The following is a 144179-nucleotide window of genomic DNA, read 5'->3' as shown; positions in this document are numbered from 1 at the left end:
GTACGATGTTGCTGCCTGCCGCTATAAACGGGTGAAAATCAGGCGCTTGTATTGACTATACGGGAACTGGTGATGTAAAATTATATTTTTGTGGTTGAGTCTCACTTTTACTGGGACAATTTAGAGGCGAAAACTGTCTGTACATGGAATGATGTTCATATGTTGTCGAAGGTGGCAATAACTTCCTGTGTGGGGAGATCCTCTGAGGGACTTGTATTGTACTGTTGCAGTGCAGTCCATCTGAAACGTGCTGCTTAAAACTTGCGACTGCAGCTCTCTGATGTTATATATTACTATTTAATCTTAAATGTCTTGGATGTAATATGGTTGTTGAGGATTATGTAATTAATTTGATCGCTGGTTCCTTGAAGGAAGTATTTCCTTTTTAAATATGTGCTCGGTCAGAGCCTATTTAACTATGAGTTTAACTTATCATTCAAAATTTCTAGTCTTGCTTTCTTAAAAGGCTTTCAGTTAAATGATTGCTATTTGCCTGTGTAAATGTTTGAGTGACTTAAAGGAAAAGAATATTATTTTGTAATTTTCTACTGATTGTTCCTTTTGGGTAATACCTGACTTATGTGTTCAATAAATGAGTGTCTAGTCTATGGTGATGCACTGTTCTATTGCTAGCCTACCCCTTCCACTCCACAGCCTACTGAGCTGCTTTGTGTCGAAATTGTGTTCAGAACACCCCTCTGACCAGACACTTCACTTACCATTATCAGGCGTCTCACCTTTCACTGCCCTGAGACAACTATATGCAGTGAAGACGACCGGTCAGTCCATTCTAGTTAACTTTGCGGTTGTTTTCGATGAGTTAAGTTCTAACTGCGATCAGCTACACGGATTGCAGTTCCTGTGCAGACAAGGCGAGTACAGTAGACACAGTGGTAACATATGTAGGGGAAATATTGTACCGGAATACCAATAAACCCGTCGTATTTTGCATATACCTTGTCTCACAGAGCGATAACTTGTGACACATGGAGGGGGACCACAACTGGATCGAAACCTTGATAAACTTGAAGACGGTTGTTCACGTACACCAGCTAGCGAGAGTTTGGTACTTAGGAGCTCTTCCTCGCTGGTTTAAGAAAATACGGCGTTGTTTCCAAATTTCTGCCTAATGAAATACGAACCACAAACAAATAAAATAATTTAACACCCAGAATAAATTTTACACCAGTCATAGACAGATTGCTAACACGACTCCCTTACCTTATCTAGTTGACCACCATGAAAACAGAGCACAGTGGGATATGGACAGTGGGATAGGAAAGGGAGAGAGAGCTGTTGCAGTAGTTGATGGCTAAGGAAAGAACTGCAGGGGTAGTCATAGATTTGAGAATATAAGGCAGATCGTAGATGTGCGATGCGATGGTTAATGAAATGACGAGGAGCTTCAAGCAACAGGAGTGAAGAGCTGCAAAAGGCCACCTTAGGGCTGATGACCTCTTGTGACCGCGAGTCTCGTGGTCACAACTACCGTGGAAGCCAGTCTTCTCCCTTTGCAACGCGGTTTGCACTGCGGTGCCAACAAGCACGGGAGAGCGCGAACCTTGCATTTCCAGCTGCCCACAGGAGTTTGCCGGTCGCCGTCCGGTGGAATTTGCCCCACCGCCGGCCTCAGCGGGCGATCCACTTACGACGACCCTGACAACGCCGGACAGACGGACAACGGCTTATGACGGACCAGGCGATAGACACGGTACACGAAGGAGACAACGGAATGTCAGGGCCCCACAAACGAAGCGCGCACACTGTAATCTTTTTGAAACGATTTTACAGAAACTATTCAGTAAAAATATTTCATTTTTACTTTGCTTGTAGCGTTATATGTCAGCTTCGTGGCGAAGTTCCCATAATCTCACTAATGCTTATTCTTATTGCGGTATACACATTTTAGTAAGACGCTACACAAAATTCGAAAAGTTTGCAATGAAAAGTAGGGGTCGCTATGAGTTTGCGTTTGGTGAGTGTTACACCATATGTTGCTGCGTATGGAATTAGCCAAAATGTTCAATTTTTCTTTAGACTTGGGAGGAAGTCTCTATTTGCCTCCGATCTCGAGAAAATGGGTCCTATGTAGCGCGCTCACTTTCGATTTGACGCCCGCGAACATGAAATATTCACATCTCTCATATCCCCTGAACCGCTAGAGACATCGTAACGAGAGTTTGGTGTATGATAGTACTCAATGAGGAGAGTATTTTGCCAATTCGTAGACCTACGGAACTTTCTTATCTATGGCGATATACCAGTAGTTGTACTACCCTTTTTATTTTTTTCACTCCCGTCACTGTAGTTTTTTAAGAATTATCGACAGCTAGTGAAACAAGAGTTTCCTATTATGAAAATAAATATGAAATTTCTTCTCTTATGTTACTGCAAACCGACAGTATGAGGTTTTACGTAAGCTGTTGAGCTATTTGATTGCCAGTTACTTGTTTAATGAGGCACTGTTTCAGAATTCTGTCGCAATAGCTGCTGCGAGATGAATTTATGCAAATCACACTGTGTTTTGGCAAAGGAAATACAATTAAACCTCTCAACAACAAAAGTGTCGGCGATACTCGTAAATGGTGATGTTTCTTCGAATGAGAAAAGGTTAACAATTCACAGAAAAATAAATTGCCAAATCGGCATTGATTGACAATTATTAAACCTGTTGGAATTTTGGTTGAATCCCTGTAACCCGTCGTACTTTTAACACTGAGCGACTGGAATGGAAACTTAATAAAGGACTTTATTCCTTCTCCTGATCTGAGCAGTATTAAAATAATGATGAGTATTCCCTTCAGCTGGAATGATACCCCAGATATCAGGTGCCAGATGCTGGTTAGTCACCTACGGCTTGCCAAACTGACAGTGTGTGATCGCGAATAAAATAGTTGTTACTGAGAAAAATTAACACTTGATCTGTCGCACAACACAGTGGTCAGTGTATTGTCAGCAGCGGAGGATAATGCGCGCTGCAAGAATGCAGAAGCTAGCCATGTGTGCCTTGTGAGCTGGAGTTCGAGAAACATTGCCATGAAAGTAGATCTGCCTTTGTCAGCAGTACATTTCATCAAATTACATATGTCTAATCACCACAGTCTTTTAGGATATTCCTACTTTCGTAATAATAGCGACCATTTTTTTAAATTGTGGAGCCTGTAGTATAATTAGTTTATTGATGCTGATAATGTGCATGCAACAATTGAAATGCTTTCTCTCATCACGGCAAGCAAATTAAAACATTGTTATTTGTGACTCATTTCGACTGTTTCTGGCTTGCAGTGGAAATGTGATGTCGACATGTGCAAATTATAATGTCTCTTATTACATCCATATCGAAGTAAAGATAGTGAAACTTATGTACTTCACATCTAGGACGCTTTTTACCAGAAGCACAAAGGGGTTGTATCTGTGGAAATCACGCCTTTTCGACATTTTGCAACAGATCGTAGAGATACGTCAGCATAACAAATGGTTGAAATGGCTCTGAGCACTATGGGACTCAACTGCTGAGGTCATTAGTCCCCTAGAACTTAGAACTACTTAAACCTAACTAACCTAAGGACATTACACACATCCATGCCCGAGGCATGATTTGAACCTGCGACCGTAGCGGTCGCGCGGTTCCAGACTGAAGCGCCTAGAACAGCTCGGCCACAACCGCCGGCTCAGCATAACAGGCAGCAAGTAGATAACCTTGTTTTACTTTCCTGCCTTGGTTCTAAATCACGTTACTTTTTAATATTCCTTACTCCTGATTCACTACTGTCACGGTGAATCGTCTGTACCTTCTTACGACATGAAAACATTGTGGAGGCAGAAAATATAATCCCAGTGCCTAAGGCTCACCAGTTACTGAAGTGTGCATTGTTCTTGACAAAAGAAGGAACAAAACAAAAGAACTGTCCAGATATCTGTAACTGAAAAATATTATGTAGTAACGAAAATAGATGGGGCGCTTAAACGGCGAAAAACGAAACACTACTCAGTGATAATAAAATTCGGAATTCCATAAGGCTGTATTTTTTGGACGGGCAATACTTCCACTGCACATATGCGCCAGTCCGAAGTGAACATATGGCAGGACTGCCTTCTCGGTTCCCGCAAACACCGCGCGACCTGGCGCAGTTGCGTTTCGCGTCCCGGTCGCGTCGCGTCGCAATTCGCGCGGTCCCATTTGAACCCGTGAAATTACAAAAATGCGCGCTGCACTGCGACGCGCCACACGCGCTATACGCGTCTCAAGTTGCGCCAAGCCTTTGTGAGGTCAAATCTCGCCCTCTAAGGCTAGGCGCAAATTGAGAAGCGTATGGCACGTGTGACGTGACACGACACTACAGCACGACACGCACGTGCCGCACGGGTCGCGCGGGTGCAGCGCATATTGCGACGCGTACACCATACTTCGCAAGCGCCGACTGGCGACGCCCTTCGCTGACTGAACCGAAGGGCGCGCAACCTCTTATATTTCACAAAGGATTTTACAGAAACTATTCTCTGAAAATATATTATTTTTGCCTTACTTGTAGCGTTATATGTCAGCTTCTTGACGAAGTGCTGATCACCTCGCTAATGACCATTCTTATTGTGATGTACACATTTTAGTAAGACACTAAGCAAAACTCAAAAAGTTTGCAACGAAAATTAGGGGTCGCTGTGATTTTGCGTTTGGTGCGTACTACACCATATGTTGCTGCGTATGAAATTTAGCTAACATGCTGAATTTTTGTTTAGACTTGGTAGGAGATCTCTATCTGCCTCCGATCTCGAGAAAATGGATCCCATGTAGCACACTCACTTCCAATCTCACGCCCGCGAGAATGAAATACTCGCAACATCTCTCGTATCTCCTAAACCGCTCGAGACATCGAAACGAAAGTTTGGCGAATGGTAGCACACAAGGAGGAGAGTGTTTTGCCAATTATTAAACACGCGGAACTTTCTTGTCTATGGCGATATATCACTACTTATACTTCTTTTTTTATTTATTTCACTCCAGTGACTGTAATTTTTTAAGAGTTATCTACAGCTAGCGAAACAAGAGCTTCCTAGTATGAAAATAAACATGAAATTTCTTCTTTTATGTTACTGCAAACCGATACTATGAGGTTTTTCGTAAGCTATTGAACTCTGTGACTGCCGATTACTTGTTTAATGAGGCCCCTCGTTTCGGAATTCTGTCTCAATAGCTGCTGTGAGATGAGTTGGGCAAATTACATTGTGACAAAGGAAGTACAATTAAACCTGTCACCAAGAGAAATGTGGCCTTTACTCATAAATGGTGATGCTTCTTCGAATGAGAAAAGGTTAACAACTCACACAAAAACAGATTGGCAATTCTGTTGGGATTTTGGTGGAATCCCCGTAACCCATCGTATTTTTAACACTGAGCGACTGGAATGGAAATTTACCAAAGGATTTTATTCCTTCTCTTGATCTGAGCAGTATTAAAATAATGACAAGCGTTCCTTCAGGCGGAATGATAGGCACATGCCAGATACTGTTCACTCACCTAGGGCTTGCCAAACTGACGCGTGATCACGAATAAAATTGGTCTGTCGCACAACACAATGGTCAGTGTATTGTCAGCAGCAAAGCATAATGCGCGCGACAGGAATGTAAAAGCTAGCCATGTGTGCCTTGTGAGATGGAGTTCGAAAAACATTGTCATTAAAGTAGATCTGCCTTTGTCAGCAGCACATTTCAACAAATTAAGTATATCTAATCATAACACTCTTTTAGGATATTCCTACTTTCGTAATAATACCGACCATTTTCTTCATCTGTGTAGCCTCTTGTTGTATAATTGTTTATTAATGCTGATAATGTCCATGCAACAATTGAAATGCTTTTTCTCATCAAGACGAACCAATCAAAACATCGTTATTTGTGACTGCTTTTCGACTGTTTCTAGCTTGCAGTGGAAACATGTTGTTCACATGCATGTAGTACAGTGTGTCGTATTACATTACTACATCCATATCAGAGTAATCACAGTGCAACTTTATACTTCAGATCTTGGACGCTTTTTACCACAAGAACAAAGGGATCACACCTGTGGAGATTATCCCTTTCTAAATTTTTGTAACAGATCGTACAGATACGCTAGCTTACTAGGCAGCGAGAATATAACCTTGCCTTACTTCCCTGCCTTGATTCTTAATCACATGATTTTGTCATATTCTTTGCTTCCTTATTCACTACCCTCTGTCCGTTCTTGCGATCTGAAAACATCGCGGAGGCATATGCTGCAATTCTAGTGGCCAACGGCTCATCTGTTACTGAAGTATACATTTTTCTTGACAGAAGAAAAACAAAACAAAACTATGCAGATACAAATAGCAGAAAAGTATAACGTGCTAACGAAGAAAGCTGGAGCGTTTAAATGGCGAAAAACGAAACACTACCCAAAGGCAATAAAATTCAGTACACAGTAAGGCAAAATTTATCGTATTGGCAATACTACCACTGCTGATATGCGCCGTTCCGATGTGAGCATATGGCCAGGCTACTTTTCCGCTCCCCGCCTCAAATTTCCCACGGTGCTAGCGAGGCAAGCACGACGCGCGGCGCGAGAAACTGTGCCTCAACCACAACGCCGCGCAACCTGGCGCAGGCGCGTGCCGCGTCCCAGTCGCGTCGCGTCGCAATTTGCGCTGTCCCATTTGAACCTGTGAGGTTACAAAAACACGCGCTGCGCTGCGTCGCGCCACACGCGCTAAACGCGTCTCAATTTGCGCCTAGCCCAAGACACAGGTCGCAGTCGGGAACCTGGCAGGCGGAATGAAGCAGGATCGTTACACCAGAACCGCACACTCCTCCTCCCCAGCTTTCGACGGCACCAGAACACCGTATCCCGGCCCAGAACAGAGAACTCCGAGATGAACGTACGTGAAATTATGCCACATACGACTGATAACAGAGAGGACATCGCACCAAATGTAGTGGACAACGGTGACGCTTAACAATCCAGCAGGACGAGAACTAAGAGTTTTAGCTTGTTGTCCATCAATTATCGGGAAAAAACCGCAAAAAGTCTCCTGACTGCAACGACAGCACCCCGTGCCCAACTCAAACAAATACGCATCGCTGCAGCAAGACGAAGGTCAGATGAAGGTGTGAGCAGAATAGAACACAGCTCGAACGAGCAACGACTCAAGCCCTGCTTCGACGCAAAACCCTCCAACAATCCCAGCAAGGATACAACCTATTATCATCCAATACTCGGGGTAATACCTACTCCTTAGCGGTGAACTCAAGAAACATGTCGAAGGAACCGCAACGGTGATTTGAAAGGGCGATACAATCAGGTATCACTTCTCATCACTGGCTGACCAGAGGATCGGTCTACTGTTTTTCAAGGACACAAAAATCCCATTTTTTTTGTCCTCTGTCACCAATCAAGAAATCTCTCAAAGCCGTCATCAAGTACCTTCCCGCAGAAATCACAGAAGTGGAGATAGCACAAGCTCTGTACATATTTAGTTTCCAACAACGTTCAAATCGAGTGACGAGGAAATCAGCAAGCTAACACGACAGCCAGTCTACTGTGTTACCCTGGCGGCAGGCCCAGCCAGTGAACCAATATTTGACGTCAAACATCTTCTCAACACCAAAGTGGTAATTGAAACATGTCGATCAAATAGCGGACCCCACAACGCAGAAGATGCCAACGTTTCTTCCGTATAGCCAATGATAGTCACTTGCCTCCTGGGTTCGATTCCCGGCGGGGTCAGGGATTTTCTCTGCCTCGTGATGACTGGGTGTTGTGTGATGTTCTTAGGTTAGTTAGGTTTAAGTAGTTCTGAGTTCTAGGGGACTGATGACCATAGCTGTTAAGTCCCATAGTGCTCAGAGCCATTTGAACCATTTTTTGTCACTTGCCGCCTCGGTGTGTGAAGTGTATGGGCTGTGGGGCCCTGCCCACTCGTACAGTTTTAGACCGCGGCACTAGAAGAGCACCACCATAGCAGTATATAGAAAAAGACACCATCTGTTTGACCGCCTAAGGGATGCTGCGTTCTCGGAATGCTATGCAAAAATTCAAGCAAATCACATTAATAGTTTTTATTTTTAATAAAGAAGATAAATCATACACAAAACTTTGTATTATAATAACGTGTAGTAAGGGATGGGCGACAGACAAACAGATTGTGTCTTTTTCTATATACTGCTATGGTGGTACTCTTCTAGTGCCGCGGTCTAAAACTGTGCGACAGAGGCTGACAGGAGCAGCACTTATAATCTCTTCGGGTAGAGGTCGCTGCTGTCGTGGTTCTGTCTTAATCAGCGTGCTATTGGCTGACGTCGTCTCACAGCCTTCTCTGCTCTTGCGTTCGTCGTCTTCGCGTTGGCGCCTATGGTTATTCTGGAACATGGGCCACCGCCTGCTCACGGCTTGCCAAAAACCTGCAAACCCAGACCGCAAGATGTGTAAATTGTGAGGGCGAACATGCATCTATATGGAGAGACACTAAGCAGAGACAAGCAGTAAACATCTCCATCGGTTTCGGTATTATTACATTGGTCGCACTGTATCTTAGCCCTCAGAAGCCGTCAGTCAAAGGTGACCAGTGGCTACGTGCTTGACATGAGAAAATTCTTCTTTGCGGAGACGTCAACGCCAAGTATTTCATGTGGAATTCGTGTCGCAGCAACCCAAAAGGGCACCAGCTGTGTGGCTTGGGGGCCGCGCTTTCGGACCGGACGATCCAACTCATGTCCCAAACGAGCCAGCCCTCACACCTGACGTGTTGGGCACAGCTAACCCGGAAAACCTGAGACTCGATCTGCGTCTTCAAACAATTAACGGTGAGAACTGAGAGCCCCGTATTCTAGAGTCAACAATTTTCACCACTCCTCCAGGACTTGAAGAATCTTAAAAAGAGGGTGCGAAATCGCTGGCAGCTGTTCCATAACCCCAAGAACGCCGAGAACTCTTGGGAGTTACGTTTCAGGGCCGTTGAATTCCACCAAGAAAAGTGGGAAAATAAGATGTCTGCACTCACCTTACACACCAGGGATGAATGGTATCTTGCGTGGGACCTCCTAAACACAAGACCTGTGGCAGTGGTGCTTCTGAGACGAACAGGCCCACTGTTTGATCCACTGAGTAATGCAGAAATTTTTGCCACGACGTATGCAGCACAAAATATCTTAGCACATAAGGATGCTGCCGATGAAGAGGATATACGAAAAGAGGAGATAAGAATACGACGCCAGGCAGAAGACATTCGACAGATGGCACGGCAAACGGAAACACACATAACGACACCGGCGTAGGTCCTCTCGATTCTAAGACGATTCAGCGACCAGTCGGGTCTTACACCGGACAGTATAACAGACGAACAATTGAAGAAGTTGCCTCGCAAACGACTGGTGTTCATAACCCGCTTTTCTAACAGTTACCTCCTGCTGGGATACTTTCCCTCGAATTGGAAGATTACTCGCATAGAAATACTATCAAAACTGGGAAAAGACCGTCGCCAATTGCAAAACCATCGGCTCATCAGCCTCCTGCGATCTCTCCAAGGTACTGGGACGGATCATACTCTAGTGACTTCGACCAGCAGTGACCGAGTAGGATATGATATTCCCAGACCAATTCGCCTTCCAGCCACGCCTGTCGGATGAACTCCAGCTCCTTCAGATTACTGAGCATATAGCGTGTAATATGAACGATGGAAACAATATAGCAGCAGCCTTTCTCGATGATGAAGTGGCATATAATCAAGTATGGAAAAATAAACTGCTCACCAAACTGTATGACGTGCCCACCATCCTGGACTACTGCACGAAGATTACAGAGAGCTACCTTCAAGATTGGCGCTTGTTTGTCCGAAATGATGCTCAGCATCTCTCAAAACTCTGTTCAGACCCCGATTCTATTCATCATGTAGTGAATGATCTGTCGTTACTTACACAAGTCATCCTTGCGCATGTCGCGGCTTATACAGCTATCCCTTAATAGGAGCCACAGAGTCGATGCAGAGATACGGAACGTTCAACGACAGCTTATACTTGTTCAACTGTGGGCTGCGGAAAGCCGCATTACCCTTATTGCAGGGAAGACGCACGCCATTATTTGCTCGTCGTCTGCCCTATCTAAGTGACAGTCTTACGTTGCACAACATTGCACTCCCTTCGACAAATCAAATGAAATACTTGGGAGTGATTTTGGAGCAGAAACTTCTCTTCAAGGCCCATGTTCAGGTAAAATCCAACAGCGCCATGCACTTGTTTCACCAATTATATCCACTGATGTCGAGTCAACATCTGAACCTGAGGACCAAACTATACCTCTGCCGTCAATCTTATATGGATGCTCCTCCTGGGGGGATGATCTGTAACATCAAACTGAAACAGCGGCAAACCCTACAAAACCGATGCCTACGGTTAATCCCTGGAGCATCTAGATGGACAAGGATCAGGGATCTAGGGATCTTCATCAGGAACTGCACATGGAAACCTTCAGGGAAGTAGTGGTACCACTCACACAAAAACAGCTCGCTACCATTGAAACACTAAGGCCCACTACGAGCCATCTTGACTGTGTGGGGTCTGTCACCACTGAGAGGTGGCATCGCTTCAGTTCCCCACTCCATCACCGAAGCACCCCAACGACATGACAAAGTAAAGCATGCTTATAAACAGAAACGGAAGAAAAAGTAAAGTTGTGTGAGAGAAATGTAATGTGAACAGGAACAATATGTAACATTAAATGAAACGTAATAAAGTAACCAACAATTTAGCACGGTCAAAACATGTTGTGCCCATTTCCATTCTCACGCGCAAATAAACAGAAAATTACACCCTCACCCTTTACATATACGAGATGGTAGTACTTCTGTGAAACCACACAAAGAGAGAGAGAGAGAGAGAGAGAGAGAGATCGCCAGCATAACAAGAACTTTGTATCGTATCAGATGTCACGTCGAACAATCTTCGAACAAGTAGAGGGAAGTATCTTATCGATGCACCAACCACGTAGGTCTACTGCTGAGGAGCTTCGACCTGTTCAGCAGAGGAGTCGCTACACACGCCGCTTGCTATGGGAATCTAGCATCATAGCGACAACACAAGGCATCACCATGAAGCAGTGTGTACACAGGGAAGAAGTCAAAAAAATGGCTCCAAGCACTATGGGACTTAACAGCTGACGTCATCAATCCCCTAGACTTAGAACTACTTATACATAACTAACTTAAGGACATCACAGTCATCCATGCCCGAGGCAGGATTCGAACCTGCGACCGTAGCAGCAGCGCGGTTCCGGTCTGAAGCGCCTAGAACCGCTCGGTCACAGAGGCCGGCGGAAGAAGTCGTATCCGCCAGTTTGTACGCTACGTAGTCACCGATCCAACTTATACGTTTCTCGTAGTATTGTACCAACTTTACAATACCATCGTCACAGAAGAGTGCAGTCTTTATTTTCCGCCAATGGGTGTGGTCAAGCCACAGTACCACATCGGTTGGTTCGCAGGTGAAGTTACAGAATGACCAGAACAACTGGTGTGCGACTCGTTGTCTGTGCCAAAATGTTGTCTTCGTAGCCAGGGATTCATGTAAGCTGAGATGAAACTTGGATGGATCCAAGTAGGAGCTATATGGTGCACAATGCTGCAGGAGCGTCTTCATTGCCCCTGCAATGAGCGGCTGAGAATTGTCATGAAGAAAGAAGTGCGTGCGCTATGCGGGCTGCATGAAATCAGGTGAAATCTCTCAGCAGTGTGAGATTTTCACTCTGCGGCGGAGTGTGCGCTGATATGAAACTTCCTGGCAGATTAAAACTGTGTGCCCGACCGAGACTCGAACTCGGGACCTTTGCCTTTCGCGGGCAAGTGCTCTACCATCTGAGCTACCGAAGCACGACTCACGCCCGGTACTCACAGCTTTACTTCTGCCAGTATCTCGTCTCCTAGTTTGGAAGGTAGGTCTCCTAGTTTGGAAGGTAGGAGACGAGATACTGGCAGAAGTAAAGCTGTGAGTACCGGGCGTGAGTCGTGCTTCGGTAGCTCAGATGGTAGAGCACTTGCCCGCGAAAGGCAAAGGTCCCGAGTTCGAGTCTCGGTCGGGCACACAGTTTTAATCTGCCAGGAAGTTTCATATCAGCGCACACTCCGCTGCAGAGTGAAAATCTCATTCTGGAAACATCCCCCAGGCTGTGGCTAAGCCATGTCTCCGCTATATCCTTTCTTTCAGGAGTGCTAGTTCTGCATGGTTCGCAGAAGAGCTTCTGTAAAGTTTGGAAGGTAGGAGACGAGATACTGGCAGAAGTAAAGCTGTGAGTACCGGGCGTGAGTCGTGCTTCGGTAGCTCAGATGGTAGAGCACTTGCCCGCGAAAGGCAAAGGTCCCGAGTTCGAGTCTCGGTCGGGCACACAGTTTTAATCTGCCAGGACGTTTCTCTCAGCAGTGACTCTTACTTGGCGTAGACAATATTTTCTAGAGATGTTTATGTGCTCTTGGTGCGCTCAGAACTGAAAAGAGCGACATTGTGCGATCGACGGACCTACTAGAGACACTGCCCAACACATCTGTGCAAAGCTTCATCGGACTTTGGTTTCCATTGCGCGACCGCTCTGACCTTGATAAACGAACAGATGTCGTGTATTTATGCCTGATACCATTTCCTGGGAGTAGCACTCACGTACATGCAGACATATCAGCGGCACTTCATAGCGTATTATCAGCGTTCACAAACCACAGTTCAAATGGTTCAAATGGCTCTGAGCACTATGGGACTTAACTGCTGTGGTCATCAGTTCCCAAGAACTTAGAACTACTTAAACCTAACTAACCGAAGGACATCACACACATCCCGAGGCAGGATTCGAACGTGCGACCGTAGCGGTCACGCGGTTCCAGACTGTCGCGCCTAGAACCGCACGGCCACTTCGGTCGGCCAAGCCACAGTATCACATCGGTTGGTTCGGGGGTGAAGTTACAGAATGACCAGAACAACTGGTGTTAATTGCCTTCCAGGAAGAATACTCTTTTCTTATAAATTTAAACATAGTGTTCATACTTATAACCGAGCGAGGTGGCGCAGTGGTTAGCACACTGGACTCGCATTCGGGAGGACGACGGTTCAATCCCGTCTCCGGCCATCCTGATTTAGGTTTTCCGTGATTTCCCTAAATCGCTTCAGGCAAATGCCGGGATGGTTCCTTTGAAAGGGCACGGCCGATTTCCTTCCCCATCCTTCCCTCACCCGAGCTTGCGCTCCGTCTCTAATGACCTCGTTGTCGACGGGACGTTAAACACTAATCTCCTCCTCCTCCATACTTATAATTGCTGCTGGAATCTACTTAAAATTTTCGTAACATAATTTTTGGAATCGTCAGCGGTAGTAAAATATTATCGAAATGTATTAAAATCAGTCGAGGCCGCATACAATAATTTTACAAGGGCAGTCAAATGAAAACCGAACGCTCGTCATAACAAATGACCCGTGCGACAGGTCGCCCTACAATTGTTACGTTTCGATAATGTCACCATTGTGGTAGGGTAACAGCATAGTACTACGTCACTAGTGCACGCAGTTCTTGGTCTATGATCTTGGTTGTCTAGTGTCAAGACCAGCTGTCACAGTATCGTACGGTTAGCGCATGTGATTCGACTGCCCTTCAAATAACGGCTCTCACATGGAAACAAGTTTTCCAGGCTTGGAACCACTATCGCACGAAGACTAGCCTTCAGCGATTTGTTTTGGAAACACTGTAGCATCCCATGTACAGGCCGGATCTTTCTTCGTGTGATCTTCAGATCTTTGGTGATCTCAAGAAAGACATGTTCGGTTTCCGATTGTAGTCGGACGAGGGAGTACAAGTGTGGGTGTGGTTATGGATTCGTCAGCAGCAGACCGCGTTCTACGAAACGGGAAATGATCGTCTTGTCTCCCAGTGGGTGATTACTTTAGAATGAACCATTCTATAGTCCCGTCGTGGCACGTGTTCGATTTTCATTGACTTCCCCTCATATTTTAAAATTTATTTTCGATTAGTGTTTGATCATATTCAGACAGTTACTCCTTGCTGACTGCTGGAGATGGTGACAAGAAACACGAACTGCTCTAGAATGGCGTCAAGAACAGCTGCAGCTGCTGTTACGACTAGCACAAATCAGATGAATTTTGGCATATGTATTTATGCATGCTTTGATTCAACTGTACTTTATAAAATTTTTTAGTAAGTTAATATGGAAATCGAATAAAATTCCGTTTGGTGAGCATTCAGTACACCACAAGAACACTGACAAAACTGAATTTTTAATATATAAATATAATATCTACCGAAACGTACGAAAGTCTTACATTACTGGAATGAATTTAAGAATAAAATTAGCCAACCTTTTAAAAAGATCAGAGATGTGGCGGTGAAATAAGCAAAATTTTCCGAATAGACACAGGTATTAAATTCACCTTGATGGCTCTACTACTTTAATACGACAACCAATCAGCGACGATCAATCAGATATATGTACTTTTAAACTAATTTACCCAAGATAACACTTCTTACACGTGCAGTTACTACTTGAATTAGCTATCGATAATGGCTGAAGCTCAACAGTCATAGGCAGGAAAACGCTAAATTCTAATCCATGGCTGGTTACATTCGACGAGAATTTTCTCTAGTGTATAGTGAGTAAAGCACGATTATTGAATCAACTTCGCGCAAATGATATTGAACTTTTACTAGGGTACCCCTCTTTGAACGCATGAGAAATAGTTGTTTTTCTTGATTTTTTCAGGTAAAATAAAACGTAATCCTAAATGTGATCTTATAGTTTTATTCCTTACACTTTTTTCTTTAATAAATCATTTTTGTCCATATGGGGCGTTCCCTGTTACCGCTGCATCAGGAGGAAAGACCCTTTGCAGCTGAAACATCGGTAATCAACTAGAATTCCTGAAGTCCTATTATTGGGCCTGCAACCACATTACGTTGTATATTTTGAATTTATTTTCTGCAGCATACATAGAATCTTTGAAAAATATTTAGTTCTGAAAAATGGTGAGCGTTGAAACAAATGTTTATTCGACCACAAAATCGATGCAAACGTGTGATCGAAAATAAACTTTTGAAGATACCGTAAAATGGGTACAAAAACTGCTAGAGAATTCTGTTTATAATGCAAGCATCTAATTCTGATCAAAATAGTACGAACTGTTCTCATGTTACTTTTCCCGCCAATCTGAAAAATATGCATAAGGTTGTGGGTTACATATTTTCTAGCTAAGTTAAACATACCTCTATTCAGCGATCCCTGGTCCATACATCAATCCTTTTATACCTCCTCCATCTTATTCGTGGCCATGGTGGTCCTGCAGGTCTCTTTGGCAGCTCCTGTCATCTGCTGCTCTGCTCACCGGACACGCTTTTCGTTCGGTTTTGTGCAGAAGTTGTAACAGGCTGGTCCGATCCCAATTTAGTGCATGTTCATAATTTCCACAATGCCTGTTATGCCGTCGTTGAAATTACACGTTTACTATTTTTTCCGCTGTGAATGGTTTTCGCTTTTCCACAAACCGCCCTGTAACTCGACAACGGCGTTTCTGGCGAACTTCGGACAAACACGACAATTAAGTTGTAATGCAAAAACAGCACTACTGTAGGATAGCTCGCAAGTTTTAATTTTTAATTAAATGCAGAGAGCCTGAATAATCTTTCATTTTAACGGGTGCTGAAAATCAGTATGGGCTAAGACTGTGAGGAAGAAGTCGGATATAAATTAAATTTTGAAAATATTCGTCACATTTTCGAAATTCGTACCTTCATCTTCATTACAAAGTTGGCATAGTCGAAAAAACGACTGGCGCTTCCTCCAGAAAATTTCTAGCATGCACTTTCGCAAAGACGCCCGCATCTCGTGGTCGTGCGGTAGCGTTCTCGCTTCCCACGCCCGGATTTTCTATGCTTCGTGATGGCTGGGTGTTGTGTGCTGTCCTTAGGTTAGTTAGGTTTAAGTAGTTCTCAGTTCTAGGGGACTGATGACCATCGATGTTAAGTCCCATAGTGCTCAGAGCCATTTGAACACATCACTTTCGCAAAGAATTATCTTCAGATATTTCTTGTATGTGTCTTTCGTGCTTCAAGATTTTCGTTCTCTTTGAGGCCTCATCATTACTGCTGTCTTTGAGTTCCTTTTTTCTGTTCCTACACGTCTTGAATAGAATCGTCCAAACAAACTAATCGTCAGTCATACCATTCCCGAGCAACGGGTGAGTTTGTTCCGAAAATTCCAGACGAGGATTATTATGTTGACGGTCTTCGGCGTTCTGTGAAGCATACCGAGGGTTTAGTAAAACTGTAAGTCGTGAAAACACATCACGGTATTGCCCACTTCAATGTTCCCACTGTCACTCCCGGGATTGTCCCAAGCTAGTATAGCAAAGTGATGAAGTACAACACAGCTCCCTTATTAACCACGAACTCTGAGCTTAGAAGGGGAGAAGTACGGACCCGTAAAATTACAGACCGACATCCTTAACATCGGTTTGCTGCAGAATAGTTGAACATAATCTCGGTGCGAATAAAATCAATTTCTTTGAGGCAGAAAAGCTTTTTTCCATGAATCAGGACGATTTTAGAAAGCATCGGTAGTGGAAACCTCAGTTTGCCTTTTGCGAGCTGTGGATGAAGGGCAATAGACAATTTCTAGATTTCCGAAAAATATTTGACACTGTGTCCCACTGCAGACTGCTAACGAAGACTGTTAACGAAAATATAAGCATGTGAAATAGGTTCCCAGCCATGTGAATGCCTTCCAGGTTTCTTAAGTAGCAGAGTCCAATACGTTGTCCTCGACGGAAAGCGTTCATCAGAGACGAGGTTATCATCAGGACTGCCCCAGAGAAGTCTCACAGGACCGCTCTATTTTCTACGTACGTAAATGATCTGGCATAAGTGTGAGCAACAGTCTGCTTCTGTTGGCTGGTGATGCTGTGGTGTTTGGGCAGGTGACGTCGTAGAGTGACTGTAGAAGACTACAAGATGACAAAATTTGTAGTTGGTCTGATGAACGGCGTATAGAACGATATTTAGACAACCGGCATCTGAGACCGACTGCATAACAATTCTACTGCTGCTAATGTACATTTCGCTTAAGGACCACGAAGATAAGTTGGGAGAAACTAGGACTCGTACAAAGTCATACAGACAGCTGTTTTTCATTCAATTAATTTGCGAGTGGAAAGGTAAGGAAATAACTAGTAGTGGTAAGTGGTACCCTTCGTCACGAACCGTACGGTGACTTGTGGGGTGTGTATGTAGAGGTATAATGGAGGACGTTTTACGCAGTCAGTTTTTTCCTCCAAAGTAACTTCGTCAAGTAGCGATTTATTTGCGTGAGCAGTGGGTGCAAATCACTTTTATCGGTATCCCTTACTTGTGTTCGTCCACCTCTGGTTGGGTACGTGAGGGAGAATATCCTACTAGTAAAATATTCTTGTCTTTTTCATTTTTCGTCTGTTTCGGTTTCTTCTATCCCCATTATTTTGCACTTTAAGGCATTAATCTCCAAGCCATACCACGATCATTCACAGACCCTCCCCCAGCTACATTACTATACTCCGTCATGCTGTACCTGATGCACTCTACAGTTTATTTATCCCTACGAATAGGGTACAGACGAAATTTGGTTGATGCAGTTCTCCCTTCCTGTTGTATTCCTTCTATACTCTTCATTTCAGCACAGCAGCTGCATTCTCCACACCAACTATCTGCATTATACACTCATATCTAGTAGCCCCGACCCAGTTATTCTATCTTTCCAACCACAGATTTACGGAACGATTCATGTCGTCATATACGGTATTTTAGCGTTAATAGTAAAAATTATAGGATGTGTTTGTTGTTGCTTTTGTGGTCTTCAGACCGAACACTGGTTTCATGCAGCTCTCTATGCTACTCTATCCTGTGCAAGTTTCTTCATCCCCGAGTTACTACTGCAACCTAGATCCTTCTGAATCTGCTTATTGCTTTCATCTCTTAGTCTCCCTCTACAATTTTTGACCCACATCCCTACATCCCTCCAGTACTAAATTGGTGATCTCTTGACGTGTCAGAAGGTGTCCCAACAAAATTATTTTCCTCTCAATTCTATTCAGTACCTCCTCATTACTTACGTGGTCTACTCATCTAATCTTCATCATTCTTCTGTAGCACCACTTTTCTCAAGCTTCCATTCTCTTTTTGCCTAAACTGTTCATCGTCCAAGTTATTCTTCCACACAGATCTACACTCCATAGAAATACTTTCGGGAAAGGCTTCCAACACTTAATTCTATATTTCATGTTAAAAAATTTCTCTTCTTAGGAAACGCTTTTCTTGCCATTGTCAATCCACGTTTTATGTCCTCTTTGGATCAGTAATAATCACTTATTTTGCTGCCAAAATAACGAAACTCATCTACTACTTTAAGTGTCTCAGTTCGTTATCTAATTCCCTCAGCAACACCTGATTTAATTAGACTACAATTCCTTATTGTTGTTTTGCTTTTGTTGATATTCATCTTATGCCCTCCTTCCACGACATTGTAAAGTCCATCCAACTGCCCCTACAAGTTCTTTGGTGCCTCTAACAGAATAATGTCATCGGAAAACCTCAAACTTTCTATTTCTTCTCCCGGAACTTCAATTCCATCTCCAAATCTTTCTTTGTTTTCCTATAGTGCTTGCTGAATGTACAGATTGAATAACATCGGCTTCAGCGCTGTCTCACTCACTTCTCAACCATTGCTACCGTTTCATAGCCCTCGATCCTTATAACTTACGCCTGGTCTCTGTACAATTCAACACTGTCAAAACTTTCTCTAGGTCTAAAAATGCTATAAATGTAAGTTTGACGTTATTTAACCTATTCTCTACGAGAAATCATAAGGTCGGTACTGCCTCGCGTGTTCTCCGGAATTCGAATAAAACATCCTATGTAACATGTGCCTAATTTTTATTGGTGTTAGAATGTAACGTAAAAAGCGGTCAAAGACGGTGTAAGCAAAGGCAAATACTTTTCTTCTACAGAAAATGCTTTTCAACCATCCCGAAAGGAAAAGACCGAGAACCTTGGTGATCAAGAAATGCTACAATCTCTGCACATCAATCTTCTGGAATAGTTAGGCTTAGGTGACGATCGGAATATGCAGAGTCCCCATCATGCCGTTGCAACATACCCGTTACTGTAGCCAAAGGGACCTCTTCCAATAACACTGGAACTCATTTCCAAGAAAGTCTAGATAACTGATCCTCTTAACCAATGCGATATCACTACACATCCAGTCAACTGATTGTCTATCAGATTAACGCAATACGCGCTTAGAGAGGCGGATTTTTGATAATGGGAATGTGTATTTATCCGTCGACCAAAGTGAATTACGAGTTATTATGGATATCACTCAGCTAAACTGGTCTTTAAATGGTTTTTATTCTATAAATCACTGACGGTAAGCATATTTCACCATATTGCCATCATCAGCTGCCAAGTAATATAATTACTGACAAGCCGCGTCTTCCCCAATAATTTTTGCTTTCTCCTTACATGTGCGTTAGAGACGTAAATCTGTTTTTACCTATGCTGTTTTTCTCTTGATAGCTGTCAAGATAAAAATATCGTACATAAAACCGACTAAAGACAGATATAGCACGTCTCAAACGTACAACAAAGAAGAAAGTAATAATTCTAAGAAATACGGGACTTGGCAACTACGATATTACATAGCACCTGATGGTGGAAATACGCCGAAATGGGTTCATCGTGACTGGTTTATAAAATAAGAACAGTTTAAAGAACATTGTATCTGGCTGATATTCATGTCATCAGAGGAAATGTTTTGCACTGCGGGCCCCAAGGAACAGAAGTTATGAAATACGACTGTTATTCAAATCATCATAAGTGAAAATGACTTTATCGCTAAACAAATCAATGAGATTACTTGGCGATTTGCAATGACTCAACGACAGAATTCCAGTCGTCTACATTTACCTCCTTTTCGAGAGTACTGAACACTCTGTAACAGATAATGACAGTGGTCGTGCATTCGGAACGTCCGCGATAGCCTTTTATGTAGAACACCAATACTTTTAGAAATTATACGTGTGCTTTTTGTAGGAGTACGTTCTGCCAGCTAAATTATGTCTTCTACTTCATGCACACTCTGCTTATTTTCAGGTCAGGTGAGATATTTTTGCTGGGCACTGCATCAGTCTCATATATGACTAAACACTTTGGAATCTGGTACTCTGCGATTAGGGAACCGTCTATCGCATCCCCTGCAATCAGCAGCAGTACAGTGCACTATATCGGCATACTCAATATTTGTAAGCACGAGAAACATGCTTCAGCGATACAAGAATGTGAACAACAAACCACAATCACAGTAGAAAAGCTAAACTATGTGAAATAAAGCACAGCTTCACAATTTCAGAATAAAAGTGACATTCCATAAATGCAGCTGAATTAGTCTTTACTAGCACCTCCTACAACATTTCCTATTAGTTGACAAGCCAAACAATGCCCGCGTATTTGTTTTGGCAATTTTCTATTACAAATGAAAGTAAAAAATGAACTGTGTTAGTAGCGAAGTATCGAAAATACAAATGTATAGGTACAGTATCCAAATTAAGGAATATGATCTCGGACAGTTTCTCTATGCTGGTAAAAGTTGCTTCTCGTGTCTTCAAAGGATTCTGTAGACATCTATATAGCAAGGCCTCTTCACAGCTCTGCAGGCAGCTATCATTTCCTCATACAGCCGTTTGCACTTCCTAACTGAAAACTGTGAGAAACACTGCCGGATGTCAGGTATTGCCTTTAACTGACTCGACTGTAGGAGTGTCTTAGTAATAAAGAACAAATGTGTTAAAACTTCATGCATGATGCTGCGTTTTTTCACGTATCTCAGTGTTTATGACGTCTTACTTCCGTGTGTAGGTACATTCAGCGGTATGTTTCGATACTGTCAGCTGAATATGTTTCGAATAGAGTTTGTAGCAAAGAAGTAATAAATGTAAACGTCATGGATGATGTGGTAGTTTTTCACGCGTTTCACTGTTAATGGAGTCATATCTCTTGAACGATGTGTGGTACCGTGATATACTCCTACCTTCTTAGGTGAATTTTACGGCGTATGTGGATACTGCCTGCGAAATTTATTGCTAATACAGTTAGTAGCACAGAGATAGTACATTTAAACGTCATATACTCGTATAATGCGGCAGTTTTTCATGCAACTCACTGTTTGTGACGTCATTTTACCTGAATCATGGAAGGTAGGTGGGTCTTTCCCCACAGTGATTGTTGCCTGGTAGTAAAGGATATGTGCACCAACCAAGTTTGTTTGAAGTCTGCCCAGTGGTTTTACGGAGAATGTGGTAGTCACACACACACACACACACACACACACACACACACACACACACAGATACCTTTTTTTATAATGTGAATGGATTTATTTAATATGCCATTCCATTCATTCTCTTCGGTTATTATGTTCATTGCTAGAAATTAAGATGTCTGGTGAAATTCTCAGTGTTCATTCTTGGGCATTTTGCGTCCTGTGCTTGTAGTGCCTTTCAGGATACTATGAGTCTCCAATTACTCTATAATGTTCGTCATCATATGGAATAGACAAAAACGAATTTCAGAGAGACCTGCTCGCTTTTAACGTAAAGTTCTAAATCTGAGCTGACTGCGGTTGCCGGTACCCCGATAATCTGCGAGTGACCCACCTTGGAAACGGAGGTAAGTTCGGGAACGGAAGCTGATACAAGGAGAGGAGGCACCTGCTAGCGGAGGAAGTTAGCCATTAGGAACCAGGTAAGCGCTTAATCAGATCAGCCCAAGGTATTGGAGACCGGCTCCCAACTTTCCAGGGTGAAAGCCGTTGACCCCGCCGTAGACTCCGATTGCAGCTTTCAAGTCGGAAGTTAACGCAGTCCTGTCTGAAAAGACGCTGCTTACGAAATGGGATAGCTGAGAGCCAGCCAATAACGTCAACCGTTCACATGTTCGATGTCACGCCAAATCTACACACACTGGATTCGTTACTCCCATATACTGCGTGTACGGTTGTAATCATCGGATACAAGAGCACGCAGATGAGTCGAGTTGGAGGTTTAAAAATCATTATCAATTACTTCAGCAGTCTATGCATGCTCTGAAAACGATGAATCAGTGGACCGACCGCTTCCACTATACCGGAGCCCTTGGTATACTGTCTGATCAAAAACATCCTGACACACCTTTGTATTGCGAAATTGAAAGAGGAGATTAATGTTTAATGTCCCGACGACAACAAGGTCATTAGAGACGGGGCACAAACTCGGATGAGGGAAGGATGGAGAAGGAAAGCAGCCGTGCCCTTTCGAAGGAACCGTCCCAACATTTGCCTTAAGCGATTTAGGAAATCACGGGAAACCTAAATCAGGATGGTCGAACGTGGGTTTCAACCGCCGTCCTCCCGAATGCGAACCCAGTGTTCTAACCACAGCGTGATGCGTAAGTGACCATTAGATGTCACGAGCGGTGGAGACAACAGTATAGAAAAGAGACATGGAAAAATATCGTGTTGTCATTGCAGAGTGCGTCAGTCTGCAGAGCTCGTTGACTTCGAACGTGGATTGGCCACAGGACGTCACTAGCGTGCCAAATACATCAGGGTACTTCAACCGTTCTGAGGCTGCCCTTCTGGACCGTTGAGAATGTGACTGTGAAGTGGAAACTCGAAGTAACGATCACAACCAAACCAGGACCAGGCAGATATGCTATACTGACGGACAGGAACCATCGAGAACTGGTGTGTTGTTGTAAGACTCGCTTGAAATCAATGGAAGGAACAGCGAGTTCCAAAGCGGTACCAGCAGTCCATACAGCACAGTGCGCGTTTTAGTTAAAAAGAATGGAGTACATGGTGTTGCAGCTCCTCATAAGAAACACATTTCAATAGTTAATGCTAAGCGTAGCTTTAGGTGACATAAAGAGCGACACCAAAACTCAGTGAATGACTGGAAACGAGTGATTTGGTGTGACGAATCATGCTATATCCTGTGGCAATCCCATGGAAGGGTTTGGGTTTGGCGAATGCCTTGAGAACGCTACCCGCCATCATGTGCCAACAGTGAAGTACTGAAAATGTTCAAATGTGAGTGAATTCCTAAGGGACCAAACTGCTGAGGTCATCGGTCGCTAGACTTACACACTAGTTAAACTAGCTTAAACTAGCTTATGCTAAGAACAACACACACACCGATGCCCGGGGGAGGACTAAAACCTCCGACGGGACGGGTCGTGCAATTCGTTTCATGGCGCCTCAAACCGCGTGACCACTCCGCGCAGCTGAAATATAGAGAAGATCGTGTTACAGTGTAGGGATGTCTTTTGAGGTTGCGTGTACTCTCCTTATTGCCTTTAATTTTAAATTATCTTGGCTATCAGAAGGCGAAATGAATAATAGTGCTAATGGAAAAGGTAAGTGAACTTGAAAACTAAATGTAAAAGTTAAGTCAATGGGGTGCAAATTATGTGCGGATAGGTATTCAAGTATTTAGATGCAAAGTTGTGCACAAAGTAAATATCTCACTGACTACAGAGCAGAATATAATAGTAAGCTGCAGTTTTGTGATAATATCAAGAATGCAAAGAGATAAAAACTTTTGGAAAAATTCAGAGTTTCTCTAACATAGAACTGGGCATCCTGTCTAGAAAGAAATTCCTGTCAAAAATTATTTTCTCTTTGGGATCTGGTTTCGAAAGCTGCCAGAATAAACGATGTACTACATTCAAATCTTAATTAAAAATGTAGCATCAAAAATGTGGCCAATGATCTATTCAGACAAAACGTTGATTTACCTTTGTTAGACTGTAAATAAATGTTGCCAAAGAGTGGGTATCAGATCCAGGTGCTAGTCAATATTTAAGTGGTTTGCTACATTGACACTGTCGTGTAAACATGTGCGTGTTACAACGATCCACTTGCGGGAATAATGATACATTTGCAGGATGTGTATACTTATAAAAAGAGTTGGACAGTGCAAAATAGGCATATGCTATTTGGAAAGACGCGTAATGTGCATCAGATAAAATGGAGAACAAAATATCGATTAGAATTTGTATGAGAATAGATAGGTGACTGAAAAGAAGGAAAGGTACAGGAGTGAGATTGAATGTTTGAGCGAAGATATAATTATCAGTGACAAGATTTGTTGAAGATATTACTGTCCTCATTGAAGGTGAGGAAGCATTACAGTAGGGTCGTGCCAAAATGCACGCGAGCACGGCGTGTGGGTCGCGCTTGGGCCAAGGTTTGCACTGTTTAGGCTTCTCTCGGTACATCTCGAAAGTACTCGCTACAACACGACATTCCATTTATCATTTCGGTGCGGCGTTTTCAGTTCGGCAGAATGGTGCTGTCAGCGCCGTTTACCCGTTTGCTATTTTTTGTGGCACAAGAGAAGTTCACAGGTCCAGCAGCTGTTTGCGCTAAGAGGCAGTCCAGCGATCTATCGCCAAAAGTCTTTAAAAGTGAACGCGATTGACAGAAGAAGAGGATAACGGTTCTCTATATGTTTTATGCGATACAAAATAGCATAATAAACAGGTACCGCAAATTTTCTACGGAGCAACAACACCCTCCAAAAGGAATTTAAAGATTTGATTGAGGATGAATATTACAACGATTGGTACATGGGATTTAATCTTCCGTGCATCAAGGAGTTAGCACTAAATTTGCAGGCATGGAGCACGTGACGAACTGGTGGTTCAAAAAGCCAATTTTCTGAACTTACAAGCTTAATCCGCTATCAGTGGCAAACAGTAATTGATGGAAGTGAAGGAAGAGTATGAATACTTCATATGTTACTGCAAAGCTCTTTGGTTAAGTCACTGGGCATTCCTGGAACAAGTTTTAGTTGTAAGGCACAATATTCGTGACTCTAAAAAGGAGCAAGTAGAGCAGAAGCGGAAATTAGAACGTACGGAATGGTTTTCAGACCTCGCGTTTCAAGTGGACTTGACTGCACACTGCCCACAATAAAATCTGCGAGGTAGAAACAACTTACTTCTGTTCTGATGGGGAACATTTCCACAGGAATCACATTGTGGGAGGGACAAATTCTGACAAAAAAACAGCGTCCATTTCGCTGAGTTCACTCTTGTTAAATAAAACGAGAGGTCTCAAGATTTCAGTGTGACCTTGAAAGAATTACAAGTATAGTTTTGCAAACAATTTGAGGACTCTGCCAGTCTTACATCTGTTTTCATTCTGTTTTCGAGGGCGTTTGCGCTTTAGTTGAAAGTGACCCTGTACATGTGCAGACAGAACTGATGTGTCTGCAACGAAGTTCCCGTTTAAAAGATAAATTCTTTCGTGTTAAAAATATCCAGGAGGTCTACGTTGGTTCCTTCGCGTATAGTTTCCACATCTCCATAATGAGGTTTACAAACATGATAAAATATTTAGATAATGATATGTGCGTGAAAGGCTTGTTTCGATTATCAAACTAATTAAGTCATGATTACATGACAACCTGAGTGCGAAATTCTGTGAAACAGTCTGCGTCGGTCTATATGTTGACAGTTTGTACAATATAAAATTTATGTTATATCTTCAACACTCTAGAAGAAAGAAATTAATACTAAATATTTGTTTAGTTTGTGAACTGTACTGTTGTGAAATATGAAATATGAATTCAAGTGACACACACAGCGGAGCACCATTGCCATTTAAATGCTGCTCTTTCGCAGTGTCCCCCTCTACCCTCTTTTCACAGACACTGTGGTGTGGCAGTGACGGATGTGTGCAGACAGGTGAGAGCAAGAGCATGGCATGCATGCCAAATTCCTGTGCGACTCTGAATTACGGGATTAAATTAATGGGTAGTACAGTCTAAAAAGCACGGGGTATGCATTGAAAGTTAACTGAAGAAAGAAGACGAAAGCAGATATGAGATTAGCGATAAATTGATGACCACCACTGGACAAAGTAATGGAATTCTGCTACATAGGAGGCAAATTAACACATAGTGAACGAATCAAGGAAGGCATAAAAGAAGACTGGCACATTCTTCAGTAAAATAATTGTACTGGCATCAAACATAGCCTTAATATGAGCAAGAAATATGTGCGAATGTACATCTAGAGTACAGCAATGTATATAAGTGAATTATGAACTGTTATAAAAATGGAAAAACTGAAAATGGAAGAGTTTCAGACGTGGAGCTATGGAAGACTGTTTGAAATTAGATAGACAGATATTAGATAAGATATGAGGTTCTATGCAGAATCGGCAAGGAAAGGAGTATATGGAAAACATTGACAAGAAGGTGGGAGATGACTATAAAAAATATGTGATGGCATCGAGAAATAGCTGCCTTGGAATTAGACGCAGTTGCAAAAGATGAAAGCCCTAGGGGAAGAAAGAAATCGGAAGCTATTGAACAAATAAGTTAGGAGGTTGGGTGTAAGTACTGTTCTGAGATGGAGAGGTACAGGAGAGGAAGTCGTGATGGAGAATGTCAAATCGAAAAAGGAACAGTTCATTTTATTTTGTCTGAGCACTGTATAAGTATTGGTGCAGTGAATTTTATATATGACTGTGATACATATAAAGGAGACTGGGCGCAGGCAATATATTACAGGTGAGTAACTCGATGATGTGCAAACTAAAGTAGGCAGGAACCATGTTGAGCTGTGGCGATTCAAGTAGGTGAAAGTTACGTGTATGTATTAAATACCCCATAGAAGATACACATTGAGCCATTGCGGCTCTCTGGTTGTCCATTCTTTACCTAACTGGATGGTTTGTCCACGAGGGCGCAGTAGACTGGTGTTGAGGCGCTCTGGCAACGATTGGGGTTGGAAGCTATAAGTTCGGTCCCGTCGCGATGAATAGTTGAAGAGGAGGTTTTGTAATCGGCATGGAGTCATTGTGTAGTTGAAAGAGGAGAAAGAAGATCTGCTTGTTTCCCGTGAGTCCAGCAGGGTAGCTTGTGCGTTTGTCATCTTATATCACTGAAGGATTGCTGTTGATTTCAATAAGATTGTTACATTTGGATTTAGGTGATGGTGATTGCTTCTGTTTGTAGTGACACACGTTCTCGCCTTCGTATTTATAACCGCAAACATGATTGCAGCATTTGGAATAGACCATAAGCAACCTATTCCGACGAGTAAAGGAAATAATTTATCCGTTAACCTGTTCCCAAGCGGTGATGTCAAGTGATTTGTCACGCTATTGTCGTATGCTGCAATTTATGTGTTATATTTCACGAATTTGTTTCTTAACGTTCTTTCTTCTAAAGTCTTGATTTAGTCTGTTGCAGGCTATTTTATGTACCGGGGTGCAAGTGGTACATTTATTAACGTTGCTTCTATTTAAAAACTTATAATATTTGACTATGGTCTCTTATCTTGTGGACAATTATCGTATGTAATAAGTGCCGCTCCAAGTTCATAAAACTTGGCATTCCTGTGGTTCTGCCGAACGCTAGGATAACAATCAATTTACATCTGTATTTTTAAATGATTGTTAGTTTGTGCCACACTAGTCTCACCCGAGGTTACATTTAATGTTGTATTATGTTCGCCTTAGCGAGAAAGTAGGTCTTGTTGTTAATTATAATACGGTTCTTGTGTGTCATGTGTAAGAACTTCTTGCTTCCCACGTTTTGCTTTGAAAATTTGTGATCGGTTTGAAGTCAGTGGGTCAGGGAGGCCGAATGTGCTGAATCCTATGATATATTGTCTAGTCAGTTTTTATTTCTTACGTCTGATCTTTGCATACTATATTTAAGAATGCTATTTCAATTTACTGATCTGTGGGTTTGTATGCCAGGTAGCCGCCTCACGATTACATTAGTCCTAGCCCGGACTGGTGGTTGCGTATCGCGTGACCGACTTCCTCTACACACTTCGTTTCCTGTTTGGCCTTTCGTGTCCGGCCGAACGGAATTTCACTACGAAGCGGACGAATTGTGCCCGCGCAAGAGGTTCCGCTGTCCTGTGTGGCGAAACTTGAGACTAAGCCACGCTGGCAGCTTTGGGATAGAAGTAAGTTATTTACCGGATCTTTTTAAGAAACTTTGGCGTCAGTCACAAGAGTCCAAGAACGCCAAGAGTCCCCTAGACCTAGTGAACTAAGAGATCAATTAATAACTTGGCCATTAGTTTGTGTACCTTTATTTAGGCCACTATATGCCTTGTTCGTTCTGTATGTTAAAATTCCCTTTGTGGGAGCTGTATTGGCGATTCTATTATGGTGTTCATTAATGGCAATGTAGTATTCATGTACTGCTGAGTGTTTGTACACAGAAAATTTTTCCGCCTTGCTCCTAATGCTATGGTAAATTTAGACCTTGTTTTGTTCTGTAATGGGGTTGAAGTCTTTAGGTCTGTTCTTGATGATAAAATTCTGTTCCAGGTTCTTATCGAATGTTAAATTAATATTATAATTACAGTTTACTGATTGGGTTCGTTTTCATTGGGATTTAAGTGTCTTCCATGTTAACTGATTGTTTCTTAACTTAAGGCATGCAAAATCTCTTCTTATCTATATTAATACTGTAAAATTGTATCGTGACCATTCTGCCAAAAATACTTGATCACTGAGTACACTGTTAAATTTAATAGTCAATAAAACTGTAACATAAAGGAGAATGACGGTTTGTAGACCCGCGGTCTAGCCCGTCACGAAATTCCTAGTAGTCACTCTTCACATTTAAGTTTGAAAGTATGGAGGAGTTTTGGCAATGGAAATGGAAATGAGTGATTGGCGTCATTGGCCGGGAGGCCCCATACTGGGCAGGTACGACCGCCTTGGTGCAGGTATTATTACATTCGACGCCACATTGGGCGACCTGCGCTCCGTATGGGGATAAAATGATGATGAAGACAACACAACATCCAGTCCCTGAGCGGAGAAAATCCCCGACCCAACCTGGAATCGAACCCGGGCCCGTCGGACGGCAATCCGTCACGCTGACCTCTCAGCTATCGGGGCGGACAGTTTTGGCAATGATGTGATTATTAAACAAGAATACCAATGTTTTCAAAATTTTTTGTTGCATAGAACTGAACTATGCAGCTACTAAGAAAACTCTGACGAAAAAGTCATTATATTTGTGGCATTTGGTCCAACAAGGGGGCAGAATAAGGGAGTCGTACTATGGCGGACGAGATGACTTAGTTTCGTAAATGACATACTGCGATAAGTGTTTAAGTTAAAGTGAAACACAAGAATTAAAAAACCCAGTGGTATATTCAGACGAAGCGGGAATTCTTACACGTCATGCTATGGGTACATAATTCGATAGAGTGTGAGAAGCCAAACTGCCGTACAGCGTTTAAGTGTCGTGAAATGCAGGAAATTGGGGTATAGACGTGCGCGCGTTACAGCACTTCACTTGCGAGACTACTGTGATGTACTTGGACAAAAAGTTCTTAGTTAACTTGCAGCGTCAAATTCGGATCAGATCCAAAGCTTTCGATGAGTGCGTGCATCGTTATCACAAAGCCGGGGATGCTTCTACTTTGTGCGCAGAGGACGGCACTGATTGGCTAGATTTCGTCACGGAGTTGGCAGACCCTCAGGTGGCACGCATTGTGACCATATACTAAATCTATGCTCGCGATCCACTCATGTCTGTGGTCGTTGTCAAACGCACGCTCTATGAATTGATAAGTGCATAGCCGATGTCTGTATTGAAGTTTTTAGTGCATAGTCTGCTCACTCACTGCTGCTTTCTGAAAGAATTTTTGATCTTTTCGTGACACTGATGTTCGCCATAGTGATCGCAATAGTCTTTGCAGACTGTCACATAGAACTGCCGTCACATATTCCCCGACATTAGATGAACTTTGTAGAGTAAAAGAAGACGCGATCCGACTGAAACAGGGAAGGACGACCGTCACAGCACCGCTTCCATTCTGTGGTAAGATAGCTAGAGTCTTCAAGTGGGAAGGAATCAGACTGGTTTTCGGCCAGCCAGGAAAATCAAAGAAGTGCTGGGCCTGTTAAAACTAAAATTGTCCTGAGAGCATAAAATATTCTTAATATGATCTTGTGAGTGTTGCAGCAGTTATGTGGGGCAGCCTATAAGAAATTTGCAACGTCACCACAGATATAGAAATCTGGTGATCAGTGAGCACAGTGTAGTGAATAAAAACGCGATTACGTTGGAACAGACGTAGTCTAACCAACTAGAGGTCACCCTGTGGATATACAAAACGGAGGCTCACTTGGTTCACGACAGTCAGACTTAGCCTCTGATGACGATGATGGAGGAACTCATCAAGAGCTTGGGATTTTATCCGAATTTAATTTGACCGAGAACTTTTGTCTAGGCCTCCGTCGCAAAAGACTTCGTAGCCACTGTACTGTTCATTATTACTACCTTCTATTGCCATTTCTCGACCGTAAACGTGATGGTTCCGTTACCATCGCCAGCTTTTCAGTTCTCTTTGCCGGATAATAGCTCTGTGCATTGTTTAAAGAGGGAAGTGTTATCAAACAACTTGTTTTTGTTTAGCAAGTTCCATTGGACGCACGCAACGATATCGGGTGTGAATACCTCTTGCATGCTTGGAATAACACAAACATTTTGTGCAGAGGATCACGTTGACGTACGTGAAGTGGATAGCCCTCCATTCAGACTCGCGAGGCTGCCACAGAGGCAGCTTTGAGCCCAGTGGAATCCGCCGCTTCACGGCTCGTCGATTCCCCCTTCAGCTGGTAGCGCCCGCCTGTGCGATGTACCATACGCCCGTAGGCAGGCAACCCGCGGCGCGCGCTGCAACCAGCGCGATTAATTAAAAGATCTGCGAGGTCGATCGGGCGGCAGCTCGGCCGATTATTAATGTCGCTCCGCCGTCATGTTCCGACGCAGTTTTTAACTTTACCGAGATTGGATTCCTGTCTCGTCTTTTTACTGCGAGAACTTCTCGGACGGGAAATCCCCACGCTCTCCACGTACGCACACTAGCTATGGCTTATCCAACTATGAATGAAATTAACGTAATTTCCCTTATAATTCAACTAACAAAAATTCATTCATTGATTCATTTATCACGTTCGGTAGGTTCCACAACAAATTAGATTCTTTTGAAATCCTGAAATAGTTCGGATACACATTTTAAAAAAAGTAGAATAATCAGACTGCGACAATTTGACGACGTTTGTAGGTGACTATTTCTAATAAATTTATCATCTGAGATGTCGTTTTGTAATACTGTACCTAGCTGTATACATCTTTATTTCAGTAGAATCACAATCATGTCGCCAACTCCAAAATTGAATGCAAAAGTCTCATCTTTTCCCAGTACGTGAGCAAAGTGACATCCACCGTGTGGAAAGATGGCACTACAGATAAAAACGGAATACTTTTTTATTCTTAGGAAGTGTAAGACACCACAGTGATTAAATATTTCCACACCCTTCTTATTGGCTAATATTTAATGGTAGTATAAATATATTTACAATAGATACAACTCTAGATCAGTGATTCTCGTTAACAAAAATCAGGAAAACTATTCCTCCTTCACAGTTTGATCGATCGTCATCCCACCATGTGCAGCATGCGAAACACTCTATCCAGTATTCTTGTGCACGGTCAAAATAGTTCTCATACTTTCTTTGGAAGTTTTTCTTGTTGCTTCGGATTTCTTGTTCCACCTTTAGTGCTTTCTCATCATTAAACATTAGTTTTATGGGTTAACTTATTCAGAAGCTTGCACTTTGCGTCGTGTGTCTTTTCCTGTTTATTACACACGAGGCCTTTCCTCGGAATTGGTTAAAAATCGAAAATATTTCGGCATCATTTGTGGTTAATGGGAGCAGTAGTTTTTGAAGTTATTGGGTCTGATGCTCAGCAAGCGAGACTGATAAGGAGTTTCTGCGGGTTAAGAAGATACGAGTATATGGAATACGTTCACAGATATGTGAGTTGAAGACTTTCCATGTTATAGAACCCAGAATGTTGTCCTAGACTACGGGTGTTCGTCAGATACAAGGGTATTGTCAGGAGTGCCCCAGGTTAGTGTAATAGGACCGACATTTTTTTTCTATATATATAAATGATTTGGCGGACAAGGTGGGGAGCCATCTGTGTTTTTTTGCTGATGATGCTGTGGTTTATGGTATGGTGTCGAAGTTAAGTGACTGTTGGAGGATACAAGATGACTTAGTCAAAGTTTCTAGTTGATGTGATGAAAGGTAGCTAGTTCTGAATGTAGAAAAGTGTAATTTAATGGTCATATGTAGGAAAAGCAAACCAGTAATGCCGAATGCAACATTAGTAGTGCCCTGCCCAAGAGGTTACGTCGTTTAAATATCTGGGCATAACAATGCAAAGCGAAATGAAATGGAACGAGCGTGTGAGGAATGTAGAAAAGTATTGTTCATCTGTAAAGGAGAGATACAGAACGCTGATGCGACTTTTTTCTTGAGTACTTCTTGTGTGTTTGGGTCAGAATCAGTTCGAAAAAAGGACGACTACGAAACAGTTCAGAGGCGGGCTGCCAGATTTGTTACCGATAGGTTCGAACAAAACGTAAGTGTCATGGAGATGCTTCGGCATCTTACATGGGAAGCCCTGTCGGGAAGGCGACGTACTTTTCGAGGAACACTGTCGTGAAAATTTAGGGAACCGGCATTTGAAGCTGAGTGCCGATCGATTCTACTGGCGCCAAAATACATTGCGCTTAAGGTACTCAATGCTAAGGTACGAGAAATTAGGGCTGATACGGAGGCTATAGTCAGTCGTCTTTCACTCGATCTATTTGCGAGTGGAACAGGAAAGGGAAAGACTAGTCGTGATACAGGACACCCTGCGCCACTCGCCGAACGGTGGTTTGCGTGGTATCTATGTAAATGTAGATTTTCAGTTTCTGCATCATCAGTAACAGGAACACAATCTGTGGTTTTCGCAGCGCAAAATGACCCGCATTAAACTTTAGGCATCACAAGAGTCGATGTCACAGATTTTGAACGCTTTAGCCTCAGTGCTGTATGCTGTCGCATTCAAATAAGCAGTTTTTAATACTTAACGATCTATTCAACTTGTCCCAGTTAGCTATGTTAAAAGTGTTTGATTTCTGAAGTGGCATTAACAACAGACATGAGTAAATAGAGACTGTGGATTCATTTTTAGCAAAGAATAACAAAATGTATTATTAATTATTTCACAATAGCTTTTGTTACATGTCTTAAAAATTATAAGCCCGCATCTCGTGGTCGTGCGGTAGCGTTCTCGCTTCCCACGCCCGGGTTCCCGGGTTCGATTCCCGGCGGGGTCAGGGATTTTCTCTGCCTCGTGATGGCTGGGTGTTGTGTGATGTCCTTAGGTTAGTTAGGTTTAAGTAGTTCTAAGTTCTAGGGGACTGATGACCATAGATGTTAAGTCCCATAGTGCTCAGAGCCAAAAATTAGAACACGTCCAGCATTGTACACGATAGTTAACTAATACACACTGCAATGGAGGCAGAGGCTTCGTGTTAAGGACTGTCGACAAATGCCGGCCGGGGTGGCCGAGCGGTTCTAGGCGCTACAGTCTGGAACCGCGCGACCGCTACGGTCGCAGGTTCGAATCCTGGATGTGTGTGATGTCCTTAGGTTAGTTAGGTTTAGGTAGTTCTAATTTCTAGGGGACTGATGACCTTAGAAGTTATGTCCCATAGTGCTCAGAGCCATTTGAGCCATTTGTTGACAAAATCAACTAAAACCATATGAAAGATACTGTATATGTCGCAGTTTAATAATAGTAATAAACTCTACTGGACGTTAAGAAGTACTGCGTTATCTAGAACCAAGCCTTCTCCACAGCTGTGGGTCATTAAGAATTCCGCCGTAGATGAAATTCTGTGATGTTAAATTACTACTGAAAGCAAGTGAGATGTGCGCTGTGGTGGAGACTGGAAAAATTTACTATTGCGCGATGAGATTTCTAAGTCTGCAGCTCTGCTTGGATGGAGTTATTTGTGGGAAATATAAACAGTATCGTGTGAGTTGAGTTCCATGACATTTATTTTTCACGAACAATTGCTAAATATGAATCAGATGGGTCAGGGTGGTTACAAGAACAAAATATTGTAACTTCATTAACAGTACTCTTATCGTTTGGGACACGAAAGGACACCTGCATTACTTTTGCTCAGATTTGATATTGGACGCTTTATCGTCTCATTATGTGACCTAGACCTTAATTAAGTTAGCTGCTCTCAGACAGTTTGATGTAACAAAATGCCAGTATTATTGACATGGCTTATTGTTCAGATGAGTTTTGAATACTTAAAGCAACTTAAAATAGTAAGAAATTAAAAAACTAACTGGTTACACCAGATATAACTGGAGGGGGGATGTAGACCTTTTTATTGGGGAAGCCAATCTCATGTTAACAGAAGAAGGCTACCAAGGATACAGGCAAAGTTAATAGGTTTGGCAAACAATGCATAGATTGAGATCGACTTTTTGCCTCAGAATCCTGCCACAATTTTCTGCCAGGGTTGATTTTCTAAAAAGTTTTGTATTTCATCACTTCCATTCACCTGAAATGAGAAAATAGAGACGTCATTCATAATTTATGTGTTTTTGCTTGGAGTTCCAGTTCACTTATGCCATATATATTAGTTTTCGTACATTTCCTGATTTCTTGCAATGATTTCTTTAAATAATTTTCTATTGATTGATAATACGAAGTAAGGGAATTTTCTGCAGCATGATGCTGGTTTGTACATGTTTGTGCCTCAGGAAGTGGATGAAATGTTTGTCGATTGTTCATCTCAGTGCATAGTGGAAATTTATGAATACACATAATTTGTTGAAAATATAGGCAGAAGGGATTAACAATTTTATACATTCTGATTTTTGTAACGCACTGCGTGTGTGTGTGTGTGTGTGTGTGTGTGTGTGTGTGTGTGGTTCTGTATGCACACAGAAGTTTGTGTTATGAGGAAGTAATATAAACAGTTGGTTACTGATTTAGAGATCTGGTGAACTGTGAATATGTTAAGACCTGCACAAGGATACAGACAAAGTTGACTGGACGAGCATAAATTATGATTAAATACTGAGATGTCAGTAGGAGAGCTGTGAATGTCTGACATAATACGAATAGCTTTGATCCATATCGGATCTTTTCGATAATGCGCGTGATTACGCTCGATGGTTGTCGCTCAATAACTGCTTCGCGCATGGCACCCGAGAGGACATTCGCGGTGACTTCCGAGCTTTTACATGTAGATCATGTGCTCTGTCTGTCGGTCAAGAAGGATGGTTCCAGTTGGCAGCCACATTCCTAGCGTACAAGCTGAGCGGGACCTTCAGAGCGGCGCGTTGCCGTCTGCAAAGTAGTGGCATGCCGGTCTGTGGGAGCATTCGCACAGGAGGCGAAGTGGTCAGGCTTAAATCGGGCATAGGAATTTCCGGATCCTGGGGTGCGCCAAAGTAAGATTGGCGTACCAGTTACTACAGCCCCCGTTCAAATAAAAAGATTTGAACTTGGTGAGCACGTTTCAAAACATTGCCTGTTGCTGTGCGCTTGTGCCACAGAGCCGACTTTAACAAACAGTGCAGTCTGTTTAGTGCTATTTGCCGGAACTTCACTCCTCATTGGGCTGCAGTCGGTGTCTTAATTGGTGTTTGTTATTGATTGTAACAGACTCGGAGAGAGGTATTCGTTCACTGTCTTGTGTTAAACTGCTTCCAACCGTTAATTTTTTCGTGTAATCGTGGGTCAGAATTTAATGTGTTTTGCCCTGGGTATAAACTGGTCATTTACTCGTTTGAGTACCGGAGTGACGGGGAGAACAGATTTGGCTGGCACAGCTAGTCTGATCCTGTGCAGTGAGTGATCCGGTTTTAAAAGTTTTGGTATGTGAATACTGTAATTCCTCCTTGTCGATGTTGTACCTTTTCTTCTTTTTGTCTAATTAGGCTTCCGTCATCACCACTGTTTCTTGCAAGTTTCAGTCTAGCTGTATTATCTTGTACTAGGTTTACTAGGGCTTGTTGTTTATTATTCAAGAGTCATTAGCTATTGGCGCTAGATACAGGCACTATTGTTTTAACTTATTCGCATTTGTGGGGTTTAAATTATTTATTAGTATCGTGAAAGGTTGTTTTAAATGTATTTCTAGATGCTGACAATGAAATGTGTAATTTGTGGGACTTTGAAGAATGGCAAGTTTTTGTGGTTCGGTTATTGTAAGTTTGTTAAATGTATTCCATTAACATATTTTAGAAGTACCAGTGAGTGCGCCATTTGGCCAGCGTCTAAGTACAGCTTCCAAGTATTGTGAACTGGTGCCAGGACCTAGTGCTGCCCATATTCAGTTGATTGTAAAAGGAACCTAACTGGACACCTGCTGACATTTATAATTGTATTGTAAATCTTTAGGCAGCTTTTTATTCTTCGTTCCACATGAGTGAAGTCTTGATTTATTTTAATAAAATTGTTATTGTGCGAATAATGTTTAACTTCGGCCTAGCCCTACCACTCACCAAACACCATGTTCAGTGGTCGTTTCAGGAAAGTTTTATAATTTAATGTCAGTTTAATCTGTTGTAAGAAGCTTATGTTCTTGGTTTTCTGACAAGCTTTGACAGTAAAGTATTAATGAAGTGACAGCAACGTCATTTCCATCTTCTTATAACGTGTAAGGTGAAAGTGTTGAAACAGTGAATCTTTTAGAGAATTGCCTTTCGATAGGACTCTATGCTATTGCCTCTCTTTCAGAATTTCAAGTTCGATGGGTATCCCAGTGTCCCTTTTGTTATTCTTCTGGCACTGTTGTTAATGAAAACAAGTTTTATAATGGCTGTTTAATGGCAGCTTCAATACTCAGCACCATTATGGAGGAGAGTAATAAAGTTTGTAAGTCCAAAATAACATTGAAACATTTAGTAACACCAGTATATTATCTAGACTTCTTATAAAGATCTACACGTTAAAGGTAGTACCCAAAAATCCAGGAATTGTTGCTTTAGTATCGCAAATTCTCATAAGCCCTTAGACTTCAGTATTCATACTTCCTTGTCTTTAATACTCATATTTCCGCCGGCCGGCGTTGCCGAGTGGTTCTAGGCGCTTCAGTCTGGAACCGCGCGACAGCTACAGTCGCAGGTTAGAATCCTGCCTCGGGCATGGATATGTGTGATGTCCTTAGGTTATTTAGGTTTAAGTAGTTCTCAGTTCTAGGGGACTGATGACCTCAGATGTTAAGTCCCATAGTGCTCAGAGCCGTTTGAACCATTTTGAACTGATATTTCCTTATTTTTTAGTAACGGTGTACACAGTCCAGTCGAAATTGCTCTCCGAGGATGGAAACACAAGAGAACAATGCTGAGATTTGGGAATTTGTAGTTAACTACGTAAAAGACACGTAGACTGTAAGAAGAGAACGTACGCTTACATCGGAACGATCAAGAATTTTGAATTATGGAATAATGGAAACGAAGCACTTTGACATAAATACCTCCTCTACTGTTCCCAATCACTTCTTTTCTGATACATGCATTTAACATGTGTTACTATTAAAGGGTTTTCCTTTGCGTAGATCAATTACGTTGTATGTAACAATGGCGACACGATTGTACAGAAAGAGGAAATTGTAGGTTGCAGCTGTTGACTATTCTTATTTTCTATATAACAGATGATCAAGATATTACGTAAGTGGAACGTAAAATGCTTTTGTATCAGAGGAAAACAGCTAGTTTGGAGAACGAGACGTCTTTCACTCATAAAGCGGCGAAAATAAACGTTCCACTACATCTGAAAGGCGCAGAAATGTGACTGTGTCATTACAATTGAAATTGAAAACAAGTGCTTAGTTCCTTCATAGTAATTATTGTCAAAGTTACAGGAGTTGTGCATTTCTAATTAGAAATTTTTGATGATACAGACACGATAAAAATTGTTGTTGTACTAAATTATGTATTACACTAGACCGTAAATTTTCACTTTTTATTTTTTACAGAAACGAAAGTAAGCGTTCTTTCTAGTTTGAGATGCACTGAACACAAATATCAGGGTTAAAATTGTCTCCTAGCTCTGGGTTACAACCAAATAAAGTGTTTCACAGTCACTGTTATCGGGCATTACACACTGAAGAGCCAAAGAAGCTGGTACATACGCCTAATATTGCGTAGGGCCCCCACGAGCACGCAGAAATGCCGCAACAGGACGTGTCTTGGACTCGACCAATCTCTGAAATAAAGCTGGAGGGAACTGACACCATGAATCCTGCAGGGCTGTCCATAAAACCGAAAGAGTACGGTGTGGTGGAGATCTCTTCTGAACAGCACGTTTGCAAGCCATTCTACATATCGTCAAAAATGTTAACGTCTGGGGAGTTCGGTGGCCAGCGGAAGAGTTTAAACTTTAAAGAGTGTTCCTGGAGCCACTCTGTAGCAATTCTGGATGTGTGGGGTGACGCATTGTCCTGCTAGAACTGCCCAAGTGCGTCGGAAAGAACAATGGACATGAATGAATGCAGGTGATCAGACAGGATGCTTTCGTACGTGTCACCTGTCAGAGTCGTATTTAGACGTATCAGGGGTCCCATATCACTCCAACTGCACCCCCCCCCCCCCCACCATTACAGAGCCTCCACCTGCTTGAACAGTCCCCTGCTGACATGCGGGGTCCATGGATTCATGAGGTCGTACACGTCCATCCGCTCGATACAGTTTGAAATGAGACTCGTCTAACCAGGCAACATGGTTTCCAGCCAGCAACAGCCGAATGTCGGTGTTGACGATGCCAGGCGAAGTGTAAAGCTTTGTGTCGTGCTGTCATCAAGGGTACAGGAGTGGGCCTTCGGCTCCGAAAGCCCATATCGATGATCTTTCGTTGAATGGTTCGCACGCTGATACTTGATATCCCAGCATTGAAATCTGCAGCAATTTGCGGAGGCGTTGCACTTCTGTCATGCTGAATGATTCTCGTCAGTCGTCGTTGATCCCTTTCTGGCAGGATCTTTTTCCGGTCGCAGCGATGTCGGCGATTTGATGTTTTACCGGATTCCTGATGTTCACGATACACTCGTGAAATGGTCGGACGGAAAATACCTACTTCATCGCTACCTCGGAGTCACAGTATCCCATCGCTCGTGCACCGACTGTAACACCATGTTCAAACACAATTAAATCTTAATAACCTCCCGTTGTAGCAGTAGTAACCAGTCTAACAGCTGCGCCAGATATTTTTCTCATATAGGCGCTGCCGACCACAGCGCCGTATTCTGCCTGTCTACGTATCTCTGTATTTGAATACGCTTGCCTATACCAGTTTCTTCGGCGCTTTAGTGTAAGAGCTACATGCTAAGGCACTGTGAGTTGAGGTGGACGCTTCCAGTGTAATCCTAAAGCATTGCCTCACACCATGACTCATATTCCCACCACCTACTCATGTGAGCAATGCCGAATAGTGCAACCAGGAGCGATTTTAATTGTCGTTTGTCACAGCTGCGTATTCTTGTGTTGCGTTAATTCATTTGTGATTGGAACGAGTGGCGTGGCGGCTGGCAGTGAATGTATGTGAGGCGAAGTGTTGAAAGTAGAGAATTATGTTACTGTGCGTGTGTACACTTTCACAAAAATACCCTGCTTCTGTAGTAAAAAGTCTGATAACATTTTTGTTTGCTATTTTTGTGTGGTACCGCCCTTGAACACATGAGTCAATTTCTAAAGGAAGAGAAGTATTCAACACCCCGACATTCCATCTATCATTCGCTCTTGGCTCTTTGCGACGGATTATCGGTTCTTGTTACATGTACCATCACCAAGCTGTGAAAGCAATGATGCTGAAAAAGTGAAATCTTTTACACCAACATCGTCTTCTGGAAAATCACACAAAATCACACACTGTGAACTCAGTAGTATGATTATGGACTTAGACGTTCCAAAGCGGAAAGCCGAACTGTAGCCCTCACGACTGCAGCAGTAGAAGTGCGTCTGTGTTTCGCAAACCTCAGAAAAAAGTATAGCGTGATTTCAGGACTGAAGGTGAAATTACTTTCTCAGTGAAATTGAAAGTTTGTTGGAGAAGCTAAACATTACATATAAACCAGACAAGTGGAAACCCTTTATAGACAACTTAAAAATAAGTCTGAAGACAGCACTGTTACACAATAGTAACGAAAGGCCCTCCATCCCTATCGCATATGCTGCCTTAGTTAAAGAGAGGTATAACACGTTGCAAGCCGTCGTCAAATTTGTTAATTACAATAAACATGAGTGGCTGATATGTGGATACTTCAAAGTCATTGCGATGCTTTTTCTTTTGCAAGCAGAGTTACGCTAAGTGTTGATGCTACCAGTTTGAGTGGGTCAGTCGCACAAGAGAATACTACACACAGAAGGAATGGTGTCCACGAACAGCTCTAATGACTGTGTCAAAACATATTGCCGAAGAACCTCTACTGAATCTGAGCAGAATTCCTTTCTCATCATTGCACAGTAAGTTGAGATTCATTAAAGCATTTGTTAAGGCTGTTCACAGCAATGAAGCAGCATTTCAGTATCTGTAAAGGAGTTTTCACGACCAGCACTGTTGAGAGACACACACACACACTTTGAGCACACTCTAAGCCCATATCAGCTGACATGTGACAGCATTGTACTTGGGAAACAGGAGAGCCAAAACTTACAGATACCTTGTGGACGGACTCGCCCATGCTTATATCATTGGCTGCAGCATGATCATCAAGATGCACTTCCTTTACTGCCGCCTCCATGTAGTCCATGTACTCCCAGAGAACTAAGTGCGCTCAGTGACGACGCAGCGAGCGGTTCCATCAGGATACATCTCTCATGGGACAGTGGAACAGAGGGCAGTGGATTACAGCTACGTTGGTTGACTTCTGCTGGATGCTACAGGGAGATGCTCCAGACACCTCCCGCAAGAGGAAGGCAGAAAATCGGAATGGATAAACTTGATAAGTTCGGTTAATGCATTTTCTTATTGATTATGGCAGCAGTATACGTGAAATGTAATGTTCCAAATTGCTTGTAGCCCTGAGCTAGAAGACAATTTTAATAGTGGTATTTGTGTTCAGGGCATCAAAATCTATAAATATCGCCTACTTTAGTTTCTGTGAAAGATCCACTTTGGCCCAGCGTCACTTGAGTGTTTGGCAGTTAATAACTTTGAGTAAGCTGCCACTACAGCAGCTGCAACGTACCAAAAGAAAATATTCCATCAAAGATATAGTTGCTCGTCAACAAATTACGCTTACAATTGTACAGCTCGTATGAAGCCCAATAAAGTCAAAAGACCGTGCAGCGTTAAGCCATCGTTTCCAGGTTTCATGTATTAATAAATACCCTATACAGTCCCTACCACGAAAGCTTTTAAATAAAATACGTTTTAATCTGAGTTAGTCCATAGCATTATCGTTCCCAGTGAATCATTCATTCCATCAAGTAATTAACGCCCCACCATTTTTGAAGAATTTTTTATTTACTGCATAGCAATCTAGCCTCAAAATTTTTCAGCAAAAACGTCACTCTACTGCAGAATCGAGCACTGACGAAACCAATTCCTAATAATACTACCAAACACTATATGATTGGCTTTATGGAATTTACGTTAATTTATTTTCTTGAGAATGAAGAATTCATTCTATTTTATTTCTTAAGCACTGACGAAGACTCAGTATCAACGGTAGCTATAAAATTATGATCAAATGCTTCTATCCACCACCACACTCACCTCCGTATGCAACTGAAAGCCTCAGAGAAAATCTAATTTCATTAGTAAGTAAGTTCCACAGTTGTACTGTTATCCAACAGTAAAATTAGTTTTCTTAGTGACTGGCACGACATGATGTACTGTGAATCTTTAGTAAAAACCTTCCCTTAGAACGACCTGTAAAGGGCTGTTTGGAGGCTCATTTATAATAGAAATATACTGCACGTTATAACAACAAATAGGCCTAACCTCTTAAAGTAGTATCAGTGACCATGAAGCTGCTGTAACAACAATGATTACTAAATCACAAAGGACACCAAAACCAAGCAGCAGGAGAAATGTTCAGAAAACCAAATGTAGAGGCAGTATTTTCGTGTCTCAACGTGTACCTCGAACATTTAGCTCTGGAAACGACCATGTGGAAGAATTGTGGCACAAACTTTTTGTTGACCACGGAACTAATAGATATGGTTATAGTGGAAGAGCTCATGATTGAGAGACACCTCCACGGTTTACAGTTACTGTAAAGAAACTTCTAAAGAAACAGAGGGTACTGATTAACAAACAAAGCCTAGGACAGCAGATAGAGAAATGCAGAAGGAAACTCGTTTGGCTGTGAAAGGGGCAATGCTTGAAACCCTTAATAACTATCGTAACCGAATGTTGTCGAAGGACCTTTCACAAAACTGGAAAAAATTCTGGTCATACGTAAACGAATTAGTGGCAAGAAATTGTAGTCATACGTAGCCAAATTTGGTAGCCACGCATGAAAGAGAAAGGAAATAAAATTAGAGGTAGCAAAGCAGAAGCAGATATTCTGAGCTCCGTTTTCAAATGTTACATTAGAAAGTAAATTCAGGGATATTGTCCCGATGTAACTCTCGCATCACTGCAAGGATGAATGAGATAGATATTAATGTCAGTGATGTGTTTCTTCAATTTCTCCAGGCGTGTTTTATAACGAAATAAATCTCGGGTGATGTACATCAGCGCACCTGATGATGGCAACGTGGTCGATTGCCGAAATATTGTGTCCTATGCACACTCATACCAGGCTGTTCACCCGAGATTTATTTCGTCAATGTCAGTGGTGTTTAAAAACAACTAAACTCGCTGAAACTGAAAAAAAGAAAAAGAGAGTGCAGGCCCCTACGGAATCCATATCAACTTATATACCGAATTGAAGGCTGATTAGCCACTGTTTTAACCATAACGTACCGTAGAGCCCTTGGCAAAATAAATCGACAGTTGGAGGAAAGCACAGGTTACATCCGTCTGCAAGAGTAGTAGTGGAAGTGATCCGCAAAACTACAGTCCGGCATTCTACACAGCCATTTGAGAATCATCGTCAGTTTGATGTGTTTTCACCCCAATTGTGGCGTGCTCTTTAACGCTATTGAGTCAGAATGAATCGGATCGAATCGTACAATGTACACCGCAACCGAAATTCAAATGGTATGGTATTCGACACATATTTCCCGGTTTGGGTTATTAGCCCGTTCTTTTGTTGCCTGCTCCCACTGTCTTGATCCTACGGCTCACAGGGTGGTGTTCATTGTATGACTGTGGTTGCTCGACTAACATTGGGGAGGGGGGGGGGGGGGGAGCTATTTACCTCACAGAGAGCGATCGAAAGGAAGTAGGATGAGAGTCACAGCTGCGAATAATGAAAAGCAGCCTGATAAGGAAGCTCAGTAAGCAATAACAGCTGATGTACTTTACGAATGATCTTTTTCAGTGAAATTCGTAATGTCGGTGCATTGATGTATTATTTGTGTGAGGAGGTCCGTCCCCGGTAGCTGAGTGGTCAGCGTGACAGACTTTCAATCCTAAGGGCCCGGATTCGGTTCCCGGCTGGGTCGGAGATTTTCTCCGCTCAGGGACTGGGTGTTGTGTTGTCCTAATCATCATCATTTCATCCCCATCGACGCGCAGGTCACCGAAGTGGCGTCAAATCGAAAGACCTGCACCAGGCGAACGGTCTACCCGACGGGAGGCCCTAGCCACACGACATTTTATTTCATTTCAGTGCGGGGAAGAGTGCATAATTGCATGTTTTTATACTTGGCCGGCCGCTGGTGGCCGAGCGGTTCTAGGCGCTTCACTCACGAACCGCGCGACCGCTACGGTCGCAGGTTCGAATCCTGCCTCGGGCATGGATGTGTGTGATGTCCTTAGGTTAGTTGGGTTTAATTAGTTCTACGTTCTAGGGAACTGATGATATGAGATGTTAAGTCCCATAGTGCTCAGAGCCATTTGAACCATTTTATACTTGGAATGAGTTTTAACATACGTTATGACGTGAGGAGACAATTCGCTTTAGGTATTTCAAAGGCGATCCATATTTAAGTAATTTTGAGCCACCTGGTAATCACGAAGAAGCCTGATTCAAGTGTGGGAGAATCCAAGCGTTCTACCTGGCAAAAGCAACAAATAAAATATACGACTTTCCGAACAAAGTGGAACAAGATGGCAATTATATGACGAAATTTATATCTCCAAAACCACGAAGGGCTGCAAAGCATTACGTGGAACAGCTCAGCCAAAATTCCATTACTATGCCATATGAGGCAGGTTAGAGTGTTGTTTATAATTTGCTACCAAAGCATGTTGTTTTTGAGACGTTATTATCAATCTGCAGTAAACAGCTGAGTAACTCATTATTACAAAAATAAGAGTTTGGCACCTGATCCTTCCCTTGCGCGAGAAGGATGAATAAGTGAAAGACTGTAACACATCGATTTACAGTCAACAACATGCTAAAAACTTCATTGTTGTACGTGATGGCCCGTATCCAGCAATATAATCTATGAAAAACTGAAATGAACTTAACCAGTCATATTATGTGAAAACATGATTGGATTACAAAGCATTGTGTTCAGTGAATTGGTTCAAAACGTATTAAAGGCAAATTAAAAATTAAAATGGCGCTTTCATGCACTGGGAAATGATTTCAATCATGACGGATTCTGAAACTTAATCTAAATACCTAAGTCTTTCCGTTGAGAATTCTGACATATTTCATTTGGTTAGGAAGCGAAACGTTTCCTTCGCTTCCTGTAAAATAAAGATTTGTGAGCTTAATACGATTTGAAACGATGCTCGTTATTTTTTATAGTATCTTAGAACATATCCTGAGCTCAAACGTAATGAATATCTTGAAATTAATGACCTAAATCCGAAAACATCGTTCATGTGAAACCCCACACGCAGTTTAGTCACAATACTTCCTGAAAGCACAGGATAAAAGCTGTCAGGCAGACGCAGTATTTCTTGATTTCCGAAAAGTATTTGTGTCAATTTCGACACTTGTACTCCTTAAAGAAAATATGATCATACTATGTGGTATTAAGAAAATTTGTGACTGGACTGAGTATTTCTCGGAAGGGAAAAATCGTAGAGGGAGACCAAGAGATGAATACACTAAGCAGATTCAGAATGATGTAGGCTGCAGTAGGTACTGGGAGATAAAGAGGCTTGCACAAAATAGAGTAGCATGGAGAGCTGCATCAAACCAGTCTCAGGACTTAAGACCGCAACAACAACGACTTAAGCGATTGATACATTTACATCGAAACCCTGAAAACGACTACAAGTGCATGACAGAGGGTACCTTCCATTGTACCAGTTATTACGGCTTCTTCCCGTTCCATTCACATGTGGAGCTCGGGAAGACAGCCTCTTTAAACGCCTTTGTGTGTGCTGTAGTTAATATAATCTTGTCCGCGCGATCCCCACGGAAGGGACACCAGGGAGGTTGTGGTATATTCCTAGATTCATCACATAAAGCACGTTCTTGAAACTTTATAAGTAGGTTTTCTCGGAATAGTCTTCGCCTGCCGCGCGGGATTAGCCGAGCGGTCTTAGGCGCTGCAGTCATGGACTGTGCGGCAGGTCCCGGCAGAAGTTCGAGTCCTCCCTCGGGAATGGGTGTGTGTGTATGTGATAACTTAGGTCAAGTAGAGTGTAAGCTTAGGGACTGATGACCTTAGCAGTTAAGTCCCATACGATTTCACACACATTTGAACATTTTTTTGAGTCTTCGTCTATCTTTAAATGTTTACCAGTTCAGTTTCTTCGCCGGCCGTTGTGGCCGAGAGGTTCTAGGCGCTTCATTCTGGAACCGCTACGGTCGCAGGTTTGAATCCTGCCTCGATCATGGATGTGTGTGATGTCCTTAGGTTAGTTAGGTTTAAGTGGTTCTCAGTTCTAGGGGACTGATGACCTCTGATGTTAAGTCCCATTGTGCTCAGAGCCATTTGAACCGTTCAATTTCTCCAGAATTTTCGTGACTCTCTCCCAAAGAACTAACTCGTGACCATTTGCGCTGCTCTTCATTTCACCTATTCAATATCGCCAATTAGTCCTGTTTGGTATGAGTCCCAAAAATCTGAGCGATATCCTAGCACGTGTTTCGCGAATGTTTTGCAGGCTATCTCCTTTGAAGAGTTACATAACTTCCCCAGTATTCGACCAACGAACAAATGTGTGCTACCTGTTTCACGTACGACTTATCCCATGTCATCGTTTTAGTTCATTTTCATACAGATCATTACATCCAGTTGTTCTATGAGTTGACCGATTCCTGTTGTGACTTGTTGTTACTGTAATAATAGAATACAACGGTTTTTCGTTTTGGAGATGTGCACAATTTTACATCTCTGAACATTTCTGAAAGCAAGTTTGAAATTTTATCAAGATTCGACTGAATATTTGTGAATGTTTTTTATGATAGTACTTCATTAAATCTTCTCACCTTCGAGAAGTCTGAGGCTACTAATAATATTGTCTGCAAGGTCAATAATACACAACATTAACAGCAAGGGTCCCGACACACTTCCCAGAGGCCCATCTGAAGTTACTTTCCGCTTTTGTCGTTGACTCTCCATCCATGCTGCCCTCCAGTACTAAATTGGTGATCCCCTGATGCCTCAGAACATGTCCTACCAACCGATCCCTTCTTCTAGTCAAGTTGTGCCACAAACTCCTCTTCTCCCCAATTCTATTCAATACCTCCTCATTAGTTATGTGATCTACTCATCTAATCTTCAGCATTCTTCTGTAGCACCATGTTTCGAAAGCTTCTATTCTCTTCTTGTCTAAACTATTTATCGTCCATTTTTCACTTCCATACATGGCTACACTCCATGCAAATACTTTCAGAAACGATTTCCTGACACTTAGATCAATACTCGAAGTTAACAAATTTCTCTTCTTCAGAAACGCTTTCCTTGCCATTGCCAGTCTACAATTTATATCTTCTCTGCTTCGACCATCATCAGTTATTTTGCTCCCCAAATAGCAAAACTCCTTTACAACTTTTAGTGTCTCATTTCCTAATCTAATTCCCGCAGCATCACCCGACTTAATTCGACTACATTCCATTATCCTCGTTTTGGTTTCCTTGATGTTCATCTTATACCCTCCTTTCAGGACACTGTCCATTCCGTTCAACTGCTCTTCCACGTCCTTTCCTGTCTCTGACAGAATTACAATGTCATCGACGAACCTCAAAGTTTTTATTTCTTCTCCATGGATTTTAATACCTACTCCGAACTTTTCTTTCGTTTACTTTACTGCTTGTTCAATATACAGATTGAATAGCATAGGGGAGAGGCTACAGCCCTGTCTCACTCCCTTCCCAACCACTGCTTCCCTTTCATGTCCCTCGACTCTTATAACTGCCATCTGCTTTCTGTACAAATTGTAAATAGCCTTTCGCTCCCTGTATTTTACCCCTGCCATCTTCAGAATTTGAAAAAGAGTATTCCAGTCAACATTGTCAAAAGCTTTCTCTAAGTCTACAAATGCTAGAAACGTAGGTTTGCCTTTCCTTAATCTTTCTTCTAAGATAAGTCGTATTGTCAGTATTACCTCACGTGTTCCAACATTTCTACGGAATCCAAACTGATCTTCCCCGAGGTCGGCTTCTACCAGTTTTTCCATTCGTCTGTAATGAATTCACGTTAGTATTTTGCATCTGTGACATATTACACTGATAGTTCGGTAATTTTCATATCTGTCAACACGTGGTTTCTTTGGGACTGGAATTATTATATTCTTCTTGAAGTCTGAGTGTATTTCGCCTGTCTCATACATCCTGCTCACCAGATGGTAGAGTTTTGTCAGGACTGGCTCTCCCAAGGCTGCCAGTAGTTCTAATGGAGTGCTGTCTACTCTCGGGGCCTTGTTTCGACTTAGGTCTTTCAGTGCTCTGTCAAACTCTTCACGCAGTATCATATCTCCCATTTCATCTTCATCTACCTCCTCTTCCATTTCCATAATATTGTCCTCAAGAACACCACCCCTGTATAGACCCTCTATAAACTCCTTCCACCTTTCTGCTTCCCCTTCTTTGCTTAGAACTGGGTCTCCATCTGAGTTATTGATATTCATGCAAGTGGTTCTCTTTTTTCCAAAGGTCTCTTTAATTTTCCTGTAGGCAGTATCTATCTTACCCCTCATGAGATAAGCCTCTACATCCTTACATTTGTCCTCTAGCCATCCCTGCTTAGCCATTCTGCACTTCCTGTCGATCCCATTTTTGAGACGATTGTATTCCTTTTTGCCTGCTTCACTTGCTGCATTTTTGTATTTTCTCCTTTCATCAATTAAATTCAGTATCTCTTCTGTTACCCAAGGATTTCTAGTAGCCCTCGTCTTTTTACCTACTTGATCCTCTGCTGTCTTCACTATTTCATTTCTCAAAGCTACCCGTTCTTCTTCTATTGTATTTATTTCCCCCGTTCCTGTCAATTGTTCCCTTATGCTCTCCCTGAAACTCTGTACGACCTCTGGTTCTTTCAGTTTATCCAGGTCCTATCTCCTTAAATTCCCACCTTTTTGCAGTTTCTTCAGTTTTAATCTACAGTTCATAACCAATAGATTGTGGTCAGAGTCCACAAATGCCCCTGGAAATGTCTTACAATTTAAAATCTGGTTCCTAAATCTCTGTCTTACCATTAATAATCTGTCTGAAACCTTTTAGTATAGCTTAAGTGAGGAACACAAAACTATAGTTGAAACCCGTGTTCAAGTAACAATCCTGTCACTTTTCCAAAGATGACTTCAAAGCAGGGTTTGACATATACCGCCTCAGCTAATGGCTGTAGTCACTCCAGAATGACTACATCTTGCATTAGAAATATAAACTGTAAATTACACCCTATCTCTTCACTCCCTGTACTATTCCTTTGGGGTATTTGCAGAAAGTGATGTAGTATTTCATATTTAGGACAGGTAGCACTAAGTGTATCCAGACCACTGAAAACCTGCAACTGTAGGATGTCCTACTATTTGAGGACCAATGACCAAGATAAGACCCTGTCACTAGTCTAAGACGAGGTTTGCCCCGACTGAAGAGTTTCCTATTGGTCAGCCACACAGAAACATGGCAACTACAATGGCTGAACCTTAACGCAACTGGAGGTTACAGAATTCAAAATTTCCTGAAATTGTAATGAGTGAGAGCTCTAGCTGCCAGTCAGAGTTTCAGCTCCTCCACTCAGGAAAAAAGACCTAGAAACACACTCTTTTGGAAGCCCTGCAAAGCAAGAATCGTCTGCCAAACAGAGGTGATTTAACATCAACATTCCTTTTCCTGGACTTCACTTAAATCTCACATTTTTCCAATTCTTCTCACACAATCTGTCTCACTCTATTTCTCTATCTTTATTTTATTGTGTTTGGGCATGTACTGCGTAAATTATGCTGTTCTATTACATATACAGGGTGTACGTTTCAAGCTGACAAACCAGAATAACTCGAAAAATAAGCTTCGCACGAATAAATATGCAGAATCCAAAGTCGATGATTTTCGAGGGGGACATCTGCTGGTGCTAGAAATTAGCCCGCCATCCCAGCCCCCTGGGGCTGGGGCGGGAGACAACCTTAAAATTTCAAATGGGACCCCCCCCCCCCCCCCATTTTTTATTGCAGAGTCTAATTCTACGTCAAAAAATTACGTACATTTTGTCTTAAATATTTGTTTTGATTGTTGGTAGTTGGCGCTGTAATTCAAGAAAATCCATGTTCTCATTTTTGCGTGAAAAATAATGAGAGGCGAGGGGACTCACTGGAAACAAACACCCCGAAATTCATTTACTTGCAAGTATTTGCAAATAACCAATCGTTCCTGTTCAGGACCATCAAATCTTAAAGGGGAACATGTTCATCTTTAGTTAGCGAGTGGGTTAGTCTTTTCCTCAGTTAGTCTTTCACTTTGTTTACTCTGTTTGTTAATGAGTTCACTCGTTAGTAAGTGGGATGTTTGGTTAGTTAGTTAGCAAGTCAGACGATTTGTTTGATAATTAAAGGATGTGTGGCCTCATAACCACGAAACAAACAAAACCCATCCGAATCTGAGGAAAAATTAATACAGGACTTGGATCAACATTTCTAAAACTCTAATTCCTCTGTCTCAAACCCCACCCTATGGGGAGATAGGGAGAGTTTTAGTTTTAGCAAATCAAAATTTAAGAAGTAAATAAATATTTTTGATTTATCTATAACTATTTTCATCACTCTTAGAACTATGAAACTAGCAGCAGAAGTTACACAAACCCGCCTGAAAAAGGGAAGTCGATATAGATTTCTCGAGAGTTAATTATCTATGAAAGTATGACTGTAAGTGAGAGAGTTGTTCCTTCGAACACTTTTCAGACTTTCGCTTGCAGCCGAGGCTGCAACAGAAGTGTGACATATGTTAGTCCATTTTGAAATGGTAGCGTACAGTTTACGTGTTCTGCAGTATTTTTCTGAAATTACCGAACTTACTCCATAAATGTGAGATTTCTGCAAATATGAAAAACTGTTCCAATGTACAATATGGTCATGTAATTTCTATTCAGATTTGCAAGTCCTGCAACTGAGAAAAATTTGTGAATAATCTATTTAATAGTCTATGCTCTGTTACGAGCCAATGATCTGCAAGCGATATCAAATTAAGAACAGTAACAACTTAAAATTATTTTGAAACAGAACCTAATGGTAACATACAAATTTTCATTTTCAAGCCAGGGAAAATTGTCAGGAGATAATAGGAACTCAGTTCTTTAGCAAATAATACGTATCCCCTGTTACAAGGCTTTCAAATGGTTCAAATGGCTCTGAGCACTATGGGACTTAACATCTGTGGTCATCAGTCCCTTAGAATTTAGAACTACTTAAACCTAACTAACCTAAAGACACCACACACATCCATGCCCGAGGCAGGATTCGAACCTGCGACCACAGCAGTCGCACGGTTCCGGACTGAGCGCCTAGAACCGCGAGACCACCGCGGCCGGCTCAAGGCTTTCCGTTTCGGGTTACAAGATGGTGCAACTCTGATGAAACATGGCTCAACTGCCTGAACTTTATGTAACTAGTTCAAAAAATATATAGAATTTTACTCCCAATATCCTGCAGGTACCAAATACACAGGATGGGGTAGTAAAACGTCCGCTGCTTTAGTCAGTGTAGACGGGAAACTATTTACTGTGTCGGTAATTTGTAGGACTGATTTTCAGATTACGCGTTGCAAGATTTGCGTTGTTAGTAGTGTTAGTGTCATGACTTAACGTTAGGCGGCGGTACTGGTACGAAGACGCAGGGAGAAAATCGGACCCAAAGGAGCAAGGACATTTAGTGTGTACGGTTTCGTCAACATGTGATCCACGCTCTACGGGAGAGAGATGCTTTGTATCCAACTGTTTTGATGCACCATGGAGCTTGTGTGTTACTTCAATTACTCCGTAACACATTTGGAGAAAATCGAATAATGGGCCTATCGTCCCAACTGCGGGACAACAAGGATCTCAAGATTTGAGCCCATGTTATAAACATCTGACTGTGGCATTACCTCAAGGACAGGGTTTGTCAACGGGATACCAACCCACGTTGGAGGTTGAAGATGTGCGTAGCGAGGGAGGTAGCCAAAATCCCACGTGAGATTTTTCTGGCAGAAGTAGAGCAATCTATAGTGCGGTTTCAGGCTGTGATGGCTGCAGATGGTCGTCACACTGATAAAATTTTGTAACCTGGAACATAAACATGGTACGCATTTAACAAATGTTACCCTCTCATAGGTATATTAAAACGTGATTCTTTCAGATGTTTATCGTTATTTCTCCTCTGCATGTCCTTACAAATGTTCCCACAAACTTTCATTGTCCTAGGATCACTCCTTTTCATGATGACCCCTCTAAAGTTTAATGTTAACCACCCCGTATAGTGTACAGCACTTACATATATAAAACTTGTAATATTTACAAACTCTGCACAAAACGCAAATTCATGTCTTACAAAAACAGGAGCAGCAGAAAGCTGCTTGTGGTGGTATCTAATGTACAATTCTACATGTGATCTTAAAATCGGTTAGTGAATTGAAAAACCGTCTAGTAAACACTACCCCCCCCCCCCCCCCCCTACGTTGTTTGTGTGGTGGTTTTGGCAATTTCTTTCTGTGAATACAATATTTAGATTTTTTAAACATTGTTGTTCTTCTTATTACAGAAGTTTATTCGCCCAGATTCCACATAAATACACAATGAGTTTTACAGGGCCAGTCCATTTCGTAAGTTGTTCACATTAATTGGACTCAACTGTAATGTATATAAAGATACAATAATGGAAAATTCTAACGTGAGTCCAAGATAAAATCGACACAAGCTCAAAGTAAAAGTATATCACAGAGATGAAATTCCGTAGCTCCGTCTCTCGCCATACAGTAAAAGAATAAGTGCGCGAACAGTGATCAGTAGTTACCAATAAAATACATAAGACAAGTTGTATTTTCATATTGTATCGTTGTTGTCGTCGGATAGGAGCCTGTGATGTGATATTACGTGTTTTGAGGCGTCACCAAATGGCAGCAGTTTTCTGAACACAAGGTTATGTCTTCGACATAACATGTAAAAAGGTTTGCATTTTTTACATTTTGCATACATAAAAAAAGTTAAAATACAGCTCACCAGCGTATTTTACAGATAATAATGTCGTGCTACCTCTGGTGTTTTTATGGTTCCGTCTTGCAGTGCTGGCCGTGGTGGCCTAGCGGTTCTAGGCGCTTCAGTCCGGAACCGCGCGACTGCTACGGTCGCAGGTTCGTCCTGTCTCAGCGATGGATGTGTGTGATGTCCTTAGGTCTTGCTGCCCTTCTCTCTCTTGTTAAGTTTAAATATCGATTTTGGTCCAAAACTTTGGTATAATTAGTCAATACGTGACACTTATCGTAACCTACACCGTGACTCACATGACAGACTTAATACGTTGCACCTCAGCAAAGACCACGGGCAACTAAGCACACGTTAGCTGATCACTGAAGAGACTTTATTACGCGAGATTCTACATCTGCATGTAGTAAATTTACACGATACCGTATTCACATTTTTAATCTCTATATACCAATAATTTACTATTGTAACGTTAATAGTTTGCCACTTTATCTATCTGGCAACAATGACGATACATTTGGAAAACCTGACATACATAATATTTTTACCTTATATATAGGGTGAGTCACGTAACGTTACCGCTGGATATATTTCGTAAACCACATCAAATACTGACGAACCGATTCTACTGACCGAACGTGAGGAGAGGGGCTAGTGTAATTGTTTAATACAAACCATACAAAAATGCAGGGAAGTATGTTTTTTAACACAAACCTATGTTTTTAAAATGGAACCACGTTAGTTTTGTTAGCACATCTGAACATACGTAATCAGTGCCGTTTGTTGCATTGTAAAATGTTAATTACATCCGGAGATATTGTAACCCAAAGTTGACGCTTGAAACCTCCGACGTTCAGTTGGGTGTTGTAAAAAACACGGGCCACGGTCGGCGAGCAGCATCTGCAGGGACATGTTTACGATGACGACCGTGTTTACCAGTGTGGCTGTAGTGCACTGTTGTGGTTTGGTCTAGCTGTCGCAGGGTCCGCATGTAGCGCTTGCTGCTATTGTTATTCTGCATTCGTCTCCACACGCAGACCAACTGTAGACGTCTGTGATAGCGTAGTGTTGTAGGAACTGTGACCATGGTGTATTCGAACTCTGAAAAGGTGGAGATGATACTCATCTATGGCGAATGTCGAAGAAATGCAGCTGAAGCCTGTAGGGTGTATGCAGAACGGTACCCGGACAGAGAGCATCCAACGTGCCGCACATTGCAAAACATCTACCGCCAACTGTATGCAACAGGTATGGTCGTAGCACGCAAACGGGTCCGTAACAGGCCCGTCACAGGAGAAGCAGGTGCAGTTGGTGTGTTAATTGCTGTTGCCATGAACCCTCACATGACTACACGGGATATTGCGAGAGCCGGTGGATTGAGTCAAAGTAGTGTCATGCGCATACTGCACCGTCACCGCTTTCACCCTTTTCATGTGTCGCTACATCAGTAATTACATGGTGATGACTTTAATCATCGAGTGCAATTCTGTCAATGGGTATAAACAGAGAATGCGTTGCAGTTCTACCTGTTTACCGATGAAGCGAGTTTCGCAAACCACGGAGCAGTGAATCTACGAACATGCATTACTGGTCCGTGGACAATACTCGCTGGCTCAGACAGGTAGAGCGACAGCGACCGTGGACTGTTAATGTATGATGCGGAATCATTGGCACCACCTCACTGGTCCTCACTTCATTGCAGGGGCCCAAACAGCTGCAACATACATCGCGTTTCTACAGAATGATCTGCCAACATCGCTCGAAAATGTCCCACTGGAAACGCGTCGACGTATGTGGTATCAGCATGATGGTGCACCTGCACATTCCGCAATTAACACTAGGCTGACCCTTGACAGGATGTTCGACGGGCGTTTCATAGGACGTGAAGGACGCATAAATTGGCCAGCCCGTTCTCCTGATCTTACACCTCTGGACTTCTTTCTGTGGGGTACGTTAAAGGAGCATGTGTACCGCGATGTGCCTACAACCCCAGAGGATATGAAACAACGTATTGTGGCAGCCTGTGGCGACATTACACCAGATGTACTGCAGCGTGTACGACATTCATTACGGCAGAGATTGCAATTGTGTGCAGAAAATGATGGCCACCACATTGAACATCTATTGGCCTGATATGTCGGGACACACTCTATTCCACTCCGTAATTGAAAACGGAAACCACGTGTGTACGTGTACCTGACCCCCCATGGTAATGTGCATGTGCGTCAGTGAAAAAGACGGATAAAAAGGTGTTAGCATGTGGACGTAATGTGCTGTTACAGTCTCTTCTGTACCTAAGGTCCATCACGGTTCCCTTTGGATCCCTACGTAATTCGGTGCTCTCCGATACACACGATCCAACAGCGGAGGAGTGGTCCTCAAGCGTCAACTTTAGGTTACAATATCTCCGGATGTAATTAACATTTTACAATGATTACGTATTTATTTATATGTTCAGATGTGCTAACAAAACTAACGGGGTTCCATTTAAAAAAACGTAGGTTTGTGTTAAAAAACATACTTCCGTGCATTTTTTTATGGTTAGTATTAACCAATTACACTAGCCCCTCTCCTCACGTTAAGTCTGTGGAATCGATTCGTCAGTATTTGACGTGGTTTACGAAATATATCCAGTGGTAATGTTAGGTGACTCACCCTGTATATGGTGCTACAAAAAGGTACGGCCAAACTTTTAGGAAACATACCTCACACACAAATAAAGAAAAGATGTTACGTGAACATGTGTCCGGAAACGCTTAATTTCCATGTTAGAGCTCATTTTAGTTTCGTCAGTATGTACTGTACTTCCTCGATTCACCGCCAGTTGGCCCAATTGAAGGAAGGTAATGTTGACTTCGGTGCTTGTGTTGAAATGCAACTCATTGCTCTACAGTACCAGCATCAAGCACATCAGTACGTAGCATCAACAGGTTAGTGTTCATTACGAACGTGGTTTTGCAGTCAGTGCAATGTTTACAAATGCGGAGTTGGCAGATGCCCATTTGATGAATGGATTAGTACGGGGCAATAGCCGTGGCGCGGTACGTTTGTATCTAGACAGATTTCGCGAACGAAGGTGTCCCGACAGGAAGACGTTCGAAGCAATTGATCGGCGTCTTAGGGAGCACGGAACATTCCAGCCTATGACTCGCGACTGGGGAAGACCTAGAACGACGAGAACACCAGCAAGGGACGAGGCAATTCTTCGTGCAGTAGACGATAACCCTAATGTCAGCGTCAGAGAAGTTGCTGCTGTACAAGGTAACGTTGACCACGTCACTGTATGGAGAGTGCTAGGGGAGAACTAGTTGTTTCCGTACCATGTACAGCGTGTGCAGGCACTATCAGCAGCTGATTGGCCTCCACGGGTACACTTCTGCGAATGGTTCATCCAAAAATGTGTCAATCCTCATTTCAGCGCAAATGTTCTTGTGGTGTCACCGCCAGACACCACACTTGCTAGGTGGTAGCCTTTAAATCGGCCGCGGTCCGTTAATATACGTCGGACCCGCTTGTCGCCACTATCAGTGATTGCAGACCGAGCGCCGCCACACGGCAGGTCTAGAGAGACTTCCTAGCACTTGCCCAGTTGTACAACCAACTTTGCTAGCGATGGTCCACTGACAAAATACGCTCTCATTTGCCGAGACGTCATTTGTTACGACCTAGCAAGGCGCCATTACCAGTTACTATTGATATTGAGAATCATGTACCGTCATGACCGACGTTCTTCATTAACGGATTAAAGTTAAGTACGCCCCCAGCTACGTCCGTTTTTCTATATTATAATTTCCTTGTCCTGTTCCAGACCTCACGCCAGCCTGCGTGAGCTAAATCGCGTGCCTTTCGGCCTCTAGTAACACGGTGTTGGCTCTCCCGCCAACCAAAACAGTTCTCTTTACAGATTAGGCTTCATTCCAACGTGATCAAATTGTATATTTTCACAATCAACGTGTGTGGGCTGACGAGAATCCGCATGCAATTGTGCAATCACGTCATCAACACAGAACTTCTGTGAACGATTGGGCAGGCATTGTTGGTGATGTCTTGATTGGGCCCCATGTTCTTCCACCTACGCTCAATGAAGCACGTTATCATGATTTCATACGGGATACTCTACCTGTGCGGCTAGAACATGTGCCTTTACGAGTGCCATACAACATGTGGTTCATGCACGGCGGAGCTTCTGCAATTTCAGTCGATGTGCTCGTACGCTTCTCAACAACAGATTCGGTGACCGATGGATTGGTAGAGGCGGACCAATTCCATGGCCTCCACGCTCTCCTGACCTCAACCCTCTTGACTTTCATTTATGGGGGCATTTGAAAGCTGTTGTTTACGCAGCCCCGGTACCAAGTGTAGAGACTATTCGTGCTCGTATTGTGGACGGCTGTGATACAACACGCCATTCTCCAGGGTTGCATCAGCGCATCAGGGATTCCATGCGACGGAGGGTGGTTGCATGTATCCTCGCTAACGGAGCACATTTTGAACATTTCCTTTAACAAAGTGTTTGAAGTCACGCTGGTACGTTCTGTTGCTGTGTGTTTCCATTCCATGATTAATGTGATTTGAAGAGAAGTAATAAAATGAGCTCTAACATGGAAAGTAAGTTTTTCCGGACACATGTCCACATAACATATTTTCTTTGTGTGTGAGGAATGTTTCCTGAAAGTTTGGCCGTACCTTTTTGTAACACCCTGTATATAAAATTATTTACATTGTGTTTCGAAATAGGCTACTGCCACCTGGTGGCACCTCAAAACTACATCTACGTCTACGAGATTACTCTGCTATTCACAATAAAGTGCCTGGCACAGGGTTCAATGAACCACCTTCATGCTGTGTCTCTGGCGTTCCACTGTTGAACGGCACGCGGGAAAAACGAGCACTTAAATTTCTCTGTGCGAGCTCTGATTTCTCTTATTTTATCGTGATAATCATTTCTCCGTATGTAGGTGGGTGCTAACAGAATGTTTTAGAAATCGGCGGAGAAAACTTGTGATTGAAATTTCATGAGAAGATCCCGTCGCAACGGAAAACGCCTTTGTTTTAATGATTGCCACTCCAATTCACGTATCATATCTGTGACACTGTCTCCCCTATTTCGCGATAATACAAAACGAGCTATGTATTCCCTTGATACCCTCATAACAATTTCCTATCAGATGTCAACAAGGATATAACGTGAAAACATTTTACACACGTCTTACGTATTTTATTTGTAACCGTCGTGCACTGTCCGCAGAGATATTCTTTTATTGTGTGACGAGAGACGGGACTGTATGAGATATGTTTTCTTTGAATCTGTATGCATTTAATGTTGGTTTGTCGTTAGAAATTTCCACAATTATACCTTTATGTACGTTATAGTTGTGTCCAATTAATGTGAGAAGTCAACGAAAGGGATTGGCCCTGTAAAAGTTTTTTTCTGAAGATAGTGATTTAATTTCACTGAAACAAGTTTGTGTGATACGGTAGAATAAACTTTTGTATTGAAAAGCTAAACTGTGTTTAGATTCTGATATCGCCTCCGATACAACTGAAAATGTCAAGTAATCATCATAAAATCTTAAACGATTCGGGAATTGTCTCAGGTAGTGAAACATCCCCTTCAAAAATTAAGAATGACTGTGCTGGTAAACTTCTACGTTATTTGATTTTCAAACATCTGAGTAAAACTGAACGCTGTCAGACATTTCTCTCTTTACTTGTTCTGATCAACAGTAAACTGACACACAATATTTTTTAGCGCAACGCAATCTGACTTTCAATAATCCCTACAAAAGAATAGTTCATGACATGCAGTCTTACAAATTTCCTTTTTCTGACAGATAACAGACAAACGTCCAGATCGTCCGTTCTCAAAACTCTGCCATCTGTCTCCTCACACCGAGCGAGGTGGCGCAGTGGTTAGCACACTGGACTCGCATTCGGGAGGACGACGGTTCAATCCCGCGTCCGGCCATCCTGATTTAGGTTTTCCGTGATTTCCCTGAATCGCTCCAGGCAAATGTCTGGATGGTTTCTTTGAAAGGACACAGCCGACTTCCTTCGCCATCCTTCCCTAATCCGATGAGACCGATGACCTCGCTGTTTGGTCTCTTCCCCCAAACAACCCAACCCCTCTCTCCCCACATCCACCACTGCTGGCGGCACACCTCCAACTGCTGCGCAACGCTACGCGCTGTTCACATCCAACTGCCCAACACTACAATAGTGAATATTCCAACAATGCCAACCAGCCACAGACTGTACACAGCACAGTCAGTGATTCTCATACAGAGCGCTACGTGGCGTTATCAACATAAAAACCTAAACAGCCTACTTACAAAATAATCAGAAACACTCCAACTTTCTGGCTGCGTAGTCTCAGCCATATAACTCCCCTATATTTGCGCCTTGAAGCTACTCTCAAGCGGGAGTTTAAAAAAATACCTAGTGATCCTTACCTCCCTATAAATGGGGACATTCCTGAACTCAGAAAAAACTGACTTCGCTCCCGTCACCCACCTCTACAAGGTGCAAAATCTCTGTTGGACATCGGAGCAACAACAGCAGATCCATCGAGAGTAACACGGTAGAACAACGTTACCCCAGAACAGCAGATGATGCCCTGCACCTCGATTAGACCAGCAGGCTTCTAAGAGCATCGCAATATCTCGTCTGCACTCAATAGACCAAGGACAATACTGGAAGATATGCTGATTCAGTGTACAAATTGGGACTAACAACATCTCCCAGCTGTGACTGTGGAGCATAACGACAAACTGTTCAGCACATCACAAATGGATCCTTTCCAGGAGGTCCGGAGGAGTTCGTGTTAGCAATTAGGGCACCAATTGTTTATGTTCATTAGTTTGAGATGAGGCTGTGATCTTATACGCTTTGTAAGCACTGTAAATTTAATCAATTTACAATAATGACTGTCTTTCCTATGTGTTAGATACCTGTATATGTACTGCAAGGGAAAAAATGACTTCTTCTGTGAAGTGATGCTAGCCATTCGTAAAATAAAAAATAAATAAGTTCTGATAAGTCTGCGCAGGATCCCCTTAATCCTACATATGTTGACCGTGATGATTTGGGATTCCGTCCTATACAACAGCATCTGACACGCGTAAAATTGAGATACTAAACAACTTTTTCCAAAGCTGTTTCACAGAGGAAGACCGCACTGCAGTTCTTTCTGTAAATCCTCGCACGAACGAAAAAATGGCTGACATCAAAATAAGTGTCCAAGGAATAAAAAAGCAACTGAAATCACTCAACAGAGGAAAGTCCACTGGACCTGACGGGATACCAGTTCGATTCTACACAGAGTACGCGAAAGAACTTGCCCTCCTTCTAACAGCCGTGTACCGCAAGTCTCTAGAGGAACGGAAGGCTCTAAATGATTGGAAAAGGGCACAGGTAGTTCCAGTTTTCAAGAAGGGTCGTCGATCAGATGCGCAAAACTATAGGCCTATATCTCCGACATCGATGTGTTGTAGAATTTTAGAACATGTTTTTTTGCTCGTGTAACATGTCATTTCTGGAAACCCAGAATCTACTCTGTAGGAATGAACAAAGATTCAGGAAACAGGGATCGTGTCAGACCCAACTCGCTTAATTTGTTCATGAGACCCACAAAATATTAGATACAGGCTCCCAGGTACATGCCATTTTCCTTGACTTCCGGAAGGCGTTCGATACAGTTTCGCACTGTCGCCTGATTAAAAAAGGAATATCAGACCACCTGTGTGGCTGGATTGAAGAGTTTTTAACAAACAGAACACAGCTTGTTGTTCTCAATGCAGAGACGTCTACAGACGTTAAAGTAACCTCTGGCGTGCCACGGGGGAGTGTTATGAGACCATTGATTTTCACAGTGTATATAAATGACCTAGTAGATAGTGTCGGAAGTTCCATGCGGCTTTTCGCAGATGATGCTGTAGAATAGAGAGAAGTTGCAGTATTAGAAAATTGCAGCGAAATGAAGGATGATCTGCAGCGGATAGGCACTTGTTGCAGGGATTGGCAACTGTCCCTTAACGTAGGCAAATGTAATGTATTGCGAATACATGGAAAGAAGGATCCTTTATTGTGTGATTGAATGATAGAGGAACCAACACTGGTAGCAGTTACTCCTGTAAAATATCTGGGAGTATGCGTACGGAACGATCTGAAGTGGAATGATCATATAAAATTAACTGTTGTTAAGGCGGGTGCCAGGTTGAGATTCATTGGGTGAGTCCGTAGAAAATTTAGCCCATCAACAAAGGAGGTGGCTTACAAAACACTCGTTCGACCTATACTTGAGTATTGCTCATCAGTGTGGGATCCGTACCAGGTCGGGTTGATAGAGAAGATAGAGAAGATCCAAAGAAGAGCTGCGCGTTTCGTCACAGGTTTATTTGGTAAGCGTGATAGCGTTATTGGGATGTTTAGCAAACTCAAGTGGCAGACTTTGCAAGAGAGGCGCTGTGCATCGCGGTGTAGCTTGCTGTCCAGGTTTCTAGAGGGTGCGTTTCGGGATGAGGTATCGAATGTATTGCTTCCCCCTACTTATACATCCCGAAGAGATCGCCAATGTAAGATTAGAGAGATTCGAGCGAGCACGGAGGCTTTCCGGCAGTCGCTCTTCCCGCGAACCATAGGCAACTGGAATAGGAAAGGGAGGTAATGACAGTGGCACGTAAAGTGCCCTCCGCCACACACCATTTGGTGGCTTGTGGAGTATAAATGTAGATGGATGTAGATGTAGATCTGGCGTCATAGTTGAGTTCATTGTTATTTACGAAGCCTTGGGAATTGCGGGCTTCCTGAACAGGAACATCAGCAGGTGACTGGTCTGCCGGGCTCCATCCCGCAGATACACTGAACACACGCACGCAGTCGGGAGGACGGCGCCTGTGGCGACGGAGCCGCAAGCAATGACGGCAACAGCCACCCGCGGGCCGAAGTGGAGGCGCAACCAGAATGGGACGTGCATTATTTACGGGCGCGAAGAAATGGACGAAATCCTCCAAGCCGCACTAGGAGAGCTAGCCTGGCCGGGAAGTCCCCCGCTGCGCCACGTATACGGCTGCGCTTCCGGCGGGGCTGAATATTTCATTCGCGCACCAAGCAGTCGGATTATTCTACTGAGCGCATGTGCTGCGAAGAGCGAGTCAGTCGTTATGCACCGCATTTGTCTTCGTTACTCTGCTCCTGCCATTCGCCCTGCTCATGTCGTACGGTGGTACGCATTTCACCGAATGGAACTGTCTATTCACGTATTCATTGCAACTGTAACGTCTGTTCGCTGTTCCTTTCAAAATGCAGCTAGGATAACAGATAACGTACTGGAATCGAGGGGCACAGTAAATTTTGCACCGTACGTGGTGAGTACATAAAAGATATCCGATTATAGCACCAAGAGGGCTAAGCAAGCACGGTGCACCGATCTGGAAAAATAACAAGGGACTGGCTGCAGTAAGCAGAAGCGGAATACTGTGTAGTAGTTCGTTGCAACCGAAGTCGTGACGTTTTCATAGTAGAACTAACCTACCCGTCTTATGTATGAGACGTCAGATGTAATACTCTAGATATCAGGGACGTAACAAAGCCTTGTTCTTTCAATAGTGCTGTTAAAAATACTGCAGACGTCAGTAGCTAAATATTTGATCATGGAAAATAAAATGATCATTCTCTTCTTACTTTGCTTCTAATTAGCAGTGTTTATTGTTTTTTGTGTATTTGTCGTTGATTTCGTAGCTGTTATGATTAGTGATGGCAAACAAGTAAGCTACTGTGCGTGCAATAACATCAGATGCCTTTGCATGTTTGCCTCTTCCTAATGTGTATCTCACTCTACCCGTCCCAAGCTGTCCCAACGCTCGATGCAGCAGCATGTGCAATGCTGCTGAGGACATGGGCAGAAGTGTTCATCCATGATGTGTTGGGCTACTGAAGTAGCTACATGTTTTACAGTGTGTACATTATGCAACAAATAGTGTGGAAATATGGATTAAACACACCAAAGGTTACGTAAGCATTCTACTCAATACTTTGAATGGTATCACATAGCACTTATCAACCAATAAAAGTATTTTCACACGTATAATAAAAATCTAAAGTCAAAGAGTAAATAGCTTTTTGAACGAGTAAATACTTTTCCCTAATTCACGTAGCATTCTTCAAATCAGTAAGTATCTTGTACTACATACTTTCTAAAATAGCCTACATTCTTGTTCAGGGTTGCTGGCTTTCAAAAAAATTAATGGTGGCCCTCAAGTGTGTACCCTCAGAGTTGAAATATTAAAAGTTTTGGCTGGTTTTGTTGTCTAGGGGCTGGGATATGTAGTTTCCGCATTACTGACCAAATACTGCTGAGTCTAGAGAATACAATATGAATACACACATGAATCGAATGGTTGAAGGTTCCTAAAACTCACCAACTGCGAATTTTGAATGTAACATAGAAATTTATAAATGAAAGATTGCAATTAAATAAAATTTGCAGGTCCTATTTTAACGACTTTAAATGATGAGTATGACAGCAGAAGTACTTTTAAGAGTACTGTTTATTTCTGCAAAACACTTATTGCTGTCGATGGTCCAGCAAATAAATAAAATATAAGTTTAGAAACTGGGAAACAACAGATTCCTGCCTCATGTAATTAGTTATGAACAACAACATAGCTCGCGAGATATTCACTTCTAAACGCATACTACGTCTTCACAAGCCACGGAAATCTCACAAGTGCCCAAGTCGGCACTACGAAATATTTCTATCTCCTGCGACCACGCGCAAACTGCTCAACACATTACAAGTATTTCCTGTGTGCACCCAGTGGTCCTCCCCACTTCCACGCAGTCTCTCCATTGACTTCGGTAGTTGCCTACCGTACTAACGAGTGCTGTGATTGGCTAAAGCGGTCCCGCCATGTCTCCAAGCCAACGCACAAACATATTGAAACACATACAAAATACTGGCTTTACATGTAGATAACTTGAAATTAAATAAATATTCCTATGGCTGCACCATAAACACGTTCTAACAAACATTATTAAATACATAAACAAATTAAATAAACATATAGAAACAAAAGTAGGCTAGTAGCTTAATGTCTCTGTGCTTTCAAAAACACAGTAAACATTCGACCAATTTCTTCTTGAATAGTATATATCGAACATAAACAAAGACACAGACGGATAAATATATTTATAAGTATGCTGCTCCCGTTTTTTCGTGTAACTGTCGAGTACTTATGGCCTGACGCGATCAATACTAATCGGCCACTTCGACCTCCAATAACTCAGGTTTTATTCAAGTTACATGACTGTAATTCATACCAATTTAGGTTTACACTAGTAGCTTTCTAAAGACATGTCGATCGAGAAAATCGGATAAGCCGTTTAGATTTTGGAAATTCGTTACTGGGTGTTATTTGTATAATTTAAAGTAAGATACTAAATTTTAAACTAATAAAGATATCGAAAAGCTGATTACACTATCAGAATAATCATGCAAATAATGGTAATGTACAAGTTTCTTTTTAAGGTCTCGTGATTCCTGTGGCTATTATTAATTTCTACATGAACTGTGAAATGTCTGCCATTATGGTTTCAGAAAGTTCGCCATCTTTGGCACTCCCGGCATACAAATCTCCTTCATCAAAGAAAGCACAGTCCTCGACACCAGCGTCAACATGGAATTCCCAGCCACGAAGTTGGGCTGGACCACGCGCTGGGGCCACCCCTCTTGGTGCGGCTGATGTTCGGCTCCTCACGGTTGCTGACGAGCCTAGGCTTGCCGAGCAGCCCGTGCGGCCACGTCAACTCCGAACTCAGAATACTTTCAGGGGGCCAAAACTCACTCATTACCTCACAGGGTGCAAGCTGTCTGCTTACCAAATTTCATTGAAATAGGTTCAGCAAGTTTATCGTGAAATCTAACGGACAGCGTTACTTTCGCATTTATGATATTAGTATGGAGAACAACTTCAATTAATATATCTTTTATCCGTGATCCGACTTTGATGTATGAAGCCTAAGCTGTGCCATAGTTTAAGTCAAGTTACCTGTGAAAACACCGTAAAAATTCTTCTAGTAAACTTGCGAGTTAGCGTGTTCAGAGAAACAGACAGACACGAGAGTTCTACACATTTATTATTGGCACGGATGGTACGATGATTCTTATATCCTGGTATTTAGAAGACGACTGCATAAAGACTACAAGACATACAGAAAAACGACACATGTCAGTGGATAGAGCATATCTCCAGATTCGTAATAGCGCTAAATGTGAGTCAGTTGTGATGGTTCAGCGAAGGTTTCCTTCCAAACACACGTCCACGGCTGTCTGTTGTTGTTGCTGTGGAGTATGCGAAGGTGTCATCTTTTGAGTGTTTAGTTCATTGGTTGATTTGGGGGAGGGGACAAAACAGCAAGGTCATTGGTCCCATCGGATTGGGAGAAATTAGAAAGAAAATCGGTCGTGCTATTTCAAAGGAACCATTCCTGAATTTTTCTGAAGTGATTTAGGGAAATCAGGATGGCCGGATGCGGGCTTGAACCGCCGCCACCACGCGGGGTAGCTGCCTTTGCCACGGTTCGCGTGGCTCTTCCTATCCGAGGTTCAAGCCCTCCCTCGGGCGTGGGTGTGTGTGGGTTGTCTTTGGAGTAAGTTAGTTTAATCTGGAATAAGTTGTGCGTAAGCTTAGGGTTCGATGACCTCAGCATTTGGGTCCCATAGGAGCTTACCACATATTTCCAAAATTTGAACCGTCGCCCTCCCGAATGCGAGTGCAGTGTGCTAACCACCGCGCCACCTCGCTCGGTCATCTTTGAATGACTGCAGGAGGATACAAGAGGACTTAGACAAAATCTCTAATTGGTGTGACGAAACGCAGCTAGCTCCAGATGTAGAAAAACGTTACTTAATGCTGATGAGTAGGCAAACAAACCCATAATGTTCGAGTACAGCATTAGTAGTGTGGTGTCACCGCCAGACACCACACTTGCTAGGTGGTAGCCTTTAAATCGGCCGCGGTCCATTAGTATACGCCGGACCCGCGTGTCGCCACTGTCAGTGATAGCAGACCGAGCGCCACCACACGGCAGGTCTAGAGAGACGTACTAGCACTCGCCCCAGTTGTACAGCCTACTTTGCAAGGAACGGTTCACTGACAAATACGCTCTCATTTGCCGAGACGATAGTTAGCATAGCCTTCAGCTACATTTGCTACGACCTAGCAAGGCACCGTATTCAATTGATATTGAGATTCTATTAATGTATCATCAAGAGCGATGTTCTACAAATGTGGATTAAAGTTAAGTATTCCAGCAGCTACGTACTTTTCTTTATAGCATTCATTACGTATCCTGTTTCAGACCTCACGCCAGCCAGCGTGAGTTTAAGCGCGTGCCTTTCGACTTCCTCTCATTGTGTCTAGGCTGTCTTGTCTAGACACAACAAGTAGAATGTTGTATAACTCAGTCACGTCGATTAAATATCTAGCTGTAACATGCCAAGCAACATGAAATGGAATGAGCATGTAAGGGTTGTTGCAGGGTAGGCGATTAGTCGACATCGCCTCATTGGTAAAAGTTTAGAGAAGTGTGGTTCATCTACAGGGTGTTACAAAAAGGTACGGCCAAACTTTCAGGAAACATACCTCACACACAAATAAAGAAAAGATGTTATGTGGACATGTGTCCGGAAACGCTTAATTTTCATGTTAGAGTTCATTTTAGTTTCGTCAGTATGTACTGTGCTTCCTCGATTCAACGCCAGTTGGCCCAATTGAAGGAAGGTAATGTTGACTTCGGTGCTTGTGTTGACATGTGACTCATTGCTCTACAGTACTAGCATCAAGCACATCAGTACGTAGCATCAACAGGTTAGTGTTCATCACGAACGTGGTTTTGCAGTCAGTGCAATGTTTACAAGTGCAGAGCTGGCAGATGCCCATTTGATGTATGGATTAGCACGGGGCAATAGCCGTGGCGCGGTACGTTTGTATCGAGACAGATTTCCAGAACGAAGGTGACCCGACAGGAAGACGTTCGAAGCAATCAATCGGACTCTTAGGGAGCACGGAACATTCCAGCCTATGACTCGCGATTGGGGAAGACCTAGAACGGCGAGGACACCTGCAATGGACGAGGCAGTTCTTCGTGCAGTTGACGATAACCCTTATGTCAGCGTCAGAGAAGTTGCTGCTGTACAATGTAACGTTGACCACGTCACTGTATGGAGAGTGCTACGGGAGAACTACTTGTTTCCGTACCATGTACAGCGTGTGTAGGTACTATCAGCAGCTGATTGGCCTCCACGGGTACACGTCTCCGAATGGTTCGTCCAACAATGTGTCAGTTCTGATTTTAGTGCAAATGTTCTCTTTACGGATGAGGCTTCATTCCAACGTGATCAAATTGTAAATTCTTACAATCAACATGTTTGGGCTGACGAGAATCCGCAACTCAATTGTGCAATCACGTCATCAACACAGATTTTCTGTGAACGTTTGGGCCGGCATTGTTGGTGATGTCTTGATTGGGCCCCACGTTCTTCCACCTACGCTCAATGGAGCAGGTTATCATGATTTCTTACGGAATACTCTACCTGTGCTGCTAGAACATGAGCCTTTATAAGTACGACACAACATGTGGTTTACGCACGATGGAGCTCCTGCACATTTCAGTCGAACTGTTCGTACGCTTCTCAACAACAGATTCGGTGACCGATGGATTTGTAGAGGCGGACCAATTCCACGGCCTCCACGCTCTCCTGACCACAACCCTCTTGACTTTCATTTATGGGGGCATTTGAAAGCTCTTGTCTACGCAACCCCGGTATCAAATGTAGAGACTCTTCGTGCTCGTATTGTGGACGGCTGTGATACAATACGCCATTCTCCAGGGCTGCACCAGCGCATCAGGGATTCCATGCGACAGAGTGTGGATGCATGTATCCTCGCTAACGGAGGACATTTTGAACATTTCCTGTAACAGTGTTTGAAGTCACGCTGGTACGTTCTGTTGCTGTGTGTTTCCATTCCATGATTAATGTGATTTGAAGAGAAGTAATAAAATGAGCTCTAACATGGAAAGTAAGTTTTTCCGGACACATGTCCACATAACATATTTTCTTTCTTTGTGTGTGAGGAATGTTTCCTGAAAGTTTGGCCGTACCTTTTTGTAACACCCTGTATAAAGGAGATCGCATATAGGACACTAGTGCGACATATCGTTGAATAGAGTTCGAATGTTTGGGGTCTGTACCAGGTCAAATTAAGGACAGATAGCGAAACAGTTCAGAGGTGGGCTGCTAGATTTGTTACCGGTTGGTTCGAACAATATGCAAGCGTTACGGAAATGCTGTGGGAACTCGAATGGGAATCCGAAGGAAAGGCTACGCTCTCTTCGAGGGGCACTGTTTGGGTAATTTAGAAAATCGTCATTTGCGGCTGGCTGCAAAACGATTCTACTGCCACCATTTCGCAAAGGACGACGAAGAGAAGACTAGAGAGAATAGGCTTCGCTCTATTTGCGAGAGGAACACGGGTGAAAATGACTAGTAGTGGTACAGGGTACACTCCACTACGAGCCATATGGTGGCTAGCGGAGTATGTATGAAGATGTAGATGTAGATGTAGATGTAGAAGTAAAGTATCGAATAAACAAAAAACATCAATGGGTGGTATAGGATATTCCCCAATACTGCCTATGTGTTACAAACAAAATAGTCCTGATAGGACCATCGGCAGAGAACGTGATGCGTGTGCGGTAATCATTCATCAGAAGAAATTCATTCATCTTGAAGAAATCGTAGTCACCTGCGAACCAAGAACTGCAGATGCCTCGTTCAAGTGTCTGGTGCATTTTAGGCAATTGTCTGCAGTTTTAACGCTTGGCTGTTTCTCGTGACAATGAGCTTCGACGTGACTCTTACAATGACTTCCAGCGGTCACTATAAGAAGAAGGTTTTTCGCAGAATTTGATTTTCAGCGACAAAGCCACGTGTCATGTGTCTGGAAAGGTTAATCGCCATAATGTGCAAACCATTTACACGAGGTTGTGGAACACATTCCAGGTTCACATTAAGTTAAAGTCTTCTGTGCCACGTCTTCTTCAAACGTTTATAAACAATTTTCTTTCACTGAGAAAACTGTGAGTGGTTTTGTGAATGTGGACACGCCGCATCGAAATCAAAGTAACAGAAGTACAGTGCAGACTTCATTATGGAACAAGATGTCCACTACTCTTTCATTCAGACGTTAGTGCTTGCTTCAATGCTGAACTGCATGAGCATAGGATTGGACATGTTTGCTCTCATGACATCCTTGTTCAGTAGCCACCACCGTCACCTGATTTATGTCCCTGTAGTTTCTTCTTATCTCATGGGGAGTTGCTAGTCTCTCTAGTTTGCGCTTGCTTCAATACTGAACTGCATGAGCATAGGATTGGACATGTTTGCTCTCATGACATCCTTGTTCAGTAGCCACCACCGTCACCTGATTTAACTCCCTGTAGTTGACGGCCCACCTTATATATATATATATATATATATATATATATATATATATATATATATATATATATATATACGAAAGCACCTGTTACGCGACTTCCAGAAAGGAAAGCCTATGGATAAATGATTAGGGACGTGGGAGGACGGGCAACAAAACGACGGAGACAAGAAATGTAAGGAAAGGACGAAAAACAATATAAAGCGTAAATCGGATTTATTCATCGGTACTTGGAATGTGAGATCACTATACCGTCCAGGAGCTCTAAAAGTGATGCTAGACCAAATAATGAACCTGAAGCAGAGCATCATAGCATTACAGGAAGTAAGACGGACAGGTAGTGGAATACTAGAAAAGAAAGAAGGAAAAATATTTTACAGTTGTAGCGAAAGGAATTATGAGTTATGGACGGCATTTGTGGTTTATCAGCAGCTGAAACAACGCCTTAAACCCAAGACTATCGACACTTTTTCAATTACTCCACGATTAACGTCCACGCACCAACGGAAGGAGAAACAGAGGATGAGGAGAAAGAAGCTTTCTACGAATCTCTGGAAAGGGCTTATGATGAATGACCAGGGCATACTAGCCACAGACCTAATTGACCAGGTGGGAAGAGAACAGATCCATACACCAATAATCGGCAACTATAGTAGACATGCGGTAAGTAATGACAACGGGACAAGGTTCATTCTGCCGGCCGCTGTGACCGAGCTGTTCTAGGTGCTTCAGTCTGGAACCGCGCGACCGCTACGGCCGCAGGTTCGCATCCTACCTATGGCATGGATGTGTGTGATGTCCTTAGGTTAGTTAGGCTTAAGTAGTTCTGAGTTCTAGAGGACTGGTGACCTCAGATGTTAAGACCCATAGCGCTCAGAGCCGTTTGAACCCAGGCTGATACCACTTGCGACGTCCGGAAACGTGGTAGGCTCACCATTGTCCCCACACAAGGAAGTACATAAGGGAACATGCACAGCACCACACAGAAGTACAACAAATCAGATCGAACATGTACTGATTGATGCAAGTCACAGGTCAGGCTTACTGGATGTAAGGGGTATAGGAGGTCCAAATACAAACAGGGATCACTTCCTAGTTTGAGCACGGGTGAGGGCAAGCATATCTAACACAGTAAAAAGAACCTGGTCCTCGACACAGAAATATGACGCCACAGCTCTAAAGTCAGAGGTAGCAAGGGAAGATACCAGGAGAGAATAATTCTTGGCGTTGAAAACGCTGGAGCATGTAACAGCGTGGAAGATCAATGGGAAAAGATAAAAAAGAGAGTGCAGACAGCACCAAGTGAGCTATTTGGGAACAGAATAAGGCAAACTGTGGCCTCGTGTTTCGTTACCGAATGTAAACCAGTAACAAAAGAAAAAAATGAAGCTTACAGAAAGACATTACAACGACAGTGTACCTGCAAGATAACGGAAGAACATAAAAAGGGGGAATTTGGAAAAAGGATCCATCAAAGGAAGAAGACAAATATTGAAGAAATGGAACTTCTGAGAAGTGCATACGAGGCAAGGAAAATTTTATAGGGGGGTGAATAAGGCACGGAAACCTTTAAAGGGCAGAACAAGTTTAAGATGAAAATGGCGAAATTATAAGTGAAGAGAAGGAGATATGTGAGAAGCGGCGCCGCTACTCTGATAAACTCCTTAATTCAAGATCAGTTGTACCAAGAAACCCAACAGAAATACAGGAGGAAGAGGACCCAGATATCAATATGGACCCCTACTAAGCCGGCCGGTGTGTCCGAGCTGTTCTAGGTGCTTCAGTCTGGAACCGCGCGACCGCTACGATTGCTGGTTCGAGTCCTGCCTCGGACATGGATGGGTGTGACGTCCTTAGGTCAGTTAGGTTTAAGGGGCTCCGGAAGGCCCTATACTTGCAATGTTAAAATAACGCTTATAAATTACATCTTTCCTCACAAAGTATTTGAGGTAGGAAGTTCAACTTTTTACAGATTGTTTATTGGAATATGGGCTACAACTTAACACAGGAATTTTACAAAATTTTAGTTCAGTTATTAAAGATGATTTTTTTTTCAATTGTAAGGAAAATTCACAACATTTTTTTTTGCAATTTTTTATTTATATATTAAAAAATATACAGTTTTTTGGAGAAAGGCTGTGTAAAATTATGCAGAAGGTACTGTGTAACATTTACTGAAAGTTTGAAAGAAATATGTTTGGAAGATCCTTAGAAAAATGTAATTAGTATGAGAAAATAAAAGTTTTGGGAATCGAGCGACAAAGATTGGATTAACTTTTTAGTGCATTCCAGGTCCATAGGATGGATTATCTTCATCCTCTGCAAACTCCTCCTCCAGCTTCCTCTTGTTCCTCCTCCTGTTTACTCTTGCTTGTATTTCTAGACTATTTACAGCCCTGTCTGCAGCCCGAAGGCGTTCCTTGTCTAAAGCAAGCATCGCTCGTTGTTGTGTTCGTAGATTTTGCTACCATTTTCTTCAGTTGCAGTTACTGCAACACTGTTCCAAAAGGTGGTCATGTATGAACACTTATCACATTTCAGTTGTATTTCACTAGCAAGTCCTACGTGCTTTATTATGGAGAGTTCCAGACCAACTTCACTACAATGAATACATCTTACACAGTTTGAAAAAATTCCTTTGGGAACCGACATATCAAATATTTCATTCACATCCGATTCGCCCACAAAAAATTCATAGTTTTCACTCATTGAACCAAGCTTCTTCTGTGAAGTATTTTCTTTCCCACTTTGACTGCTATGGGCAGGTGTACTTGATAGGTTAGGTTCACTCATTTGGTTATCGTCTTTATTGTTTACAGTAATAACACATACCTTTGGCTTTCCAACATTTCTCCTTTTCTTAAAAGCCCTCAGAGTATTTCTAATAACTTTACTTTTACTCATTATTATACTTCAACAAAACAGAGACTCAAGAAACAGAATTAATTACGAATATTTTCGAGATAACGACAGAGTAAATAAACATGAAACAATCGACAATCACACCAGCGATATATATTGAACCATCACCGGTTAGCCACAACACATACTTTATCTCACATCACTAAAACGTACCTGATGAACACGGACGTTAATAATAACACCATTTGACAGCAGTTTAACATCGCCACAGTGGGTCACGCCCATGTAGAACACATTTAAAAAAAAATTAAAAATAGTTTTAGTCTTCGGAATTGAATAAATTATATATCTATTAAAAGGTAATAGTCTACAGATTCAGAAAACGCAAAAAAGTAAAAATTGAACTTTTCATGATTTTGAGCCTTTCCGGAGCCCCTTAAGTAGTTCTATGTTCTAGAGGACTGATGACCTCAGGTGTTAAGAGAGAATTATATGACCTACATATTAGAAAGGAGACGAAATGGATTGCGATTACTATAGAGGGATCACCCTGCTTAAGCTGGGATATGAAATCCTCTCTAACATACCGTACGACCTTCTTCTTCCAATAATAGTAAGAGAAACGTTGGTGCGGTCTGCACCAACGTGAATTCATCTCAGGTACAACTGTCGACCAGATATTTACCCTAAGACAATCTCTGGAAAACACAAAGGAGTATGGGGTGGAAAAGTAACATATTTTTATTGATTTTAAAGCAGCTTACGACAGTATAGGCAGAGAGCAACTATACCAAGCTCTAGCTTGGATGTAAGGATGACAATGAGAGAAACACAAGGTTGCATAAAAACTGGAGGAATGTTATCCAGTACTTTGGAAATCAAAAATGGAGTACTTCTGGGAGATGCGTTGGCATGCCTCCTATTCAACGCCGCCTTGGAGAAGGTCATGAGAGAAGCAAAATCTTGAACAGGTGAACGATTTTTCATAAATCTGTGTCGGTACTGGCCTATGCGGGCGACATAGTACCAAGAACTCTGACGGCAATGGAAGAGACACTCACTGCACTTGAACACGCCGGCAGGAATATAGGACTAAAAATCAATGAACAGAAAAGAGAATACCTAACTGCTGGGAAAGCACACAAGGAGAACATGCCAGTGTGAACATGGGTAGTTATACCTTTAAAAGAGTCGATCATTTAAAGTACCTAGGTTCGACTGTATCCAGCCTAAACGATACCTTATATGAATTAAAGCAGAGAATAATTGCGGAAATGAAGTTTATTTTGCCTTAACAAAGCATCTAACTTCAAGGTTCCTGACTAGGACAACACAATTAACCATTTGTAAAACTCTGACACGTTCCATAACCTCGGAGATTTGTTAATCAATTTGGTCCTACGGGACTTAACGTGTAAATAAATAAATAAACGAGTGCTTACATACGCCTCTGAAACCTGTGTTCTGATAGCAAAGGATGATGAATCGCTGGGTGCATTTGAGGGAAGTATACTCAAGAGAATCATAGGCCCAGTTTGCGAAAGGAAAAGATGGAGGAGGAGATACAACCATGAGTTGCACACCATCAACAAAGACCAGCCTGTTAGAAGAATTGTGAAGTCATCTAGGCTGAGGTGGGCTAGACACGTGGCACGGATGAATGATACAGAAATACTAAAAAGGATTTCACAACGAAAGCCAGGTGGACAGAGAGAACTTGGTCGACCGAAAACTAGATGGGAGGACGAAGTCATAGAAGACCTTCGAAAGATGGGCTACAGGAACTGGAAAATGCTAGCAAGGGATTGGGTAAATGGAAGAAGATAATTGAAGAGGCCAAGACTCATCATGAGTTGTAGAGCCACAGAAGAAAAGAATTTCTTTTTGGGGGGTAATGTCAAAATCGTGTATTTCTGACTTCACTGCCACTTGATATGGAAGAGTTGCATGGAAGGATAATAATGCGGTCACTGACATCAACCATTACGTCTTGGAACGTGGCCAGAGTTTCATATTGATGCGTGTGTAATGCGAGGAAAATATTTGGCTAAACGTTCAATCCTCCTGCACGTGTCTATTTTCTGTACGTTTTACAGTTTTTGCATAATATTTTTCGGAAACCCTGTAGGTACTTACGAATAACGTTGTACTTCTTTGGTCGTGACTCTTCTGGTTTTAATGGAAAATGTATTCAATTTACGGTTGTTGGGTTAGCCACCAGAGCCTGTTTTCCTGTTTCCCACAACATTTACTCGAGATAACTGCCCGACATTGTCAGATGCTGGATGTTTGTAACTGCTAGCGAGAAGCAAGTAGGTGCTGCTTGAAAGCAGTGACAAATATCAACCACGTGACTGTATTAGAACACATACAGTGACGGAAAAAATGATAAAAGAAACCCACGTAAGACGGTTCACATTATCAAAAGTTCACCCAAGGTGTAACGAAGGCACAAATTACATCCAGTCTAACGAAATACATCTTTTTTCTCCGAACCTGATAAGCCTTACAGAGACTGTGCTACAAAATAAATAAAAGTGTCCGAAAGACGTCTGAAACAGAATATCATCCACAAATAGATAAAAAAATACATAGCAACCCCCATGGTTGAGTAAAAAGCATTATAATACAGGAAAATATTAAAGAAACAACTAAGGCAAACATTGGTCTAACGAAAGAACTAGTAAGCAACGAAATCAAAAGCATAATGGCACACTTGAAAGGAAATACTAGACACTAAAATGGTACAGAATTCATGGCGCTGACTAATACCAACAAGGAACTACAAGGACATAACTTCATTACAAAAGGTGAAAAGGAAACACAGAGTTAATCGCGGATAAAGTCCAACACATTAGTAAGAAACGTAAGTTCATCACAATGACTAAAATCAGACCCAAATAACAGATTCCACACACAGTTGGGAAACTCTGAAAAACACTGAACATACACAGGAAGACAATGGGAGAACAAAACAGTGAAAAAGAAATCCCAGAGCACCTTCGTTACAATTCCAACTTACGTTACACAAGAGACGCCACTCAGACCAACCGTGGATTACAGAAATTCTCTCGCATACCAACATTGAAGATAAATTTCGGAAACGTGATCACAAAACTATAGATTACAAGGAGTCTGAACTATAAGAGGCACTAAACAATTGATTCAATACATAAGAGACACACAGATTCTCATTTAATGTAGAGAATATGTTTTATAATACATCAATTACAGAAAGAACAAACTTCATAGAAGGAAACCTTAAAAGCCATAGTAGACTTCCACCTAAATACATCAAAGTAACAGTTAAGATGCTAGACCTAGTAATAGAATTATTACCAGTGGAATATCCAGCTCCCGGAAAAAAGGAAACATGTCTTAAAGCTATTTAAAACGCGTCATAATTGACGAAATAGTAGTAGACAGGTCCCACTTCCTTTACTGTGTTTCATAAACAGATGATATACTATGGCTGATAGATGAACCAAGCAAAAAAAATCAACCAGTTAGATGCACACAAAAATTCTCTTCACGATAAGATAAACATTACAAAGAAAAAAGAGAAATACACATTCATATATCTTCGAGATTATAATAAAGATTCAGAGCAACCATCTGAAAATGAATATATACAAAAAGTCCACAACAACGCACACAATGAACCATACACTGATGGCAAAACCGAGCGAGGTGGCGCAGTGGTTAGACACTGGACTCGCATTCGGGAGGACGACGGTTCAATCCCGCGTCCGGCCATCCTGATTTAGGTTTTCCGTGATTTCCCTAAATCACTCCAGGCAAATGCCGGGATGGTTCCTCTGAAAGGGCACGGCCGACTTCCTTCCCCATCATTCCCTAATCCGATGAGACCGATGACCACGCTGTCTGGTCTCCTTCCCCAAACCAACCAACCAACCAACTGATGGCAAAAGTCATCGGATACCTCTTAATATCGTGTCGGACCTTTTCTTTGAGCGGCGTCGTGCAGCAACTCGACGTGGCATGGACTTAGTAATTCGTTGAATGCCCCCTGCAGAAATACCGAGCTATTCTGCCTCTATAACCTACTATAATTGTGGAAGTGTTGCCTCTGCGGGACTTTGTGCACTGATTTTGGCCCATAAATGTTCTATGGGGCACATGTCGGTCGATATGGGTGGCCATATTATTCGCTCGAACTGTCCAGAAGTTCCCTCAAACGAATCACAAATAGTTGTCGCCTGCCGCACTGAGTGGCCGTGCGGTTTGAGGCGTCATGTCACGGACTGCGCGGCCCCTCCCGCCGGAGGTTCGAGTCCTCCCTCGGGGATGGGTGTGTGTGTGTGTTATTCTTAGCATAAGTTAGTGTAAGTAGTGTGTAAGTCTAGGGACCGATGACCTAAGCAGTTTGGTCCCTTAGGAATTCACACATATTTTTGAGTTGTTGCCTGGTGATACGGCGCATTACCGTCGATAAAAATGAAGCCCATGAATGGCTATAAATAGTTTTCAGTTAGCCGGACATAACCATTTCCAGTCGGTTCAGCTGGGCCAGAGTACCCAGTCCATTCCATATAACCAAATTCCACACCATTATGGAGCCACAACCAGCTTGCACAGTGCGTTGCTGACAATTTGATTGCATGGCTTCATGGGGTTTGCGCCACACTCGAACGCTATCATGAGATATTACCAACTGAAATCAGGTGTCATCTGTACAGGCTACGGTTTTCCAGTCGTCTAGGATCCAACCAATAAGGTCACGAGCTCAAAGAGGCGCTTCAAGCGATGTCGTGCTATTAGCAAAGGCACTCGCGTTGGTCTTCTGCTGCCACAGCCAATTAATGCCAGATTTCACTGCACTGTCCTAAACAATACGTTCGTCGTACCTCCCAAATTGATTCCTGTTGTTATTTCACGAAGTGTCGTTTGTCCATTAGCACTGCCACCTCTACGTAAACGCTACTGTTCTCGATCGTTAACTCAAAGCCGTCGGTCAATGAGTAGTCAATGATGAGAGTAAATTCCTGAAATTTGGTATTCACTGCACACTTTTGACATTGTTGACGTCGAAATACTGAATGCCCTAACGATTTACGAAACCTAATGTTTCATGTGTCTAGCTCCCACTAAAATTGGACTTTGAAAGTGACTTTTGTCAACTCAGTGTACATGATGGATACAAAGGAACCAAAGTTGGACAACAATATCAGAAAACAGAGAAGAGCAAACAACCCCGCCCCCTCCCCCCAGCTACCATCAACACCAGATCAGAATTCCACACAGAGAAACAAACATACAAGATACGAAAACAGCAACAACAGAAAGTAAGAAAGAAAAGAAAAAACTATCCTATAAAATAATTTACAACATGCACAGACCGAATATTTAATATTTTCAGAAAACAAGAAGTTAAAGTTGGTCATCAAATCAACACTGCAATTCAAAAATACTCTATAAGACAACAGAAAAACAAACATATACGTTATAAGAGTTATGTTGGACAAAGCAGGATTCAACGAGCATTTTAGAGCAGAATAATAAACGACAAACCGTTCAACTTTTGTTGAAGAAGTACCCCAACAACAACCTGAGATTACTACCACAGACACAGCCATGAAAATAATAAAGATAAACAATAAAAATACCTTCTCGCCCTACAAGGAAACTACCACATACGTAACAGAAAAGGAAAAACTCATAAATGATCAGAGCAACCTCTGCAAACCACACCGTTTTAAATAAACGGACCATTCTGTGTAATATTAAATAGAGACATGTGAACATGCCTGTGCAACATCACCCCGTCACCATCACATTGCCTGCCTACCGCCCCCTCCTCTCGTCATTCTTCTTCCCACTCCGCACTACCGTCTCCTCCCAGTTGATCTAACTATAATCAGCGCTTTTGCCCCACCCCTTGAACTCGTCCCCCATCCTGCTAACGCAACTTCTCTAATTTACTCATACACGGACGCTCACGGACACACACACACTCACTCACTCACTCGCAGACAAAGAGGATGGAACATTAGAATCTACGCTACTGTATATCTCGTGTGCTTTTGAGAGTGAGGTGAAGTGGAAAAACAACAAATGCACCGTAAGTAAAGGCGGGTCCATGAACGGTGAAGGACTACGATTTCAACCTACGGTATCAAAGATGAAAACATCACGGGACGTCAGAGCATGTAACAAGAGGGAAAAGACCGTAAGTACATTTGCAAACTGGTTTTATAAAAGAAATATTTTTTTCATATAGGATTACAAAATCGTACATACCTATTATGTATACGGTGCTGCATATACAGAATGTCAACAGTATCGGTTTGGTATCTATGATAACCGGGAATGAAGAGCGAAAAACACTCCGCATAAGATGGCCATTCAAACAAACACTGTCATTCCTTCATTTGCGACTAACAAAAAGTACTAAACCGGCACTGCTGTACAACAGTTCTGTATCTTCTAAAATAAGAGTCGGAACGTCAAATATTTCCATGATACATCTTAACTGAATCTGGAAAGACATTATACAGGGTGGTCCATTGATAGTGACCGGGCCAAATATCTCACGCAATAAGTGTCAAACGAAAAAATTACAAAGGACGAAACTCGTCTAGCCTGAAGGGGGAAACCAGATGGCCCGCCAGAAGGTGCTGCCATAGGTCAAACGGATATGAAGTGCGTTCTTTTAAACAGGAAACCCAATTTTATTACATATTCGTGTAGTACATAAAGAAATATGAATGCTTTAGTTGGACCACCTTTTTCGCTTTGTGATAGATGGCGCTGTAATAGTCGGAAACATATATGGTATCACGCAACATTCCGCCGGTGCGGACGGTATGTGCTTCGTGATACATTACCCGTGTTAAAAGGGACCGTGTACCAATTGCGGAAAAGGTCGATATCGTTTTGATGTGTGGCTATTGTGATCAAAATACCCAACAGGCGTGTGCTATGTATTCTGCTCGGTATCCTGGACGACATAATCCAAGTTTCCGGACCGTTCGCCGGATAGCCACGTTATTTAAGGAAACGTCAACCACGACCTGCAACAAATGATGATGCCCAAATAGGTGTTTTGGCTGCTGTCGCGGCTAATCCACACATCAGTGGCAGACAAACTGCGTGAGAATCGGGAATCTCAAAAACGTCGGTGTTGAGAATGCTACATCAACATCGATTGCACTCGTACCACATTTCTATGCACCAGGGATTGCATGACGACGACTTTGGACGTCGTGTACAGTTCTGCCACTGGACACAAGAGAAATTACGGGACGATGACAGATATTTTTTGCACGCGTCGTATTTAGCGACGAAGCGTCATTCACCAACAGCGGTAACGTGAACCGGCATAATATGCACTATTGAGCAACGGAAAATTCACGATGGCTGTGACAAGTGGAACATCAGCGACCTTGGCGGGTTAATGTATGGTGCGGCATTGTGGGAGGAAGGATAATTGGCCCCCATTTTATCGATGACAATCTAAATGGTGCAATGTATGATGATTTCCTACGTAATGTTGTACCGATGTTACTACAAGATGTTTCACTGCATGACAGAATGGCGATGTACTTCCAACATGATGGATGTCCGGTACATAGCTCGCGTGAGGTTGAAGCGGTATTGAATAGCATATTTCACGACAGGTGGATTGGTCGTCGAAGCACCATACCATGGCCCGCACGTTCATCGGATCTGACCTTCAGGATTTCTTTCTGTGGGGAAAGTTGAAGGATATTTGCTATCGTGATTCACCGACAACGCCTGACAACATGCGTCAGTGCATTGTCAATGCATGTGCGAACATTACGGAAGGCGAACTACTCGATGTTGAGAGGAATGTCGTTACACGTATTGCCAAATACATTGAGGTTGACGGACATCATTTTGAGCATTTACTGCATTAATGTGGTATTTACAGGCAATCACGCTGTAACAGCGTGCGTTCTCAGAAATGATAAGTTCACAAAGGTACATGTATCACACTGGAAGAACCGAAATAAAATGTTCAAACGTACCTACGTTCTGTATTTTAATTTAAAAGACCCTACCATTTACCAACTGTTGGTATAAAATTTTGAGCCATATGTTTGTGACTATTAGGGCGCCATCTATCACATAGCGAAGAATGTGGTCCAACTAAAACATCCATATTTCTTTACGTACTACAAGAATATGTAATAAAAATGGAGGTTCCTATTTAAGAAAACGCAGTTGATATCCGTTTGACCTATGGCAGCGCCTTCTAGCGGGACAACCATAGCGCCATCTGCTTTCCCCCTTCAAGCTAGACAAGTTTAGTTCTTTGTAGTTTTTTCGTTTGACGCTTATTTCGTGAGATATTTGGCCCGATCACGATCAGTGGACCACCTTGTATATGCCTCTAATTTTCTTATTCGCAATTAGCTCAGAAGCATTACACAAATTGTAATAATGTCCTTAGACTTCTCGCTAGTTACAGACACTAACCGGGACTGTTATTCAGTTCTATTCATCTCTTTGGCGTATCTTCTTCTTCCTCTTTGGATGACAAATAAATCCTTGCGATGGTTGATGATACATAAACACTCAGTTGAGCTTCTAATTGGTACCAATCTACGTCTAGGCAGAGATATATATACCTTACCGTAAAACACGGAACTAAGCGTTCCATTCAATCCTTTGTTGACCACTCTGGTATGGCAGTTGAAGATAGCAAAACGAAAGCCGAAGTTTTAATTTTACGTTCAAGAAATCGTCCACACAGGAGAACCGTGCAAAAATACTGTCATGTGGCCATCGGCCAGACTCCCTTACGGACGACGTACGAGGGTTACCCAGAAAGTAATGCGCCTGATTTGATTTCTTCGACAGTTATTTATTGAACATAATGAGAATTACACACACGAAAGAAAGGTGTTTTAGCTACACATCTTATTTTTCCACGTAATCTCCATCCCTTTCTATGGCCTTCCTCCAGCGCGAAACAAGGGCGTGTATGCTTTGTAGGTACCAATCCTTATCCTGGTTTCGGAGCCAGTGCTTCACTGTGTGAATCGCTTCCGCATCGTCCACAAAACGTCTTCCACGAATGTCTGTCCTCGCGAATGACCATATCAGCTCTCTGCAACATGTCAAATGTGACAGTCGGGGATGGCCTCCCCGACTGCTGCAAATTGTGGAGCTCCGCCGAACCGCTTTCTGATGACCTCACAGTTCGTACACAGCGACTAAATGTACTTCTGTCGACAGCAGATGCTCCATAGGCTTTGCACAAGCGTTTGTGAATGTTCCCCACAGTTCCTTTTTCTGCAGTGAGAAATTCAATGACAGCACGTTGATTGTAATGTAAATCTCTTACAGATGACATTTAAAACTGTCCTGCAGCTACGTTCTCTCAGGAGACTTCAGATAATACAAACATATCGTTTGGCATTCGCGGCATTGTTTTCAGCTGAGGAAAAAAAATGCGATGCAGTACTGCCTGGACAGTCCTTGTAGTTGTGCCGTAGAGAAACAACAAAGATTTGCAAGCAAATAGATCACCATGACCGCAAGTAATCCCAGTCAGGTTTTATTAAGTGTACTCTGCGGCTTTGGCCCCATAACTAGCTAGCATTGATCGTGAATCTCTCACGCAGCACAAAGTCCCAAGTAACTGGAAAAAAACGTAGGTGACTCCAGTAGCCGCGCGGGGTAAGCCGAGCGGCCTAAGGCGGTGCAGTCATGGACTGTGCGGCTGGTCCCGGCGGAGGTTCGAGTCCTCCCTCGAGCACGGGTGTGTGTGTTTGTCCTTAGGATAATTTAGGTTAAGTAGTGTGCAAGCTTAGGGACTGATGACCTTAGCAGTTAAGTCCCATAAGATTTCACACAAGGAAATGAGTAGTAATGAAACAGTGTAGCTTCCACGATGCACCATACGATCTCTTGCGCATTATGTATGTACATGTAGTTATAGATTTACATCAATTTACGCACTGGGAGTGGAGGTGTCAGATAACATTGTTTAGGAACATACATACCAATAAGAAGTAAGTTATAGTCGTTATTATAGCCATTACGATAAAAAGCAAATGCAGCCGTTCTGTATGTCTATTTGCTGCTACGGTCGCAGGTTCGAATCGCATAGTGCTCAGAGCCATTTTTTTCTAAAACTATTTGAATATATCCCTCAGTAAAAACAGCTGTTTTGGCTGTGGATCGATTGTCTGGTTCAAATGGTTCAAATGGCTCTGAGCACTATGGGACTCAACTGCTGAGGTCATTAGTCCCCTAGAACTTAGAACTAGTTAAACCTAACTAACCTAAGGACATCACAAACATCCATGCCCGAGGCAGGATTCGAACCTGCGACCGTAGCGGTCCTGCGGTTCTAGACTGCAGCGCCTTTAACCGCACGGCCACTTCGGCCGGCAATTGTCTGGGAAACAGTATTTCTCTGTATTTTTATGTCTTAGTGGATGTATTGGTACATTAAATCACGTTGCGACGAGATGAAGCTTTCGACATTCGAAACAGCAAATGCACAAAAAAGTAAAGTAAAATAAAATAAACGCAGCTGATTGGAGACAAAAATGCAACCGAGCTGGTTTTATCGGTACCCAAGTCATGATCGGCGTGACCGAGTTGGAGAACGATACGGAGGTGAATGTTGTGCCTGTGCAATTATCATTTCTGAGTAAACGTAGCGAAAAAGAAAGAAAGAAATGGAAATTTGTGGTAAGTTCTATGGGATCAAACTGCGGAGGTCATCGGTCCCTAGGCCTACACACTAGTTAATCTAACTTACACTAAGGACAACACACACACCCATGCCCAAGGGAGGACTCGAACCTCCGACGGGGCGAGCTGCGCGAACCATGGCAAGGCGCCATAGACCGCACGGATAACCCACGCGCCGTAACCGTAGCATTATGTGAAACCGTAATTTTATATATTTAAGCATATGAGAGTTATTTTCGGAGAATTCCATTCATGACATCTTTTCGTGTTCTGCTAGTTCTGGCGGAGGTTCGATTCCTCTCTCGGGCATGGGTGTGTGTTTGTCCTTAGGATAATTTCGGTTAAGTAGTTTGTAATCTTAGGGACTGATGCCCTTAGCAGTTAAGTCCCATAAGATTTCACACAGTTTTCGTGTTATTAGTCGAGTCTTGGCGTCATGTTGTCGCAACGTTCCGACCAGTTGTCTACTCCTCATCTTCAGGTGATAAGTAGGAGTCAAAAGATAAATCGAGAAGATTTCAAGGAAAATGAAACACTCATGCGAATTAACGCAAACCAAGAGATTCTGAAAATATTTGTTTTAATAAAGGGTACAGTCATCAGCACAGTTCAGCATTGACACTTCCAACATCTGTCCTCATGACGATTGGTTTCACGAAAGTGAAGCAGTCATGCTAATTAGTGCAAACAAAGAGATTCTGAAATTATTTGTTTCAATAAAGATAGAACCGTGATCACAGTTCAGCGTTGATATTCTCAACAGCTGTCGTCATGATGATTAGTTTACATATTTGGAGGAAGAAGCTTCCGTGGAGTGCTTATTTTGTGGGTGTGTTGACATGGCTGCTAGAGTTGAGGGAAGGTGAGACGTCTGGCGCCAGCAGGAGCTGTCGACAGGTGAGCGGTAGCCATCAGTCTCAGTCGGCACAGCACACAGTGTTTGCGCCGCATGGGAAGGGGAAAGGGAAGGGGAAGAGGAACTGCCGCTACACGGCACGCCAGGGCAGACCTGGGGAAGGCCGGCCCCGTGTTTGCGGGCGCCGGACGCTGGCGCTAATGACCCACACTTTTCGGCACGCGAGCGCACAGGCATGCCTGTCCTGGTAGTGGCGAGGCCGACTGCCGGGTCACCTAATGCCAACACCAGAGTCCGTCCCGTGAGGTGAAGAAGGCGCTAATTGCTTCCTGGTGGTTCACCCTCACTTTACGACGTGTGTTCAAGAAATTGAGGAAAATTTCGATTTTTGGAAAAAAATTAATTTGATAATCTTCCAATTAGATATTATACATTTATGACAGAGTATTTTCCAGTCTCCGAAACACTTTCGGATCTCGACCTTTCGAATGATTTTATCTCTTTCGGCACTACGTTTTTAATCTCATCTAACTTGTAGATGGCTGCCCATTAAGGCATTTGTTTACTCTTTATCTGAACCTCAGAAAGAGGAAAATTTCGTGTTCGCATCTCTCATTTCGCGAGATTTGAGCTTCTCGGGAAAATACAGTTCCGTAAGTTAGTTGTTTTCCCCAAGACTTCAAATGGTTCAAATGGCTCTGAGCACTATGGGACTTAACATCTGTGGTCATCAGTCCCCTAGAACTTAGAACTACTTAAAACTAACTAACCTAAGGACATCACACACATCCATGCCCTAGGCAGGATTCGAACCTGTGACCGTAGCGGTCACGCGGTTCCAAACTGAAGCGCCTAGAACCGCACGGTCACACCGGCCAGCTTTCTCCAAGGCTACAAACTCCTCTAGGTCTCCACGAAAGCACGTATTTAGGTCGGAATCCTTGACAGGCACAAAAATACTCATCATACCATTTCAACCTCGTGCATATGCACAGCGGATTATTGGAGAAAAATAACTTTGATTTTTAGTGTGTTGTGTGTCGTCAATACTAACAATAGGTAGCGGTCTCAACTCCTAGACAGCCAACGAAATTTTCATCACATAATTACAAGTTTAGTTTTCATCACATCACTTCAAGTTCAAACACGCTACTCCTAGCTACTGAGTCTTATAATTCTGTTTTAAGATGTCTTCGTGAGAATGTGTACGGCGTTGGACTTGAATTCAGCGGGGAACTTGTCACTCTGTTTGTAGTAAAAGATGCCGAAGTCGCGTTACTGGTTAAAAAACCCATATTTAACGTCTATTCTTGGTTAAGAGCAATGGTGATAGCTACCAATTTGAATCCTGGTAAGGCAAAAAATTATTTCGTTGTTGCAGGTTCACATATCTCTCTATTGGTGAAAAAATTCGATACCTGACATCTCAATGTGGTTAGTTAACAAAAGTTTAAATCTTGGTATTTCTATTTTAAACATGCGCACAGTAAAAATATTTAGTAGTTATTTGACAGCGATGTGCAGTAAAACATTTTTGTTATTTATTTTAGAGATCGCATTCGGTAACTGATAGTAGGGAAAACTTCGATATTTAGAGTCCGTTTAGGCCTAATAAGTGCCTAATCATGTTCAAGTCTGTGTGACACGAAAGCTTTCCTGATCTAGTAGTGGCTCTAGGTGTTGGATCTGAATCTAAGTCTAGAACAAGAAAGCACGCCGGCCGCGATGGCCGAGCGGTTCTAGGCGCTTCAGTCCGGAACCGAGCGAATGCTAAGGTCGCAGGTTCGAATCCTGCCTCGGGCGTGGATGTGTGTGATGTCCTTAGGTTAGTTACATTTAATTAGTTTTAAGTTCTAGGGGACCGATGACGTCAGATGTTAAGTCCCATAGTGCTCAGAGCCATTTGAAAGCACGTCAAGTCGTTTAAAGTTCAAACATATGCACGAGTACCTGCTCATGAACACTTCAGATACTTAGTATCACTTTCTGCTAGACACGTGTCTTCCGGACTGCTCATATATCCACATGACACCATGAGTGCTGTGAAATAAGTAGTAAAAGATCTGATATCATCAGATGACAGAAATAATCGATCTGTAATATCTCTAAATTTGAAAAAAATTTCTTTATGAAATCTTTATTGTCTTCATCGTAATGAAATGCTCTTTACAGCTGATTACTGGTTTCCATTGCTAAATAACCATCTTCACATTTGTAAAAGCAACAAGAAACAGAAAATTGCGTTCAGGTTATAATGACTTTTGCAATCTTCGAGAAAATACATTACTTCAAACCTGATGAACGTTAATAAATGAGAACAGACCAGTTAAGGTAGAGCCTGTGTGTTTCCGTACGCTGTAGGCTATAGTGGCATCGTCTGATTAGTGTATCGCGGAACTATGTAACGAAATATATTACTGTGTTCAGTCAGTAAAAGTCTTTATGTAATTAGTAGTGATAGTTTGTTGGTGTTGAGAATTTGTAAAGCGCTTTCCACTGTTAATCGTGGTGCTTTTAGCTCGTTCGTTCATTAACCAGTTTATGAAAAGCCACTCGTCATGTGAACGACGTTTGACAGGTAGCTAAAAAGGCTTTTAGAGGAAAAATTTCTTGGAATTGGCATAGAACATTGGGAGTCCATGTAGTATTTCAGTATCTCTTATTCATGAAGGTATTTAGACGAAAGGTTGCTGAATAGTTTACGTGATAAATTTATGATTATTACTAATCTCAGATACTAATAAGTGTCATAGTACTTTCGAAATGTTATTTTTTGTAATAAAGTTGAGTTTACAAGAGTTAAGGATTCTTTCTTGTTTCCTGATATTTGCATAAGTTGATGCTAATTTACATGTGGACTAATTGCCACAAAGAGTAATGTTATTAGTTGTCACTTGTGGTGACCACTTTGTTAGTCAAACAACTGCACGCCTAGAAGATTAGAAGATTTACGAGAAAGAAAGGTTATTTGGGCTGCATGGAAATCAAGCGGAAAGGAATGCCGCTAGTTCGGATGCTTTTCAGGAGAAGAGTACAAGAACGAAACATTAATCACCCTTTTAATGAGCGCGCTAGCCCCAGTGCACGCTGTAGATGGTACAGAACGAGTTCGAGGCTGTCGTGTAGCCTACCACTGCTGACGTATACCATGGCAGTAATGTGCCGTGTATGTGCCACTCGGTTGTATGGAATTAGCTTAGAAAGACGGTTCCACGTGGAGATGAAACAGAATGGCACAGAGTAGTTGCCGAGGTTATTCGTGCTCGTAACCACACCGTGAATGGTAGTGCTCGATTTGTTAGCGTATCTAAGCTAACTGTACATTGTGTCTACAAGGAGTGTTGCACTGCTGTCAGCCATGTAACGAGGAATAATAACAGTGGTCATAAAAAGATCTGTATATAGTTGTAAACTTTTACCGACAGAGACCAGACGCTAGTGTCTTGCCTTGTCAATGACAGCAGGTTTAAAACACGACAAAAAAATGGCTCTGAGCACTATGGGACTTAACATCTGTGGTCATCAGTCCCCTAGAACTTAGAACTACTTAAACCTAAGAACATCACACACAGCCATGCCCGAGGCAGGATTCGAACCTGCGACCGTAGCAGTCGCGCGGTTCCGGACTGCGCGCCTAGAACCGCTAGACCACCGCGGCCGGCAAAACACGACAGTAATTGCCGCTATCAGTGAATACAGGATCATTTCAGACAGTTTCTGGGCGAACACTGCAGAGAGAATTACTGTAACAGACATTTGCAATCGGACACCTCGCAAGATTCATTGCTCACATTCGTACGTAAAGCCACACATCTTCACTGGTCAAAATATTACTGAAACTAGGCAGTAGCCGAACACGTGTAGTGGGATACGACGAGGCTCAATTTTGCCTCTTTTCAAATGAGACAAGGAGTGGAGGGCACGGATATCTCAATTAGTAGCTAAACGAATAGCACACTGTCCAGTGGTATTAGTGTGATCGCCTGTCCAAAATGTGAATAACCACGTTGCGGACCACAGACCACTGCGCTAAGTGCGAAAAAAAAAGGTTCAAATGGCTCTGAGCACTATGGGACTTAACTTCTGAGGTCATCAGTCCCCTAGAACTTAGAACTACTTAAACCTAACTAACCTAAGGACATGACACACATCCATGCCCGAGGCAGGATTCGGACCAGCGAGCGTAGCGGTCGTGCGTTTCCAGACTGTAGCGCCTAGAACCACTCGGCCACCCCGGCCGGCTTAAGTGCGAGAAGAGGGCCAGTGAGGTTCAGGACGGTACGAAAAAGGTGTGGAGCCACACCGACTCCAGCGCCGTGGCCAGCTGCGCTAGGTTTCTACATTGAGGATCAATGGGGCGTACAGCCCAATCGAGGTGATGGTGGTGGTTACAAGATTGTCGATTGGGTTTAAATCCTGGATGTTTGGTGGGCAAGTACTCATCGTGGTACTCTGCGAGCTTGCCCTGCTGATAGGTGCTACCGTGCAGAAGAAAAACAAACTGCGTGTAAGGATGGACATTTTCCCTAAGAATAGATGCAAACTTGTGTTGATCCATTACACCTGCCGGATTGACGAAATTACCCATGGAATCCCACTACAACATTCCCTGTACTGTAACATTCCCTTCTCCGCCCTGAACCCTTACGACGATTGTTGGAGTGTGTTTGCCTTCAGACGTATCAGAGCACAAGAGGTGATTCATCTGGAAAGGCCACCTGTCGCCACTGAGTGGATGTCGAGCTGCGGTACTGGCGTGGAAAATCCAAACTCCGTCGGCGAAGGACAGCAGTCAGCATGGTTGCATGAACCAGTCACCTACTGCGTGGGTCGTACGCAGCGTCGTCTGCTGAACGGACGTTGAGGCGAGAGTGTTGGAAACTCCCTGGAACCTTTTAACGGTAAGTTTCTCAACAGTTGCAGGTCTTTTAGCCCTTACCCATCTCCGCAGCCGCCGTTCACCTCTTAAATCTACGGCTTGTGGTTCACCACAGTTTCCCTGGCGTCAGGTTTGGATAGCTTTGTTTTGCCATGCGCGGTAGAGTTTAACTACGACGGTACGCAAAAATGTTACAAACTTAGCTACGTAGGAAATGATTCCACCGTCGAACCGAAAGTCAGGGATTTTACTCTTTTGGAGACCAGATAAATGGCATGGCTTCAACATTACCCAAACGTCTGCACCAGTATCAGTGTACTCCCACCCCCCCCCTCCCACCCCGCCCCCCACCTGGTCATACCCCGATCACGCTACACATACCCACCACTGCTGGTTTTGCCACCTGCCGTTTATGTGTTGCTATTGCACGTGACCGGATCGTGTATATGGAGGCTGTGGTTTTGGCGGGTGATGGTTCTGTGATTTGCTTTGGGGACTTTTTCGTACCATGACTTAAGACCACTCTTTCAGCTTACCATCAAAATCTTCATTTCAACATTATCGGTGACCAAGTGCTCCGCTTTGTTGTACATTCTCGTGCTGGCTATGCTGTGAACACTCAAGTCTTATAAGAGAACAGCTATGTTCAGTGCACTGCACCATACGTTCTTTTCTTGACGAGCATCCATTCACCTTGACAGGGCCACTAAATGGCCTGCGCTTATTTTCGTAGAAAATTTTTAGGACGTGGAAACACAGCAATCAACATCCCAGAAATTTGACAACTCTCCGAGAACTAAACATCAGTTGATTTCAGTTGAATATATGGAGATGGTATCTGTTCTTTCAATGACCATGCAGCTTTCTAGAATGAAATGATAGTTAAATCGATGCCCCAAGCTGTCGACAGGCGTTGGTATAAATCAACGGGGACAGTTGAAAATGTGTGCCCCGACCAGGACTCGAACGCGGGATCTCCTGCGAACAAATTCAACGAAAAATATAGAACAAAATGAGATCAACAAAAAAAAAAAAAAAAAAAAAGATGGATAGAGCGTCTGCCATGTATGCAGAAGATTCCGTGTTGGAGTTCAGGTCGGGGCACACATTTTCAACGTCCCCGTCGATGTATATCAACGCCTGTCTACAGCTTAAAGTATTGATTTAACTATCATTTCATTTCAGTTGAATATGGCACGCGCGAAGAAATTTGTGAATCCTTCACATTGTCGAACTGAGACCATTACTAAGGTTGATACTGTTGATACAATAGAGTGAAATCATGAACTGTACAAACTTTTCGCGTTTCAGTGTCTGTTTCTATGGCGATTATTCTTTTACAAATAAAGCAGCCGTTAGTTACTGCGCAAGAACCTGAACGTTGAACATCCAGGACAGCTTTTCACTTATAATCATCTCTTCACTCATTGTTTTATCACCTTGTGAGTATAAAATTTCATTTGTACAAGAGTTAGGGTTAGGAACTTTGAACACTGTGTTTTATGGTACAGAAAAGCCAGTCTGATTTGTACCTATGAGCCACGAGCTAAGGGTACCCACTACACTATTTGCTATTCGCAGTTACAAATAAATTGCCCTCTGACATAGAATAAAGAAATAAAAAACCCATACTTGCAGCCAGAGGCTAGTTAGTTATAATTGCAAATTATCACACAGCTGCGTTCCCATCATTACGATGAGCAGTCAGCATATTTGTTATACCACAAACATTACATTCAAAATCTCTTAGAGTTGTGTGTGTGTGTGTGTGTGTGTGTGTGTGTGTGAATTCCTAAGGGGCCCAACTGCTGAGGTCATCGGTCCCTAGACTTACACACTACTTAAACTAACTTATGCTAAGGACAACAAACACACGCATGCTCGAGGGAGGACTCGAACCTCCAGCGGGAGAGGCCACGCAATCCGTGACACGGCGCCTCAAACCGCACGGCCACTCCGCGAGGCTTTTAGGGTTACTCTCCCTTGTGTAGTGGTATTTTCGTGCCTTCTGCGTGCTATCATAAAAAAAAATCTCAGCGAAATTACAAGGGATAACTAGCACGCATTTTCTGAAGCTAGCAGTAATGTGTCCTCAGGATCGAATGCCCATTGTTGTGGTTCTGCATTTCATCGGTAGTGCCAGTGCACGTGCAGTGCTACATAATGCATTCCTGTTTGATTACGTCACCTGCAGGGGCAGCGGGGCGTTCCAGCAGACAGTTCCATTCAAACGTATTCCTTTGTTCATTGCTTTATAGCTTATGTAGTGACATCAGCTTAAAACAAGAGCACACCTACGGTTGATGTGATGTCTGGGTTGCTATGTGCAATTTAAACCAGTCGTCATCTAGGATTATAATTTGAATGTGTTGCACGTAACTACAGATTACAGTTAAATAACCCGAGCATTAAATGATGGCCATAAGATCTTTACTTGCTTATTTCATTTAGCGTTTGGCAAAACTACACAGCATTGTAAAATGTAGAGCACTAAGATGTAAAACAAATACAAAAATACTAATCAACTATCGTAAGTAATAACACGTAGAAACTTAGAGAAGTTTTTAAGAGAACAGCACAATCAGACTTCCTGGGAACTTACCAACGAATATAATTTGAAGAAGAAAAAATAAATCAATGCCTATCAATTATGGCGGCAATTTGTGTTTGTTTAACGCTTGGCGTTGACTTTCGCTTGTTACTACATAACACATGTGGTATGCGATTTTGACGACTGTGCTGCCTCTATTTTCAGGTTCCGCTTTGCACTATTCTTTAGCTATCAAAGGGATAAATGTTTTACAAATAATACCTCGAGAGAACTTTAATTGAACACAGTGGTGTCTTTGTTCGCAGGATGGCTTCATGATGGTACTCGATACCGAAACTTGTAGCTATCTGACAAAATAAAAACGTGACCATCGACAAAAGAAATATTTTTTTTTCTGGATTCCAGTCATTCACTGACCATGCGCTCTGCTGGTTGTCTGACGCCTAGCCAGATCCAGACATATACTGTCAGCTGAGTGCCTGTGGATGACATTCCGGGGTGGATCTGAATCTTCAGGCCTCGTCCAGCAAACAGCTTTCCATTAGCTCTCCAACGCTCTTCCAGACCGAAAGGAATAGCTTGGTGGAGTCTGTTGAGATCCATGTCTTTACTCAAGCTCGGTATGTGGATGGTGGAAAAACATTTCATTGATCGGAAAGGATCTGTATACTGATCTATTTCCTGCCATCCAGTTTGAGACCTGGCGGTAATGGTACTAGACAAGACATTGAGGCGGGAATTTGGTGTGTATTTTTTGTGTCTGTAACAATAATCATTGTGTCCTCCAGCTGGACATCAATCATTACGACTGCTATCAGCTAACACAACAGCTCCGTATTCGGTACTGTGCTGCTGTAACTGAAGTGTATTCACGTGTTACCCAGCTCACTCCAGTCAGGTGTTCCCTGTTTTAATTTTTTGTGCAGTTACTTCGAGGTACTTACAGAGATATAGAGTATTGCTTCCAGATACTTAGGATGTTAGTTGAGGTTTAACTGTGCTCTACGGTATTACGGGGTTACAAAAACCATGAGCTTTTATAGTCCAGGATTTCTTTTCTCCTTTGTCACGAGGTGTTGACGTCCTGCATGACATACACGGTTCGCTCACATTAATGTGACCACTGTCTATGTTCGACTCAATAACCACTCACAGACGGTAGTTGACAGCACTGGCAGTGGAGGCTATATAAAGTATGCTGCGGGTGGAGGAGATGGGGGAGGGGAACGGCGACCCTCGGATGCTAGTGCAGTCGTTATCGTAATGCGGAAACAGAGCATTATACACTATCTACCATCCAAAAGAGGATACCCAAGGCTGGAAGTATTTCCGAAACGTAGTTTGTTCGCGTACCGCTGAGATGGTTAAAGCATACCGTCCTTGGAAAAGTGGCGCTATCCGAAACCGGTGTCTAGGCAAGTGTTTGGTTTATGGGGTGCACAACTGCGCTGTCATCAGCGCCCGTACAAAGTCCCAATTTGCACACAGTTGAATTTTTACGCAATCCAATCTAGCCACTGTCACAAATGACGATGATGATGGTGAAATGATGAGGGCAACACAAACACCCAGTATCCGGGCAGAAAAAATCCCCAACCCGGCCGGGAATCGAACCCGGGATACCATGATCCAGAGGCAGCAACGCTAGTCACTAGAGCACGAGCTGCGGACTACCTAGGCAAGTGTGTTCCATCCAGAGGTGTACAAATCCTGCTTTTTGCCTGCCTGCCTCTGGCTTCGCCGCAACCATTAAAGCAGGCTGGAAACCTTCGCGGGACTCGTTCAGCCTACTGCCCCTGCCAACGTGACTACAGAGCAGCTAGATACACGTTGGCGTAGGTAATTTCACTATAGCTCAGTCAGCAGTATTCTAACGACACATATTGCAATATAACTTTGGTATGTACAAACAACAATGAAACTGAGGTGCTGTTTACAGATCCATACAGCTAACCTCGGTTTACGCTATTATGGATGGCCAGCGCATTTTATTTCCATTTTACATACGTAAGAACAACATAAATTTTAAATAATTATAGTAAATTCAATTTTCCCAGGAGGCTTATAAATAAAAATAACCTTTGCGACAAGTATTGCAATAATATCTCGGGAGCACAATAACTGAAGACTTGAGATGTCACCAGAAGGTGAAAACTCGAATTGCCATAGCGAAGGAAGCATTCAACAGAAAGTGGAGACTCCTATGCGGCAAATTAGATAAAGGACTAAGGAAAAGGCTTGGCAAACGTTTTGTTTGGAGTGTGCCACTACATGGGGCAGAAACGTGGACACTGAGACGAGTGGATGAAAAAAGGTTAGAAGCATTTGAGGAGAATGGAGAGAATAAGCTGGATGGAAAGAGTGAGTAAGGAAAGAGTATTGGAAAGGGTTGGTGAGAGAAGATGTCTGCTGAAGGTTGTAAGAGAAAGGAAAAGAACTGGTTGGGACATTAATTGAGAAGGGAGCGTTTGCTAGTAGATGCTTTGGAAGGATTGGTTTGTGGGAGAAGACTGAGAGGAGGAAGGAGATACAAGATGATAGACGACATAAAGGGAAGAGGAAATTATGCAGACCTGAAGAGTATGGCAGAAGAACGGACAGCCTGGAGAACTACCATGTGAAAACCTGCTTTTAGGCAGAACACTGATGATGATGTATACACTATATTAAACAGTTGTTACTACAGAAGTAACAAGGCGACATAAAAATTATGATTGTAGCTTCTTCATTTTATGTTATGATCTAACAATATGGAATATAATAACCAATACAAATGTGTATAGACACTACTTAACGAAATTTTGAAATCATTGTCATAGGGGCCAAGTGAAAATAACACATATAAAAATATTTATAATATGCCTGTTAGTAACTTTCAGGAAACACAAGTAGCACCCATTTCGATAAAAACTTCACTACAAAGTGTAGAATCTGGAAATACTGGAAAGACGACTTCGATTTTCAGTTATACAATTTGTACTCATACGGTACACTGTCGACCTGTACTAAGTAGGGATGGGCCCGTTAGCTTGAATGCGTCTTTTATGTGTCCCAGCCATGCCTTCTATCAGGAAGGAGATGCTTTTCATTGCTTCTTGTTCACTGAACAAGATGGTGGGAGGAGATATTTAAAAGCCAAAAATTTTCATTCCGTAAATCGAGATTAGGTGTATGGATCTGTCAACGGCACCTCCGTTTCACTGATTCATGTACATGCCAAAGTTATATTGTAATATGTGTCGTAGAAACTATGCAGAATCTCTACGACAACGTATAAAGGTACGTAATTGTACAATTGGCATTTTGTACAACTGTGATGTGTTTCTTGGCTAGTATGCTTTTTCAGTGTCTGATTCCAGTTTTACTTCAGTATTTATGGCACTGATGATAGCTTCACTGTTAGCTGAAAAGTAGATCTGAAGTAAAATACAGATCGATGCTTATCTTCTTTCTTCCCTAGAATTCTTTTTCCGTTTCTTGCGATAATTTTGAGGCATTATTGACTGATTAAGGTTTCTACATTTATTTGCACAAGAAATCACATTTTTGTGAGGTTTTCCCACAGTTTGCTTCTTTGTGGAGGGTATTAACAGGTCGCAGTATGCTGATGTTGAGCAAGACGTGAGGCTGTAGTAGGTTTACGCAGAGTAGCGCAGAAAGCAGAACCCCTGCAGCCCCCTCGTACGCTCGGTTGATGGACACGAGCTGTTCCACAGTGTTTGTGGAGCAGCTTAGAGCCACCTCAGAGTTTGAAAGCTGACCTGGCCTTCGGGAACGCGCCTAACAAGGCGGGCTGACCCTGCTAAGGCATCAGCTACAGAGCACGCCGTATGGAGGCCTGGCAAATGCCTCCGTCCTAGCGGAGTACCTGGCAGCTCCACTCCGCTACCGACACTTTGCCTCCAATAGTCTACGTGCTTCATGCGGGCAAACGTAAGCGGTCGTTTTGTATAGAACGTCAGCAGTTTCTGAATAGTGCAACGGCTGACGAGCTACACTTTATTTTACCGCATCCTTAAAGGAAACTTCATCAAATAGAAAAAAATAAAAATACTTTCTGGTAGCTGTAATGGGGCACCCACCTCTAACATTTCGAAAATGGTATTTAATTTCAAAAATCTCTCAACATTTCACGTTGTCGAACGCTTTTTCCATGTCGACAAAACCTTCAAACGTGTCTCGATTTTTCTTTGGCCTTGCTTCCATTATCAACCGCAATGTCAGAATTGCCTCTCTGGTGCTCTTACTTTTCCTAAAGCCAAACTGATTGCTATAAAACACATCCTCAATTTTATTTTCCATTCTTCTGTGTATTATTCTTCTAAGCTACTAGGATGCATGAGCAGTTAAGCTGATTGTGCGATAGTACTCGCACTTGTCAGCTCTTGCAGTCTGCGGAACTATGTGGATGATGTTTTCCTGAAAGTCAGACGGTATGTCGCCAGACTCATACATGCTACGCACCAACTTGAATAGTCGTTTTGTTGCCACTTCCCCCAATGATTTTAGAAAGTCTGATGGAAAGTTATCAATCCATTCTGTCTTATTTGATATTAAGTCCTCCAAATCTCTCTTGAAATCTCATTGTAATAATGGATCCCCATCTCCTCTAAATTGATTCCTGTTTCATCTTGCACCACATCAGACAAATCTACACCCTCGTAGAGACTATCAATGTATTCTTTCCACCTTTCTCCTCTGCATATAACGGCGGAATTCCCGTTGCACTCTTGTTTTTAATTTCAACGGAGGTTGTTATGGTTTTCCTATATGCTGGCTCAGTCCTCCTGACAATCATTTCTGTTTCGACTTCTTCACATTTTTCATGCAGATTTATCGTCTTAGATTCCCTGCATTTCGTATTCATTTCATTCCTCAGCGACTTGTATTTTTGTATTCCTCAATTTCCTTGAATATTTTTGTACGTCATTCTATCATCGATCACTGAAGAATTTCTACTGTTACCCATTGTTTCGATGCAGTTACCTTCTTTGTACCTATGTTTTTCTTCTTACCTTCTGTGATTTCCCTTTTTAAATATATCCGTTCTTCTTCAACTGTACTACCCACTGAGTATTCCTTATTTCTGTATCTATAACTTTAGAGAACTTCAAGCGTATCTCGTCATTCCTGAGTACTTCCGTATCCCACTTCTTGCTGTATTTATTCTTCCTGACTAATCTCTTGAACTTCAGCCCATTCTTCATCACTGCTACACTGTGATCAGAGTCTATATCTGCTCCAGGGCACTCCTTACAATCCAGTATCCCATTTCGGAATCTCTGCCTGACCATGATGCAATCTAACAGAAATATTCCCGTATCACCTGGCCTTTACCAAGTATATCCTCCCCTCTTGTGGTTCTTGAACAGAGTATTCGCTAATCATAGCATGTAGGCTTTCACGGCCGGCGCCTTCAGTAATTAAAACTTCCGGGCTAAGAGGTCGTGGTCCAATAGTAGAATTACTTCTCCCTGACGTTTCGTTGCCAGCTGCGGGCAACATCATCTGAGGTGAGTCTACGACTGAGAAGTATTTCTACTATTGGACCACGGCCCCTTAGCCCGGAAGTTTTAATTACCAGAGTACTCGCTATTACTAGCTGAAATTTTCTGCAGAAAATTAGCTTCCCTCCCCTCTCTTTCCTTGTCCCGATCCCATATTCCCCTGTAACGTTTCCTGCTACTCCTGCATTCCAATGCTCCATGACTATTAAATTTTCATCTCCCTTTACATACTGTATTACATTTTCATCATCATTATATACTTACTCTGTCTCTTCATCTAACTACGTCGTGATTTATACCTATACTATCGTCGTCAGGATTTGCTGTCGATTCTGATCAGAACAGCCCTATCACTAAGTCACTCTCTGCCCTACATTCCTATTCATAACGAATCCTACTCTCATTGTACCATTTTCTGCTGCAGTTGATACTACCCTACGCTCATCTGACCAGATATCCTTGTCTTCCATTTCGCCTCACTGACTACTATATCTAAACTGAGCCTTTGAATTTCCCTTTTCAGATTTTCTACCTTCGGTACCACGTACAAACTTCGGACTTTCCACGCCTCCACTCGAATAACGTTGTCCTTCCTTTGGTTATTCAGTCTTTTTGTCAGTGTCACCTCCCCCCGTGGCAGTCCCGTTCCAAAGATCCGAAGGGGGGACAATTCCAAAATCTCTTGCTAATGGAGACCTCATCATGAAACTTTTTCTTACAGGACACTTGTCATCTGGAGTCACATGCAGTGGTTTCCATTGCCTTCTGCGTTCTCATGCCATTGATCATTGCTGATTCATCCGTCTTTAGGGGCAGTTTCCCACACAAGAAGAAGACAGTGCCCTGAATCTCTGTCCGCTCCTCTGCCCTCTTTGAAAAGGCCATTGGCAGAATGAGGGTGACATCTGATGCCGGAAATCTTCAGCCACCGAGGACGTTTTGATTACTAATCAAAGACGCTACCCGTAGACCACAGATGAGGTGTGTATTGTTAGATTTATCTTTTGTGGTATCGAGCTTCCGGTTTATATGCCAGTACCAAAATCAGTGCTAAAGGTTGTTAGACTACTTTTAGGTCATATTTCTCAAGGCAATCCAAAGCACATCTGATGTGGACTGCCTTGACTAATTTGACTTAATAATGATGTAACAAGTTTTACTACTGCACTTGATAGTGGCATAAAACCCGAAATCTGGACAGTCCAAAAGATAAATGTAATAATATGCAGTCAAATGTCGGTTTATTCGTTTAAAAAGTACTGCATGACTGTGGGTCAAAGCAATGGAATACTTTTTGTTGAGAGAAGATGGAACGTATTTAAAATATGAATGACGCCAATGCACTCTACCATTTTTCGAGCAAGAAGCCACCACTACAAGACTGGAAGAAAATCATGCCAAGTCAAATTAAATCTTTTTAGAATAAAGTACGAAATTTAGAAATACTTCCATGCAGGAATTGATATCTGTAGCACTATGAAATAATATGCCCTGTGTAAGAAATAGCCCAGAAGGAAGATGAAGTGGAGTTAAAATGTGAACACAGATGGGATACATATGCATTTCAGGAAATACTGAAATCGGTAGAGACAACGATCAAAAGTGGGAAAGTACGGAAGAGATTTAAGAGCGTCTATGAATGAAGCCAGGTTGAGAAGTTTGAAGGAAACCTTTAATTAACTGCGTTTGTTTACTGGCTAATAGAGCAGCACACTTCAGTTATCTCACAACACCCTCAATATTTCAGAATCAGTTCGACGTCTGATCAAATTTTGCGGCAAAACACTTTAACTTACGGTTATTATTATTTATATTGATTCTCGACTTATAAAACCAATTTTTCTTTGTTACAGAGTAAATTGACGATCATTATGGACTGACGCTGCAACGCTCTTAAAACTGGTGTACAGTGTTATAGTACACATCAATTATACCGAAACGTTTTGCGAATAAAATGTGGAAGTGAACTATAAAATGTAGCAGCATAAGTCTCTCCTTACCAGACTTAAACGATGCGAATGTTCAACATGTTCAAATGTGTGTGAATTCCAAACTGCTTAGGTCATCGGTCCCTAGACTTAGACACTCCTGAAACTAACTTATACTAGAAATAACACACACACTCATGCCCGAGGGAAGACTCGAACCTCGGCGGAAGGGGCCGCGCAATCCGTACATGTAACCTCAAACCGCGCGGCGACTCCGTGCAGCCTTAAACGCTACTTTGTTTTAAACAGTGGTTTGCCATTTTTTTATTATGCAGTGTTTCATTGTGAATACTGACATATTATGTAATACTGTGTTTGTTTTAACAGTAGTTTTCTCTACAGGAAAACTCTAAGAAACAATTATCCGTGGAGTAAAACTCTCGCTTCTTCATGTAATTTCATTTAGTGAACGTATCATATTGATAACTAGAGCTCACTATCAAATATTAGGTGTGTTGTAACATATGTAACTGTCGCTAAAATAACGGACCTACAACAAAATAACTATAACAAAAATTAATTTCATATTGTCTCGTGACATTTAGACCATTAACACATAACTTCTCACAGTTTTGGTAGTGGATGGCCTTTGTATCGAACGTGCCTTAAGATGCATGAATCAAGTGTGCCATAAATGTTTAGAAGTCATGAATCACTCAAGTAGTTTGATGCCGTCCCCTGTCATTTCGTGCTCATCTTGTCATCCCAGTAAAAGTGCTGCACCATACATCCTCTGTAGTCTGAGTATTCTAGTCGCGATCTGCCACTATTGTTTCTCCCATCTACTACTCCTTCCACACCCATTTTAATTATTCTAGGATCCCGTAGCAACGGTCCCATTTAACTGACCATTCTTGTGGTGAGTAAGTTCCTCAGACTCCTTCCATCACTTATTCTTTCTAGTACTTCTATACTTCGTGCTTTGTCTGTTGTAATGGCTTCGTGTTTGTGTTGACCACTACGGTGTCGCGAGTGTTGCAGGCTGGTTCAAATGGCTCTGAGCACTATGGGACTCAACATCTTAGGTCATCAGTCCCCTAGAACTTAGAACTACTTAAACCTAACTAACCTAAGGACATCACACATATCCATGCCCGAGGCAGGGTTCGAACCTGCGACCGTAGCGGTCTCGCGGTTCCAGACTGCAGCGCCTAGAACCGCACGGTCACAACGGCCGGCGCGAGTGTTGCAGGATGGCCATTTCTGTCTCAGGTTCGTGTGTGTATGAGACTGTGAGTATATGATCTTCCAATAGTGCGGTGAATGTAGAGTAAAAAAAGCTTGTTGAAGAGAACATTCTTTATTATTCGACGGATATAATATAACAATATAACAAGCCGATGGCCAAGGCGGAGATGCAGATTGCAGCCAGCAACAGAGAGTGGGTTCAAATTCAAATGGCTCTGAGCACTATGAGACTCAACTTCTGAGGTCAACAGTCCCTTAGAACTTAGAACTACTTAAAGCTAACTAACCTAAGGACAACACACACATCTATGCCCGAGGCAGGACTGTAGCGGTCGCGCGGTTCCAGACTGTAGCGCGTAGAACCGCTCGGCCACCCCGGCCTTCCTACAGAGAGTGGGTCTGCCAAAGTAGTGGGCTGATAAGACTTTGTCATAGCGGCTGCTAGCGCAGGCGGACTCGCTGACTTGATTCGTTCGTCTGCTCAGCAGCACAGCGAGTTTACGGCTGCACTAGCGTACTGTGCTCACGGCCCATGTCAGCTGACGTGGGCGTGCAGCCGTCCTCACTCAAACCCAGGACTCTCGATGGCTGGCTTGAGTGTAAGACAATGGGACCCAATGAGAGGCTTTGATTCAGGGCTACCATCTCAATGCCTGGAACCATAAGGGCTTGCTGGTGGTCCACAGAAGAGTGGCTTTGCCTAGTTGATGGTGATGCGCAATGAAGCCGTAGCTGAATGTTTGCACATCTGACCCATAACTGGCGTTGGGACTGCACCGGACGGACGCATGTAGGTGGTGCAATGAAGCTACCGACTGAACTGTGGCCGTACGTACTTGCTCTGCAGGCAAGTGTTTCGACGGGAACTCGATTGCCATCACATAGCTGGTGCGAAACGTCGCAGAAAGTCATAACGGATTCACTGGAGTGACCATACTGTCAAACTACATAGGCATCTGGCGCGCATACCACGTGGCTAGCTGTTGTGATGTGCCTGACGCCGATGCCGCAACATTGTCCACGTATTATTTAACGCTCTTCAGTGGCATCACATTTCAAATATATCCAGGTTCTTCATCTCCATATTTCTGGTGGTCAACGCTTCATTTCCATGCAGTTCTGTGCCCGATATGTACATTATGTGCAACTTCGTCCTTATTTCCGCATGAATAACTCACACTGACAGAGCACCCTCCATTCACAGTGTGCGCTTATCAGGCTGTTCATTGCATTCAACAACAACAAAAAAGTGTGTGAAATCTTATAGGACTTAACTGCTAAGGTCATACGTCCCTAAGCTTACAAGCTACTTAACCTAAATTATAAAAAAAATGGGTCAAATGGCTCTGAGCACTATGGGACTTAACATCTGAGGTCATTAGTCCCCTAGAACGTAGAACTACTTAAACCTAACTAACCTAAGGACATCAAACACATCCATGCCCGAGGCAGGATTCGAACCTTCGACCGTAGCGGTCGCGCGGTTCCAGACTGAAGCGCCTAGAACCGCTCGGCCACAACGGCCGGCCCTAAATTATCCTAAGGACAAACACACACACCCATGCCCGAGGGAGGACTCGAACCTCCGCCGGGACCAGCCGCACAGTCCATGACTGGATTCAACAAGTCCAGCAATTTTTCCCCACTTTTAATAACGGTAGCAGTCATCATTGAATATTATCGTTGATATCCTTGCATCCTGAATTTCAATTCAAGCCTTGAATCTTTCTTTTATTTCAGTAATTGCTTCTTAGATATATAGATTGTACATTATTGGCGAAATATGTATCCGTGACTTGCACTCTTTTTAATCCGAGCACTTCTTCCATTCTTATAGTTCCTTCTTGGTTCTTCTACATATTGCGTACTATCCGGTCTTTTCCTACAGCTTACCCCCGTTTTTCTCAGAATGTAGAACATCTTGCACTATTTTACATTCTCTAATGCTTTTCCTAGCTCGACAAATCCTATAAAAATCCTATGATTTTTCCTAAACCTTGTTTCCATTATCAAGTGCAACGTCAGGTCTGACCGTCTTACGACCTCGGATATCTCCTGATATCGCGTCGTACCTCCTCTTGTCAGGCGTAATGCAGCAGTTTGAATTGGCATGGACTCAACAAGTCGTTGGAAGACCCATGCAGATATATTGAGGCATGGCGCCTCTATAGCCGTTCATAACTGCGAAAGTGTTACCGGTGCAGCATGTTGTGCACGAACTTCAAATGTTCAAATGTGTGTGAAATCTTATGGGACTTAACTACTAAGGTCATCAGTCCCTAAGCTTACACACTACTTAACCTAAATTATCCTAAGGACAAACACACACACACACACACACACACACACACACACACACACACACACACCCGCGCGCGCGCGCGCGCGCCCGAGGGAGGACTCGAACCGGGACCAGCCGCACAGTCCATGACTGCAGCGCCTTAGTGTGCACGAACTGACATCTAGATTATATCCCATGTTCGATGGGAATAACGTCGTGCAATCTGCGTGGCCAAGTCATTCGCTCGCATTATCCAAAATATTCTTCAAGCCAATCGCCAGCAATTGTAGCCCGGTGACATGGCGCATCGTCACCCATAAAAGTTCCAACGTAGTTTGGGAACATGAGTTCATGAATGGCTGAAAATGGTCTCTAAGTAGCCGAACGTAATCATTTCCAGTTAATTATCGATTCAGTTGGACCAAAGGACCCAGTCCGTTTCATGTAAATGCAGCCCACTTCTTTATGGAGTGTACCACCGGCGTGCACGGTGTCTTGTTGAAAACTTGGGCCCAAGGCTTCGTGGGATCTGTGCCATTCTCAAATCCTACCACCAGCTCTTACCAGCTAAAGCCGGCCGCGGTGGTCTAGCGGTTCAGGCGCTCAGTCCGGAACCGCGCGACTGCTACGGTCGCAGGTTCGAATCCTGCCTCGGGCATGGATGTGTGTGATGTCCTTAGGTTAGTTAGGTTTAAGTAGTTCTAAGTTCTAGGGGACTGATGACCACAGATGTTAAGTCCCATAGTGCTCAGAACCATTTGAACCAGCTAAAATCGGGACTCATCTGACCAGGCCACGGTTTAACAGTTGTCTAGGGCCCAAATGATATTGTCACGAGCGCAGGGGAGGGGCTGCAGGCGATGTTGAGCTGTTAGCAAAGGCTCTCGTATCGGTTGACTGCTGCTATAACCCATTAACGACAGATTTCGCCTCACGTTCGTTGTGCGGCCCACATACATAATTTCACGCAATTTTCAAAATTTTAAACGTGGCTGAAGCAACTGTTGAAAATCTTCACGGTAAATGATAACAGCCAAACAGTTGCAGGGTAAAGATTTATTGAAATCCTTGACCACGGTTTCGGTATATCTAAATATATCTTTATCACAAGCAAAAATACACGTGAACAGGGAGAGACCTTCATTAGCAAAAAACTTAGCAAAATAAAAGGGAAAAACAAACAATTATAGCTTTCAGTACCACGAAAACTGTCAAAGTATTACAAGCAAAAGAAACTTTTAGTCACTTACTAAAATACCATCCTACAGTGGAGATCCATAAAACAACTGTGCCGAAGGCGTTGTCAGTAGTTATAATTAAAATATCACATGCATCTGTACAGCATATTTATGAAGAGACGGTCCACGCGAACACAGCAACTATGAGTATTAGGCGTATGAACTAGCGTGAAGAGGTTGTGGAAGCACTAGGGCAGACAGTTTCCCCGAGAGAGGGCACTTGTGGTATGCGCGAGACACTCGCGCACATTAAAACCCGTGATACATATTCATGCGCGTCAAAATTTTAACTGTTATGCTACTTCAAATCCTCTGTCTTAATAAACAAAACATATCAGAACCATTTAAAACACCGGCATACAATAGTAAATATGAACACCAATTTGCCTGTGTTCCTGTGCAAGCAGGTGAAGCTTGCACTAAGGAACATATCCAACGAGAGAGGGCACTAGTGTTATGCGCGAGAATCTAGCACAAATCAAAGGCTAGGATACATACTAGCGAAAACGAATAAAATGTTGTAGTAAAACGAAACAATCTGTCGTCATGAATAAAGAACATAACAGAATCATTTAAACCACACATACATATCAAAAACCGCGAACAATAATCATAAAAAATATGTAAAATCCCAACAAGACAGGAAAGGGGCATCTCACCAGCATCAACAGACAAGAAAACTAGCTTCTAGTCAGCCAGACTACATTACGTTAGAGCAAGAAGGGTTTTGAAATTATCCAAAAAATTTTTGTTTCTAAGCTGCACCTGTTCGTTAAGAATAAATCCATCTTTTAGTGCCAGATGTTTGAAAATTTCGATTTCTTCGAACAGGTCCACTTAGTGCAGCAATTCTACGTCGTCCAGTTTACGTGGCGTATGTTGTAAGAGCAATAGATATACAGCAAACTTGGAATTGTACACGTTTTCCCCATTTTTACCTAGCATGTTTTCTTTATATCTTACTTTAATGGGTCTACCTGTCTGTCCAACGTAATAGTTGGGGCAGTGATTACAAGTAACTTTGGAAACTCGGGATTTAATGCCAAGTTCTTCCCGTGCCCCAGTAGTATGAATCAGTCTTTGTTTTAAGCTATTATTTACGGAAAAGGCAACTCTGTAACCGTATTGTTTCTGTAGAAGTCTCCTTATCTTGTGTGACACGTTCCCCAAAAATGGAATAGAAATAAAGTTATTACCCTCACCCTTTGTCGCCCTGTTATCTCCTAAGGTAGAACATTTTACAGCTGTTCTTTTCCTAACAATTTGGTCAATTATCATAGGGTCGTATCCATTGTTAATAGCTATGGATTTTGCTAAAGATATTTCTTTTTCTAATCAATCCTGTTCTAAAGGTGTGTTCACGGCACGATGAACTGCAGAGTGAAAGAAGGCAATTTTGTAAGTTTGTGGATGACAGGAATCAACTGGGTTAATATTATCAGAAAATGTATTTTTACGAAAAATGTCGAAGCTAATTGTGTTGTCAATTATCTTAAGCTTCAAATGAAGAAAATTGAGTTCTCTCTCATCGTTTTGCATCTCTTTCGTGAAATTCATTTATTTCGTGAAAACTGTTAAAAACCTGGAACGTTAGTTGCAGATCTAGGTCACTCCCTCGCCTGTTAGCAGCGACAACTTTGAGCAAACGCCGCTGCTTTCGGCCGTTAAGTGAAAGCCATCTGCCACTGTGTTGTTGGTGGTGAGAGGTAATGCCTTTAATGTGGTATTCTCGGCACAGTTTTGACGCATTGGATCTCTGAATATTGAATTGCCTAACGGTTTCCGAAATGGAATATCCCGTGCGTCTAGCTCCAGCGATCATTCCACATTGAATGTTAACTCCCATCGTGCGGCCATAATCACGTTGGAAACCTTTTCACATCAGTCACCTGAGTACAAATGAGAGCTCCACCAACGCAGTCTGTTACACCTTATTTACGCGATATTACCGTCATCTTTAAATGTGCTTGTTATTATCCCACGACTTTTGTCACCTCAGTGAATATTACCTGTTGCATTCCCCAAGAGACGAGCGCCGTCGAGAATGAACTCCAGAGTGTGTTTCTAGACGTCTGGAGAGCAGCGCTCTGTACATTATTGGACGGAGCGGGCGGCCCTGGAGGCATTGTTCTCATGACAGCGCCTATGTGTTACCGCGTCGAGACTAATGAGCCAAAGAGGCGCACCCGCTAAAGGAGAGAGGGGCGGACGGCGGCGCAGATCGCTCTCGAGCTGCAGAAGCGCAGCCACTCTCGCGTGTGCGCCGTACGCCTCGAGTTAGCGGCTCACAGGGCTTCAGCTGAATGACGAAGGTACGTGACGCTAACAGCTCCTGTACCGGCAGAGTGTTACAGCACGAAAGCGCTTCGGTCCTCAGAATTACCGCACTTCGTCTACGCACTGCCACCGGTTTATCGCGTTCGGCTGTCTGTAAGGGAATTCACTAACACATTCTAACTTCAAACAGGATAATCTACATCGCCCCGAACACTTTCAAGTGAGTGGAATGGGGAGGTTTGTACAAATATTAATCATTATCGGACATATTGAACAAAATACTTCTCTATGTGATCCTCTATCTCCATACATGCTTCTCTAACTGCTACCCTATTTCTCTACAAGTTTTTCTGTCTCTCTTGTTCTTGTAAGTTACCTCAGTAAGCTTTCCTATTTCTGTTATTGTCGAAAACATTGAAAGATAATGACAAGGCAGCGGTTTTCAAGAAAGTTGCAATCTTTGGCTGTCGTTTGGTGCCGTGGTGGTGGGGGGATCGCGTGAGGAGGGTCATGGAGGGGTTGGCGCACATCTGTACCGTGAAAGCTGCACCCCTAAGCCGAAACATTCCAGCCACAGCCACAGACACAGCCACAGCCACAGCCACATGCGTTCACTTTGAAACGTCCCCTTAGAATAATTAATGAATGATTGTGCTGATAAACCTCTTACGTTATTTGATATTCAAACAGCTGAGCAAAACTCAACGTACTCAAACAGTTCTCTCTATACTTATTCTGATCATCACTAAACTGACACACAACACTTTTTTTTAGCGCAATGCAATCTGACTTTCAATAATCCCTACAAAAGAATAGCCCTGACTAATAATAGCCTATACCTTTCATGAATCACTTACCTCACAAAAATCTTCGTTACTCGAACTACTGCAATACAGCGAGCGCCAATACTGCCAGCTAAATAAAAGATTCTAGCTGCTGAAGGCACTAATTACTGATTGGCATACTTAGCAAATGAAATATTTTGATAGAGAACAAACAATGTATTTACCTTAATAATGTTCAAAAGTCATAATATATGTATCGGTTCGTGACATCCAGTCTTACAGATTTACTGTCTCTGATGGACACACGTCCAGATCATCCGCTCTCAAAACTCCGCCATCTCTCTCCCCACATCCACCACTGCTGGCGGCTCACCTCCAACTGCGCAACGCTACGCGCTTTTCACATCCAACTGCCCAACACTACAATGGCGAATATTCTAACAATGCCAACCAGCCACAGACTGCACACAGCATAGCCAGTGATTTTCATACATAGAGCTAGGTGACGTTACCAACATAAAAACCTGAACAGCCTGCTTACAACTTCCCCTCTCAGGAACAGAGCAAGCCTGGAAAAAGTCTAAGCGTGAGATATACATCTTGTTAGCAGACTAACCAAACAGAAGTTTTTTTCAGAAAAGCAGAAGTCTATTAAAGGAAGACGTATGTTGTATGAGTATTATATGAGAAGTATGCTGAATGAAATGAGGAGTCTAATGAGTACAAAATGTGCACTGGGAGTAAACCGAAGAAAGACGAAAGTAATGAGAAGTAAGAGATATCTGAGTGGCGCCAGCACGGCAACTCAGTGTGTTTGGTCAGTGATCTGGCTATCTCTGTAATAAAATAATCGAGAGAAGGGATCCACAACTAAATTCAGCGTATGTCATTTGACGTCCGCTATGATCAAGTACATCGAACAATACCGAACAATATGAAAAAGAAAAAAATAAAACAAAAGATATAGAATGAACAATCACGAACAAAATGAGATAAGAAAAAGTGGTCAGCGTGAAGGAATGCTACGCAAAGGGGTTCGGGTTCGATTCCCGGCTAGGTAGGAGATTTTCTCCGCTCAGGGACTGGGTGTTGTGTGGTCTTCAGCATCATCTGATCCTCATCGACGCGCAGTTCACGGAAGTGGCGTCAGCTAAAAAGACTTGCACCAGGCGACCGGTCTACCCGACGGGAGGCCCTAGCCAAACGACATTTCAACTAAACATCGGGACTGACGAACACGAAGTAGATAAGTTAAGGAATTCAGCTATATATGCAGCAAAGTAACCCATGACATACGGAGCAAGGAGGGCATAGAAAGCAGGCGAGCACTGGAAAAAAGTGCGATTTTTGCCAAGAGGAGTCTAGTAGTATCAAACATAGACCTTAATTTGAGAATGAAATATCAGGGAATTTTTGTCTGGAGCACAGCATTGTATAGTAGTGTAAAACTGACTGCAGGAAAACCGGAAAAGAAGTATCTGAAATACGGTGCTACAGAAGAACGCTGAAAATTAGGTGGACTGATAAGGTAAGAAATGAGGAGGTTCTCCGTAGAATAAGTGAGGGAAGGAATATAAGGAAAACACTGACAAGAAGAAGGGACAGGATGATGGGACATCAGGTAATAGCTTCCATGGTACTAAAGGGAGTGTAGAGGGTAGAAATTATAGTGAAAGACAGAGATTGGAATACATCCAACAAATAACTGAGGACGTAGATTGCAAGTGTTACTCCGAGATGAAGAGGTTGGCACAGGAGAAGAATTCGTGGCGCTGACTTTGGGTGGGTGATTTCTGGCGATCGCCTATTGGCTCATTTCGGAGTTGAGCAGCTGTCTGCCGGGCCGATACCAGGCCTCTAAAGCAATTGGACAGCACTCAACTCTTTACTGCGATCTGGCAGGTTTGAGGACGTGTTCCACTCAAGCAACGCACCGTTCCCCCGCCATTCTCCAGCCTCCCTCCTCTCCCTCACCGCATCTCTCCGTCCAGCATGTCAGTCATCAGGCACATTTCATCGCGTATAATTCAATTTACTAGTAATAATACTCTTATGTATCTGAGTGCTGGCGCTTGTGGTTCTCAAGCGGTGACCATGGTTCGATTACTGGTGTCGGCACCACTTTAAATAGACATACTCGTCACTGAAATCGCACCAGATGACAAAATTACCACCGAGCTTGAGCTTCACGAAATTTATTATTCACTTTAGATGGGTAGATCACCTAACTAATGAGGAGGTATTGAACAGAACTAGGGAGAAGAGAAATTTGTGGCACACTTTTGACTAGGAGAAGGGATCGGTTCGTAGGACATGTTCTGAGGCATGAAGGGGTCACCAATTTAGTATTGGAAGGCAGCGTGGAGGGTAAAAATCGTAGAGGAAGACCAAGAGATGAATACACTAAACAGATTCAGAAGGATGTAGGTTGCAGTAGGTACTGGGAGACGAAGAAGCTTGCACAGGATAGCGTAGCATGGAGAGCTGCATCAAATCAGTCTCTGAACTGAAGACCACAACAACAAAAACAAGCACTATAACACTTTGTTATTATACACAGATGTGCAAAACTTGAGGACGTAAGTAACTTTCTCACGATGTGTCGCTGTCATGTACCCTAACTCCATGAAAGCTGGAAGATAAACAGGAAGGCTATTCGGAAAGTAAGGTCAGATCGGGCGCGAAATGGAGACCACAATAAAAATTCACTGAAGCTTTGCAAAAATGTCTTAGGCAGTGTCTTTAGCATGCCTATCAACCACTCCACGTCGCTTTTTCCATTTCTGAGTGTACAGTAAGCAAGTAAAGATGCCTGGAAAATAGAATCTCCAGCGAACAGTGCCTGGTGAGAGATTTTGCCTGTTTTCATGCAGCCCACATAACATAACCGTCATGCGGTTTCGTCTTCACGACAGTTCTCAGCCGTACTCTGCACAGGCAATGGAGATGTTCCTGAAGCGTTTTTAAAGCCGTAACAGGCTCCCCTGAGTTTCATCTCTACTCACATGAACCACTGGCAAAGAAAACATTCTGGAAGAGACAACGAGAAGCAGACCAATGTAGAGAATTGACGGAAAGCACAGGCAGCTGCCTTCTGTGACAAGGCTATTGGAAGAATGGTACAACGCTACGACAAATGTGTGTGCTTTGACGCAACTATGCAGAGAGGTAGCTGGAAGGTATAACTAACTGTTGCAAATAAAACCTTTTTCATTTTCGCAATGGTTTCCATTTCGCGACCTATCGGACCTTATTTTCCGAAGATACCTCGTAGGAAGAAGTGCTACGGTATAGCACAGAAGGCACTGAAGCAAATAGGCAATGAGGCGAATACACATGACACTTTTATTCAAAGACAATAATTACACTTTTCATCGAAATTACTGATGGCCCCTTGGACATTACAATAGGCGGAGAATGATTCTTAATAGGTTGACCATGGACAGCAATGTGAGCTCTGCATCGAGAGTCAATGATGACAATTGGGTGGTAGAGCACCCCATTACTCCATTAGCGAGGATGAAATCTGCTGCATGCTCGTTGGTGAATCTCAGTGCTCTGCAGTACGGCTCCCCAACGCATATCACACGTTCTCCGTGGCATCTAAGGTGAGGTTTACTATCTTTAGCCCGAAAAGAGCATGTTCTTTGAGAATTTGTTTCTCGGGATGTATTATAGATATCAATCTCAAATTTCGTCAAAATGTTTATTGATATTTTCTCTACAAACTGGAATTTTTTCTACCTGAAATGTCGAAGAGCAAAGGCGGAAGTGCCGTCGGAACGGAACAAAATAACGATGTAGACCTCCACGCGGGGTATGTCACAGGTCAGCCGGCTCGTCTGAAGTCAAAATTGAGTTGACGTTAGCGAAGTGTATACGATTCTTTAAGAGTTGTACCTCGCTTAAGTTATTTGGACCATTGGAAACAAAATGGCGGCCATTTGAAAAAATAAGTTTTTTTCATCGACTTCGTCTGCCAAGTAAAAATATTTATAGTTGAAGGATCGGAATAAAAGTGGTAGAACTCATAGACCATTTAGTTAGCTTCGTCGGCAACAAAGAATCATGCCAATCGGTTCAGTAGATTTGAAGTTACCATACCGCGCGATTAAAAAAAAAAAAAAAAAAAAAACATTTGGAGAAAACCGCGTAAGAAGTTTTGACTGCATATAAATGCAATATTATGCAACTTATGTTCAGTCTGCTATTCCGGGTCCATAGACCAGTCCTTCCTCTTCTTCATAGAGGGCTCATAGAGGGCGTTCTGCTCGATCTGGGCCATCCTACGCAGCTCCAGAGCCGCTCATACGGCGGGTGACAAACGACTTTCGGCCGCTTGAATCCGATGGTCGTCCGAATGCTTGGCGAACTGCGTCGAATAGTCTCAGGGTGACGTCCATCGTTGTCATGGTCTTCTGAATTGCTGAATACACTTCGCTGAAGCTTCACACTGCCAGTAAAGTCGAAATCTCCACAGTCTTCGCACCAGAATGCAAATGCCTGGGGGCTAACTTCCAAACACACGCGTTCAAACTTTCATTGAATTTTGTGTGTTTCATCCCAAGCCCCGGTACAATAACTCGTCCTCGGAAAGAAAAAAAACTGGTGCGCGAAAAAGGCCGATTTCAGGCAGGTGCATTTTATTGTTTCAACCGCGAATAACAAACATTTCCCTTCTGTATTCGGAAAAACCGTTTCAGGCGTGGATTCTGAACACTTTTATGGATTCAAAAATGCAATTTAAAAAAAAAATCGATTTTTTAAACCAAAAGATAGTAAATCTCCTCTTAAGTTGGGTGAACGGCAGGTCAGTTCAGTAGCCTCTCGTTCCATTAAGGTCACGAAACAGGACGGCAGATATGAGCTCTTGTATTTCGATGTGACCATGATTATACTACGAATTACGTTGCGTAATTTGTTGCGCACTATCAAATGAGTCTACTAGGAAGGTGCATCACTCGCAACCGTGTTCACGGTCAACTGTAAGCAGAGAAAAGTGTTACGCATTGTCAATGACACTTTATTTCAAATACAAAAGGAACTGAAAAATCAGTAAATGCAGATCCTCCTTAGACGATTTTTGGGTGAAAACTGCGAAGGTGGACATGTGGACATGTGAAGTCGCTTACCACACAAATGGTCATTACTCATGGTGCCACATAAAGCTGCCCCTCTTCGTTGTGCCAAACAACAGTAGCTGACTCTTTGGCGTGTCATGTCGTCTGACGAATCGCCATTCTGCTTCTTTCCAAATCGAAAGCACCAAGTACCGAATCAGGCTCTTAATCTGAACGTAAATATTTCAAAAATAAAAAAAAATCTATTTAAAGCTTCTAAAACAATTCTGGTAGCTGAATTGGATGTTAATATTTCCTTTATTACAGGATCATACACGACCAGGTTTGCGATGATTTAGTCGCATCGTAAGGTATACGTTGATGACCCAAAACGTTATGACCACATGCGTAATTGCTTGTTTGTCCATCTTTGCAAAGAAATATATTACTGATCCTGCGTATCAGGAATCCGACAGTTTGTTGGTAGCTTTGTGGAGATATGTCTTCTCACAGGTCACGCAATTCACTTAAATAACGGGTCGCTGATTGGCGTACGCGCTGATGGTGTCCGATAACATCCCAGATGGTTTCCTTAGGATTTACATCACGCAAATTTGGTCGCCGAGAGAGTTCACTATAACGCTCCTCAAACTACTGTACTGCTGTTGTGGCTCCGAGACACGGACAGTCATACGATGCATATGATGGTTCGTAGCTCTCAGTGTGTCTACCACAGGTCCGACACAAGCGCAGGAGAAAGTCTCCCGTAGATAACACTGCTCCTATCACCCTGCGTCCATGGTGAGCTGCACGTTTCGAGCCGCAGTTTACCTCGACGACGCCGTTTGTGGAGAGGACCATCGACCTAGTGTAGCAAAAATGTGATTCATCGGAAGAACTGACACGTTTTCATTGCTCGACGGTCGACTCTCTATGGTCCCGTGCCCACTGCAATCGTAATTGACGATGTCTCTGGGTCAACATGTGAACACCTAAGGGTAGCATGCTGCGGACCTCCATGTTCAATAATGTACCGTGTGCTTCGAAACACTTGTGCGTACACCAGCATCATGCGCTTGTGACAGAGACGCTACAGACAAGCCTCCGAACTCCACATTCTGTGAAGAGTCGTGGACGTCCAACCATTTAGAGCCTATTTAGATTAAAGTTCAGTCTTGATCACGTTATGTCTGTTTTAATGAGTAACCGGTTTCGGTTTTTTTCTATAAAACCATCATCAGACCCATTGGCTCCCTTGGGTTGGTAGGTGGAGCTCTCCTTGCTGCTGTGCAGTCAACTGATGATCAGTTGACTGCACAGCAGCAAGGAGAGCTCCACCTACCAACCCAAGGGAGCCAATGGGTCTGATGATGGTTTTATAGAAAAAAACCGAAACCGGTTACTCATTAAAACAGACATAACGTGATCAAGACTGAACTTTAATCTAAATATAACAATTAATTGATCACTGAATTCCACAAATGTTTACCAAAATTGTGCATTTAGAGCCTATTAGCAGTTCCACTGTCCTACCTCTTTCCGCAGCTTCTCACGACAGTAGCACGTGAACATTCGACCAGTTTCGCCATTTGCGAGATACTCCTTCACAGACTCTGCGTAATAATAATCTGCCCTTGTCAATTATCTAAATGGATTTCCACATTTTCAGCCCATATCTTTTCTAGGGTGATCACCCGTCCATGTCCTGCTTACGTACTTTTGTTACCGCATCACGTGCACGCAACGTCACCAGGCGGCCGCCAATGTCACGGTGGGCGGTCGTCATAATATTTTGACTGATCAGTGTACGAGGCCCCTTCATGATAATAAGTATGCAGCGGACACTCCTATCTTCTAAAACGCCATCAGTCGTCTTGATTCGATCTTAACACATAGGTCGTATCTGGGATTATTTGTAACAGTTGATGGAAAGTAACCATGACATCCCCACGGTTTGGTAGCTGTGTGGGATCTACCCATGAATGTAGAACTTTATTGACTCTCTTCCTCACCTAATTGGGGTCATCAACAAATATTTAACTACTTGACTTTAGCTGTCACTTCTTCTTATTAGGAGTTCGCTGTTCTCCGATGCCACGAACTTCTTTCCTGCCAACCGTCTTCCGGTAGACCTCTTCCTTATATGGCTTTGGCTATAGGTCCCCTCTACGTTGCTCTCCGTCTTCTTCTGCTATTTCTACCATCATCTGAGCACACACTGCAGACGTCGTCGTTCCTACATCCGTCGGACGTGTTTGTATCATCTCTGCGCGCGAGTCCTATATGTGACTGGTTGCACCGCATTCATTTCCATTCTTATATATTCATTTCGCAGTATGTCCACGTGTTTCGCTCTCATGCTCCATGCTAACCCGTCCATTTCGACAGCCTCAATTTTCCCCCTTTGTTTTTCGTTCAGTGTCTTACGTTCTGAGCAATGCATCAGTATGACTTCAACGACAGCACGCAGCTCCGATTTCTTTTTTCGTCTGGATATGTGCCGACTTCAACAGATACCGTAACCTAATACTTATCCTTGCTTAAATTATCCTGTGGGATATGTCAGCTTCACACAGAACAATCTTATCCATTAGGGAGAGTAGATTGTTGAACACTTCCACATTTCTTAGTTGGCCAAACTCAAATTCCAAATCCTCAACCTGCCCACTTCCATTCACAAGACATTCTCTTTTATCGGCACTGAGAGTCACCACTGTTTATAAGCACCGACTAATTTTCTCCTTGATACAAGGCATGACCGTTATCCAAAACCATATGTGCTTGATCGCCGGCAAACGATAGTGAATATAAACTTTGATGCTGTAGCGCCACACCAAAACATGTGCCTGTCTATTCCATTAATAGACAACAACTAAATACAACTTAAATTAGGTTGGTGCCATAGAAGATCCTAGTCTTAATCCATTACTTGGTTCAAAATTACCACTATCTTACCACCAACCTTCACAACCGTCTCGCATAACGCTATTAAGACACCATCCACTCCAACGTTTTCCAGCGCTGTCCATAGTGACTTTCTTGGCGCAGAATCTTAGTTGAAGAGTGACTACTTTTGTTCCTAGTATCTTATTTTGCACACCTTCATTGATTTTGGCCAACGCCCAACGTCGATCACCGAAGTTAAGCGCTGTCGGGCTTGCTGGAACTCGGATGGCTCACCGTGCGGGTTTGCCGAGTGCTGTTGGAAAGTGAGGTGCTCTCAGCCCTTGATTGCACTCGTTTGGTAAGTTGCGGCACCCATCACGAGAACTGACAACGGGTGGGACAACAGTGTTATGACGACTTGCCCCTCCGTATCCGCATCCGGGAACGCCTAACGGCTGTGCATGACACGGCGGCAGGTCGGTATTGTTGGGTCTTCATGGTCTGCTGTGACGGTGTTTCTTCTATTTTTTTTTGGATTTTGACTGTTTCACACTCCTTCGGGAGGACTGCTCACTTAAGGTGCATGGGAGGTATTTTCCTTTCCATTCGGTTATCAAGTGTATTGGTTGCTTTGTACTTGATGCCAGCATACAGAGCAAATAACTTCTGGTATAACAAGAGAAATCGTGTATTGGTAATCGCTCTAGTCGTCTGCCTTCACGGAAGCGCTTCAAGTAACAGCGCTTCAAGTAACGCGAGCAGTAATCAGTGGTTGCATTTGCTACCAGCAATACGATTCCGCTTAATTAAGCTTCGCTCGGGTTTAATCACCGGCTTGGGCGAAACGGGTTTATTCAATTAACGTACCTGGGAATGTGATTATCACCGCTCTTACTACTAGCGTAGACTGTTTATCATTCATTTTTAGGTCATAGTTATGGATACCGATAATATTCATTTTTCAGCTTACTCGTTAAACATTGGCAGAGATCCATTCAATTAGGTAATAGCATACTGCCTTTCGTCACGATACTAAATTTAACAAACGTGAGATAGTGCTACTGTAATCGGGTAGAAGGCCTTCTGGGGGGAAACTGACTGATGACGCAGTATTACGTTCGTACCTGGTTCGAACAACTTCACCTGTGTAGGGGGAGGGTGGGCACAGTAGCCAGTGTAGGTACTGAACTTACGATCTGTATAGAGCTCCAGTCGTACAGAAACTGCATAAAGGTGTCACTCGGTACCACCTGAGGTACGCATATTCATCTGAAGGAGGCAGGATATCTCACCATCTCACAAGCACGTTTGGAACGGTTTTGAGACTCTCTGATATGAGATTAAGTTCTTACTGCATATAATTATTACAAATTTACATACGAAGTTAGGTTTTTAAGTGTGCTGAAACAACGGCTACTTAGCGACAAGTTACCTGTCTTTGGTTCCTTTGTTGGAGGCTGTCGCCAACTAAAAACAGATTTTGTGGAATGGCGTCCAGGCGGTACGGTCGAAATTAAAGGGGGGGGGGGGGGGAGTGGGTTAACTGGGTAATTGAAACAACTAAACCGAAGTCAGTCGCAAGTTTTAACCTGCAACTATAATTTTCAATAAAACGCCTGACAATTGGAGGCCCTTACTGAGACTGTCCGATTGCTTGATGAAAAAAAAAAAATTATTGTGAGTAATACTCGCGATCTGACGGTTCTGTACAAACTTAATCATGAATATAGGTAGCTCGCATAAAGATTTTGATGACTGAGTTTTCGAGTGTCATAATAGATGATAGAAATGTCCATATATGTTGCTTACATTGACTTAAATGCTTAAGTTTCTTACACTTCCAAGAAACCAAAGACATTACTGTTTGATATAAGTTTCAGCTTGGTGCCTATAACCGTTCAGAGGAACAGGGTTGTTAACAGACGGACAGACATACACTCGAACAATAAATGGCAAAAAAATATAATTTCATGTGGAGTAATTACAAATTTAAAAAATTTAGGATTTTTTTCTTTACAGTGAAAGCTTGCTTTCTGCTAATATTATGATTCTAGGTCAAGGCGAAGTATCCTACACGATTTATTGAGTGACTTTGCGGGTATCAAAGTGTGTGACATAAATGGTTGTATCTTCTGATTGCATTGCCATAGGCTCTTACATCATTAACGCTGCCAAGGAGCCGTAGACTTTAGCACGTGAGATGGATTTCAACTTGATACATCTACCTACTATGAGGAAAAGGGTTCTTAATAGACGGATGGACGGACAGATAGACGAACAAAAAATGACAAAAAAAGTTTTTATGTGATATAATTACAAAGTAACAGTTTTCAGATTCTTTTCTTTACTTGTACTGTGCAATCATGCTTCCTGCCAAATTCAGTGATTCTGAATCAATGGGAAATATCCCACAGATTTTGATGAGTGAGTCAAAATATGTGACATTAATAATCTTATCGTTTGGTTTCACTAATGAAACATCTTAATAAGACTGACAAAGACTTGTGGACCATAGTATGTGTCAAAAATTTCAACTTTATAGTTCTACCCGTTCCTGAGAAAAAAGGGTCTTTAACAGTCAGACAGACAAAAGGACTGACAGATAACAGTCAACCTTTGAGATCCGATTTTACCGATTGAGATTTTTTTCTTTTTTGGTCATCAGTCTACGAATTCCTTTCCTGTGCTAACCTCTTCATCTCAGAGTAGCACTTGCAACCTACGTCCTCAATTATTTGCTTGACGTATTCCAATCTCTGTCTTCCTCTACAGATTTTGCCCTCTACAGCTCCCTCTAGTACCATGGAAGTCATTCCCTCATGTCTTAGCAGATGTCCTATCATCCTGTCCCTTCTCCTTATCAGTGTTTTCCAAATATTCCTTTCCTCTCCGATTCTGCGTAGAACCTCCTCATTCCTTACCTTATCAGTCCACCTAATTTTCAACATTCGTCTATAGCATCACATCTCAAATGCTTCGATTCCCTTCTGTTCCGACTTACCCACAGTCCATGTTTCACTACCATACAATGCTGTACTCCAGACGTACATCCTCAGAAATTTCTTCCTCAAATTAAGGCCGGTATTTGATATTATTAGACTTCTCTTGGCCACAAATGCCTTTTTTGGCATAGCGAGTCTGCTTTTGATGTCCTCCTTGCTCCGTCTGTCATTGGTTATTTTACTGCCTAGGCAGCAGAATTCCTTAACTTCATTGACTTCGTGACCATCAAGCCTGATGTTAAGTTTCTCGCTGTTCTCATTTCTACTACTTCTCATTACCTTCGTCTTTCTCCGATTTACTCTCAAACCATACTGTGTACTCATTAGACTGTTCATTCCGTTCAGCAGATCATTTAATTCTTCTTCACTTTCACTCAGGATAGCAATGTCATCAGCGAATCGTATCATTGATATCCTTTCACCATGTATTTTAATTCCACTCCTGAACCTTTCTTTTATTTCCATCATTGCTTCCTCGATGTACAGATTGAAGAGTAGGGGCGAAAGGCTACACCCTTGTCTTACACCCTTCTTAATACGAGCACTTCGTTCTTGATCGTCCACTCTTATTATTCCCTCTTGGTTGTACATATTGTATATGACCCGTCTCTCCCTATAGCTTACCCCTACTTTTTTCAGGATTTCGAACAGCTTGCACCATTTTATATTGTCGAACGCTTTTTCCAGGTCGACAAATCCTATGAAAGTGTCTTGATTTTTCTTTAGCCTTGCTTACATTATTAGCCGTAACGTCAGAATTGCCTCTCTCGCCCTTTACTTTTCCTAAAGCCAAACTGATCGTCACCTAGCCCATTCTCAATTTTCTTTTCCATTCTTCTGTATATTATTCTTGTAAGCAGCTCCGATGCATGAGCTGTTAAGCTGATTGTGCGATAATTCTCGCACTAGTCAGCTCTTGCCGTCTTCGGAATTGTGTGGATCATGCTTTTCCGAAAGTCAGATGGTATGTCGCCAGACTCGTATATTCTACACACCAACGTGAATAGTCGTTTTGTTGCCACTTCCCCCAATGATTTTAGAAATACTGATGGAATGTTATCTATCCCTTCTGCCTTATTTGACCGTAAGTCCTCCAAAGCTCTTTTAAATTTCGATTCTAATACTGGATCCCCTATCTCTTCTAAATCGACTCCTGTTTCTTCTTCTATCACATCAGACAAATCTTCACCCTCATAGAGGCTTTCAATGTACTCTTTCCACCTATCTGCTCTCTGCTCTGCATTTAACAGTGGAATTCCCGTTGCACTCTTAATGTTACCACCGTTGCTTTTAATGTCACCAAAGGTTGTTTTGACTTTCCTGTATGCTGAGTCTGTTCTTGCGACAATCATATCTTTTTCGATGTCTTCACATTTTTCCTGCAGCCATTTCGTCTTAGCTTCCCTGCACTTCCTATTTATTTCATTCCTCAGCGACTTGTGTTTCTGTATTCCTGATTTTCCCGGAACATGTTTGTACTTCCTCCTTTCATCAATCAACTGAAGTATTTCTTCTGTTGCCCGTGGTTTCTTCGCAGCTACCTTCTTTGTACCTATGTTTTCCTTCCCAACTTCTGTGATGGCCCTTTTTAGAGATGTCCATTCCTCTTCAACTGTACTGCCTACTGCGCTATTCCTTATTGCTGTATCTATAGCGTTAGAGAACTTCAAACGTATCTCGTCATTCCTTAGTACTTCCGTATCCCACTTCTTTGCGTATTGATTCTTCCTGACTAATGTCTTGAACTTCAGCCTACTATATTGTGATCTGAGTCTATATCTGCTCCTGGGTACGCCTTACAATCCAGTATCTGATTTCGGAATCTCTGTCTGACCATGACGTAATCTGATTGAAATCTTCCCGTATCTCCCGGCCTTTTCCAAGTATACCTCCTCCTCTTGTGATTCTTGAACAGGGTATTCGCTATTACTAGCTGAAACTTGTTACAGAACTCAATTAATCTTTCTCCTCTTTCATTCCTTGTCCCAAGCCCATATTCTCCTGTAACCTTTTCTTTTACTCCTTCCCCTACAACTGCATTCCAGTCGCCCATGACTATTAGATTTTCGTCCCCCTTTACATACTGCATTACCCTTTCAATATCCTCATACACTCTCTCTATCTGTTCATCTTCAGCTTGCAACGTCGGCATGTATACCTGAACTATCGTTGTCGGTGTTGGTCTGCTGTCGATTCTGATTAGAACAACCCGGTCACTGAACTGTTCACAATAACACACCCTCTGCCCTACCTTCCTATTCATAACGAATCCTACACCTGTTATACCATTTTCTGATGCTGCTGATATTACCCGATACTCATCTGACCAGAAATCCTTGTCTTCCTTCCACTTCACTTCACTGACCCCTACTACATCTGGATTGAGCCTTTACATTTCCCTTTTCAGATTTTCTAGTTTCCCTACCACGTTCAAGCTTCCGACATTCCACGCTCCGACTCGTATAACGTTATCCTTTCGTTGATTATTCAATCTTTTTCTCATGGTAACCTCCCCCTTGGTAGTCCCCTCCTGGAGATCCTAATGGGGGACTATTCCGGAATCTTTTGCCAATGTAGAGATCATCATGACACTTCTTCAATTACAGTCCACATGTCCTGTGGATACACGTTACGTGTCTTTAATGCAGTGGTTTCCATTGCCTTCTGCATCCTCATGTCGTTGATCATTGCTGATTCTTCCGCCTTTAGGGGCAATTTGCCACCCCTAGGACAAGAGAGTGCCCTGAACCTCTATCCTCTCCTCCGCCCTCTTTGACAAGGCCGTTGGCAGAATGAGGCTGACTTCTTATGCCGGAAGTCTTCGGCTGCCAATGCTGATTATTTATCAAAACTTAGGCAGTGGCGGAGATCGAACCCGGGACCGAAGACGTTTTGATTATGAATCAAAGACGGTACTCCTAGACCACGATTGAGATACAGGATTTTAAAATCATGTACATTTAAGAATTGCAGTTCAGTTATTGTAAAATAGTACTGACCTGAATATAAGGCATGAGAAATACCACAAATATTATTTTTACACGGGTGCAAGTGTTGTAATATTTATGAACGTATTTTGATTTCCATCGGTTAATAACAGATTTTAATGAAAGTGTAAGAAAATTATCTCCATCAAAGTAAGAAAACTGTTTTAAATATTAAGTAAGTATTTCAATCCATGTCGAAAATGTTTGTTACAGAATACGTACAAAAATGCATGTACGAATTTATAACTCCACCTCCCATGTCAAGTTCTGGTTTCGCATATTGACTAGCTGCAGCTCTCGTTTTCACGAGATCTGTACTTTATTTAAATAATTTCATATGGTAATAGTGTAAGCATGTAAATTATATACCTTATCAAAACTATTAAGTTTCTTAAAATGATTTGTGTGACTGGTAGCTTTTTAATTACACTCCACGTAAGTGTTTAAATACATAAAAGGTTCCAGAATGAGATTTTCACTCTGCAGCGGAGTGTGCGCTGATATGAAACTTCCTGGCAGATTAAAACTGTGTGCCCGACCGAGACTCGAACTCGGGACCTTTGCCTTTCGCGGGCAAGTGCTCTACCATCTGAGCTACCGAAGCACGACTCACGCCCGGTACTCACAGCTTTACTTCTGCCAGTACCTCGTCTCCTACCTTCCAAACTTTACAGAAGCTCTCCTGCGAAACTTGCAGAACTAGCACTCCTGAAAGAAAGGATATTGCGGAGACATGGCTTAGCCACAGCCTGGGGGACGTTTCCAGAATGAGATTTTCACTCTGCAGCGGAGTGTGCGCTGATATGAAACTTCCTGGCAGATTAAAACTGTGTGCCCGACCGAGACTCGAACTCGGGACCTTTGCCTTTCGCGGGCAAGTGCTCTACCATCTGAGCTACCGAAGCACGACTCACGCCCGGTACTCACAGCTTTACTTCTGCCAGTACCTCGTCTCCTACCTTCCAAACTTTACAGAAGCTCTCCTGCGAAACTTGCAGAACTAGCACTCCTGAAAGAAAGGATATTGCGGAGACATGGCTTAGCCACAGCCTGGGGGACGTTTCCAGAATGAGATTTTCACTCCTTTCTTTCAGGAGTGCTAGTTCTGCAAGTTTCGCAGGAGAGCTTCTGTAAAGTTCGGAAGGTAGGAGACGAGGTACTGGCAGAAGTAAAGCTGTGAGTACCGGGCCTGAGTCGTGCTTCGGTAGCTCAGATGGTAGAGCACTTGCCCGCGAAAGGCAAAGGTCCCGAGTTCGAGTCTCGGTCGGGCACACAGTTTTAATCTGCCAGGAAGTTACATAAAAGGTTAATTAATTTCATCTAAGAGTTTTATATTTGATAATTTCTTCTTTTCGTCATTTTAAAACGATTTTCGCCTTTTGAAAAATATTGATAACATTGGAGGCAAAAACGTTTTCTTCTCGATCATTTTAAAACAGTTTACGCCTTTTCTTTATTTCGTATTCCAAAAGGCATCGTGCTGCTTTAGCTACTGCCAGCCAGCCTGTACTAATGTAGGCGGTTCTGGGTTCATCAAGTGTATACTTTTTGTGGACTGGCAAAACAGCCAATCCACTAGGACGGGAGGCCGAAGGGCACGCGTTTAAGCTCACGCAGGATGGCGCGAGGTCTGGAACAGGACAAGGTTTTTATAGTAGCAAAAATAGCACGTAGCTTCTGGAATACTTAACTTTAACCCATAATTGGTGAACATCGGTCTGACAGTACCTGCATCACAAGATAAATAGCAAATGATAATGGCGCCTTGCTAGGTCGTAGCAAATGACGTAGCTGAAGGCTATGCTAACTATCGTCTCGGCTAATGAGAGCGTAATTTGTCAGTGAACCATCGCTAGCAAAGTCGGCTGTACAACTGGGGCGAGTGCTATGAAGTCTCTCTAGACCTGCCGTGTGGCGGCGCTCAGGTCTGCAATCACTGATAGTGGCGACACGCGGGTCCGACGTTTACTAACGAACCGCGGCCGATTTAAAGGCTACCACCTAGCAAGTGTGGTGTCTGGCGGTGACACCACAATACTGGTATCAACAGCATTCCATGAAAGCTCGAGTGGATAACGGTCAGGTGATCTGGAGTGTCAAACCTTGATCATGAATTCACTGAAGTCTTTATCAAACCAATGAGAGCGTAATTTGTCAGTGAACCATCGCTAGCAAAGTCGGCTGTACAACTGGGGCGAGTGCTAGGAAGTCTCTCTAGACCAGCCGTGTGGCGGCGCTCGGTCTGCAATCACTGATAGTGGCGACACGCGGGTCCGACGCATACTAACGGACCGCGGCCGATTTAAAGGCTACCACCTAGCAAGTGTGGTGTCTGGCGGTGACACCACAATACTGGTATCAACAGCATTCCATGAAAGCTCGAGTGGATTACGGTCAGGTGATCTGGAGTGTCAAACCTTGATCATGAATTCGCTGAAGTCTTGATCAAACCAACTGTGTGCTACCAAAGAGTGCTGAGATTTCTTATTATCCTTTTAAAACATGCAGCATGCGGACAATTAAGGGCTTTGAACTGCCTTTCGATTTCCCGGCTGCCGACGTAAGGATGCCTTCCGTCCATACGGCACCGTTCACAGCCATGTAGCCGAACGATGAGCGAATTCCTAACATACGCTATCCTCAGTGGGGTCCTCCAGATAACCATAGACCTCCGTCGCCATGTGCCATCATGGCTTCAGATCCGCGGCATCCGCACGGTCGTCATTTAGGACGGTCAACCCTGGACTTGCTCAGGATTCGATAAGGATAGGTACGTTCGAACGTCTCCAGAGTCTCATCAAACTACTGTCGGGCGCTACCGACACAACCGTCGCACAAACTCCGCAGCAACAAACGGTCGTGTAGACACCACTAGCGTCACCGCCAGCGGAAGCCGATCATCATTATCAGATGACACGATGTAGCTTATATCAACTATAGTACCGGTGACAGCCTTTGTGCCGGAACGACGAGGAACCCTCCCATCTTCCGACACGTAATGTCGCTCACGGAAGCAGCGGTTTCAAGCGCCACAAACCACAGACATCGTACGTCCCAGATCGGGATACCTCGCCTCTCGATGCCTCGCTTATATTTTCATGGAAGACGATCACGAGTCAACTGAAGTCGAAGACACCAATGTAATCAGGACTCCCATGAGCGAACAACCACCACCTGCCCGAAAATAAAGGAGCTGTCGAACCGGAGGATGCATCAGCCACTTTGAACACTTCTTCATCAGTCAAGTACCCTTTATCGCCGGAGCGAATGGATGATTCGCCAGAACTCCACACTTTCTCGTGTAGAAGTCGATGCTGAGCCCAGGTTGACAACGTCGCCTCCAGCGGCCACAACCTAAACATACCTATGCCACAACTTTGGGGGCTGATGGGATGGTCTATCACTGCCTTATTCACCCTTTGATACTTGCAACGTGATGCCGAAACTCCCCCTATCACGACGCCAATCGTACAGGACTGCAACGATCAATTACATCATTTCGCCACCAAAGTTATCTCTATTATGAGACATGGTGTGGGCATCTGACGTTGATATTGCACTCCTCCTGGAAGCATAACTGCCTGTTCCGCCTCACGTTGCCGAATACATACTTTACATCTCTGCTGGTGACCTCCGTGGCAGGGGCAATGGTGCAAACATTTGTGAAGGAATCCTCGTTACGTATCCCACCATTCTCCATACTGCACGATGTATGGCCTTCAGCAGTATGAGCCTGCGAATCCTCAACGTCTATGCTACATCCAGTTCCAGTCGCAGGCAAGAGAAAGCCAAACTCTGCTCCAAAGACATTTCCCCATTGTTCTTAGGATGTTATGCTATTTGCATTTTTGGAGGTGGCTTCAGCTATGCCTTGCAACAAAAACATCAGGCGCTTCACTTTAATACCTGTCACACGATCATCCGGGCTCGGCGACATATCAGAAGAGAAGTCTGGCAATGCCTGCAGCCTCACATATCAAACAAGCCACTTGGTATGTCAACTTGATAGAATTTATATCTCCTCGGAGGTAGCATCTGATGTCCAAGACGGTGAATTATAGACGCTGACATTCTCTGACCACGGAGCATACATCTGCACGATTCTCCTCACATTGCAATCAGTTTGCTGTAAAACTACACTGTGGAAAATGAACATCACACATCTACAGGAGGCAGAGTGTCAACGGCGCGTAACAGAAAGTTACGATGACTCCCCACCTACATATCGACCCTAGACTGGTGGTCAGGATGTGCCAAGCCCTTCTTACGGATAACTCTGATACGTTACGGGAAGGACATGGTGGAATGGTTCCAACACACAACTGACTATCAATACATCTTCATCTTCCTACGAGATTTAGATACCCAAGGACCCAACCTGACCATCCAGAGGGAGCGGCAGCAGATTAAGATGCACATAGTACCAAAAATGCGTCTACAGGATTCAATGGACCACGAGATACCTTCTCTTTCTTTTCTTTAGGGTCACCAGTCTATTGACTGGTTTGATGTGACCTGCAACGAATTCCTCTCCTGTGCCAACATCTTCATCTCAGAGTAGCACTTGCAACTTATGTCCTCAACTATTTTCTGGATGTATTCCAATCTCTGTCTTTCTTCACAGTTTTTTTCACTCTACAGCTCCCTCTAGTACCATGGAAGTCATTCCCTCATGTCTTAATAGATGTTCTATTATCCTGTCCGTTCTACTAATCAGTGTTTTCCACATATCGCTTTCCTCTCCGATTATACGTAGAACCCTATCATTCCTTACCTTACCAGTCCACCTAATTTTTAACATTCGTCCATAGCACCACATCTCAAATGCTGCGATTCTCTACTGTTCCGGTTTTCCCTCAGTCCATATTTCACTAGCATACAATGCTGTACTCCAGATGTACATTTTCAGAAATTTCTTCCTCAAATTAAGGCCTATGTTTGATACCAGCAGACCTCTGCTGGGCAGGAATGCCCTTTTTGCTATTGCCCATCTGCTCTTGATGTCCTCCTTACTCCGTCCAGCGTTGGTTATTTTACTGCCCAGGTAGCAGAATTCCTTAACTTCATTGACTTCATGACCATCATACCTACTGTTAAGTTTCTCGCTGTACTCATTTCTGCTATTTCTCATTACTTTCGTCTTTCTTCGATACACTCTCAGTCCATATTCTGTACTGATCAGATTATTCATTCCATTCAGCAGATCATGTAATTCTTCCTTACTTTCATTCAGGATAGCAATGCGATCAGCCAATCATATCACTGATATCCTTTCACCTAGAATTTTAATTCCATTCCTAAGCCTTCCTTTTATTACCATAATTTCTTCCTCGATATACAGATTGAACACTATGGGCGAAGGACTACGTCCCTGTCTTACACTCTTTTCAATCCGAGCACTTCGCTATTCGTCCCCCACTCTTCTCATTCTATCTTGGTTGTTATACATATTGTATGTTAACCGTCTCTCCCTATAGCTTACCCATATTGTTCTCAGAATTTTGACCATCTTGTACCATTTTACATTGTCGAACCGTTTTGTTGGTCGAAAAACCCTATGAACGTGTCTTGATTTTTATTTAGTCTTGCTTCGATTATCAAGCGCAAAGTCAGAATTGCCTGTCTCGTGCCTTTACCTTTTCTAAAGCCAAACTCATCCTCATCTAGCCCATCCTCAATTTTCTTTTCCATTCTTCTGTATGTTACTGTTGTAAGCAACTTGGATGCATGAGCTGTTGAGTTGATTTTGCGATAGTTCTCGCTCTTTTCGGCTATTGCAGTCTTCGGAATTGTGTGGATGATATTTTTTTAATTAGTGAAATGGTATGTGGCCAGACACATACATTCTACACACCGACGTGAACAGTCTTTTGTTGCCACTTCCCCGAATGAGTTTAGAAATTCTGACGTAGTGTCATCTATCCCTCCTGCCTTATTTGATCTTAAAACCTCCAAAGCTCTTTTTAATTCTAATATTGGATCCTTTATCTCCTCTAAATTGACTCCTGTTTCTTCTTGAATCACATCAGACAACTCTTCCCTCTCATAGAGGCTTTCAATGTATTCTTTCCGCTTATCCTCTCTCTCCTCTGCATTTAACAGAATAATTCCCATTGCGCTCTTAATGTTACCAATCTCACTTTTAATGTCACCGTAGGTTGTTTTGACTTTCCTGTATGCTAAGTCTCTCATTCCGACGACCATTTCTTTTTCGAATTCTTCACATTTTTTATGTAGCCATTTCGTCTTAGTGTCCCTGCACTTCCTACTTATTTCATTCCTCAGCGACTTGTACTTCAGTATTCCTGCTATCCGGAACATTTTTTTACTTCCTTCTTTCATCGATCAACTGAAGTATCTCTTCTGTTCCCAAGGTTTCTTCGCAGTTACCTTCATTGTACCAATGTTTTTCTTTCCATCTTCTGTTATTGTCCGTTTTAGAGAAGTCCATTCCTCTTCAACTGTACTGTCTCTTGAGATATTCCTTATTGCTGTATCTATAAAGAGAATTTCAAGCATATCTCGTGATTCCGAGTACTTCCGTATCCCACGTCTTGTCATACTGATCCTTCCTGATTAATCTCTTAAAGTTCAGCCCACTTTTCATCACTACTATAATGTGATCTGAGTCTATATCTGCTCCTGGGTACGCCTTACAATCCAGTATCTGATTTCGGAAACTCTATCTGTCCATGATATAATCTGACTGACATCTTCCCTTACCACCCAGCTTTTTGCAAGTATACCCCCTCTTCTTGTGATTCTTGAACAGAGCATTCGCTATTACTATTATTACAGAAATAAATTAGTCTTTCTCCTCTGTCATTCCTTGTCCTAAGCCCATATTCGCCTGTAACATTTTCTTCTACTCCTTCCCATACAACTATTAGACTTTCATCTCCCTTTACGTACTGTGTTACCCATTCAATACCCTCATATACTTTCTCTGTCTATTCTTCTTCAGCTTGCGACGTCGGCATATATGCCTGAACTATCGATGTCGGTGTGGGTTTTGCTGTCGATTCTGATGAGAATAACTCTATCACTGAACTGTTCACAGTAACACACTTGCTGCCCTACCTTTCTGTTCATAATGAATCCTACTCCCGTTGTGCCATTTTATGCTGCTGTTGACCAGAAATCCCTCTCTTCTTTCCATTTCACTTCTCTGACCCCTACTATGTATAGACTGAGTCTTTGAATTTCCCTTTTCAGATTTTCTTGTTTCGCTACTAAGTTCTAGCGTCTGAAAATTCACTACCCGTCTCGTAGAACGTTATCCTTTCGTTGATTATTCGCCCTTGGCAAATTACCTCCAGGAGATCCGAATGGGGAAATAGTCTGGAATCTTTTGCCAATGGAGAGAATATTATGACACGTTTTTAATTACAGACCACATATAGAGGTTTTCATTGCCTTCTGCATCCTCACAGCGTTGATCATTGCCGATTCTTCCGCTTTCAAGGGCATTTTCGCTCCCCTAGGACAAGAAAGTGCCCAGAATCTCTGTCCACTCCTCCGTCCTCTTTGACAAGGCTGTTGGCTGAATGATAATGACTTCTTATGCCAGAAGTCTTCGGCCACCAGTGCTGATTATTAAAGAATAATTGAAGCATTGGCGGGATTAGAATATAGGGCCGAGGGTGTTTTGGTTACGAATCAAAGACCCTACTCCTAGACCATAGGAGCTAGATACCTATAACGCATCATATCACAAACGATGACGAACGACAGCTCATAGAAAAACTCGTCGCACCACAAGCACAAACCCTAACCCAGCATCCTGAAATAATCAACGTTTTCGTCGAGCACTACCTAAAAGTGTTCGGCAGAAGGATTGCCGATGCAACAGCGACTGGTCAAGTCTTGTCTTACATCACCCTCACCGTACCCAAAGGAGAGAATATCCAGTTGATGGAATGGAGGCTGGCATCCCCCGCTATATGACAGGTTGCCTATAGAGTTCTAGCGTGTCTTACAGACGTTAATCGCCCCAAGGTGGACCAGCACGTTTCAGACCTTTTCAGGCTGGCCTATGTTGTCCCTCCCAGCTTTGTCATAGGAATCATCATTCTTATACGTAAGCAATGCCGTGGTATAGTGATCATCTGGTATCCATCCATATGGCGGGCTACAAGATCTTTGGTCACATTTAGGCGGCGCATTTGTATCCTTCTTCTCAGCACCCCCCAGGTGGTCAGGTGACCATGCATACAGCAGCCGGTGAAAGTAGTAATATGACAGAACTGACCACAATGTGCCGACTTCGGGCAGCTATGTTCACAGTCAACTTTGATAGCACTTATCAAAAAGTACACCACGATTTCCTATTCTTTGTGACGACTCGGATGGACTTCCCACTTCCCTTTCTCAACGTCAAATACAGCAGATATTACAGTGCTAGCTGTCAAATACTGAGTGGGGCAAATAAAAGTGTCCCACACGAGTGGATACCACTGGATCCGAATGTGTGCATATGACATGCACGCCATGAGTATGCCCACCATGCTATTCACGCTGGTTCCTTGGGGCACCTTCACACACTTTTCACGCCTGACCGAGTTGTCAGCAGATGTCAGTCTGATCGCAACCCTGGCTGGCCACCCAGGTCACCTGATCTGTCAGTGTGCAATTACTTTGTATGGGAAGCCATGAAGTCTAAAGTCTATCGCAGTAACCCTCGTAGTCTTTAATAAGACCTGGAAGATTGCAGCCATTCCTGCAGTCCTGCTTCGATCTTCCTTCAGTAACTTCCATACTAGAGCCCAAAAGCGCCCAGAGATGTATGGTGGTCACTTTCAACATATGCTATAGTCAGGTTAGTAATATATTACCTTTCCTCTGCTGTGTGTCTTTGTACTCTGGAACTCTGTTCTCTGGGCCACTTTTATTTGCCCCACCCTGTGAAAGTCAACGGCGGCTTAATGAGTTCAGATCCGATATGGCAATCTATCCATCAAAATTGAACGCTATCGACCCTGCTTTACATCTTGACACTGGGACCCATCATCATGTAAATCAAATCTATGCTCACGGGAGTCGCGCTCTGTCAACACACTTTCCGTTTTCGAGCATACGCCGACGATCTGGTCCTATTGGTTCGCTCGAGAGTGGAAACACAATAGACCATTGAAACATTCGTGTCATGTGGCGCAACAGCAGGCAGCTCTATAAATGTAAAGAAATTTGCATACGTAGCTGCCATAGGACGCAGCCTCCCAGACGTCGAACTAGCACCCCTCTCCTTGGTGCGAACGAACAGTCACATTGGCATTGTCTTCACAACCAATACATCCCGCGGCATGTTGGACTGTGTTCCCACCGAGATTACAACAACCTTCCCCGCCGTTTTGATCCTCTTCAGCGGGTCGTCTAGCTATGTCTCCATGCTACTTCGAAACTAGCGCATGTTACGCAGGTCCTACCCTTACCTCACACGACCAGACTTCGTCTGCAAGCAGTATTGGGCTACTATATGACCGCAAGAACGACCTTAAAGGTTCGATGTGAAACGCGTATCTCCCCCCACATGAAGGAGGACTTGCCCTACTCAACACACTGCACGGGGCTGATGCACTGCATGTGTGACGGGGTTGGGAGTGTCCATCTCACACAGTTTGGTGAACGTCCTCATTCCGGCTTCCATCCTTCCACCAGTGGCGATTGGTCACATTCATACATCCGTGCCACCTTGATTGTGGCTTACAGTTATGTGCATGCAGCACTCCAGACCACACGTTTTCCTACTGCCAAAGACTCCCCTCTTGCCGTGATTTGTCGAGGATCATGTAATATCGTCGAACAGGAGTGTCCTGTGATCCGCTGGCCAAATTTATGGTGCTATATCTATGAAGTTTACCACTCCATAAATGTTCTAACAGCATAGTACTTGATTACCAGTGGTAAGAGTGCGACACGACAGAAGCTACACATAACTGAATTTGCTAACACCCCATTGTGTGCTGCCTACCAACAACTCGATGGGGAAATTCACCACCTCACATGCTCATCAACCCATGACATCTGGGAACTCAACCGCAAGATGGTTGCCTGCTTTCTCCAGATTCCTCTGACCATGGCTGAGCATAGTACATACGTGTTTCCTGAACATATGCTTCCCGGCTGCCAAAACCACCACCATAAAATGAATAAAACATTGGACTTTTAGCTACTTTTACAGTAACGGTGATAAATCCAGCCTCGACTTTGGTGCAAGCTATGGAATGCCCATTCTGCCTTAGACGACTATTCAATTACTGGAGTCTATTCGCCAACAAGTTACGTGGAGTATTTATGCCCCTGCTGGGGCATAGTGGGCCTTATTCCCACTTTCCCTATTTGATTTTCCCTTCTCACTCATCTCGCTGCATGTGTATATCCTGTCCCCGACATCTGAGGACGTTACAAAGGAGAACTCACCTTATCCTCCGAACAAATCAACTCAGATAAGGGAGCACCATGAAATTCTTTCCTCTTCCCCCATGTCACCCGAACTGAGATTAAATAAAAGGAAGTTTCCTGCGCCCCACATTAACTACCACTCTAACCAGCACCTTAACTTCCATGCATCCGACTATGGAGAAGTCCGGGGGCACCACGTTCAGGCTTCACTCCCTGCTCTCAGGCTACAGCAATGGACAGATTGTTCTCCTCTCCCCTTCCGTTCCATACGATGTACATTATCTTGCAAGTAAGTTCCTCTATTATCCATCACTGAGTTTTGCTAATAAATTTATTTAAAAAAAAATATGGTTAAGGTCATTGCTGGCTTAAAGCAGGAAATCCGAGTTAAGTACACTCCTGGAAATGGAAAAAAGAACACATTGACACCGGTGTGTCAGACCCACCATACTTGCTCCGGACACTGCGAGAGGGCTGTACAAGCAATGATCACACGCACGGCACAGCGGACACACCAGGAACCGCGGTGTTGGCCGTCGAATAGCGCTAGCTGCGCAGCATTTGTGCACCGCCGCCGTCAGTGTCAGCCAGTTTGCCGTGGCATACGGCGCTCCATCGCAGTTTTTAACACTGGTAGCATGCCGCGACAGCGTGGACGTGAACCGTATGTGCAGTTGACGGACTTTGAGCGAGGGCGTATAGTGGGCATGCGGGAGGCCGGGTGAACGTACCGCCGAATTGCTCAACGCGTGGGGCGTGAGGTCTCCACAGTACATCGATGTTGTCGCCAGTGGTCGGCGGAAGGTGCACGTGCCCGTCGACCTGGGACCGGACCGCAGCGACGCACGGATGCACGCCAAAACCGTAGGATCCTACGCAGTGCCGTAGGGGACCGCACCGCCACTTCCCAGCAAATTAGGGACACTGTTGCTCCTGGGGTATCGGCGAGGACCATTCGCAACCGTCTCCATGAAGCTGGGCTATGGTCCTGCACACCGTTAGGCCGTCTTCCGCTCACGCCCCAACATCGTGCAGCCCGCCTCCAGTGGTGTCGCGACAGGCGTGAATGGAGGGACGAATGGAGACGTGTCGTCTTCAGCGATGAGAGTCGCTTCTGCCTTGGTGCCAATGATGGTCGTATGCGTGTTTGGCGCCGTGCAGGTGAGCGCCACAATCAGGACTGCATACGACCGAGGCACACAGGGCCAACACCCGGCATCATGGTGTGGGGAGCGATCTCCTACACTGGCCGTACACCACTGGTGATCGTCGAGGGGACACTGAATAGTGCACGGTACATCCAAACCGTCATCGAACCCATCGTTCTACCATTCCTAGACCGGCAAGGGAACTTGCTGTTCCAACAGGACAATGCACGTCCGCATGTATCCCGTGCCACCCAACGTGCTCTAGAAGGTGTAAGTCAACTACCCTGGCCAGCAAGATCTCCGGATCTGTCCCCCATTGAGCATGTTTGGGACTGGATGAAGCGTCGTCTCACGCGGTCTGCACGTCCAGCACGAACGCTGGTCCAACTGAGGCGCCAGGTGGAAATGGCATGGCAAGCCGTTCCACAGGACTACATCCAGCATCTCTACGATCGTCTCCATGGGAGAATAGCAGCCTGCATTGCTGCGAAAGGTGGATATACACTGTACTAGTGCCGCCATTGTGCATGCTCTGTTGCCTGTGTCTATGTGCCTGTGGTTCTGTCAGTGTGATCATGTGATGTATCTGACCCCAGGAATGTGTCAATAAAGTTTCCCCTTCCTGGGACAATGAATTCACGGTGTTCTTATTTCAATTTCCAGGAGTGTAGTTACGGTCCACCATAAATTTTCATCGTAGTCGTTCCTTTGTAAAGCTTTGTCTGTATTTACAACTGTGAAGACATTTCATTTCTCATTAAGAATATGTTGATAGCTTTCGAAGCACCGTAAACCAGGGTTACTTGGACGCAGTTTTTACATACTTCTGATGCATATTCTTGAAAAACCATAAAAATAAAAGAGTGGTACTGGTAACTGTATTGCTCTTAATTTTTGAAAAGTAAAACGAAGTTGAGTTCAAGTTTCCCTTAGGTTGGATTACTTGGACCTACATTCTATTTTCCTATGCAAATTTATTATAAATGTGTATTGTGTTCAAGTAAGACGTCAGATATTTAAATAATACGTAGACATGCATTTACAAAATAATTTCATTCGGAAAACTCTTTTAACAATACAATAAAATAATGAAAAAAGTTGAGTTATGGAATAAATTACAGGACCTAAACCAACTAAACTTTGTCTGTTATTAATTCAATAGAAAATAAACCCCTTTTGACAAATTGTAGAAGGTTAACCTGCTCCTCATCACACTATTTATAATATGAAATGCTTTTTCGTTCACGCCGCTTCCATAATTTTTTGTTTGCTGCATACCATCGAACCCTCGACTATAGCTTCGTTGTTGTCTACACCTGACACAATGCCTCGTAATTCAATATTATCCCATAAAACGATTACTAAGTTGCCCTCTTCCAAGATCTGTATAAGACTACTCTCTTTTTAAGCTCTGTCTTTGTTTTTCTGCCCGCTGTTTGCACTTCCCATCTTACCTTGTTCATCTATAGGCCCACTGGTAAATGACAAATCAGAGTTCCTTAGGTCACATGCTTCATCTTCACTATGAAAAAACAAACTAAAATCACTTTTCCTAATGAATGGAGCCTCAAATCATCAGCGTCTTCTGATATTGATTGAATGTCGGCTTGTTTTGATGGTTTCATCATTTTCTTAGTACTCATTTAACCTCTTTCTGACGTCATTTTGTTTGACATTTTCAACGTTTTATCCTAGTGTTTAAGCATTTTTCCAGTTGTTCATTTGCAAAATCATTATACTTGCAGTTCCCACGCAATCTTTTGTGTTTACGTGGTATAGTGAGCCTAAAGCCACAATGAACGAACCAAAATAGTTTCAAATACATTTTGTATTTTGTACAAATTGAAAATAGCTTGTCATAATCTGAAAAATGTTTTATTTTTATGTAAATGAAGAACATGCTTGTCTGAGGATTACATGGACCCAAGCCATTAGTGGTTGCAAGTATCCCTTATATTTGATTATCAGTACACCGGCATACACTTTGATGGATAACATTTTAAAGTTGTTTATAGTTAAATACTTACGTTACATAAAGTACCGTTTAAGGAATAAAAAGATGCACTTAGTGCATTCAAATTATCGATTCTTCGCACGCACGCCAAAGAAGTTGTAAGAAGACAAAGACAGTACGTGTCTTATACCATTAACATAACCTCCCCTGAACTCTAGCAGGAACTCGTGGAAATACGTGGAGTGTGCTAGAGGAAGCTGGGCACTGTTGTCTCGTGGATGAACTAAGTAAATACTACGTCGAATATTTCCATAAGCCGGTACCATGAACGCCTTAAAGCACCTTAACATTTTGGCTTCAAGTAATCTCCCGTAGTCCAAGTAACTCAGATTTACAGAATATTGTTTTGGCGAAATGTGGTTCAAGACGTGTATTCCACAAATCGAAGGGTAAAGTGTAATTCAGCTACATAAAATAATATTCTATTCAATCTCTAATTTGTAAGTTTTTAGTTCTTAAGTCCTCATATCAGCCCGGTGCGGTCAACATATTATAAACCTAATTGTCATAGAAAGAGAACTGACACTCAGGGAAGGACTCCCGTTTATATTATGAAAGATCAGGAAATATTTTCTCTTGTTTACCCTCAGACCTTTTATGACACTGTATTTTCGTTCAAGCTATCCTTTGTTTATTACAAATATTAATAACGTTTACTCACATTGCCAAGCAGAATGTCGCTGTTACACTAGCCAGCAGGAAAATTTGATACCTGAAACACAGAAAAATTCGAAAATTAGCTCTCACAAATGGAGAAGAGAAAACGAGGTTGACAGATGAATAGAATGGGAAGCAGAAACTGGGACTGACGGAAATGGAGAATGAGGGGTACTAATAGCAGTTTAAGAAATTGGATGTTTTTAACTGCTATCGAAATAATCCCACTGTCGGCCGCTGTGGTCGAGCGGTTCTAGGCGCTTCAGTCCGGAACCGCGCTGCTCTACGGTCGCAGGTTCGAATCCTACCTCGGGCGTGGATGTGTGTGGTGTCCTTAGGTTAGATGGGTTTAAGTGGTTCTATGTCTAGGGGATTGATGACCTCAGATGTTAAGCCCCATGGTGCTTAGAGCCATTTGAGCCATAATCCTACAAAAGGGAAACGCTGAACCATATAATTAATGATGTGAAATTCGTTTTATGGCATGTAAAGTTTAAGTGCTCTTATGTCCGCGAGCCACATGGGGTTCGAATTCGCCATCTGTGCGGCCAGTGTTCTCAGCCATATATTGCTACAAGACGCAGCTAACGGCTGTATTCCAAAACTTCAACTAATGCCAAGAGTGTAGTTTTTCTGCTCAGCAACGAAAAAAATTTTTGCAGAGAAACAAATATTCTAAGATGTTCTGCACTTAAATTGACGTTATTTAATTCTGCCGTGAGCTAAGTGAATTTGGCTCCTTGCCACATGGGTAGAAGGGTAAGTTGCATCGCCACCACTGGATTAGAAAGGGTGAGAGGGAAGACGTTTTATTGTTTATCTTCCAGTATGCGTGCGAGTCGTTCCTATCAGCTGCTATTGTAGAAAATTTGACACTGAAGTAACATGGATTCATAAAATCCCATTACAGAGACGCTCATCTTCAAATGTGGTACACATTTGTAGGAAGAAATATGAAGGTAAATAAAGGTTTTTGGAATACAACACAATGAGAAGAAGAAATGTGAGACTCAAAACAATAAGTAAACATATATGATACTATCTCATAGGCCATAAAACAGGTAATTGTAAGAAGGCTGTTTAGGTTTTTATGATGGTAACGCCACGTAGCGCTCTCCATTAAAATCGCTGACTGCGCTGTGTGCAGTGTATGGCTGCTTGGACTCGTTGTAAGAAGTTATTCGCCAATGTAGTGTTGGGCAGTTGGGATGTGAACAGCCCGTAGCGTTGGGCAGTTGGAAGTGAGCCGCCAGCAGTGGTGGATGTGGGGAGAGAGATGCCAGAGTGTTGAGATGTTAATATGAGCGGACGATCTGGATGTGTGTCCTTCAGAAAAAGGAAATCTGTTAAACTGGATGTCACGAATATATATATATATATATATATATATATATATATATATATATATATTGACTTTTGAACATTATTAAGGTAAATACATTGTTTGTTCTGTATCAAACTCTTTCATTTGCTAACTATATGCCTATCAGTAGTTAGTGCCTTCGGTAGTTAGAATCTTTTATTTAGCTGGCAGTATTGGCGCTCGCTGTATTGCAGTAGTTCGAGATTTTTGCGAGGTAAGTGATTCATGAAGGATATAGGTTATTGTTAGTCAGGGCTATTCTTTTGTAGGAATTATTGAAAGTCAGATTGCGTTCCGCTAAAGTATTGTGTGTCAGTTTAGAAATGATCAGAATAAGTAAAGAGGAAACAGTCGCAGTACGTTCAGTTTCACTCTGGAGTTCGAAAATCAAATAAAGTAGAAGTTTTACCTGCACAATCGTTCTTTACATCAAAGGGGAAGTTTCATAATATAAGCACAATTGCAGTTATTAATCAATTAGTCATCCGTCCACACAAACAACACAGCAACACGTCGTCAGAAAATTACAGTGATATAACTTTGGGGGTCACAGAGGTAGGCAACAATCCGAAAAAAGGGGACAATCGACACGTAGATTTAAGGATCTTGCCGAATTTGACGGTCACTAATGGGGCCGGGGCCCAACTTACCGTGCAGTTACTATAACTAGTGTACTGAGGGATCTGAACATACTAATTTATGTAGGGTGCCAATTATTAATGAGGTTGGTACGTATGCGGTCGGACGTACCACCCCAAAAATAAAAATTGGCTCTTGAGTAAAAATGTTTGGCGACCAGTTGTTGATGATTCCTTTCACAACTTTGTAGCACAGTTTATACGACAAAAGTAGTTTAGACAAAAATAGTGCTTTTTTTGAGTCATCAGTCTTCTGTCTGCTGATTGGTTTGATGCAAACCGCCACGTGTTCCACTCCTGTGCCAGGAATTCCAACTCAGGGAGTAGCACATACAACACACGTCCTCAGTTATTTGCTGGCTGTACTGCCATCTCTGTTTTAGCTAGAGTTTCTACCCTATACAGCTCCCTCTAGTACTATGGAAGTTATTCCGTGACATCTGAGCAGATGTTGTATCATCCTGTTCCTTCTTCTTCTCAGTGTTTTACACATAATCCTTTCCTCTCGGATTCTGAACTGAACCTCCTCAATTTTTACCTTTTTTGTCCACCTAATGTTCAACGTTCTTCTCTAGCACAATATCGAAAATGCTTCGATTCTTTTGTTTTTCTATTCTCCCACAGTCCATATTTCATTACAATTCTGTGCTCTAAACGTATATTCTCCGAAATTTCTTCCTCAGATTACGGTAAATGTTTGAAACTAGTACACTTCTCTTGATCAGGAATGCCCTCTTTACCAGTTCAAGTTCACTTTTTACGTTAGCCTTGCTCTGTCTGCCGTTACTTATTCTGCTGCCTAGGTAGCAGAATTCCTCCATCTACTTCATGACCATCAATCCTAATGTTAAGCTTCCTGCAGTTCTCATTTCTGCTATTTCTCATAACATTAGTCTTTCTACGATTTACTTTCAATTCATACTCAGCACTCAATAGTCCCTTCATACTATTCAGCAGATCGTGCAATTGTGGTAAGATCTTATGGAACCAAACAGCTTAGGTCATCGATCCCTAAGCTTACACACTACTTAATCTAACTTAAACTAACTTCCGCTATGGACAACATACACACCCATGCCCAAGGGAGGACTCGAACCTCCGACGGGGGGAGCCACGCGGACCGTGACAAGACGCCTCAGACCTCGCAGCTACCCCATACGCCGAGTCTGCAACTCTTCGTCACTTTCACTGGGAACAGCAATGTCATCAGCGAATCTTACCATTGTCACCCTTTCACCCTGAATCTTAATTCCACATTTGGACAATTCTTTTAATCCTGTCATTGCTTTTCGATGCATAGACAGAACAATAGGGGTGAAAGACTACATCGATTTCTTTGATCTTTTTAATCCAAGAACTTCGTTCCTGACCTTCCACTCTTATTGTTGCTCTTGGCTCTTGTACATACTGCACAGTACCCCGTTCCCCTGTAGCTTACAGCTATTTTTTTCAGAATGTCGAACATCTTACACCATTTAACATTGTCAAACGCTTTTTCCAGGTAGACAAATCCTATGAACATGTCTTGATTTTTCTTTAGTCTTGTTTTCATTATCAACCGAAATGTCAGAATTCCTTCTCTGGTGCCTTTACCTTTCCCAAAGCCAAGCTAATCATCATCTAGCACATCCTCAAGTTTTTATTGCATTCTTCTGTATGTTATTGTCAGTAACTTATAAGCATGAGCTGTTATGATGATTGTGCGATAATTCTCGCACTCGTCGGCTTTTTCAATCTTCGGAATTGTTTGGATGATGTTTTTCCGAAAGTCAGATGGTATATCGCCAGATTCATACATTCTACACATCAGTGTGAATAATCGATTTGTTGCCACTCCTCCCAATTATTTTAAAAATTGCGATGGAATGTTATCTATCCCTTCTGATTTATTTGTAATTAAGTCTTCCAAAGCTGTTCTAAATTCTAATACTGACTCACCTATGTCTTCCCTATCGACTCCTGCTTCTTCTTATATCACATCATCAGGTAAGTCCTGTCTCTCATAGAGGCCTTCAGTGTACTCTTTCCACCTACATGCTATCTTCTCTGTATTTAACAGTGGAATTCCCGTTAACTCTTGAGGCTACCGCCCTTTCTTTTAATTTCGCCGAAGATTGTTTTGACTTTTGTGTACGCTGAATCAGTCCTTCCGACAATCACTTCTTTTTAGGTTTCTTCACATTCTCATTTCTGTCATTTCTGAAAGTATTCGTATGGAGTGTAGCCATGTATGGAAGTGAAACATGGACGATAAATAGTTTGGACAAGAAGAGAATAGAAGCTTTCGAAATGTGGTGCTACAGAAGAATGCTGAAGATTATATGGGTAGATCACATAACTAATGAGGAAGTATTGAATAGGATTGGGGAGAAGAGAAGTTTGTGGCACAACTTGACCAGAAGAAGGGATCGGTTGGTAGGACATGTTCTGAGGCATCAAGGGATCACCAATTTAGTATTGGAGGGCAGTGTGGAGGGTAAAAATCGTAGAGGGAGACCAAGAGATGAATACACTAAGCAGATTCAGAAGGATGTAGGTTGCAGTAGGTACTGGGAGATGAAAAAGCTTGCACAGGATAGAGTAGCATGGAGAGCTGCATCAAACCAGTCTCAGGACTGAAGACCACAACAACAACAACACATTCTCATGGAACCGTTTCGCCCTACACTTCCAATTCAAGTCATTCCTGAATGCCTTGTGTTCTGTATTCTTGAATTTCCCCGAACATTTTTATAGCTCCATCTTTCGTCCATCGACTTAAGTACTTCTTCTGTTACCCATGGGTTCTACGCAGTTTCTTTCCTTGCACCTATGTTTTCTGTGACTGTCCTTTGCAGAGATGCCTATTTCTCTTCAACTGAGCTGCCTACTGAACTATTGATTTTCCCAGTGCTTATAACCCTATTTCAAACGTGTCTCTTCGTTCCTTAGTACTTCTACATCAACCAACTGGTCTCTTAAACTTCAGCCTACTGTTCATCATTACTAATTTGTGATCTGTGTCTATATCTGCTCCTGGGTACGTCTTACAGTCCAGTATCTGATTTCGGAATCACTTTGTGACCATGAGGTAATTTTATTGAAAACTTCCCCCGTCCCTCCCGACTTTCTCCAAGTATACCTCCCCCTCTTATCATTCTTGAACACAGTATTTGCTAATGGCTTGGTTCAAATGGCTCTGAGCACTATGGGACTTAACATCTGAGGTCATCAGTCCCCTATAACTTAGAACTACTTAAACCTAACTAACCTAAGGACATCACACACATCCATGCCCGAGGCAGGATTCGAACCTGCGACCGTAGCGGTCGCGCGGTTCCGGACTGAAGTGCCTAGAACCGCTCGGCCACAACGGCCAGCTATTTGCTATTACTAGCTGAAATTTGTTGCAGAACTCAATTAGTCTTTTCCCGTAATCCTCTCTTCTGTTCCTTGCGTCTTTTGGCTGTAAATATTTTACCTGTTCCATTTTCCTATAGCAAATTTTATGTTTACATAAACGTAATTTTGTTTATTTATATTCTAATATTGCCCTGGAAATAATGAAACAATTTCAGTTATAATTTAGTAAACATGCATTTCTGAACGAGGAGAAACAATGCCATGGTAAAAACCAATAATACTCGCTGGTGTAGAAGATGTGTCTTTTAGAAACTATAGAGAGATTTCAAGCAAACATAAAACACATATGTTTTGTTAGAACAGTTTCAAATAAATTTATAATACTTGTGAATTTATGTGGAAAAATACTACAACAACCTTAGCGCTAGTGAGAGCTGTACAAATTACCACGGTAAATGCTGATAAAAACCACCACAACTATACATTTATTGTGTCACATCCAGTTTAATTCTACATAAACATCTTCAGATGACGTGCAGTTCAAAAAGACAAATATTAGGCTAAAGGCCACTAAAGGACACACATAATATAATGAACACAATACGTCTGCAGTTAGCCTAGGTATGGAGCTATGCCTACAGAGGGTGCCACACGTCGAGCAGTCTCCAGGCGTGGCACGCATAATTAAGCCGTCGGCATACGGGACGAGGCAACTAACGTTGATGTGCAAACAGACGGAATGTCCCACGTCACGAGACTCAGCGCCGTCTGCTCACGGTACTAGGTGGTTAACGTGACTACTCTCTCAGCGCTCTCCAGCGGCAGTTGTCGGTTTTATTTGGTTTTTCAAGCAACAGAGGTTGTTCACGAGAAATAACGTGCGTATAATATCTGTGTTACCTCTATTGCAACTCAAATTTCCTCCCTTGTCTATATGCTAGTCATTTTGTTCTGTCTGTGGCATACATACAGGGTGTTACAAAAAGGTACGGCCAAACGTTCAGGAAACATTCCTCACACACAAAGAAAGAAAATATGTTATGTGGACATGTGTCCGGAAACGCTTACTTTCTACGTCAGAGCTCATTTTATTACTTCTCTTCAAATCACATTAACCATGGAGTGGAAACACACAGCAACAGAACGTACCAGCGTGACTTCATACACTTTGTTACAGGAAATGTTCAAAATGTCCTCCGTTAGCGAGGATACATGCATCAACCCTCCGCCGCATGGAATCCCTGATGCGCTGATGCAGCCCTGGAGGATGACGTATTGTATCACAGCTGTCCACAATACGAGCACGAAGAGTCTCTACATTTGGTACCGGGGTTGCGTAGAAAAGAGCTTTCAAGTGCCCCCATAAATGAAAGTCAAGAGGGTTGAGGTCAGGAGAGCGTGGAGGCCATAGAATTGGTCCGCCTCTACCAATCCATCGGTCACCGAATCTGTTGTTGAGAAGCGTACGAACACTTCGACTGAAATGTGCAGGAGCTCCATCGTGCATGAACCACATGTTCTGTCGTACTTGTAAAGGCACATGTTCTAGCAGCACAGGTAGAGTATCCCGTATGAAATCATGATAACGTGCTCCATTGAGCGTAGGTGGAAGAAACTAAAATGAGCTCTAACATGGAAATTAAGCGTTTCCGGACACATGTCCACATAACATTTTTCTTTATTTGTGTGTGAGGAATGTTTCCTGAAAGTTTTGCCGTACCTTTTTGTAACAACCTGTATATAAAAACTTCAGTATCCGTGTAATGTAATAAGACAAACAGAAAATACACAGGTCTAGTCAGTAAAGACGTCAGCTTATAAAATACCATCAAATCGAGCAAACTCCCTCCTGACAGAGAACGCACTTATATTTACATAACATTAAATATTGCGGAAATTACTTAAATTAATTTCGTAAGAACGGGTCACATCATTTTAAAAAACGCAAAGGTGAAAAAAATATAGTCTATCAACCTAACCTCTGTTCTGTAATGCGGTGCCTCTACCCACTGTATTACATTACAGCTTCACGATGAGAAAAATTGGACATGAGCGTATGGCATCGTTGGCTGGGAGGCCCCATCCGGTGAAGTTCGGCCACCAAGTGCAAGTCTTATTTCGGTCGACGCCACATTGGTCAACATCCGTGCCGGTGATTTGGATGAAATGATAAGGGCATCACAACACTCAGTCCCCGAGCGGAGAAAATCTCCGACCCGCCCGGGAATCGAACCCGGCCACGCATGGATGGGAGGTGAACACGTCACCACCCAGCTAAGCAGGCGGACCACGATGAGCAACTTCGTCTTATAGAGGCTGTAATCGTCGACTTTGTTAATTTACGTTTAAGTATAACAAATAAAGTCAAGAACATTACATTTTCATGAATCTTCAATGCCTTGTTGTTTTAAAACGGCTTATTCTCATAATACCTGAGTTATAACTCGATAGTAACTAAATACGAAAGTCCTTTATCCACCATTATGACGTTTCCCGTTGTTTTATTTTATTATAACAAATTTTACCAGTAACGAAATGTTCTCGAGACATTCCATGTGCTGAGGCTTAGAAAGAGCCATAGGACATAAAGTATAAAATAAAACCCTCCGAATATGGGCTTCTACTAAAAACAATATGGCATCTCGCTTTCCAAGGGTCTCAATATTTTTGTGACGTAGGGAGATTTCTTGCTTCTACTGGTTCTACTTCACGTGATACATCAGCGAAATATCATAGAATCTGTTTTGTGTTCTGGGTCCTGAAAGTGAAATGACAGGAAGTGATGTCATAAAACACCTAGTCCATCACGTCATCGTTGGCGCGAGCGAACGGCCTTGCGATTGTTTGCCTCATATATGACACACGTAGCAGGACTCTGTTGATGCTTTCATGTTGAGACTTACAAATAGTTCGTTACATTCGCCTGTAGTTGCACCTGTTGCTGCAAAAATCGCTGATCTGAGAAACTACTTGTTGCTTCCAGCAAATAGTTTACAGACGCAGATTTTTGTGCCGTTCGTGGGCAAAAGTGTCCGCACAGCTTCACTCGGCCAGCTGCCACGTATCATCAGTTGTCGCAGATTATCAGTTGTGTAACGAGATAATACGCAACCAGTTGCATAAAGGAAATTTAATTTCCTTAACGCTTTCGAGCAATTACCTTCAGAAGGTTGTTCAAATGGCTGAAACGGCTGTAAGCACTATGGGACTTAACATCTGAGGTCATCAGTCCCATAGACTTAGAACTACTTAAACCTAACTAACCTAAGGACATCACACACATCCATGCCCGAGGCAGGACTCGAACCTGCGACCGTAGCAGCAGCGCGATTCCGGACTGAAGCTCCTAGAACCACTCTGCCACAGCGGTCGGCTTCAGAAGCTTGTGCGATCGCATTAATTGCTTGCGTTAGCAATAAGATGCATACAGCAACGTGCCATGGTCATGTGGTTCGTAGTGTACAGACTCTCGGATGTTTGGACTTTCCGACATTCAAAGGAAAGCGTCTATGTTATTGGTTCGGCGCACCATGCTGAGTATCTGTCACGTAATCCATACATTGACGTCTTGCTTGTTATACTATCTGTGGCCGGGAAGACTTGAAACGCTTGTCGACGTCAGTCGACTGAATTTTCTGTTAAAATATGTCTGTGACTTTTATACTGCTGTCAGTTTCTTGGGGGCAGATATTCTACAGAAGCTGCATAACACTACCAAATTTCTGTTAATGAACGGGGGAGGGGTTGACTGTATGGCGCCTGTTGAACAAGTATCGCTGCAAACGCCTTGGAAGGCGACGTGGTTTGATGTTAGCGTTCCTGTTCTGTCAGTGGCGGTAGCGTTCTCATGATATCAAGTGGTTCACAATCTGTCATCTACCAATGAGCGCCTATTTCGTATTGGACGTAGTGACACGGATCATTGCAGTCTGTGTTACGTCATAAACACGCTCTGCAACATAGGTTTCTGTCATAAGCAGGAAACGAACTGGAATTGGCGTAAATGATGATTATCGTTTCTAACTCAGTCGGTTGAGATTGCCATTTCGGCAGATAACCAGTTGTGTAGAGATTCCTCCAACTTCCCAACGGCAAAGTAAAATATAACTGCATAGCTGTTGGGTCTCTATGTTCGTTACATTATAGATGGAGGGGGTGACACGGACCTACTCACGGTCCCCAAATATATGGCCACCGCGCAATGGAAGCGTTTGCGCCTGTCACTGTATTGTGACTTTTTCGCCAATATGTTGGATTCTGTATTTCGTCGTCATTGTGTCTGTTGAAATAGCCGGCCCTTGTGGCTTTCTAGTCGTGGTCCCTTTACAAATGTATTGTTTCACTGTTTATTTTACTTTTGTGGCCCTGTTGCTTTTGTTAAAGAAAGCGAGTAAGCACCTTGTTTCGTGAGTACAGTGTCCCCGGAGCGACTGTCGTTGATCGTACCTTTTCTTCTTTTACGTAT

Source organism: Schistocerca americana, chromosome 6, assembly GCF_021461395.2.
Source record: "Schistocerca americana isolate TAMUIC-IGC-003095 chromosome 6, iqSchAmer2.1, whole genome shotgun sequence".
NCBI lineage: Eukaryota > Metazoa > Arthropoda > Insecta > Orthoptera > Acrididae > Schistocerca > Schistocerca americana.
Note: the sequence above shows the minus strand (reverse complement) of the source record.